Source organism: Dermacentor silvarum, chromosome 10, assembly GCF_013339745.2.
Source record: "Dermacentor silvarum isolate Dsil-2018 chromosome 10, BIME_Dsil_1.4, whole genome shotgun sequence".
Lineage (NCBI taxonomy): Eukaryota > Metazoa > Arthropoda > Arachnida > Ixodida > Ixodidae > Dermacentor > Dermacentor silvarum.
Window position 1 is genome coordinate 102,742,023 of NC_051163.1, and position 122,920 is coordinate 102,864,942.

General features: G+C 46.9%; 3 protein-coding genes across 3 annotated transcripts; all 3 read left to right on the plus strand.

The window, feature by feature from the left end:
* The first annotated feature begins 2,772 nt into the window (after nucleotides 1-2,772).
* LOC125941080 (endothelin-converting enzyme 1-like) lies at nucleotides 2,773-14,895 on the plus strand. The gene is made up of 2 exons (XM_049658010.1): nucleotides 2,773-3,170; nucleotides 13,176-14,895. Exons 1-2 carry the CDS (start codon nucleotides 2,773-2,775, stop codon nucleotides 14,893-14,895), a joined length of 2,118 nt encoding a protein of 705 aa, XP_049513967.1.
* A 28,188-nt stretch (nucleotides 14,896-43,083) lies between these two features.
* LOC119466393 (uncharacterized) lies at nucleotides 43,084-75,946 on the plus strand. Its single transcript, XM_037726904.2, has 8 exons — nucleotides 43,084-43,190; nucleotides 55,717-55,761; nucleotides 55,847-56,887; nucleotides 60,218-60,398; nucleotides 61,787-61,849; nucleotides 64,737-65,024; nucleotides 70,812-71,011; nucleotides 73,044-75,946. The coding sequence occupies exons 2-8, from the start codon at nucleotides 55,754-55,756 to the stop codon at nucleotides 73,693-73,695; spliced, it is 2,433 nt and encodes an 810-aa protein (XP_037582832.2). The 5' UTR covers nucleotides 43,084-43,190; nucleotides 55,717-55,753; the 3' UTR covers nucleotides 73,696-75,946.
* Nucleotides 75,947-88,171: 12,225 nt separating this feature from the next.
* LOC119466394 (twinfilin-1) lies at nucleotides 88,172-119,540 on the plus strand. The gene is made up of 8 exons (XM_037726906.2): nucleotides 88,172-88,491; nucleotides 88,902-88,979; nucleotides 89,075-89,125; nucleotides 93,744-93,871; nucleotides 100,961-101,293; nucleotides 110,939-111,089; nucleotides 113,994-114,115; nucleotides 117,897-119,540. Exons 1-8 carry the CDS (start codon nucleotides 88,467-88,469, stop codon nucleotides 118,050-118,052), a joined length of 1,044 nt encoding a protein of 347 aa, XP_037582834.1. The 5' UTR covers nucleotides 88,172-88,466; the 3' UTR covers nucleotides 118,053-119,540.
* Nucleotides 119,541-122,920: the final 3,380 nt, after the last annotated feature.

Here is a 122,920-nt window from a genome sequence, read left to right on the forward strand (position 1 = left end):
ATTTGAGGCCCGAACTGGCTGCCTGGAAGGATATGTAGAGTACATGGGTAGAGTGTACTAGAAGCTTTTGAGTGGCGCGAGCGCCTGCCTGAGCGCGGCCGTTTCAGCGTGGAATGATGCGGTGGCGCTGGCGTCGACCAATCTACCAGCGCGGATGGCTGGCAGGCGTTCCGCGTACGTGTTCGTACCTCTCCGTCAAGCCTAGGATGATCTTTTTCATTCTTTGTTATACCCCCTTTTCCAAAAATGTTAATGCAAATAAATATTATTTGACATTATTGTTACTGAAGTTGCCGCCGACTGTGTTGCAGCTTGAAGTAGCGTAGCACATCGTACCGCATAACGAGCGCTTCCCCCCCCCCTTTTTTTTTACAGTGTACAGTTACACGAGATACCAGCTAGCCGGCACACATCGGAAGCCTCCCTCATCCCCCCCCCCCTCCCCTCGAAAAAAAGAAAAAAAGCAATGTGTTGCATATAAGACGAAGAACTCCGCCAGTTCCACGTAAAACACCAATGTTGGAATCAAATAAAGGGCGCGTTGCTTGTGGTTGCGTTCACTCACAACAAAAGCAAGCTTTATTGACAATGTCACTGTCTGAAGAACAGCAGAGTTTTTCGAGAGCACCCTATCATTTTAAAATATGGGAATGCGTTTATTGTTGTAGGACCCACAAAAATGCACATACGTAATGCTGCAGAAAAACGCCTTCAGTGAAACATAGCAGTGCAAGATTTCGAGAGTTTAAAGGCAACACCACTGCAAATCCTATTAACAATCGCATACTTATGCAAACAATACATTTGCAATTAAAAATGATAAAAAGAATAAAATTATAGAGCCAGGATACACAATATAACATAAAACAAAACAGAATAGCAGAGCTTAGGTTGTCTTTGTAAAATGCATTTAAATAAATAAAAATGTTATTATGGTTGCAAAATTGTTTAAACCGACTCTAAAGTGGAACAATTAATCAGCTTAGTTCGAGTAATTGTGCTCCGAGAACCCTAAAGCTGCTAAATTAACCATCACAGGTTTAATTCATTTGCGCATGTAGACCGTGGGTAAGGTCCGATGGTGGCAAAACTGAAGTTTCTGCTGCTCCACAACAGAGTGGGACGCTTGCAACAAGCTGCAGGGCATCTGAGGCCTCTTGAACCATTACTAAACTAGACTTGCTGATTAGTTTGTCTTGCACGAACGCTTCACATTCCACGCTTCCGTTGTTTGCACTGCTGAAGAATACGGCTCGTTCAATGGAAAGTTCACGCGTGCTAGAATTCAGTGAGCACGCTACGTATGACACGCCGTCAAACCCGGGAAACTCGTGCAACGCCCATGATTTTGACGGTAGGTCAAGCCCACGAAGGTCGTCGAGAGTGACAACCGCTTCAGACGAGGGACTTGAGCTTGCCTTGTCAGCTTCGTCGCTACCTGCAGAAGTTGCACAGTTAGTGTCCACAAGCACCTGCGCAGGAGTGCTAATGCGGCGCCGCTTCCTGTTGTCGTTCTCAGCCGGCACACCCTGATGCCGCCGCTTTGTTTGGGTCCGTGGAGCCGGAGTTTTCAGCGTCAGATATGCAGGCAGGTTGGGCAAGATCGTCGGGACTGCATCAGGGGCAAGCATCGGCGTTCCCCTAGGAATACTGACTTCAACACCATCGATCACATGCACGTAGTCTCTCACAATGAAATGCGGTTCGAAGTGTAACTCGCACACGGCACAATCGGCGTCAAGCGGTTTTTCAAGCCGATGGAGGTTCCGCTCCCAAAGAAGTCGTCGTTCTTCGTCTTTCGGGGCCTTAAAAAGGGATAACTTTCGACTTTGTTGCACACGCGGATATCCAGTTCTGCAACCTGGCGCGTAACAATGGTTTAAACGCTGTTTTTTTGCCATTACGCGACCAAAACAGAGATGCCGACTACAGAGGCTACCATGCCGCCGAGCAAACCTGGGTAGATTGGGCGATGGCAGCGCCGCCGCTACTTTCGCCACAAGTTGGGCAAGGGGCCAAGCAAGGGAACAGCGCTCCGGTCGCGCCACTCAAAAGCTTCTAGTACACTCTAACATGGGTTTGCCTCAGCTTAGTCCTGCTGGCTTCAATCGGCTTTGTGACTTTGCAATGTGATAGTAATACTCAACAAAAGAAACTATTGTGTTCTAAATGTAACAATGCGCAATGATTATGGATATGCGCAGAGTATTATAGTGTTCGCGCGTTTGGAAAAGTATGATTGCTTGAAAATGTATGCCAATAGGTGGTGTCCGAATCCCACCACTAGCGACGGCTACCTCGAATTACCGGGGGCCAATCTCGCAGGTTATGCGATCATTCACTGAAAGCTTCGAAAGCGATTGTAGGAGCAAGAAAACAAGTCATGGTGGCCATGTATTGGGCATCACCTAGAAACGAAGACCAACTGTCATAAATTAAAGAAATGCGGCAGAACCCGTATCACGATGACTGTCGACAGTAATGCGTTAGCTTTTAATAAAGAAAATTTAACACGTTTGTAAAATGTGAAGGCGAAAGCCTGCCAGCTGTGGAAGGAGACGACGAACGCGCGAGCAGTGGCACGAGCGCGAGGGGCAGTATGGGAACGCTGGCATGATCAGTGGCACGGCCGCTACGTACATGTCAGTGGCATCGGAGCCAGCTGTGGAAGAATACGACGACGAACGCTGAGCAGTGGCACTAGTGCGTCTCTGTGATCGCGTGACGACATCACGCTCTGGTGCGTTGGAGGCAGCGAAGGCCGGGTACAAGATGCAGGAGGCAATCGTTGAGGTGGAATCGTACTTGCGCCCAACGGGACTCAGATGCTCATCCACCAAGTCGGAGCTTCTACTCTTCAGGAAGGCATGGGGCTCCCGACCCAAGGGACGGAAAACCGTGGAAGAAAGTTACATACATCTTTACACCACAGACGGAAAGGAAATTCTGAGGGTCGACACCATAAGGGTCCTCGCCATGTTCATAGAAACAAAAGGGGGCAACGGCACCGCTCTGCGCGAGATAGTCGCCAAGACAGACAACGCTTTTCGGCTCGTCAAAAGGATCTCCAGGAGACACCGGGGCCCCAGGAAAAAAAAAAAGCTAAGGCTCATCAATGCCTTCGTGCTCTGCCACGTTGTCTACACCGTCGCCATGCACAATTGGCTCTGGTGGGCATTGGACAAGCTCAACGTTATTATCAGGAAGATTGTCAAGAAAGCATTGGGGCTTCCCGTACGCACACACACCAAGAATCTACTCAAGCTTGGTGCGCACAACTCAGCGGCCGAGATAGCGAAAGCGCAGGGACGCTCTGAGCTTGCCAGATTGTCCACCACGACGACCGGTCGACACATACTTGCCGAATTGGGGTTCAACCCGATGCAGTGGGAAACAAACAGCGAGAGTATATCCAAAAATGTACAAGAAGACGTCACCGTTGCTCCCATACCGCGCAACGTTCACCCTGTGCACAACGAGGGATGGCGTCGGGCGATAGCGACGGCACTACTCAAGCAACTTGGAATGGGTTGTACAAGGGCAAGCTTCGTCGACGCTGCGGCATATCGAGACTGCAATAAGTTCACGGCGGTGGTCATCGACCAGACTGGCTCGACTACGAACTGCACCACAGTACGCACAACAAACCCGCAGGTGGCCGAACAAGTGACCATCGCACTCGCTCTGCTAGATGGTCAGTGTGGAGAGGTGTACAGCGACTCAAAAGGCGGCAGCCAGAGCCTTTCAAACGGGCCGCATATCAATACAAGCGGCCAGCATCTTGAACACCATCGATGGGATCGTCCCTTACATCATTTACTGGTTTCCCGCGCACGTCGGCTGAGTAAAGGGCGTCGCCCTGAACCCCAACGAGTCGGCCCACGCAGCAGCGCACGCGCTCACCGACCGCGCTGTTGTAGAGATGGGCGACGGCTACAGCGCCGATGACGACGCAGGACCATAAAGATACTCCAACCACACACAACGAGATTACCAAAAATTACTACATAGCGAGGAGGGTTTTCACACCCTCACGCTCAAAACTAAACAGAGCACAGGCAGTCTCACTGCGCTTACTCCAAATCCATTCGTATCCGTCATTGGCATATTTAAATGAAATCTATCCACACAAATTCCCTGACGCCGCCTGCACCGCTTGCGGGTGCAGACCGCTACGTTAGCACATATGCTCTAGGAGTGCGGGTCGCTCGGCCCGACTTACAGCAAGACCGAGTGGGATGCGCTTCTGCACAGCACAAACCTCCAAGACCAAATCCTGGCTGTCCAGCGCGCCCGCGACAGGGCCGGTAGGCTAGACCTGCATGCCGGTCCCCACGTGGGAGTAGCCGGTTGGCGCGGGGCAACCTCCGCGTATGCACTGGACCCTAATAAAGTTATACTCACTCACGCACCACGTGACGTGTGCAATCGGGCACGCACGAGGCACACCTTTAGTGAGCCACAACCGTGGAGCAGTCGTGGCTTCAGGCAAGCGCGATCATCTCGCACCGCGGAGCCCCGGGTTCGATTCCCACTCAGACCACAATTTATCAAATTTTCATTTCAAAGCCACTAATTTGCTTTGTTTACAGGAACCTCCCAGAGGAATGTGATGCCAATCCGAGCATTTTTAAACGTGTTTTTACTCTTTGCTGCGTCGGCCCTTTTTCGTCACGGCACAGTTTCATCAAGGTCTCTGCAAGGTCACCGCCAAGGGCACCGTCAACATAGACATCTAAGGCTTTTCCGCCTTAATATAGACGAGAAAACGATCGCCAGAAGGCGCTGCTGCGCCTCCAGACAGCGCCCCCAATGTGGAAATTTCAAGCAGCGCGGTCGCGCCGTGGTGCAGTCTCCGCTTTGTTTACATTGTTTCGCCCGCGCTTTCCTTCGCTGCTCGTGCTCACGGCGCTCCGTTTTCGACGGCGGCAGATCGCCTGCTTGCTGAACAGCGATGCAAAGACTGCACTGCGGTTTCAAGACGGTTGCCGACGCCAACAGCTTTTTTTCGTGGCGGCGAACCTCAAGAAAAGGGAGCGTCTGCTTCCACACGTGTGTGGTGTTGAACAAATTGTGGGTGGTGATGTGACAGTGAAAGCCAAGTGCGCGTCGGAGGTGTCCAACAAGATTGTATACGACATCGAGTTACAGGTACACACTGAGTTCAGTAATTTAGTCACTTTTATTTCTCTATGATGCAGTCACAAAGCGGTCATGCATGCTTGCAGAGATGTGCAGAGACGGTGACGATTGCGGTTGGTTTCGTTGGTCGCTGGGCGCGCACGCACGGCTGCTCTCATTTTGGCTCCCAGGCAGTGGCATCAGCACTGTCGGAACAGAAAGAACAGATGCATTAGGCACCAATAAGCCAATAAAATTAATTAACGATGTAAGTACTACCTATGTGCATAATGCCTTATATCATGCTGTATAAATATTTAATGTATATCCTGCCTTATTCAATGCAGATGTTAGAGTCATGGGAACTCATTGCATTATTGAGCAAGGTATCTTTTCACTGGTCACGAGAAATCACTCGTACAAACTGCTCCGCGAAATGAACCCAGATCACGGTAACCAGCGATTACCTTGGGACCAGCAGCACGAGCGCAAGAATTAGCGATACATGCCTCATCAAAGCAAATCTAGTTTCTCGTCGGGCGAATGACCCGCCGCAGCTAAAGTAAGCTCACACCGATGGCCGGCTACTACACGAAACGAAGATTCTTGGCAGGAAGAGTGAAGCATGAAGAATGGGCAAGATGGCAGTTACTTTAAAACATGCTTGGATATTGTGAACCCAGAAAGCATGGCCAAGCAACAAACATAACGCGCGCGTCTCGGGCAGCTGCTTTGCGATCTGCCGCTTACCGACGCATGCGATGACCGCAGCTTGCATTAAATACGGATTGCCACCACACAAAAGACAAGTAACGTGCGGCCCTATTTGTTGCCTGTACAACTAGGAATTTAAGTTGCAGCGTTTGGAAAAAGGATATAATTATCTTGAGCCAGTCTTTGCCGATCGCGAGTGAACGAACAGTACAATCAATTAAATTCGTAGGTTTTACGTGCCAAAAGCACAATATCATTATGAGGCACGCTGTAATGGATGGTCTCAGGAATAAATTTGACCACCGGGGGTTCTTTAACGTGCACAAAAATCAAAGTACATGGTAAGAACTGTATTCTTGCATTTCGCCCCCATCGAAATGCGGCCGCCGTGGCCGGGAATCGAGGTCGCGTCGTCGAGCTTAGCGGCGCTACACGTATGCATTTACCGCTAAGCTAACAAGGTGGATTTCACTGTACGATTCAACTACGCGACACGTCTAAACAAACGGCCATGCGCTAAATACAGGCACATTACTATTGCGTTTTTATCGAGCGGCCGTGATATCGCACGCGAATGCGAAAGTACGTGACTCACTTGACTCGGCGCACTGCAGTTATCCACGCTTGTCGTCTGTCCTCCTCGTACCACCTCCCCAAAATTCTGTAGGACTTCACGGGTGGCTTTCGACCTTTCGAGGCGCTTGTGGCAATCAACAACACAGCAGTATTGCGTACCACATTTCCTGGTTGATGAGGTCGCGCTCACCGTCGCGAAAACAACGCACGCGAGCGCTCGCGTCGTAGAGAACACGGGCGCGCGCTGGTCCGGCGGCGACCTTCGACACTTCCATCCGTCCGCCAGGGGAGTAGTCGGCGCTGGTGCCGCGTGGGCAAACTTTACGTTGCCTCGTCTATAACGACACAACGTATTGTCACCTTTTAAATGAGTTAAGTATGAGGCACGGAGGTTTTGCATGAGGCCTGTACTGCAGCGAGCACTCCTCCATCGCGCTTTCAATCAATCAATCAATCAATCAATCAAAGCAACTTTTATTTCGCAACTTTACAAGGCGAAAATGGTGGCCGAAGAAAAAGCTGCTACACTGCAGCTTGACTGGGCTCCAGCCACCCATCAGCAATGGAGACGAAACACATTTAGCATTTCTAAACATTCATAAAAAGCATTGTACCAGACATACAATGAATCCAAGATTACATTACAATCAAACACGCATCTCTAAGGACATGTAGGAAGTAAAAATGAAATAGAAAGGCTAAGTACTCATAATATGCATACATAATACAATGGCTAGACACACACACAAAAAGATTTTTTTAGTAATATTTTTATTGCGTGAATAAACTTCTTATGTCTTTCATCGTTAACGTTGTGATGTCAATACTCAGTGTGTCATAGTGATTTAATGTCGTTGGCAATGTATGCCGAATGCTCTGCCGGCCATACTGTCTGCGCGAAAAACGAACGTGCCATGGTGGTTGATAGCGAAAAAAATACGCTGTCGGGGTGTGCTCAAGTTGTGCAATATCGAGAAAAGCATCTAATCTGGCCTGAACTGCTTTCTTATATGAACACAGTAGAGTGTAAGTGTACATATCTCCTACATTAAGGATTTTATGTGTTTCAAAAAGAGGCGCGATGTGTTCTAAATAAGAAGCACTTGATACCGCGCGGACTGCACTTTTTTGTACTAAAACGAGTTTGCGTAGATTCTCAGCTGTAGTGTTACTCCAAACTAGCACACAATAACACAAATAAGAACTAAACAGGGCATCATAAAGCAATCTTCTAATTGCCACCGGGAGATCTTGTCGGCACCTATTCATTATGCCCACTGTTTTGCTTAATTTAAGCAATAATGACTGAATGTGCTAGTTCCAGGTTCATTAAATATAATGCCAAGTGTTCTTACACATTTTTCAATTGAAACATTGAACGGGCCAAGCATAAGGGAATCAGGTACCTTAACCAATGTTCCTAACGCACGAAACAACACACACTTTGTTTTCGATTCATTCAGTGTCAAACAATTTGTCTTGCATCATTCATTTGCTCTAGAACAAAACGCATCTGCCTCGACAGTAACGGGCACTATATCTTTTCTCGCAAAAAACACAGAGCAATCATCTGCGTAGATCACAAATTTGCAAGTTTTATTTATTTTATTTGCATTTTTTATTTATTTTTATTTATTGCAAGTTTTATTTATTATATCATTGATATAAAAGAGGAAAAGGATAGGCCCCAAAATACTTCCTTGTGGAACCCCTGATACTATCTTTGTCATGCGCGATTTGTATCTGCCTATTTCAGTATATTGTGATCGACCCGTGAGGTATGAACGAATTAATACCAGCGCTACTTCTCTAAATCCATAGCGTTCCATTTTATCTAATAAAATGGTGTGATTCACACGGTCAAAAGCTTTACTGAAATCCAAGTATAGTCCGAGTGCCACCAATTTATTTTCTATGTTCCCTAAAGTAATTTCTTTTTGCAGTAAAAGAGCACTCTGTGTAGAACGACGTTACCTAAACCCAAATTGATGACTTTTTATAAGGTTATGTTTGCTACAGAAACTGTCAATTCGTGCATTAATCACCTTTTCAAGCCCTTTCGAGAAAACAGGTAAAGTTGAGACTGGACGATAGTTAGAAAAAGTGTTTTTATCCCCACCTTTATGGATTACGGTTACCTTAGCTACCTGCATGTTATTTGGAAAATGCCAGTAGAAATTGCGATATTAAATATAGGCGAAATGACAGGGGCGATCTCATTTAACACATACTTAATGGGCTTAATTTGTAAGTCATCGGCATCTCGACTATGGCTATTCTTAAGGCCTTCGAAAACCCTTATAACTTCTGCGATCGAAGTAGTCTGAAAGAAGAAAGAATGTGGAGTTCTAGGGATACACGCAGCACATACAGAAGTGTTCTCTGTGTTACCTATACGCGCAAAAAAGTCATTAAAGCGGTTCGCAAGTTCTTCTCCTTTAAATACGATATTATCAGCGACAAGGTGATCAATACAGTTTGACATCGACTTTCGGTTTAAGATTGTATTTAATTTCTTCCAAAGAACATACTGTTATGCAGGCAATCATTATCAAAAATACGTCTGTAGTATTCTTCCTTCGACTTCCTAATTGCCTTGGTAAGCTGATTTCTAAATGACTTAAATTCTACAAACTTACTGCGGTCACGAGACTGAAGAAACGCCTGAAACATTTTGTCTTCGATTTTGATCATCTTCCGCAGGTGTCGAGTAACCCAAGATTTCCTTGATTTTTTACTCCTACGAAAAGCTTTTATTGGAAAAGAGGCATAATAGCACTGTTTGAAAAGATCTAGGAATTTATCATAGGACGCATTTGCATCTGTAATCGCCAGTACTTCGCTCCAGTCAACATGCCTGACGTTCTCTAGGAATTTTTCTAACGTGAATGTTGAAATATCGCGATACTCTATTTCTGGAGCTTCTCGTTTCTCGATTGAATGCAGTCTCTCCATCATTATTACAATGGGCAAACGATCGCTCAAATCGGAGCTTAGGACTTTGGAGATAAGTTTTTCGGCACGAGAGTTGGTGATAAATATGTCTAGTAGAGATGTGCACGAAGTCGTAATTCGTGTTGGAGATGCTATTTCATTCCGAAAACCATTGCATTGTAAAATCAGCAGTAGATTTATAGCAGGTCCGGAGTCACTTAAGATATCAATATTGAAATCCCCACCTAGTGTTAGCGTGTATCCATTTTCATTTGCATGTGAAAACAAATTGCTAAGGAAAATAAGAAATGCTGGAATACTGCCATTTGGTGGTCTATACACAACGCCAAACATGTTTTTACCGTTTCTAATGCACAAAATTTCATAGTCTAAAGTGGTCGTAGTAAAATCGTTCAATAATTGGAAACCTGGAAAATTTATCTGCAATGACACACCACCGCCACGTCTGTCCCGTCGATTCAAATAGAACTGGCTATAACCCGGGAGCACAAAATGCTCAGAATCCTCGCTGTACCATGTCTCGGTAAACATCAGCACATCAAAATGAGTACCACAGGAATCCAAGAGAAGCAGTAGGTCGTCCCGTTTTGGCAAGACAGACCTTGCATTTAAGTGGAAAAGTTTCAACCATTTTCTTGCCTTCTTGATTCTTATGATATGCGCAAGTTCTTCTGCGGAAATGCTGTTTTCAGCCATGACTCACTAGAGTGCTGACGTCTGCATACCTAGGCGTAAAAGCCTCTCTCAACTGTCTGTGCTAATAATCTTATCAATGTCGCTCTCACGCTGAATTGACAGTACGGGAGACGCGTCGGTGCGGCGCGCGAAAATGGACCCATTTTTTTTTGTCCACACGTACTTCCATGCGCAAGCTCGCTTTCGCGCCATGCTCGCTCCGAGCAGCTTTTTCATAAATGGACAAAGATGCTCATTTATGAAGATGGGCGAGTCCTCTCGTGCACCTTGCGCTTCTTGGGAAGATGAAGTGAAGCCGAGAGTTGCATTGGATAGTCTTTTCTTTCGTGATTTTTCTAGCACCTGGTCACGCTTATCGCGTCTTTGAAACTGCACGATTAGGTTTGTTTGTCGTATTTTGTGGGTGCTCTGTGGCACAAATCAATGTCAGTATGAGATATGGGCACACCTATAGCATCGCCTATCTTTTTCAGGATGTCAGGAAGGCTTTCACGTGGTTCCTGCAGAACCCCTTTGATTTCCAGGTTTTTGCTTCGCGAGTATTGTTCCGCTTTTACAAGACTCGTTTGATATTCAAGCAGGCCCTGTTCAAGCAAGTTGAGTCTGCCGAAGCGTTTCGTTTTCTTTCTTCAAGGAGCTGTTTTCACCAACTGTAGCTGCTGCCTGACGGTTGGAGTCTTCGAAGCTTTTGCTGATAAATTCCATGCTTTGTTTCATTTCTGCCCACTCAGCGCGCACACTGCCTTCCTCCGTACCCATGCTCCTATCGATTGCTTCCTTAAATGACTTCAATTCGGATTTAAGCTCGTCCTTGAGATCCTGAAAAAGCTTCACGAACTCTTTCGTCATACTGAATCAGAGGGGAAAATCCAGAGGCAAAAACAACGATCATGCAGTCTTATTTTTGACAGCAGTGACAGCTAGCAGAAAGCACGATAGAGAATTTATCGCCACCGCGCTAAGCCTGCGCGTGACATCCGGAATGCATGGCACACCAGTACGTGCGAACGCTGCGAAGCGCGCCATGCGTCAACCGGGCTCCTCTCTCGCGCTTCTTTCTGGACACGCTGCGCCATCTAGTGGCACTGCCGAGAAGTGCGTGCGTGGCCTCCGAGACAAGGAGCGCGGCACGTCGGTGCTGGCGAACGCTCAGAATTGTTCCCTCGCTTGCCGCACACTCAGTGGTACATACTCAGCGACCCAAGTTGGCGGGAGGATCATTGAAGAGCGGCACACACCCAATGGCATTCATGGTGCAGCTCGCTGAAGCGTTGTCATGCAAGGAGTTCATTGAAAGCAACCCATATCAGAAGCGTTTGTGGCGCAGCCTGCAAGTGCGTCGAGTTACTGTGCTTAAGGAGCTGGTGTGGATTATATTGCACTCAGCATCAGATAAATTTAAGGGAAAGCGGGGAAGTTACAACTAAGCGTCGCAAATGCGCATGCTGATAAATGAAAGTTGTTGAAGTTAGGCTGACCTGACGAATATATTTTTTTAACAGCGGAACTGTTTAGGCTCTTGGTTAGGCCGCGTAGTGCGAACAAAAAACTACGCCTGGCGATAATGTCATCGCGCGTTGCCTAGCAACCACCTCACGGAGTGGCGTGTGCTTCGCCTTCTCTCCGTGCCGTGCACATGTTGCCTTGACATGGGACGTTAAGGAGAGGGAAGGAGAGCATGCGCGCGGCGCGCGCTATGTTTGGGAGAGAGAGAGAGTGAGGAATTGTAGCAGCACCAACGAGACAACACGTGGAGCTGCTGCCAACCCGTCCGCGTTTCCCCGCGTTCGCGCCGAACCCGCGCGGTGTCCGTGACTGCAGCCAGCGCCTCTGGCGGCGGCTCGGCAGGTTTCGACCAGCCACGCCCCGGCAAGTGTGGAGGCGCGGCTTGGCCGTGACGCCGCCGGGGAGATAAAGCTCGGAGCCGCCTCGACGGCGGCAGAACTCTCGTTGACTCTGTGGCGAGTGCATGTAGCCTTGACATGGGACAACCAATTAAGATCTGGACACCTGAAGAAGAAGCCGCTCATCTGGAAGCGCTTCGCGTGGCCAAGCAAGAATCTGCGCGTCGCCGGCAAGCCGATTCGGAATACCATCCCGGCCACGGCAGCCGCATTTCGATGGGGGCGAAATGCGAAACACCCGTGTACTTAGATTTAGGTCCATGTTAAAGAACCCCAGGTGGTCCAAATTTCTGTAGTCACCCACTGCGGCGTGCCTCATAATCAGATCGTGGTTTTGGCACGTACAACCACATAATTTAATTTTTAAAATTCGGAATACCGTGCCTAGCTAGCAGCACTTAGAATTTCCTAGCAAAACTTAGCCAAGCCTAGTAAAACCTGGAAGAAGCGAGGTCAATCACCAGCTCCACTGTTTACTTCAGCATTGCACCACTTATGCAAGCTGCCCACATATTTTTGTATGCTGCCCACTGTTGCACAAAGGCGGTGGTTGTGCTGCTCACTCGCGCTTCTAACTCCGGTGACAGCAATTTCTCGCATTCTCTCCCCCTCCCCCCCCCCCGAATTTTCTGTGCACCGGAATGCTTGGCACCTGTCCCCTCCTGATCCTCCTCCCTGAGAAAAATGCGCACCCCTCCCCCCCCCCCCCCCCCCACACACACACACATCGAAAAAAACTTGTGGCACATTGCAGCTAGCTTCGACAGAGGGCCGTAGAGGCAAAATTTAGAACTCCTGGCAGGTTAATGCGATTGATCGATGTAAACAGTGAGACGAGAAAAAAAACAGCTTGTAATATGTTATCGGCCAACTGTGGTCTTTATTATCACAGAATTTATGCACTCGAATTGATGACCTTGAATGCGAACTGGACCTGTACATTTGTTACTTAAGCAGCAGTAGCTATCAAAGCTTCTTGTTTGGTTAGAACAAAATAATCGCGTACGCAAAAGATGAAGTAATATAAGAACACCTGATAAAAGGCATTCGCATTTGATTCATGTGCAAAGTGGCAGTTGTTATTTGATATTACCGTCATCAAGCGCGCGTCGAATGAAGGCGGTAAAACTTCATATATGTCAAGCCACTTTCCAACATAAGTACAAAAAACAGTGTTTGTTCGCACAACGCCTATGTACTTGTTCGCAGGAGCCTGCCCACGGGCCACAAGGCTGCCGCCTTGTATTATAAGTGCATGGAGAATACTACGCACGAGGTCGTCGCGACTGCTGTGAGAGAGCTGCACCAGTTCATGGCTGACCGAGGCATTCCGTGGCCCGATGAACCTGCCTCGCCGAGCACCGCTCCGTTGGCCGTCCTGTTCGATTTGGCGATCAATTGGCAGCTACCGCTCTGGTTCAGCGCTCACTTGTCCCCCGTACCAGATAGCCATAGTCGGGCCGTTGTGCTGACGCCCAGTGGCTTGACTCTCTCCTGGGCGAAACATCACCAGGAGATCGTGGGAAAAGGAGCCTTCGTGGCTTACTATACGGCCTTCGTCGACGCTCTGTCACCAGCTGAGAACGTCGTTTACCAGGACATGGATAGCATCAGGAAAGTCGCCCACGTCGAAAGCACCATCCTGCAGGAACTCGCGAACGCCGAGAAAGCCCGGATTCCGCCACCCGGGTCGTGGCAGTTCCCGCTTCGCGAAGCGACTCACCACACGCCCAGCATCCCCGCCGAACAGTGGCTGAGCGAAATAAGCAAGAACTTCGACGTGGCGCCAGCCGTTGCGGGCACCGATCTCTTGGTGACTGCCAACGGAATGTTTCTCAAGTCGGTGGACTCGGTGTTCGCGCACTTCGGCCAGAGGGAGCTGCTGTCACACCTGGCCTGGTTCTTCGTACAGCTGCTTGCTCCGGTGGCCGACCCACGCCTGCTGGTCGCCAGGTACGGGAGCGAAGAGCGCGCCAGCGCTCACAGGCCGCTCTTCTGCGCCGCCCACGTAGAAGTCGTATTCAGGGTCCTCATCATCTCCCTGTACGCAGTCCCTCGCTTCTCGGCGAGCTTGAGGAACAACGTCGACGCGCTCCTGCGTGGCATACGCCACACGGCGGCCGAAAGACTGAGCGCCCTGCCTTGGCTCGACGAGGCCTCAAAGATGCGCGGCCGCGTCAAGCTGGAGCGGATGAAGACAACGCTGTGGCCCGCGCCGGAACTTCTGAAAGAGTCGGGACTGGTGCACTTGTGCCGAAACTTTGCTTGGTCGAACGCGTCCACCTTTTTCGAAGCTTGGTTGAACAGCCGCCGCGCCCTGCGGCAGCTGGCCCAGGCCGAAAATTTCGACGTCGGCTTGCCTGCGAACCTCGCATTGCCGCTGCTGGAGTACGACTACCTCCGGAACAGCGTGCGGGTGTCCGTGCAGTCTCTATCGAGGCCCGTCTACTACGGCCACGGAACCATCGCCATGTTCTACGGTGGTCTCGGTTTTCTGTATGCCAGGGAAATGATCAAGGCGTTGGACAGCGAGGGTTCGCGAAGGGATTACCGAGGTGCCCTGACCGAGGACCCGTGGATGTCGTCCGTGTGGCGCGACGCCCTGAGGGATCCCGAAGCCTGCCTGGAAGGAGCCTCGGCGGGCGGCTACTTTCCGGAAATTCCGGCCCTGGAAATATCCTACGCGTCGCTGGAAAGTGCGTTCGACGTTTCGGCGACTCCGATGAGCGAGCGACTCGGGGAGAGGCGCCTGTTCTTTCTGACACTCTGCTACTTCCTGTGCAGTCGCTCGGGCTTCGAACAACACCCGGTTTCGGGTGGCGACTGCAACAAAGCTGTCTCCAACTTCGCGCCCTTCGCGGAGACGTTCAGTTGCCCGTCCGGTTCCGGCATGCGGCCTCGAAAGCGCTGTTTCTTTTTTGGTCCTTAAGCAGTAGTGCTCTGCTTGATTACAGCGATAATCATATTTTTTCGCAATTCGTAAACCTACGCGTCAAGTCCTAGTACACGCGTTTCGAGTGCCCGGTGCACATCTTTAAATAGATGCTTACAAAGTTTAATTCCTCACCCTAATGAAATGTGCCTCGAACACTCTCTGGATAGCTGGAAAATGACTCCAAAACAGTTTTGCTCCCTTTGGATTCTAATAGGTACTGAACTCCCTCATTCAATTCGTCGCTACTGTCGCATAAATTTAACCACGAGTTTGCGCGCTTACTTTCTCATAGCTGCGTGTCATGTCTACTTGAGCATTTCTGACGTGATGATTTACGAGTATGTGGTGTTGAAGTATGGGGAACACGCCGACTGCAACGCCAGTACGTATGAAAAACCACGCGCTACCTTTGTATAGGGAAAATCCTAAATAGAGTATAAGCAGCGACAGGGAATGATATAGCAGCTGATTTACTTCAGCCCTGCTGTACAAAACAAATTTCTGCATTTCAGCGACACCCTTCTTGTGACATCAATGGTCCAAAATGTCTAATCTCACCAGAACGCGAAATTTCACCTTGGGATGTTCAATGCTTACACAGCTCAAATTTTTTTATGTGCTGAGATCCCACCCGCCGTGGGCATCGGTTTGCAAACTCCATCAAAATGGCTGTCTACGGACAATTAAAGTAGTACTGTTGAGGGAAAGACCTAAAACAGGTGCAGGTAATGTCGATTCATGGGTACCTGCACCTCTTAAAGCCACCACATCTCCTAACGAAGTAGCGTGTGATATTCAAGGGCTCTGAGTTGACTAAGTTTTCTATACTTGGCCTACCCATTTTATGACCAATGGGTAGCATTGTTGTGAAAATTTAGTATAGCTCTAAAGGGTACGGGACCGGGTAGAGATAGATGGCCTGGATATACTTCCCCCGCCGGCGACCAGACTGCTCAGTCCAGAAATCCAGCAGCAGTGAGCGCCCGTCGTTCCTGATCCTCCGGCCGTAGCAGGTCGTGCTAGCTCGAGCTGGACTGTGCTACTTCCCACTGTTCCAGAGTAGGATTAAGAAATGAACGTAAGTTGAGAGCATTGCGTCACGTTCAGACTGCATGGTGTTAGGAGACGCACTCATTCCGGTGCGGGATTTTGTATGGGCAGAGAGTGGAAGGTATTGCGAAAGGTTTGTTTGAAGGCGACGCCAAACTTCCGACTCGTCGTGAGTGTGTTTTGCTTGGCAGCGTGCTTTGACGTTTGTGTGCCCATTCTTGGACACCCACGCTGAATTCCGCATCTGCTACTGTGGTGTATAGTGCTTAAATGTACTTGAAGTAAAAATAACTGCGCAAAAGAGACGAGAGCAAAAACAAGACAGGTACAACAGGCAGGCGCTGTCCTGTCTGTTGTATCTTTTGCGCAGTTTTTTTTTCTTCAAGTATGTTACACCAACTCGCCCACATTTAAATGTACTTATAGGCGTATGTCGTACCTACTTCCCTGTGGCTTCGCACTACCTCCGGGATCGGCCCACGCAAGAGGCCTCACTTCTACCAGAAAGCTCGCCTTCGAGCATAGCGTTCGCCGCCAGTGTTTCCTGGTAAACATTACGGTTGCATAAGCTGCAGTTGCCGGGAAGCGTGAGAAGCAGTCAGGGATATCTGAATACTAACGCGTTCCACTCTTAAAAGCGAAGCTTAAGCGTCCTCCAATTTTTCTTTGCACTAATAATTATTTATTTTTTATTATTGAATACATAATATGTGTACCGCCGGATAGCTCGTAATATAAAAAATCCCGTTAATACGCTGCATTTGGCATCCTTCAAATTTCTTTTTATATTCTTGGACGATCCCACTGTATCCCATTATTGACCAATGCCGAAGAGTAGGCTGAGAAGAAACCAGTCGACATATTGGCAAAAAATTGGCAAGGAATGCTTGGTGGAAAAACTTCAGCAATCAACTGGTAGATATGACAACGCGACGGCAAAGACGAGGGCGGCGCGACGCCGATACAATAGATTTTTTCTTTTATTGCGATAGCAATTATATGGACACTTCAACCGGATTTCTGCCGTTGGCGTCGCCGTGAGGTTCCGTATAGATTCCAAGGGCGATAAAATCGTCGCCGCGCGCCGTATGCGCGAGCGAAAGCGCGCGGGGGACGCGCGCTATCACGGAGGGCGAACGCACGGCGGAAAGCAAACGCGACCGTCCCGCGAAAGGCCGTTGGGGTATGGGAGGGAGGGAGGCGGGGCGGCGCTGTGCTCCGGCGCCAAAGGCGTATCTTACCACTCAATCTCCCACGCGAAAGCAAGAAACGGGAAGAGGGGGGGAGGGGGGGGGGCAGCTTCTCCTCTGCCAACAGCTTCTCTGCCCGGCGGTCGCCCGCACCTTCTCTTATCTCCACACGGCTCTGACCTTTGCATGGGCTGTGCATTTGCCACTCAGTTTCCGTTGAAGCGATAGACCGCGCGAACTTGCGCTTGCTGCCACCTTTTGACAGTCGTTGGCTGCGGTCATTCAGTGTGATCTATTCATGTTTGCTTGTGCGCGCTGACACCACGATTGTTAATTCAGTTAGTAAGCCAATGTGTCCAAGTTTATGCAGCCGATAAAGCTACTATCCCTACTCCGAATAGCGCTCTACAAATTTGCTATCGCAATCGATGCTTCGCCTTTCGGGCGAAACTGCGACATTTTTTGCTAACTGTGCAGGTACATTTTTTTTAAAGCGAAGCTTTATATGTCTAGGCGAAATCGTATATGGCTAGGCGAAATCGCCAGTGTACAGACAACTATCATCATAAGCATTGGCTCGAGCGTCGTCGTCTTCTTCCGCAGCTAGCTCGTTGGCTCGTGCTCGTGCTCGGCACGCGCTCGTGCCACTGCTCCAGCGTTCGTCGCCATCGTCTTACACAGCTGGCTTCGTTGCCGCTCATCATTCCAGCGTAGAATTTCACTTCTCTTCTGTCGTCGTAATGAGGAGGCCGCGTTTACGGGGATATGAGCCATTGCTTAAGGGGGTATTAGCCATTCATTATCTTACCGTAACGGACGGATTTAATATCGAAGCGATTTCATTTCAAAGAATCACAAGCGGCAATGGCGGGCGAATGCTGCTAACCACGCTGCCGAGCAAACTCGAGACATCGAACGCAAGCGACAACGGCGAACGGCGGGCATACCATCAGTGACGTCGTTCTCTCCGTCGTGGCCGAACGTGTGTGTAACCACATAATTGATAAATACTTTAATGAACCCTCGGGTTTAACCCAGTGATAAACACCGGAACCGCACGTTTCAGCTTCGCTGTTTAATGATCTTCATGGAGTGTAAGGGCCGACGAATAGGGTTTTTTTTTTTTTTTTTTTTTTTTTTTACTCAGCATCGTCCCAACGTGCTGAATCGTCTCAATATTGCGCATCGTTCCAATATTGCGTGTATTCGCGGGCTTCTTTCACGCTCGGAAAAACGCTTTTATGTAGCATGTATTGAGCAACAGCAAGCTGTATCGGCAGTGTTTTATGTTGCTCTACAATTTTCTCATTGACCTTTTTCATCTAATTATAATACTTGAGAAGTGGGTTAATTAATTCAGACTAAATGTGCAATTAGGCGGAATGCAAAAAATAATCTCAGTATATCCGCGCGTCGGCAAACAACATTACCTTTGTTTGGTCCAGCCAGATGGCATTTGAAAATAATTAAAGTTTGGCTAAAGTTACAACCCTGTATATGAGTCACGCAATACAAGCATAAGAGTTTAACGGCCAACAGCTTCTGTCTATATCAGAGAAGTCATCGACTGCACTAAGCAAAGTAGAATGGAGTAGGTGCTTACCGCCTATGAAGGCCGCTTAAAAGAGCTTCAGGTAAAGAGGGAAACGTATTATAAGAGAGAAGCTCAGAAGTGGGACTTCCAAGAAGGGCGTGCAAACCTGCAAGCCTGCAATGTTCAGGTGGTCGAGGCTTAGCTGGAGGAGCCAGTTTGTGGAGAAAGGGGTAGCCCATGTACATGTTTTTATACCTTTGGGCACTGCAGTTGGCGAAATGCAAAAACGCCCATGTGCTTGCGTTGTAGTGCACGTTAAAAAAAACACAGGTGGTCAAAATTAATCCGGAGCCCTCCACTACGGCGTCCCTCATAATCAGAACCGGTTTTGGCACGTAAAGCTCCAGAAAGAAGAAAGGCAGTTGGCGCCAAATTTGAGTGCTCGAAGCTGCGCAACCGAGTAAGAACAGTGAAATGGAAAAACGTAACGAAAAGGAAAAAAAAAGAAAGAAACATCATCTTGTGGCTCTTCAACGAACGTTGCAGATGGCGAGAGCAAGTGCTAACATGCGGCAAGAATAATCTTTGTGTGGCTGTCGTTTCGGCAAGCCCACGTTGTTTCAAGTTCAGTTTTAATACTTATATGCAATGGTGAATCATTGTTAGAAATCGCGAGCAGGACGCCGCCCCCTCGACCTGTAGTGCGATAATAACAGTAGATCGCGGCGTTTCGGGCACCTTGGAAAGTTTCATAAACGCCGCGCGTTCGTACAAGGCCAGGCTTCTCTCAGGGCGATAATTTTCGCTTCAGACAAGTCTCCTTCTGACAATGTTATAGTGTGATAAAAATCGAGCAGCGAGCGACTGACCCCAGGCACTCGCTTTCGACCAAGCGACCATGTGCGACCGGTCCCTTTGATCGAGAGTCGCCGGTGTGAATGAGAGTCTACAGTCGCCGACTCTCGACAAATCGCTTTCTGAGAACCGCCGGTGTGGATGAGCCCTTAGACCTACCATGGAAATTTGATCCCCGCACGTAATAGTGTCATGTACGGAGATATATATTACTGTTCTTATTTGAGCACTTATGACAGTGAAATTGAGGGGTTTTTTTTCAAAGGAAGTACCGATCACGCGAATGGTGCTTCCTCACATTTACTAGATATCGCTAACGTTTGCAGGCGTGTTTCACTCTGCATTTCACCCAGTTTAACCCCTATCAACTCTGCACTTTCCTGCTTACTAATATTTTGTCTCAACGCTTTGATACAACCTTCAAGGAAGTGGCGTCACCAGCAGTGGCAAATATACCAACCTTCCTAGTCTTCTACAGTACGCCCTCAGTGGGCCCACGGTGATGCCGGAAGAGCCGTTAGAGTTAGCTTTCCCGAAAATTGGCTTCGATCCCAGATGGAAGTAACAATGTTTTTCCCATCTTATTCAACAAGAACTACTTTCTATGCAAGCTTGGCCACAAATTTTGATCCGTGCATCGATACAGACGCCCGCAACTAGACGAATTTCACACTTGATCAGCGCAATGGTTGCTGCCACTCAGGTCTGAATTAGCGTAATGGCCAAGCGAGCTCCATATTGCGCTTCCTGAACGGAGCGAACCGGGCTGATTAGACTGTCATCGACCGGCACCGCCAAGATGCCTTGCCCTATATATAGTACGAGCGTTGCCCGTTCGATTGCACGGCATCCTGGAACGGCGTCCTGCATTGCAGTACGCCGAGGAGTCGGAGAAAAAATGTGCCCAACAAAATATTTCGCCTCTCCTGGGAACGCTTCCAGCTGCACGTGTTGGTTCCACAGAGTGTCCCGGCAAATACGAATCACGTTTTAAAACGCAAAGCCTTCTGTGCGGATAAAGCGAACTGTGTGTTGCTAGCAGCCTCCAGAAGCAGTCTCTAGTACGTTTGCGCTTTCATTATTAAAGCAAATAGTAGGAAATAACCAACAAAGTTTTTAATTGTTAAGGCAAGTCATAAACGCTTCTTGAGCACATTTGAAAATGTAAATTGCAGTTGCTTTCTACGTGGTAACCTTTGCATAGCTCGTTGCGTAGCCCAAGGATACTTTACAGGACAGCACAAGGCCAGACTAATATATATCGCCTTCATCATCTGGTAACATTTTGTCTCTTACAGCTTCTCACACACGACAGTATTTCTTTATAGGAGTTAGGCAGTTAAGAAATTCAATACAAATCCGTGCCTGTGAGACACGAGAGAGCGATCTTAGTACGCCTAAATTCGCTTGCACCCAGGTAATTTTCTGACCCGGTGCTGACTCTTTCACTGCTACAGACCTCTTCGCTTCTCTATAGGGCACTCGAGTATGGAGCGGCAGAGAAATTAAAAAAATGCGGTTGATCCCTCTTATATAGGAATCGGTATAGAACACGAAAGTGAAACGTGTCTTCACAGAAGTAGTGTAATGTTTATTGCACATTGATATATAATGTCTATTGGTGTTTTGTGGCTAAAGCGCCCTTAGGCGTTGATGCACCCACGCTGACGCCTGGTGGCACGTCTCCTCCATCACGACTACCAACGTCGATGACCATGAGCAACCGTCGTGCATATGGAAGCTGCACTACGCTGCACACGCTAGCACAACGCGAAAGACGAAGCACGTAACTGACACACTAATACAACGCGCAAGACAAAGCACGTAACTGAATCGTCACCGAGTCAAATCAGCGCGTACAGCGCGTCGTAATTGCAGCCTCCGCGATCAACTTCAGAAACATTTTCAGAGCTAATTGCGGAGGCCACGCTCCGCTGTGCTGAGTACGGTGAACGCCACCTAGTAGTGCTTCTGCGAGAACGCGTTGGTAGTGCTTCTTGATGCCAGCGTCCCTTCGAATGCTGGCATCGAGGCGTCGTAGTGCTGAGAACACCGAAGCGTTCACTGTCGGTGCGCGTTAGTGTCATAATGCAGTACTTCTCTTTTCTGCTCGTAGGCGGCGGCACCGCCCCGAGCAAGAGCGCGGGTACACGGAGGAGTGTTAGATATATAAGGCGCGTCTGTGTAGCTCTCTGCAAATGCGTTTGTGGCGCAATGGGTTAAACGCTCGGCGATCTATCGTCGCGGACCGAGAGGTCGTGGGTTCGATTTCTAAATTTTGCATGTTTGTGGAACTTTTTCTTCTGGTTTCTTTCTTTGTATTATGTTCGTGTATGTTCGTGTGACGTATTTCCGTGACGGAAATACGTCAGTGAAGTCTTGGTGGACCCCGGCATAAAACACTTTCGTGTTAAAAATGTGGTTGATCCCTCTTATATAGGAATCGGTATAGAACACGAAAGTGAAACGTGTCTTCACAGAAGTAGTGCAATGTTTATTGCACATTGATATATAATGTCTATTGGTGTTATGTGGCTAAAGCGCCCTTAGGCGTTGATGCACCCACGCTGACGCCTGGTGGCACGTCTCCTCCATCACGACTACCAACGTCGATGACCATGAGCAACCGTCGTGCATATGGAAGCTGCACTACGCTGCACACGCTAGCACAACGCGAAAGACGAAGCACGTAACTGACACACTAATACAACGCGCCAGACAAAGCACGTAACTGAATCGTCACCGAGTCAAATCAGCGCGTACAGCGCGTCGTAATTGCAGCCTCCGCGATCAACTTCAGAAACATTTTCAGAGCTAATTGCGGAGGCCACGCTCCGCTGTGCTGAGTACGGTGAACGCCACCTAGGTGGCGTTGGTAGTGCTTCTTGATGCCAGCGTCCCTTCGAATGCTGGCATCGAGGCGTCGTAGTGCTGAGACCACCGAAGCGTTCACTGTCGGTGCGCGTTAGTGTCATAATGCAGTACTTCTCTTTTCTGCTCGTAGGTGGCGGCACCGCCCCGAGCAAGAGCGCGGGTACACGGAGGAGTGTTAGATATATAAGGCGCGTCTGTGTAGCTCTCTGCAAATGCGTTTGTGGCGCAATGGGTTAAACGCTCGGCGATCTATCGTCGCGGACCGAGAGGTCGTGGGTTCGATTTCCAAGTTTTGCATGTTTGTGGAACTTTTTCTTCTGGTTTCTTTCTTTGTATTATGTTCTATGACGTATTTCCGTGACGGAAATACGTCAGTGAAGTCTTGGTGGACCCCGGCATAAAACACTTTCGTGTTAAAAAAAAACATGACAATAGCTGCAACTTTAACTGGTGTTGCAAACTTCGGACGGCTCCTATTGAGTGCCGTTGCTATTAATAAAATCAGTAAGATTGCACTCCCCCTCGGTTTCACTGTCATAGGTGCTCAATTAAGAACCATGGTATTCATCTACATACGTCACATTACACACTATGATAATGCATGAATGCAAAGTTTTCCCTTAAGTACACAGTTTGGGATAGCGTAAAAGTACATTACAAGGAGGGTTCGTAATCCGGCACCCGGGTAATTTGCTGACCCTCTATTGACTTTCACTGGTACAGACCTCTTCGCTTGCTTCTCTATATAGAGTAACCTCCGCCTCAAGGATTGGCCCCCCTTTCGGCCATTGCTAGCTGTGTTGTCGGTGTGAATCTCTTCTCTCTGTTCGCAGTATATGGCAAACAGCAAGGTGATGCTGGCACACGCTAAAAAAAATATGTAGATCCAACGCACATGCTCGAATGTATGTGAAGCGAAGCTAAAGTAAATCGCCTAATTAAATGTGCTACAACTAAAGGTGGTGCCGACAATTTGGTTTACTTTCACCCTATGCAACGTGCCATTTCGTGGAATCCGCCACAAAGGTCACAACTTTATTCTCATGCAGCCTATTATGTTTATGCACTCATACATCGTTCACAAACTATGCCGAAATGCAAGCTCCAATTCATGCGAATGCACAGTGTACAGGCAACGATCTCAAAAGGTCGAAGACGCGTATATGATGCTTGTCAAGGGAAGAATTGTGATGACAGGTGGTATGGACAGAAGAGTACGACACGTGTCAAGCAATATTTAAGGATACTGTACATCTTCCATCAGAGTGGCACATATAAATTCTGGATAATTGGTCAGGAACGAGCACAAACTCAGTGGAACATATCGAATGGGTAAATAAAGGGAAATAATGTAAACCGACGAATCCGTTAAAATTACTATTTGATTAACAGGTGGGTGTGCTTTAAGGAGACCTGTAAGCCTGCATCATATGTTCAGGTTTTAGGTCGCATCTTTTTCTTCTTTGTTGAGCAGAACAGAGGTGCGCTTGCTTGCACTATACTTTGTACGTCAGCAGACGAGGTTTATTTAAGCTCGTTCGTTTCATTCGGCGCACATATATACTTCGTATATAATCACAAATATATCCTCGCACATACTGACCGACCCCAGATAGCAGCCAGCAGCCATTTCAAACCCGAGAGCGTAGGCAAAAGAAGATTCGCTTTCAAACCCGTGCTGGTCGCAAGAACGCAGTTTTTCACCGTTCAAGGCAACCGTTCAAGGCAACCGTTCAAGGCAACCGTTCAAAGCAACCGACCAGGCAAATATTTGTGACAGAATCTCTTTCTCTGCTAAATGAGCCAGATGATGAAGATTTCTATTGACATCACCTTCGAAACGGCGTGGCGGCAAACAGTCAGCTAGCCTACTTGAGCTAATCACGTATCATATACATGCATACATAGGCCGGCCAACTCATTCATGAGCATACTCGCTCATACTCAGACCAACCCGTGAGCTCAGACCATACTCCAGACCAACCCGTACCCGGTTGAGTAGAATATTGGTGAGCTTAAGTTCGTGTGAGCTCGGCTGAGCATTACTGTTGGAACTGTGCATCTGTACCTAAGGAACGTAGTGTCATTGGAAAAAACTGGTGTTGGATCTTGATCTTGCGGCCGAACCAGGAATTACGAAGGCGCCTAGCGCGATCTCCGACAACCCAAAAAGCAAATCACCAAGCCGGACCTTCTGCGGTGCTATCGTGAATCGAAGTTAAAAAGTGCGTTTACGTAAACTCAAGCTTTCTTTTTTGTGGACAATTTTAGCAGCGTGCACTTTTGTTTACCGGGCAGGCCTTCATACCGGATAGTGCCAGAAAATAAAGGACCGAGTTCTATTCTTAGCTGCCAAAAACACATGCGCGCGCTACACTAACTAAAGCGCGTGGGTGCCGCAAGCATGCAAAAACACAAACAAAAGCGTGAGGGTCCCCCATGCATGCAAATACACACAAACAAGAATTTCCATATTTTTTAAAGATACCTTTAGTACACTTTATCCTAGGGCGAAGTATTTACAACACCGACAAAATCACGCGTCATGCTTATTGGTTCCTTATAAGATATTGTGATACACAGGAAATAAGGAACTCCCATATATTAGATGCGAGAGCATCTTATGCTCGGGGCAGTGTCCGTTCTGCAGCGTCCGCACCCATACTGCGCATGCGCAACTCTCCCTCATTCTCCTCTCCTACGCAGGTGTGCGCTCCACTCCTCCCCTCTCCCCCTCAGGTCATCATCATCATCATCATCATCATCATCATCATCATCATCATCAGCCTATATTTATGTCCACTGCAGGACGAAGGCCTCTCCCTGCGATCTCCAATTAACCCTGTCTTGTGCTAGCGTATTTCAACTTGCGCCTGCAAATTTCCTAACTTCATCATCCCATCTGGTTTTCTGTCGTCCTCGACTGCGCTTCCCTTCTCTTGGTATCCATTCTGTAACCCTAATGGTCCACCGATTATCCATCCTACGCATTACATGGCCTGCCCAGCTCCATTTCTTCCGCTTAATGTCAACTAGAATATCGGCTATACCCGTTGGTTCTCTGATCCACACCGTTTTATCCCTTAACGTTACTCCTAAGATTTTTCGTTACATCGCTCTTTGTGCGGTCCTTAACTTCTTCTCGAGCTTCTTTGTTAACCTCCAAGTTTCTGCCCCATATGTTAGCACCGGTAGAATGCAATGATTATACACCTTTTTTTTTTCAACGACAGTGGTTAGCTCCCAGTGAGGATTTGGCAATGCCTGCCGTATGCACTCCAACCCAATTTTATTCTTCTGTAAATTTCTTTCTCGTGATCAGGGTCCCCTGTGAGTAATTGACCTAGATAAACGTACTCCTTTAGAGACTCTAGCGGCTGACTGGCAATCCTGAATTCTTGTTCCCTTGCCAGGCTATTGAACATTATCTTTGTCTTCTGCATATTCATCTTCAACCCAATTCTTACACTTTCTCGATTAAGGTCCTCAATCATTTCTTGTAATTCGTCTCCATTGTTGCTGAATAGGACAATGTCATCTGCAAACCGAAGGTTGCTGAGATATTCGCCGTTGATCCTCACTCCTAAGCCTTCCCAGTCTAAGAGCTTGAATACTTCTTCTAAGCATGCAGTGAATAGCATTCTAGAGATTGTGTCTCCTCGCCACAGGTGCGGGGCAGCAAATCATTGCATATAACTCACTCTCTCACTCTCTCCCTCTCTCTCTAAGGCTACGCCTGTAGGCGGCGCAAGTGTCGCGGTGCAGTATATAAAGCGCGCGTTAGCTGTGCTTCCGTCATTCTCTCTCTGTGCAACGATGTGTGAAACGCCATGAACAACGTCAACGTCGGCGCTAGTTGCAGCGGCAGCGCCACCGCCGCGGAGCAGAGGAAGGCTCGGGAAGCCGAACGTAAACGTCAGCGTCGGCAAGTGGACCCCGAACTTCGGGATCGTCTTTAAGATACCGCGTGCACCGACGCTAGGAATCACGTACGATCTCTAAATTAAGACGCAACAACCCCGTCCAAACGTCTCCTCTCTTCTCAATACATTCTCTCACTCTAACTTTCATTGGGTTGTGTTACCAAGTGAAACGAAACGGAAACTCGATGCGAACCCCCCGCGATGCTTTCGCATCCCACCATGGTTGCCCGTAGGGTGACAGGCAGACAGACAAAGAACTTTATTAAATAGGTCCTGAGAAGCCCTGCCCTAGGGCAGAGCTGCGGGCCGCTCCCACATGGGGACGGGTAGGCCGAGCCTAACCGCCGCATCGTGGGCTCTCTGGACAGCCCAAGTTTGTCGTGACAGTTCTGAGCTCTGGATGGCAGAGCTCCATTCTTTTTCCGTGATGCGGTTGGGCCCCTGTAACGAGGGGCATCGCCAGAGCATGTGTTTTAGATTGCTAACAGCCTCACAGTCGGGGCAAGTAGAGCTAAAAGCCTCTGGATTGATCGAATGAAAAAGGGCCACGTTGGGATAGGACTTAGTCTGAAGCATGCGTAAAGTGGACGACAGAGGTCTAGCCAGTTTTCTATGAGGTGGAGGATAAGTCCTCCTACCCAGGTGATAGTGCTTAGTTATTTCGTTGAAAGTAATGAGAGTGTCCCGAAACTCGAGAACCCCGGCCTCTGAGCTCGCCCCTATTCCCGCGCGGTGGGTTAGTGCGCGCGCTTGGGAGTGGGCGATGTCATTGAGATTGGGCAAGGAGTCAAGCTTGGGGCCGAGGTGCACCGAAACCACGTGATTGTGTGCGTAGAGATGATCTTGTTCTTGAGAATCTTGTGAGCCTCCTCAGCAATGGACCCTGAAGCGAAAGCCCTGACTGCCGATCTCGAATCAGTGAAGATTTGTGTTTTTTTGCTGTCTAGTAGTGCCATAGCAATTGCGACCTGCTCCGCTCTGGATGGAGTTGAGCACTTCAGGGAAGCTGCATTCACTATCTGTCCGTTGTGATCAACGATGGCAGTGGCGAAGTTAGACGACTGTCCATATTGGGCTGCGTCGACAAAACATGCCGAGTGGGGATCGTCTTTGATACTCTTGAGGAGAGCAAGGGCTCTTGCCCTGCGTCTGCCTACGTTGTGTTGAGGATGAACATTTCGGGGAAACGGTGCGACTCGTATATTATTCCTTTGGTCTTCTGAGATTTGATATTTCCGTTCTTCCATGAGTATAGGGTTGATCCCAAGAACCGCCAGGATCTTCTTTCCAGTCGGGGTGCAGGATAGACGGGCCAGTTGGGCCGATTCCTGGGCCTCAATTATCTCGTCTAAAGTGTTATGCATACCTAATTGCATAAGGAGGTCCGTAAAGAGTACGGATTACCTAGTACTCTTTTGATACTCTTTCTGATGAGCGTGTTAAGTTTTTTTTCTTTTCGGAGTTATACCAATTGTGCATGGCTGCCACATAAACTATGTGACTCATGAGGAAGGCGTGGAGATGATGTGATTTTTTTATGACACTTGTGCGTACATTTTCCTAATTGTCTAGCGCTCGTAATACTTCTGAATGTGGTGTAGGTATATTAGTCTTGTATGAAGGTGTTCTAATCATTGAGGTTTGTCAAGTCCCGAGAAAGACTGCGTTTGTGAGAGTCTGTAGGCCAAGTAGACATGCCTGAGTTTGATTCTAGTGAGTGAGTCTAAGTGAGCTACGCTAAGTAGAATTTTGGTTAGTCTGTCTCCGAGTGAGCCTGACTGAGTACAAAAGCAATGCGTTACTGTCCGAGTAAATTTCGATGAGTAGAATTCTTGTGTGTCGGAGTCTGAGTGAGCGGCTGAGTAGAATTTTCATAAGTCTGAGTCCGAGTGAGGAGGCCCGGCTGAGAAACAATTTGTTTGAGTTTGAGCCAGGGTGACCCCAGCTGAGTATAATTCGTGGGAGTCTAAATCCGAGTGAGCCCAGCTGAGTAGAATTTTGGTGAGTCTGACTGAGCCCTAAGTAAAAAATTTAATTTGTGAGTGAGTCTGAGTACCATTTATGTTGCCGGCCTCTGCATGCATATCGGTCCCGCATTTTTTACTGTCTGATCGGTCTTTCCTCTTTTCGTTTAAACATCTTTCTATATATTCCATGTTTACCTATATCTGTAACGACTCCGGATCTTTAAATCTAATTCATTGTTTCTTCCTTCAATCCTCTCAACACCTCTTGCTTAATTCGACTTCTGACCCATTAATGCTTCAATGCGCATTGTATTCCAGCGCGCGATTAAATTCTAGTGTTTTCCGTGCCACCCGCTGTGGTTGGTACTGGCTATGGTGCTGGCTGCTGAGCACGAGGTCGCTGGATCAAATCCCGGCCACGGCATTTCGATGGGGGCGAAATGCGAAAACACCCGTGTACTTAGATTTAGGTGCACATTAGGAAGCCCCATGGGGACCAAGTTATTCCGAAGTGCCCGAAATAATTTCCCGGAAGGCTGAAGTCACGGTTCCGGTCACACGCGGCGTGAAACTTACTACGCCGGCAGTGGCGCCGCTACGCCCTTGGTCACTGTGTAACGAGCGGCACTCACTCTTGCCAGCGTTCCGGTGTCGAAATATTTTCGTTGGAGATTAGCGATCCAACGCCGGAGGACGACTGATTTTTTTAATCCTAGTGGTAAGTCGTGCATCGCGAAGGGTTGGCAACACGGGCAGTCCTTGTGTATATAGCAGCGGTCCGTGAACTTCGCACACAGATTTATTAAATTTTTTTAATGTGCAAGTCGCTGTTCTTGCAGCCAACTACTGCACACGTCCTCCCTCTACCATTGCCCGTTTTGCACCATAAACGGAGCACACTGCGTTATCGATCCGACAGATCGAATGATAGCCACATAGCAGCGGTAATGGTTTCCTATTCGTGCGCACTTTCGCCTGAGGCAACATATGGTGCGCCTCCGGAAGCGCCATCTCGTTCCTCTGGAACAAACTGCTTCGCGAGAAGGGTCAATAACTAGGCCATGTTCGATGCTCAAATACGGCCGGATACGGATCTTAGCTGGATGGTATTTGAGGTTGTGTTCGAGCCACCACGAAAGTTGAGTAGCCAGCATTCGCTACCTGCTCAATATATTGCAGATCGTTGGTGTCCAAGACATTGGCCGAAGAGCTTCAAAGATTGTTGGTGGCTTTCCTGATTTAGGTATGGGTGTTTCCAGAGTGTTTCCATTTAGGTGGGAAAGATTCCTCGATCCATACGCCATTCAAGACCTTGTGGAAGCGTCAATGGCCTCACCTTCCAAGTTCTTATAAAGCTCACGCGGGAGACGGTCATGTCTATGCGTTGTATGCTGCTTTGTGCCTTCATTTTGCAGCGAGTAACTTGACTTCTGAGAAGGGCGCCTTGATGCTTAGAGTATCATCCCCATCAATTGAAGGAGGAGTTCCTGTAGGTCGCTCATGATTATCGAAAAAATTTGACAGTCACTTTAGCATACGCCAAAGAGGGCAAAGGAGAAAGCCTGCGTGCTCATGAGACATTCATTAAATTACTTGGCATTCTCATTCGAATGCGTCGTTATTTCTTATTACTTGTTTTCTCACACGAAAGGTCGTGAAATCGAGTGCTTAAATTGACGCTACCGTAATTAACTTCGCCTTAATTAACACCGTAGTCGTGGCTTCGACTCCCACTAAAGTTCCGGGGTTCGAGTGCCTTAATTAACATTATATTAATTAAGTGTGCCTTAATTAACTTCGCCTTAACACAAAGGGTCATGGGTCCGACTCCCACATTAAGCTCGAGGGATGGACTCCCACCGAAGGTCGGGGGTTCGAGTGCCCTAATTAACATTATATTGATTGAGTGTGCCTTAATTAACTTCGCCTTAACACCAAAAGTCATGGGTCCAACTCCCACATAAGCTCGACTCCCACAGAAGTTCGTGGGTACGAGTGCCTGAATTAACTCGATCTTAATCAACTTTGCCTTTTTTTGTGGCATGATGAGCGGCATCGGAGGCAGTTGTAGAAGAAGACGACGACGAACGTGCGAGCAGTACCACGAGAGCGTCTCTGCGCCCAAGGCTAGCTCAAGTGGCTTTCTGTACCGCTCGCCGCGTTTTCAAGGCCACCGTCTGATGAGGCATTTAAGGCTATCGCCTTAATAGCTGACAGCGGCTTGCTGAGCGAAATCTTCCGACGTAACGTTGAGAGCCAGTCGAATTCCCGACGATGGGTCTTCATGATGACCTCCACGCTCCATTACTCGAAAAGTGCGCCATAAGGTCCTGTTTCCTGCTCAGGAGCCTAGGGTCTCGCTCCAATCACGCCAGCGGTTTCTTGACTGTTGCTTTTCGTAGCGCCGAGCACGCGCAGTAATGCAGTTAGCCAAAACGCGATGTTCTTATTGGAACGGGTGACAATTAGCCCGATGTTCCGTCTGGCGGCGGCGTGCCCATAGGTTGAGAAGGTGAAGGTCAGGGGTCCCTTGGTCCATATTTACTGTCGTGGAAATCCTTCATTCGAGTAAAATTGTTTTTAAAGTTTCTTTTGGGATACAGCGGATTCCACGGAACACTCTTTCTGCTCACATACAAGCTGACACCGCCGCCGACAGTGAGCTGCCACTAGCTGTGGAAGCACCTTCCACAAGTGTGATTTCCTCCACCGTAAGGAGATTCTCCATCGCACCACATGATATTTATTTCCACCGTGTTGTTCTAACCTCACAGGTGGCCTTACCCGCCAGGAGGAGGTGGTGTTGTGGAAAATCCGTGTGAGGATAGTTTTTCACCGATGGATGACCGATGGGGGGCACTTACCCCATCGGTCACCTATGACTGGCCACAACACCTCCGTGGACCATTTGGGGATACCTGCCCATATTGCCCAGATCGAGTGCCCGCGGCTACACTCAAACACCTGTTTTGGACATGCCCTGCTCTAAACCAGATACGACGGCGCTACCTGCAAACAGTGGGCCTTCATCCCACGCGATCACCGGGCTATGGTTCTTGGCTCTATGGGACCTGCCATCAAGCACTATTGATGTTCATCGCCGAAACCGGCCTCTTGAAAAGTCTTTCTTCAAAACTTATTTCGATCTGCGCTTTTCTGATTTCAAGATAGGCCCAACCCATCTCACCCTGCATTGCCTCATTTCTGGTTTCACCGCGGGCCTCTTATGCCAATCGGCACACCGATCTCTCATTAACTTCCAACCCCGACAGAGTCTCTGATTTTAAGCAGAGAATGACATTTGCGAACATTCGCGGAGGTTAGCGCCGGCACTATTACCCTTTCCCAAATTCCTCTCACTACTTGAAATTTATTGTAGTCCCAAATAGCTCTCTGCTTCATTATTATTGCATTCTGCTTCCATTCATCCTCAGATTAGCTTATTTGGGTGGATGTTTGAGTAGGTTATCTAATTGTTTGCCTATACACCCAGGTATTTATATGCTTGACTGTGGGTATGACTAGCTGTTAAGTTGATACCACGTCATTACTCGCATCTTCAATAAAGACCATCATATGCCAAAATCTAGGCCTAAATATGTCGCTTCATTGTCACATGCACAAGAAAGTCTCTGTAAATTCCTTGCATTATCTGCCAGTACAACTACGTCGTCCACATGCATCAGTCAAGGCACTTTCTGCTGAACTCTTTGCCCATTACGGATCTAACACAATTCAAAACCTCATTGATCGTTTTCCAGACGTCTTTATATATTCTTAACATAAAGTCGGAACAACACTGGTGAGAAATGGAATCCTTGCCTCAGCCGTCGATGAATTTCGACTAGTTATTTCTATTTCCGGCCTTACCATACAAATTGTACTCGGCGTTCCGTCGCCGTTACAACGTAGATTGTGATGTAACGTCTAAGCAGCGAATGTTCGGGGCTACACAACGAGCTGGAGAGTCGTGTACAGAGTTCGCATACCCCAAGTTGGACCTCATGGAACAATGTAATCATCCAGTATTGCAAAGGAAGTGTTAGGTCATCATGGCTACGCTTTCAGACAAGGCCAAGAAACACTTCTTTGACAAGAATATTGAGAAACTGGATGACATGATAGACTCCTTTCCGCGCTTCGAACAGATCAAAAATTCCGAGGAAAACGTTAAAGTTCTGGTTGCGGTTGAACCTCCCACACCGCAGACTGCCGAACGCCCCGTTTTGGTAAAGCGTTCGTCTCGGAAGTCTATGCGGAATCGTCAGCGCAAGGAGAGCATAGAGTCGAGCGGTTCCTCAGAAAATCAGCTACCACAGCAAAACCTGCCTCAGAGGGAACATGCAAACGTGAAGCCACCCCCGAGGCGTCCGACTTATTATTCACCGCGGGTTTTTAACATATCCCAAGAGAATACATCCAGGATTCATAAACTGTGCTTGAACTGCTCTAGAAGGGGAAATTTTGTCACACAGTGTCGCCCGCCACTAACTGCAGAATTTTTGAAGTGGAAGGAGGAATTTCAGTCCACCAGCTCAAAAGAGCGGGGAAACGATCAACTGGTGACGCCAATAACCGCGAGCAGTCATCAGTGATTGAGTCTAAAGTCCCTATATAAGAAAATTACCGCCATCTACTCTTTCCTCCGCCGCCTCCTCTCCTAATGCTCTTGCTTTTTTTTTTTTTTTACTTTTTGCTTGCGAAAGCCAAGTCGACGGTGGCGCACCTAGAAAGTCCACGTTGAAGCTTTCAGGCCGGGCGCACACCGCCGCCTCCGCCGGCGACTGCGGCTGCGCAGAGGACTTTCAACATGGCTCTGAGGCAGAAAAAAAGAAAGTATAAAGAAGGGAAAAGCGCGCGCTATCATCGTCCAATCGGAGATACAGGAGAGAGAGAAGCGGCGTTTATCAAAGGATGGCAGTACTTTTCTTATATAGGGATTTTAATTGAGCCTTGTCTTATTCTACAGAAGCGGGTATTTTAATTGCGAAGCATTTCTTGGCGAACATTTGCAACTTTGACAGTGTCTATCTATCTATCTATCTATCTATCTATCTATCTATCTATCTATCTATCTATCTATCTATCTATCTATCTATCTATCTATCTATCTATCTATCTATCTATCTATCTATCTATCTATCTAGCCGCCTACGACTTCGTGCTCTCATGGTCGTTTCGTTAACTCATTTGGTATGCACCAAAATTGGCATACTATAGCAAGAGTGTATGACGAACATAAATCATGTCATGACATGAATCTCATAACATGCGTGTCATGTAGGTCATGAAACAGCCGCCTACGTATTGGTGGTCTCATTGTCGTTTCGTTAACTTGGTAGGTACCAAAATTGGCATAGTATGACAGGAGTGTATGACGAACACAAGTGATAGGTCATGACATAAATGTCATGACATGCGTGTGATGTAGGTCATGACAATGACCCAGCGAAAAAGACTATCACTAAAGAATACTGAAATGGGTTCCCACGTGGGTACTAAGTGAAGGACACACTAAAGGATGCTGGTAGAATTCATAGTCATGAGCATGACTCAGAAAAAATGACAGTGACTCAGCGAAAAAAGATTAACACTCAAAAACCACTGGAATGGGTTCGGACGTGGGCACAAAGTGAAGGAAACACTAAAGAATAATGATAGATGTCAAAATCAGGACCATGACTGAGCAAAAATGACAGTGGCTCAGCGAAAAAAGGTTAACACTGAAAAACCGCTGAAATGGGTTTTGAAGTGGGTACTAAGGGAATGAAACACTAAAGGATGATGGTAAAAGTCATAGTCATGACAATGACTGAGCAAAAATGACATTGACTCTGCGAAAAAAATTATTACTCAAAAAACACTGAAATGGGTTTGGACATCGGTACTAAAGGAAGGAAACACTAAAGGATGGATAAAAGTCAGTCATGACAATGACTGAGCAAAAATGACAATGACTCAGCGAAAAACATTGACTCTGCGCAAAAAAAGCTATTTTATTACTCAAATTCGCTTAACTGAAAACATCGTGGTGTCAGCGCGCACAAGCAAAACTGAATAGATCACAAATGGACGTTGGCAGCAAGCGCAGGTTCGCGCGGTCTATCGCTTCAACAGAAACTGAGCCGCGAATTCACGGTACTCAGAGCCGTGTGGAGATGAGAGGACGGTGCGGGGACGAGCACCGCCGGGCAAAGTGTTGTGGTAGCTGCCCCCCCCACCCCTCCCCTCCCGCGAGCTGCCCCCCCCCCCCTCCCTCCCGCGCTGCTTGCCCGCTTTCAGTCATAGTCATGACAAGTCGTGACTGAGCAAAAATGACAATGACTCAGCGAAAAATATTAACACTCAAAAAGCAATGGAATGGGTTCGGATCGGGTACTAGGTGAAGAAGAAGGCTAAGTTGTTGGTCGAAGTCATAGTCATGAGCGTGACTAAGGCTTTCACCTTAAGGTCTCTTAGGTGTAGCTACAGGGACTCCTGAGGACTCATGACATGAATGTCATGACTCATGACATGCGTTTCATGTAGGTCATGAAAGAGCCGCCTACACCTTGGTGCTCTTATAGTCGTTTCGTGGACTTGGTAGACTCCCCACACACTGCTTCGCATAATATCGATTCCCAAAGGACGTGGGATCTGGTCGTTTTTTTTTTTTTGCTACAACACCGGGAACCAGGACACGGTTCGCCAAACGCCATTCTTCTTAGTTTACGGTGGGGATCCAGTGTTTCCACTAGACGTTGTTTGCAGCCGCCGATAACTCGAAGAACTGAAAGAGGATTCCAGTTATGGCGCGGCAGTGAGCGAAAGACTGCAAAAAGCTAGAGAACTTGCGGCCGCGTACATCAGACTGGCACAAGAAAAACAGAAGGACTACTTCAACCAGCACCGCAAGGAGGTTGTGTTCGAAAGAGGACAACTAGTGCTTCTTAAGGCTCCACCGTCCGGTGTTAAATCGACCACATGATACAACGACCCTCACAAGGTAGTGAACAGACTGTCTCCCGTGAACTACGAGATTGAACTCGCCAATAACATGGAAACGGACATTGTGTATGTCGAGAAATTGAAGCCCTACCTGAGCCCAATTGCCGAGATGGAACAAGCTCGTGCTTTGGACTAAGCTGTACATGTGTCTGACGCCGTGTGGATGCAGTGAAGTGTGTGGTGCACTATAGTGCCAGTGATTGCATTTATTTCCGTGTGTGAAAACGGGACGACAAAGCTTGCCCTTGTAAATAGTTGCTGTTGTATGATTGCTGCTTAAGTTTGCTTATGTTTTATCTCATTCCTGTTTCACAAGTGCGAATGTTATGTGTTGTGTTTTAGCGTTGTGTGCAGTCGGGACGACTTGTCTCGAAACCCGGCCATGTCACGAGCGAAAACAGACGACGCCGGGTGCGTACGTGTCTCGTGCCTTGGCGCCGAGAAAACCACAAAGATCGGCGCCGAGCTTGCACTCGCGATGGGGGCTCGAGCAATAAAGAAGAAGGGTCGGGCAGTCCCTTCCTGGTCTCCACTGTGTCTGGATGCGTCTTACGCCGCCCCGGAACCCATAGAAACCGACGGCCACAACAGAACGTCACATCGTCCCTATAAACCTTTCTCAGCCCCTCCACGAAGTCGTCTATGACCTCTTGGTTGAAAATATCCTATAGCAATACCCTGTCTGCATTATCGTAAGCTGCCTTAATATTGTCACCAAACGCTGCTCGAGACGAAGCTCAGGACAGTACTGAAGACGACAACGCTCTCTGATGACCCGCGGATTGGTTTTGCGATCTTGCATGCTTTGTATGTCAGGAGTCGCATTGTAAGTATCCTGTAAATATATTTTAAATCTCTTTCCCCGTAACGCTTTGGTGGAGGTGCGGGTTCTCCAAGAAGCACAACAGCTTTACACAGTGAGCGCTCCTTGGCTGCATGGACAATGTCTGCTCAAGGTGAGAAATACTTTCCGTAAAGGTATATTCCGAGCTATTTAAACCTCTATGCACTGAGTTAGTACGAATATATTACGTTCCAACCGTCTGCCTCGCCTGAACCCATTTTGTAGCACCCCGAGTGCGTCGATTTTCTCTACCCACGTTGCCGTAAATTTATGGGTTGCATTTCCATTCGATATATCATCGACATTACTGTAACTAGTCTCTACGAGCTCGTTTTACCTTTATCACCTTTGGCTGAATAGGTAAGGTCCATCCTGCTTTCACGCTACCCAATAGGTATTTTCTTTGAAGATGAAGAATACAATGACTGTCCCCTGAAAGTGAACGCCTTCACGACGCAACGTCGGTGGCCGCATGAAACGGTATGGAAGGCACAACGTCGATCCACTAGGCGCTCGCGGCAGTGCCCTTGAGTGGTTAAGGCATTCTGCGGAGACGTACTTGAACTGAGGCTGAATGTGATGCCACTTTCGGCCACTGGGACTTCGCGGCCACGTTGAGCAATGTGTGCTTAAGCTGATGGTCGTAAATAGTACGAGCACGGATAAAAAGCTTTCCACGTAGTTCGAGTTTCACCGTCATTTGGAGTAGGTCTGAGCACGAGCGGTAATCGCCGCAATCGAGCTGAACGGGCCATCCAGGAACGCATCCACGTGCACCGAATATCACATCGAGTTTTTGGCGCGCCTCTGGTCGAGCGGACCCGAACATGACGGGAATAAAAACTGCGTCATTTCATGCGTGCAGGTAAAGAGCGGCTAATTGCCGGCCAACTCATGGCCTTCATAGATTACGAAAAGGTATCTCTTTCAGTAGAGATACCAGCAGTCATGAGAAATTGCGTAATAAAGGTGTACCGGAAGCATACGTGAATATCTTAGCAAATACTTACATAAAGACTCCACTCCACAGCTACTTCAATTCTCCACAAGTAGAGCAAAACAAAATTAAGAATGTAGTCAGGCAACGAAACTCAGCATCTCCAATGATATCCACTGCGTGCTTAAAATAAATATTCAAGCTAATAGTTTTGTAAGGAATGGGAGTGACGAACAACAGCGAATATCTCAGCAACCTGAGGTTTGCAGATAACAGTGTCCTTTAAAGCAATGCTAAGGACGAATTCTAACAAATTATTGAGGACCTTAGACGAGAAAGTGTAAGAGGAGACCTCAAGATTATTGTGGAGAAGACAAAGGTAATGTGCAACAATAGGTTGGCAAGAGAAGAATTCATGAGTGGCAGTCAGCCTCTCGAATCTGCGCAAGAGTACGTTTACCTAGCTGATTTACTCACAGGGTATCTTGACAAAGAGAAGGAAATTCACAGATGAACAAAAATGGGTTTGAGCCATGCGGCACTCATCACCTAATCATCATCGGGAGCTTGCAGCTATCGTAGAAAAAAAGGTACGATCATTGCATTCTACTGGTGCTAACATAAAGGCTCGAAACTTCGAAACGGAGAAGTTAAGGACTGCGCAACGAGCAGTCGACCGAAAATTGTTATGCGCAACGTTAAGACGCGTTAAGATGGCGGTGTGGATTAGAGAGCAAACTGGGGTAGCCGATATTCTAGTTGACATCACAAGAAAACAAAAATGGAGCTTGGCAGGCTACATAATGCGTAAGGCACCAGTGGTCAATTAGTGTTACAGTATGTGCTTCAAAAGCAGAGCAGCGCAGTCGAGCGCGGCATAGAATTAGGTGGCCGGAATGAAATCAGAAAATTTGCAGGCATCACTTCGAATCGGCTAGTGCACTACTGGGGTAATTGGAGATCGCTGGTAGAAACCTATGTCCTGCAGTGGACATGAAAATAGGCTCATGGTGAATTGCCGGTCTTGTTCTCAGTCCTCCGAAGACCATGGCCGAGTTCTTGTGAGCAACGACAAAGGATAAGGTGCTGCAGCAACGGCCAACGAGGTACGGCCGCTAAGTGGACGCCGCTTCATTGACAGAGCTGCATGGTCGCAGCTGTCGAACACAACATCTAATTGCTTCGGAACCTCAATCCACGAGAGGTACGCGATGAGCTGCACAGATTTTCCTGCCCTCTTCTGCGAAAGATTGTTAGTCCAGGAAGCTGGAAGCGTGAATGGAATGGATGGAACGCGTTATGAACACAACATGAACAGAGAGACCGCCACGTTAGAGTCCCTATGTTCTGAGATGCCCTCGACGTCAGTAAGGCGCAATGCCACCAAATTTGGCTTGAGGACTTGGGTGGAAATGACAAGCTGAATGCGTGACTATTATACCGCATTCCCTCAAACGGAGCCAGATTATCACGGGGGCGCCTGTTTGTGTTGTTTCGCCTCGGAGGTACACAAGAACGACGTGTTCGTCCAAAGCACGGTTGCTGAAAACGGAACATGGTTCTTTCTGTACGACTCTCATGGATGAATAGATGTACGCTATTAACGTCCCCTTTGAAACATGGCGGGTGCGAACGCCACTAAGCTATTTTTCTCATCATTTTGCTGCGTGTCTTGCTTTACTTCAAAGACCCGACCTGCGCTTTTTTTGCAGATCCACACTCATTCTTATGATGATGACGTGATGATGATGACGATGATGATGATAATGATTTATCGGCATCTCCTTTGCAACGGGGCATTGGCAAATAGTCACCTGAGCTCTCCATTGAGTCACCTGAGTCGCTATTGGCAAATAGGCTTCAGGTAATAATGTTTTACATACATGCTTTTTATTGTAGCATTCTTGTATACATCTCTTTATTATGTTTAATGAAATATAATTATTTGTTTACTGCAGCTGTTTTCAGCATATCTATCTATCTATCTATCTATCTATCTATCTATATATATATCTATCCTCTTACGCTGACGCAGTGGCCCAAATTGTATACTTGCTTGGGGCACTATATAGGTGCTCCTGGTCGTGATACTGTCATGGTCGTTCCATTTTCGTCATTTCAGCTTCGTGATCTTACTCTCGTCATCACGTGATCGTACCGCCTTCTACCGACCCAAGTTGTCTAATAACTCGGGCCACTAAGTATGGGCTCGTGGTCGTGATACCGCCGTAGTCACTGCATCGTCTCGATTCAAGCTTTGTCATGGGACTCTCGTCATGCCATCGTCGTCACGTGGTCGTTTTATAGCTGTCATCATATCAGTGACGTCATCCCATTGTCGTCAAGCCGTCGTGGTCATACCGCTTTCCTCAATCCATTGACGTTTATCTTTCTTCGTCATTCTATCGTCATTGCGTCGGCGTCATAGTCTTCGTCATGCTGCCCTGCTCATGGGCGACTTTGGCAAGCGATTGCCACACCAAAGTGGGATGATATGTGGCATATAGCCGACGCAACACTCTCACAAATACCACTAGATGCATTAAATAAACGTGACTGCAGGAATACGGTCTGTCGCTACATTGTTCTATTGCTATTCGCATTACCGTCGACGGTAATCGTTCGATGAGTTCTGTCGTAATTTTTTTTTCAATTACGAGCTTTCTCTTCCATCACACCAGGCCTTACATTGACCGGATCAAGTACGGGCTTGAACTTAAGGCGCATTTCTGAATACGGCGGTGAGTCTCGGAACATCACGGCCAGAATTACTGATCTATGAGAAATGCCGCTGTAGAGGGCTCCAGAGCTGATTCGAGCGTCCTTCCACAATTGTTTAATATGTGTGGAAATTTCAATGCACTCGAAGTTATTCATCGTGGCCCCATTGAAATGGGACAGGCGCCTCCAGGAATCAAAGCCGCTACGCGGTGATCAGTATTAGCCAGCCACCGCCATCATCATGGCAGGTGGTGCTTGCATTTCACAATCTAACAACAGTGTTGATATTGTAGCAAGAAGAACGTTGGTAGGGTGGGGATTCAAATGAACGTTAGATTGCTAAAGCCTTTCATTCGTAGACGCTCTTTCCGGTTGTCTGTGCTTATTCTAATAAACGCGGTTGAATGGCTTCTGCTTTTGCGAGGAATTCTGCCCGCAGTGGTTGCTTAGTGGTTATGGTGTTGGGATGCTACGCGCGAAGTCGCGGGATCGAATCCCGGCCACGGCGGCCGCATTTCGATGGGGGCGAAATGCTAAAACACCCGTGTACTTAGATTTAGGTGCACGTTAAAGAACCCCAGGTTGTCCAAATTTTCCGGAGTCCCCACTACGGAGTGCCTCATAATGAGGTCGTGGTTTTGGCACGTAAAATCCCATACTTTTTTACAAGGCATTCTAGCCTAAAAACAATTTTTGTGTGAATATGTGCCCTGTATTACAAAGCCGCTCTAGTATTTTGTTCTCTCGTTTTTGCGTCTCCTTTCGGTTTCTTTCCTTTCTTACATTAATTGTTCTTTTATTTTATTTATACAATACTGCAGACCTTGCACAGGTCCATGTCCACAGAAACATTTTTGCCTCGTTCCAGGCAGGTAGGCAGGCTGGCATGCAGGCAGGGCAGGGCAGGGCATGGCAGGGGAGGCAGGCAGGGAGGCAGGCAGGCGGTAGGTATTTCCTGTCTCGCCCCAGTTCGGACATCTGTAATTAAGAAATAAGCGACCTAACCTAACTACGAGTTGCCACCGTCAAAATGAGCTGTGTATGAGGCATACACTGCTGCGGGATTTCTTTTCTGCGCTTCTCTAAGAACACTGGGCGCCATCTAGCACTGCCGCCGCAAAGGCTACACGTGGCCTCCGAAAAGCGTGGCGCGTCGATGCGTAGCGAACGCTGAGAAACGCGCCATGCGACATCCGGGTTCCTCTCGCGCTTCTTTCTGGACACGTTGCGCCATCCATTGGCATTACCGAGAAGACCGCGTGCAGCCTCCGAGACGAGAGGCGTGGCGCGCGTGTTCCTGCGAGTGCTGAGAATGATTTCCTCGCCTTGTCCGCCCACTCAGTGGCACATACTCGGGGACCCAAGTCGGTGAGAGGTTCATTGAAGAGCGGCACGTACACCCAGTGCACTCACGACGCAGCTCGCTGAAGTGTCGGCACGAAAGGAGGTCATTGAAAGTGGCACATACCAAGTGCGTTTGTGGTGCAGCCTGGTAATGCGCCGGGTTGCTGTCCTTGACGAACCCTCGCGACGTTGGTTCGGTTCCACTCAGCATCGAAGAAGTATACGGGATCTATTTTTTTTTTTGCCATTGTAGACTGGCACATATCTATAGTTACCCAAGTTGGCGTGGAAGACGAACATTGAAAAGCGGCACACACTTACTGGCACATACCCAGGGACCCAAGTTGTAATCAAATAGGTTCACTGGAGACCGGCACAGGTCGAGTGGCACATACCCAATACTCCAAGTCGGGGTCGAAGAGTTTCCACTCCAGTCCCATGCAAGTCTACAGTGAACCATGATGTCGGCGTGAACGAGGTTCGTTGAAGAGCGGCACGTATGTACACATTGTCACATACTCAGTTGACACAAGTTGGTTCGATGGTTGGTTTCGAACACTGCAACCTCAGCACAGCAGCCCGATGCGTTAACCATTCGACCACGGGCTACCCAGTGACCCAGGTAGGCGGGAAAGTAGTTAGAGGCAAGCATACATAGAACCAAATTTACATCGATAGATAGATAGATAGATAGATAGATAGATAGATAGATAGATAGATAGATAGATAGATAGATAGATAGATAGATAGATAGATAACCCTCGGAACGTGCGTGAAATATATCCTATGAATGCTAACGCATTAGTATTCATGACCGAGAGTGGAATCGAACATCTGCCTTGGCGCACAGTAGTCCAGTCCTCTATCCACTGTACCACGATCTTTTTTTCTTTATTGACTAGGCCACGATCACGGGATCACGCGCATACTCCTCCCGTGCCAAAACCGACTCATCCTTTGAGATGTTTTCTCGTGTTCTCTGCTCAGGACAGCAAGCGCACGTGCGATGATGCGTTGGTAAAGTGCAGCCCCGTCACCGAGATCGGCCTACATTCACCAATACTCTCCGCATATCAGATAACGCCACGCCACGTACAAACTCTGCGACGTTCTACCGACTTCATGTCGGCCCCGGTCGAACGGGTTTTAACGTTTCATCGACGGAGTACAAATGCCATTGTCGCTTTAACATGCACCACATAACAACGCCATAAGTAAGTACGACTGTATAACACTTAGTCACTCATAGCGCCCCAATCTGTGCATCTCTCGCTTGCACACACCTGTCCGGTACCTATGTAGAACCCAACTATCGACATGACGTGACCACGCGTCGAACGGTCAGAATAGCGATCATGTTGTTGGCGTCACACCGTCATCCTTACCCTTGTCTTGCTGCTGTCGTGACTCACACACGCTCGTGTCACACATTGCTGTCCGTCTTGCACAAACGCGTAGGGCCACCTGGGAACGCTTTGCGTAATCCCAAGCAATATGCTGGGCAGCGAGCTACCAGCAAAATGCTTTGTATAACATCGATTCCCACAATGCTAGGGATCTCCTTTCTTCCTTTCTTTCTTTCTTTCTTTCTTTCTTTCTTTCTTTCTTTCTTGCTTGCTTTCTTGCTTGCTTGCTTGCTTGCTTGCTTACTTGCTTGCTTTCTTGCTTTCTTGCTTTATTTCTTTCTTTACTTCTTTCATTCGTTCTTTGTTAAGTCCCTTGGCCCTGTCGCACGAGCGAGGCGGGACCACTCTGCAAGGATTCTCTGCAAGTGGATGGGCAGGCCCACGTTTCCCTCCGTTTTCGCAATCGCACTGCCCGCCAGCGACCCCGGGCCCGCCGCTCGGCGCTCGGGCTCCCGTTTCGGTGCTACAGCGCTCGAGACGCGGCGCTCGCGACGTCGGCGCCGCCGTCCCGCTCCTTCTCGGCGCGTGGTGCCCAATCGAAGAGCGGATGCCGCACCGCGCGAAGCACGCAGCAGCAGTGAGGGATCTGGGCTGGCTGTAGCCCTGCCTACGACGCCACCGACGCCGCCACCGTCCTCGCTGCCGAAGACGGCGCAGGTGAGCGATTCGACGACGGCCGGTCGATGCTGCGCACAAGCGCGTGCTCGTGTTCCGGATCGCTCGCGATAACTAATGCGCTGCAATCACGGATGTCCTCCCCCCCCCCGTTTGGTCGTGTGTAGCTACAGCACGAGCCCGACGCGAGAGTCGGCTGAGAACTGAACGCGAAAGCTGTCGCGACTCCGGAGCTGAATCGGCTCTTGCTTCTCGTAACGTGTTTTTCTACTCGTTGCTTTCTGTTCTGACCCTTCGCTGAGCAGCAGTGTTGCTCGTCGTTAAGGTATGCGCAGGTAGCGCGAAAAGAAAGGTTCAGTCGATGGGAAGAGTGTCTGAGGCGACTCTCGGTGGGTCACACTCCTGTTCATTCGCCGATGCGGTAGAGGGTTAGAGGCGTGAACGGTAAGTAATGCTGTTTAACCGGCTGGTTTGTTAGTAGATTCTTGATTCACGTTACCGGCGCAATATAAGCGGGAGAGGAAAATTGAAGGTGCAGACACTGCAAACTTATTACTGCGTTTTCTAGTTGTGTCCCATTTAAATAGAGGCGGTAGCATGAATAGGGAATGAAGGGAACAGGCACGAGCCAAAGTTTTCCCGACTACTTCGCTGCGCACTAACATCAGTTACGCATTAAAAGATATAGTTTCGTGCAAACGCTGCCTTCATTGCTTCCCACCGGGCAGCGATCACCCGTGTTCGCGTCAATACGGGGCTTCGTTGGTAGTCGAGAAAATAAACGAAAGAAAGAGGCGTGACCTAGTGTCAGAATCTCTGCCGGCGTCGCGTTCATCAGACGGCGAGCCTGTTGCGAAGGTTGCCATGAAGGCCAAGTCGATATAGCGAAAAAGCAAAGCACTATAAAAGAAAATAGTATGGCCGGCTTCGTTTTTTTTTTATTCGCTCTACACTTTTCGGCAATGCGGGCGGAGGCAAGATTGCGAAATTTGCGACTTGGATGACGCGGTTGCCAGCCGACGTGATCGGTAGGAATTGATTACTTCGGAATCTGCGAGAAAGCGGCTAACGTCAGCGACGTCTGCGCCTGGCCGCTCCGTTCCGTTGATGGTTAACTACTGGCTCGAGGCCTTTGCGGTAAATGCGCCGGTCGTCGGTGGCTCACGTTCGCCTGCTTTCAAGCACCACTGGTCTAGCGGGACGCTTTGCTGAACGCGTGGTTTCGCTTTGTTTCCAGCAAGACCACCGAGGATTCGCGTCGATGCACAGGCGCAGGAAATGATGGCATGACGTTTGCGGCGCGAAGGGAGAACCTGTTGTTGGCCAAAAGCGGACGAGACACACAAGCGCTTGCGTTAGCCTTTTGCGTGTTTGTGTGTGTGAGTCGGGGGGCGGGAGGAGGGGGGAGGGCGATTTCCTTAACTTGCATGCTTATGATGCTATCCAGGCATGCGGCAAAAGGGAGACGTGAAGTTAGGATTCTGTTGCCCTCAGGTTCAGATGCGGCGGTGTTTATTGAACGGTCGCCGCCCAATGTCTCGCCGCCCGAGACGATACGTTGTGACTATCCCAAGGCCCGTTGATTACCTGACACAAGATGCACGGGATGAAGCTCGCGATTGTGTTCATGGCCGACGTTATGGAGCGTAATCTCCAGCTGTCTGTACAATGATGTTGACTGACTTATGTAAGTCATACGTAAGTATACTCTGTGGGGGAAGTTCAATGTACCGAAGAATTGCCATTGACTAGGTAGTTTGGCGGAATGTCACAGTCGGATTGGATCCTCGGGCCAGAACAAAAATTTCTTCAACTGACAAGTTTGCTTCCCGAAGGCGCCAAAGTGGGATAACTTGTGTAACATTCTTCTACAATCAAGTAGGCGGCAGTTTGTTCCAGACGTAGTAAGGCTGCCAGCGATGATCGCCACGTTACTGGCAAGTTCATTTGCGTGGGAATCTACAAGGGCGCCTAACCTCTGCTTGCAATTCACTATCGTTACGTGCTCCATTTCGTAGTCACGTGTGCCGGGCATCGGTTCTTTCGACGTGCCTCTTCCGAAATCTCTCATCTTCTCACATTCATCCATTCATAGTGCATACTGCAGTTCATTTTTATTTTCACTATTTCGCTCTCAAACCTACGTTTGTAGGTAAACTCATAGAGCGCGACGTAACGCAGGCAAGGGAAGAGACGAAAACGAAGGCGGTTGTTTGTTGCAATGGAAATACTTAGGTACCGTTTGTTGTTTCTTGCGCAATTCTCCTTAGAGAATGCAGCCGGCTAACTGGCACATCTATCGGGTCACTATTCAGATGAATATGTAAGCTGATTCGTTGGCCTCGTGACCGTTTCTTCGCCTACTAGGTAATAAATAAAACTCCCTCACGCGAAATCCCGCACCCTCGCCCCGTCTCTCGTCCAATTAGCTGGGTTTTAGGTTAGAGACGCCATTCCCAAGCAACGACCGCGGACAGTGGCCGAAAGGCTTCTATTGGTTAAATACAGGCAGGAAATGCACTGTCCATTCTGCTCTGTCACTGTATGCACTTACAGCTTGAAAAAAAAAAAAAAAAGCCTGGCACGATATAGTGCATCTGCGATTCCGCTGAGAGCATGTCTCTGAGAGCTGTCAACGTCAACAAGTTACGGTCACTCAGGTGCCTGTGTCCACACTCGGAGGGTTACGCGCAGTACTTTTGCAGTTTTCTATATCGCATTTCCTTCGTACGGTTGTTTCAATGGTGAATAGGGAGATCGTCGCAAGAAAAAAAAAAGGAGATAGCCGCGGTTTGCCTTACTTCTATTGAATCGGCATTAACTTGGACGCATTTACATGTAGTAGCGTGTCTCTGGCTTGATTATTTACTGCTGCCTCTTTCCGAGCTGTAATGGTGATGTACACGGCGCGGTAGCTTAGGGGTATCGCGTTACGCAGCTGAGCTCGAGGTCACCGGTTCAACCGCGATCGAACGAAAACCGCGCGTATGCTTAGATTTAGGTGCACGTTAAAGAACTACAGGTGGTCAAAACTTAATCCGGAGCACCCACTGCGGCGTGCTTAGTAATGATACTGCGGTTTCGTCGCGTCCACCATAATAAATTATTGTCTGTGGTGTGAAAGGGATTGGGATTGTACGGAGGCTGATCCTCGTCGTGCGTGTATGCCTTTTATTCAACCTCCGGGGCAACATTTTGTAACCTTCTTTGTGCAAAATGTTCAACAAAATAATTTCTTTAAATAACACCCACATTTTTGGTTATCCTTTCTTTTTGAAAAAGTAAAAATCGTGCCGTCATGCATTTCCAACTCGCGCAGGTTTGTGCATCAAGTTAGCCGCTCATTAGACGTTGTTCACTTGCTTAAATTAGCCGCCGATTGTTGTACGCCGACCAATGTTACTGCCCGGGCGTACGCGGTGGGCGGGACTGGAAATCAAGCGCACTGGTTTATGACAACGCGATTCGGGCCAAAACGCAAACAGCGAGGCATCATTCGTAGAAGAACGAGCCCAGACCTGGCTGTGCCAATGAGGACGCTGCTCGAGTGACCAGTGGCAAAAGCAACGGGAGACAAGTACTCTTTCCGATAGTTTAAATTTAACTGCAAGAGAAGGCTAGAGCGAGCTTCCGGACAGTAGAATACATCCGGACGGTAGAATAACTCGCGCCGCCCCGTGTCGACGCCGTCGTTGACCCCGTATCAGGGGCTATTGTGACGATTGTCGTCGAAATACCGAGATAAAATTGCGATGCCCGCCTCTGGGGAGAATCGCTTTCACGGAGATGTTGGATGTAAAATGCATTGGAACTATAGGTTTCGAAAAGGGAGTACTTATTTATTTTTTATTTCCTACGGTCGTCGGACCGTTGCTTGCGTAGGATAACGCCTGGCGCAGGCGTGCTCACAATGCGAGTCACGTAGTAGGTATACCATACGGCGGCCGAGCCAGGTCGCTAGTGCGTGAGCTGAAACGCTTCGTGCTGGTTTGCATTCGGCACAGCACAGCGCCTGTCGGAAGAGAATTCACCGGTTCTATAACTGACATCATTGCAAATATTGCGGAGCTGTGGAGTGTGATGCGCCGGTTAACGATACGAATTGAGTCAATGCATTTTATATGTTGATGGAAAGGGGGCGAAGGGGCACTGGGCTTGGGCGGAGAGACAGGAGACTTGCTGATGTAGGGTCGCGATTAAAATTTGTGGCCAGCCCTGTCGCATATAGTCGTAAAGCGTTAACATCCAGCGTACTCACGAAATAAGATTACTGTCTAGTTTTCCTAACCTGACGTTATGTTCATTTCATTTGTACCTTAGCTAACATTGTATAATATCAGCAAAGATTATTCCTTCTTTTTATTGTAACATACTGCGTTCTTGTAACCTTTTGAAACTGCTCATACCACTCCCCTCTGCAATGCCCCCTGGCCTTGAGGGTAATACAAATAAATAAATAAATAAATAAATAAATAAATAAATAAAGAAATAAATAAATAAGAAATAAATAAATAAATAAAGAAATAAAGAAATAAAGAAATAAATAAATAAATAAATAAATAAATAAATTTATTTATTTAATAATTAATAAGGACCGGCCTTGTGAAGCATGTGATTATGTTATGCCCGGATGATTATGACAGAGTAGTAAGCAATTGTGATGATGTCCTCTTACACCCAGCTCCTTTGACATTCTAGTTTTGCACACGCACAAAGGTCTTTAGTATGCGAATACAATTTCAGTTGTTTAGCTATACATTGACGCACAACTCCAACTAACGTAAGCCAATGCGTTGTGTGTAGGTGTCGCTACGGGTTCATAAAGTGTTAAGTAATCCGCGTTTTTTTTTTTTTTTAGCCCCGAAAATGGCGTTCAACTCGGTTGCTTGAAACAAGACGAGCCTGAAAAAAAAAAACATGAAAGAAAAAAAAAGAAAACCATCTTCGAGTGCCGGACGCATGATTCAGAACCATTGTCATAAGACCACTCGTAGTACGATGGAGAAGCGAGACAAGGGTATGTACTTTAAAGCAGTGCACGAAAAGTTGCGTTCTATATATAGCAGGCTCGAAGAATAGAAACATGGGCTAAGCCTCGCAAGTGTTGTTCTTTCATTTTTTTTTTCAGCCTCGTCTCACAAAATCATACATTTAACATCTCGGCCTCTGTCCGGGTCTGCGGATAATGCAGTCTTATATTCGTAAACGCGCTCTCCGACGTTTGAAAGGAGAATCACCAAAGAAAGAAAAGATACGGAATCGAGTTGCTCCCCGTGAGGCGTTCCCGGCTTCCTATAGCACGCGAGCGAGAACGCCAGCGTTGATCTCCAGCAGAGCCAGTGCCCGAATGTCCATTCGCAAAGACCTTAAACTTTAAGGAGGTAAGGAAGAGGACGTGTCTCTCAATAATTCAAGACCGGAAGGAGAAAGGAGCCTCGCCCCCGCAAAAATTGGCCCCGACCATAATCTCAGGGATTTCTCCTCCCCGGCTCGCTCGCTCGCTTTCTCGGATCTGTTACGCTCGGCAGACCGCGCGAAGAGGTGCGCGATGCAGGCGTTTGCGGATGAAATATTCACGCACCTTATGTATGCCGTCGAGCTGATGGTACGGGGGCATTCGCGCGCGTGCGAGCCCTGCCGGGGGCGACCGGGAGACTCGGCAGTGTAAAGCCTCCGAGGTACCGCTCTCTTCGCCGTCACGCCTACGCAAGCCGACCGCACCGCGTAGTATTTGCCGACTGTGTGCGAGGATATGTGAAAACCACTTCGTGGATTCCTTTTGATTAAGGATTACTCGATCGGGGCCCTTCGTTGGGCGTGTACGATCTATCTATCTATCTATCTATCTATCTATCTATCTATCTATCTATCTATCTATCTATCTATCTATCTATCTATCTATCTATCTATCTATCTATCTATCTATCTATCTTGCTATCTATCTAGCTATATATATATATATATATATATATATATATATATATATATATATATAGCAATCTAGCTGTCTGTCTGTCGGTCCGTCCGTCTTTTATCCATACGCTCGCCATTATGGTTCAATACAGACACCTCTAATGTGACTCGGTACGCTTATATTTTCTCCCTGTGCATCATTTTCTACTGGTCTAGCGACTTACCTATTAGTCTGCTAAGTCATCTCTGACTAGTTTCTTCTTGTCCCTGTGTGTAACTGCCCTTTCAGGGGCTTTCATGGTGGTGTTTAACTTTATTGTGTCTTCGTAGCTAGAAGCATTGCGTCTTAGTGTAAAAGAATACAGATTGGTAACCAGCTCAGACCATTCTGAATCTATGATGCCTTCCCAATCGTAGCCTCCGTCGCATTATTGCTAGCGTTCTTAGGGTTTCAGAACCAGCAGACACGCTTTGCATTCTGCCGGCACTCAGACTGGCTTTATTGTGGAGCTGCCGAGCCTTTTATGGATTATCTTCAAAATTAATGAGTTTGAGGCATCCCTGTCAAAGCTGCGGGTCCATGAAGCGCTAAAATCGTAAAGAACCCCTAGCATTGTATTTCGTTGTAGACCCAGAACTCCACAATGATTACAGAGAAAGAAAGCATGTACAGAAAGAAAGAGAGATTTGTTTATTTATTACAGTTCATTACAATAACCCGCATTTGCTCCAATAGCGTTACAGCGGGGGTGGGGGGAGGATGGTGTGCTTGCATTTCTTTTTAAGCAACTACGTGGTACACGGTGGCCCGCGAAGCAAACACGGCTACAAAAAAGTACAATTAAATGCAATCTATGATGAAATGCGGCATATTGAGTTTAACCAGAGGTTGACCTTGTTGGCTGCTCGGCACGCTGCAAAAGGCGCTGCGGAGATACGAAGAGAAAGAGAGCGTAGGGCGAGAGAATGAGACACTATAACCCAAACAAAATAAACCACGCACACTGCATACAGCCGCAACCTGTGAAGTTCTTAGTCTCTCAAATAGGCCCGTAAGCGCCAGGAATTTAAGCTGCACAATCATAACAGTGAAGCGAGTAACTTCCACAGTTAAGAATACGGTTACGGCGCAAATTTTGAATACATGGTTAAGTTTCTGGGCTGGACTTCCTTGCACCTCGAAAATCAACGTTTCATTTTTTTTTTAGCATGGTTGTTCCTTTAGTTTGATTTTGCTCGGTTTGTTGTTGTTGTTTGTTTGTTGTTTGTTTGTTTGTTTGTTTGTTTGTTCGTTCGTTCGTTCGTTGTTCTTTTGTTTTTGAAGTCTCCAAGACAAGCGTGCTAGAGCGTATAGCAATCGCGTGCATGAGTTCTGCATCGACCACGTCGAAATGTGCGCCCAGTCACGACAACCTGGACGCCACTGCGCTTCTAGCTGTTCGCGCGTGGTTCCTGCTTGCTCTTATTACAACTAGTGTATGCAAATGACATCATTTATCCACGCGAACTCCCTGTATTGCTGTTCCGAGGCGGCGTTGGTCTTTCGGAATGCGCGTGAGTCACGGAGGCATTGCAGAATCGGACTGCCTGGGTGCTGGAGCAGAAAGCGCGAGTCACCGTCCTACATACGCGCACACACAAAATAACACGGTACAGTCCTCGGCCGCCCACCAATGCCGTCTCAGGGGCGCTGTTTTCGCGGCGTTGCGGTCGCCCAGCGGCAACAGGAGTCTTCATTAGCGAAGCTAATCGATACGGCTGACGCGGGCTTCTCCTTCGCGCCTACACGCTTGGCGGGAAAGCCGCAGGACCGGTTGGTGGTCTGTGTACAGCAGCGCGCACTACGTTCAGAAAGGATGCAACGGGGGAATATTCGCTTAACGTGAGGATGATTCGGTTTACCGTGAATAGCGAATCGTGGAAGGCGAACTGCGCAAATCGGCCTCATGACCATGTGGAACTATAATTGTCGTTCACCGGCAGGGTATTATTCCTTGCGCGAGACTACATCTCTAGTATATGCGCGTCACACACGGGGCTTCGTGTACGTCTTTTGCAGCGTTTTTATTCTAGAGGCTTTATTTATTTATTTATTTATTTATTTATTTATTTATTTATTTATTTATTTATTTATTTATTCATTCATTTATTCATTCATTTATTTATTTATTTATTTATTTATTTATTTATTTATTTATTTATTTATTTATTTATTTATTTATTTATTTATTTATTTATTTACCTTGCGAAATGAAATTGATGACCACTTTCGTAGTCAAACGCGCACGCGCACAGGCAAACACACACACGCACGCACACACACGCACACACTTATCTACGTTTGTCAAGATCGAAATTAGAAGGGAAACTTAAAGATGCTGTAGTTATGACGGGCACTCTTGTTGAATTCGAAATATACAATTTTAAATATAGAAAGTGAATGAACCAAGGAAATGGGCGAAGACAGGGAAAAAAATTCACGCACTCGCAACGCGCACAAGTTGAGTGACAAGGGAGTTTTTCTCGTTATTTTTTGTGTAATTGATGCTAATTACTCTAGTGATTAGCATTTTCGTGTCGCTAATTGTAGAGATGTCTGATATGAGGTCCGCTCTGTCTGTCATGCAGGCTACGCCGTGCTTTGTGAAGCTGTCATTGCGACAGATTTTACTCTGGGCCCCGACCTTCGTGTATGACGTAGTGGAAATGAACATTATATTGCGCAGTTTGAGGAGGCCAAGAATAGAAAAAAAAACCTCTGATGTGACCAGAAACTAGCCCATGTATATATATATGTACTCGCTTGCAATATGATGCATTACCCACGCCTGGCGCGTAGCTTTGAGACGAGTTTTTTGAAAACAGAGGTGGTTAAATGCACTACGCAACTTGCTTGAGTAGCTACCGCATGAAAACGCGACATGCTTACCCTAACGTATAACGATTCGAAGGTACGTTTCTTGAACGTGGTATTTCACCATATTATCAAAAAATGTTTCTACAACGTCTCGTTCACTTCGCCAAAACCAATGCTTGTGTAGATGGTATACTGGGAGTGAAGATCACATCTAAGCTTCAGTGCAAAGTTTTCCCTTTATCAAATTGATCAATGCAGTGTTATTAGAGCTTAGATGTACCTTTAACATTGTCTGGAGTAGAAATTTCGTTGGGTAACGCATTTTCATATTTCTCAGTTGCTCATTTGATTATCCTGCGTATCAATGGTCACATTTCCTCTATTTACTAAATGCATGTCCCAATGGTGATACGCACAGCATTGTCCATCGAAAAATGCAGCTGTTAACCTGCTGCATGCAATTCGGAAACGACATGTGCTAGAACAAACGCAAAAAAAAAAACGCAAATGTAGACATGCTTCATTCGGCACACTGAATTTCTTTTCTTGCAAACTAATTTTGGTGAACCTTTGCTTTTGTGAGCATCAATAGCCCTTAAATAATTACACTTGCGTTGCCTTGGATGTCTTGGAGCTGCGCGTACTATTTGTGGCACCTGCCAGCTCTTAATTCGCTCAATTCTGCGCGGGAAACTTGATCAGAATGTAGTTCACACGCCTGAACAGGAGGTTGGTTCGTTTCAAGCTGTTGTACGTGTAATGTTGCGCACCTTCGTAGAACATGGACGTTACTGCTCGTCATTGGACGTTATCGACCAGCCGTGGTTGCTTAGTGGCTATGATGATGGGCGGCTAAGCACAAAGGTCGCGGGATCGAATCGCGGCCACGGCGGCCGCATTTCGATGGGGCGAAATGCGAAAACACCCGTGTACTTAGATTTAGGTGCACGTTAAAGAACCCCGGGTGGTCCAAATTATTCCGGAGTCCCCACTACGGCGTGCCTCATAATCAGATTGTGGTTTTGGCACGTAAAAGCTCATAATTAATTAATTAATTGGACGCTATTTGTGTTCTTGCCAAACATCAGCAGTGAGGGAACTGCGCCCTTGTTTCATAGGCCTTGATTGCTAATGCTATGGCGTAGCACGTGTAACTCTTTCCTTGTGCGGCTTCCTGATGCTGAGCTAAATCTGCTACACTTCTCGAAGTGAGCCGGCAAATAAGAAAAACAGGCAACTATACATTCTTGGATGCGAACTTGAATGTTCGCAAGCGTGGGCAGGCAGGCGAACAGAAACACGCACCTACATAAAAGCACACGCTCAGTTAGGTGCACGTTAAAGAACCCCAGGTGGTCCAAATTTCCGGAGTCCCTCACTACGGCGTGCCTCATAATCAGAACTGGTTTTGGCACGTAAAACCTCATAATTTAATTTTTTTCAGTTGGTTACACATGTATCTAAGCGTACTCGTGCACGCACAAAAATACACACATGCATTCACGCGCATTCACACAAACGCAAACACAACAAACACGCAAACGCGTGTACAGTGCGCAGCGATTGAAACGCGATACTCTGACTTCACGGCGGCCAGCACTTTTGCGATGCCGGTGACGGTGGGTGATCGCTGAGGGGCCAATGCATTCACAATGCATCACAAAACAGCATCGCCGTCATGCAATACAAAAATGATGGTGATGATGTATTGGCTCCCCTTCGAAATGGGGCGGTGAGAAATAGTCACCTAACCTGCTTGAATTAATCAGGTATATATGCTACACATGCTTTTTATTCTAGCATTTTTGTATGCATCTCTTTAATATTTTTTTATTCCTCAAAACGTTTCTATCTACCTTGCACCGCTACCTATGTCTGTATCGGATCCGGTCGTGTCAATCTCTTCCCCGCTGTTTCTCCCCCAATACTCTAAACGTCTCTTGCTTATATCGACAGCTGACCGGTTGATGCTTCCGTCCCCTTTAAATCCAAGCGCTTTTGGAAGCTGTACGTTAGTTACTGGTCTCACTGGGTGAATCCCTTTGCGTTCTCATCAGGTCGGTGTCCGCAGCGCCCACCAGCGAGTGGCGCAAGAAGTGACAGGCAGCCACACGCTCCGATAATCGCGTTTCAATCGCTCAGCTCTGTACAAACACCCGCACGCGTACAAACAGAAACATATGCACGCACTAGCACGCACTAGCGTGTGCGTACGAATGAAAACACATGGAATGTTTGCATGCTTCGAACATTGTTTGGAGCAGCACGCCGGGCTAAAATAAACGTCAAATAAACTAAAGTTACGTAGCTCGCATTGCATACACACCATCACTTCGCAGGGTGCCACTTGCCTCATTTTATCTGGGCCGATATTAAAATTAAAAGCTTTTCTCTATCTCTCTCTAAAAAAATGTGAACATCCGCTAGGCCTCTCCCGAACTAATATGTGCAGTGCGGATCACCGTGCCTGAGAATACAGCACAAAACAGTCAGCCGACGCATGCAGCAAGCGCACACAAGCATGCAAGCTGCTGGCCCGAACTGTGCCCGAACATGGTGAAGCGCGCCGGGATAATCGGTCTAGAGTGGATATTGTCGGCGTAGACACCTTTAAATAGTGTCTCAACCCTGCACGGAGCGGAGGAGGAGTGGCGCATTGAGACACCCTACGTAACACTGCGGCTCTGTTAATACATATCGAGAGTGTCGCTTTCCTGTAAGACAAGGGCTCAGGTTTCCGTTTTGCATTCGAGCTTTAATCCCTGAAGCCCACTTTAATGTTATTACCCATTTCTATCAATTTATCAGTCGGTTATCCCTTTAGAGTTTTATATATCAACCTCTACGATGACCAATGTTACTCTTAACACGGTCGATCGTCGCTCACGGTGACCAATATCAGCAAGTTGGTTTCTCCTCAATAGCAGCGTTATTGCCGCGGAGACAGCTCTACAGGAGAGCGCTTCAGATTTGTCGGCAGCGAAGCGAGGGATAAGAAGGAAAGCTTCACTGCTTCGAAGTGAAGTGCTCGCTCTGAAGCACTAGAGCGTTGCGCCCTCTTGTATTTGTTTTCAGAGTCGTGTTGTCCGTCATTCGTTTCATCCGTGCCAATGTATGATGCCGCGATCGCATCATCGTGTCAAGGGTATAAGCATTTTCGAGACGTATTTACAGAGAGAACGCGGACCGCTGTTCGACTGCAACAAGGGCTGATATCAGTTCGAGCGTAAGGCTTATGCCGGCGTCAGGTCATCGTCTTCAGCGCTTAATAACGTTGTTGCATCTCGGCACAAGCGACTACGCAACAATATCATTTGCCGGGTTCCCTTAACAGATAGCGCGACTGTACAACTACCGGTTCAGCCACAGAAATGGCGTGTGAATGATATGCGTGGCCTTTGCGGCTCATTCTAGAGAGAGATAATTTTTAATAGCAGGAAGGGTGTAGACATTCTAAGCCTTTTCGAAAAACATACGCGTAGCGCTGAGAGTCTGAAATGTAAAACCCAAGCGACCGTGCTGCGAATAAAGGCGATGGAAAGTCACAGCGTTAAGAAAATAATCTACATCTGACAGTAATCAAAACTGCTTTGTGTTTAAAGTGCAGTATTCAGCTATCCTTGGTAGTGTGTCGTTGGTTGTTGCACAGGGTGTCGTTTGTTGTTGCAATGCAGCCTCTCTTTTCGTTTCATTAGAAAACTTTTTGCCTTCAATGGAAGTTAGATTTTTCTACACACAACTTGCAAAACTTGTGGTGTCAAAAAACCCTGACGTTCATGTTCGTTTGCTTTCCAACAGGCTTCGATTCCCGGGCAATGAGGACCTGTTCTGCGTGATGAACTCGTAAGTACTAGCCCTCGTAGCCACCAGCACTGTCTAAACTGAAAAGTTCTTAATCATACTTGCTTTCTCTTCTCTCCTTACACAGCTGTATCACCTCCGAGGGCCCGTCTGCGCCTCCGGCGTGGGCTTTCAAAGATGCGACGACGAGAAAAGCAAGACGCCCTGTGTGTTCAAGTTTCGCTCGCTTAATGCTCCTGCTACTCCTGCAGGCCAAGTTCAGCGTCAGCGGCGAGCCTCCACCCGCGTCTCTCGCGAGCAGTACTCGGACTCCTCCCACAAGGGAGCCGCCGTTAACGGCCGCGAACGCCAGCTGCGCTTTCGCCGGTTGTGCTTCGACCGTCGAGGACGGTACGTCGGGGTCCCTGGAAACGACAACGTACGTCGCGACCACGACGAGCCTGATTCAACAGGCGAAGGATTTCTTTTCGACGAGCGTCACCCCCACCGCTCACGAAGTAGTCAGCGCAGCTCCACCGTCCAGTTCGAACCGTCCCGCAGTGAGGAATGATTCCAGCTTGGGTCTCTCCGGTGGGAACGCGAGTGAAATCCGGAGATCTTCGGCTCAGCTCGGTGAGGTTCCGGTAACGGAATCGCCTAGGAGCTCGGAGGGCCCCAAACAGCTAACGACGGAGACGACAGGGTCGGTGACGGGAGGTGCGACTGCCCCAGAGAGGAGGACGACGACGCTGCAGCCACCCACCGACGTCACGAGGGCTGGAAAGCCGCCGCGCCGCAAGTTCCGCAAGGGGCAGCGTCGTAACGGTGGCGGCGACCGCAGGAACGCGTCGCTGGCGACGTCGTCTTCACCGTGGAGGGAGGAAACTCGCTTCCTCTGGGAACCCCGTGATCCGGTTCCGGTGCCGGGCTATGCGTTCGGCCTGGCGTTCGGCGCCGTCGCCCTGGCCGGTCTCGTGGGCGCCGGCACCATGTGCGGCGGTGGCGGCGCGAAGCCCATGCTGGGCACCGCGTGGGCCACTGCCGTCACGGCGCTCGTTGTCACCTCGGCGGCGTCGCGCGCTGCGGCGCTGCTGCTGCTTCCGGTGCCACCCTGGAGGCGCCTGCTCCAGGCGTCATCTCCGGCGGGACTGTTCCTGGCGCTGGCCCTCTTCTGGCTCGCACTGTGCAGGTATACCGTTTATAACCATTCGAAGACGAGATTGGGGTGGCTAGAGGTGACACGGTCTTCTTTGGCGACTTCAGATTGATTCGGCTGTCTAGCTGCCACTTCATTTCTGACCGCTTTCGTCATAATGATGCAATTTGAGGCCGTCTAGTGCAAGTAGGATAATGAAAAAAGGCATCAAAATGAAGCTTGGTGCAAGACAGACGAACCAAGTTAGCGCGAGAGCTATGTACGAAGCAGTAATATTGCCGAATTAGCGCAAAATGGCTGTAATTTAGCCCAGATGCGCTCGTTGCAACTGCGCGCGCCCAGAACCGGAACCGGAAGGGTAGCCTTGTTCATCAAGAAAGAAAAAAAGAAAAGCATGAGCCGATCCCGGAGATAGTGCAGTCTAACGATCTGAACCGATCTCTAAGGTAGTGCAGTCTAAACAACAAACCACATGAAACACTATTGCGCCCAAGAAGACCACGCCTTTCTTTGATGCCTAGCGCGGTGGACTCACCTTTTCTCTCTCTCTCTCTTTCTCTTCGACAATTCGTTCCTTCGTCACAGAACGTCGTTTAAACATGTATTTCTTTTACATCTGTAATAGCAAGAGTATCCGCATCCTGCAGCGCCTGTGTCTATTGTATTTTTGGTCATCTGCGCATTGTCACGCTGAATGGCCCCTCATTGGAAGTTTTAGCTACACAGTGAAAGTTGTAAAGCGCCGTCTAGGGTGCGTCTTACAGAAATTTCTTTTTCAAGTTGGTTCTTTAGTTGAAGAGAAAGAAGATAAATTGAAACTCCGCGTTTATGTCCTGCAAGGGGGCGATCTTCACTGCCCAACGGAGACACTCTCTCCCCCTGCCTTCACTAGCGTCCACGAGCGACATTCCCCTCCCCCGTTTTCTCTCTTACCGTAACTGTGGGTCCACGAGATGTCACGTCATGAGCACCCCCTCTTCTACCTTTCGTTCTGTATTGCACATTTTACCGAAGCCGCATGCCAATAAAGTTTATTCCGTCTGATTTAAATTATTCGAAAGAAAGCTGCGATTGGTCGAGATGAAGGGTACGCGGGGTTTCATTGGAAATTTCAGCTGTTTTCGCGCCGTGCATCGATTTGATATATTGCAAGCGGGATCAGCCAGCGCGGGATCTACGCACCGCGCTTGTTTGCTATCAGTGTGCAAACCCGGTGAAAGGCACGCTTTAAATCCAGGTGGCCATAAAGAAGGTTTTAAACAACATTTAAAATGAGAAATCGGAATCAAAACCGAAAGATTTGCCACCATCATTTCTCTTTTATTGTTACAACCACAATAATGCGCTGCAAAGTGCACGGTTAATATATGTAATGTTCACAGATAAACGTCTCGGCATTGGGCTTTTCATTCTCCGTGGTGAGAAAGTAAAAAAATTAAAATTCACCGCAGATTACGATGCTTCCTAATGCGACCTTTAAGCGCCGCTCTATGCGGGTTTTCATTTCACGATGTATTGGCTGGCGCGGACAATCTGCCTCATGCGGCACGTTGCAAACGGAGCGAAGTGTGGCGCGACTGCCTCGCAAATTGGGAGATCGCGTGGGCGCCATTCACGGCAGCCGCCGCAGGCAGACCTTCCAGACGACGCGCGCTACTCTGGCGCCATCTCGTAGCCATCGTCGCTGCACTACTGCGTTTCTTCTCACGCTTTCACCATACCCTCCTCCTCCGCTCCTCCTCGCGTTTTTCAACCACCGCTGCGCTCCACGTTCGCTCTTTCATCCTTCGCTGTCCTCGTTCGCTCGGTCACCGCCGACGCTCACCCCAGGAACAGGCATCTAAGAGCTGCGCTTTAAAAACAATTTTGTGCCGCTATAGCTGACTATATTAAGCTTTGTTCGAAGTTCTGCAATACGCTTCCAAGTCGGCCAACGTGCTTTTGTGAATCCAGTAGTTGTGTGTGTGTTTGTGTGACGCGAGCATGCGTGTGAGGACCGCTGCACGACGACGGTTATGAAGATCGTATGACGGCGGATACTCCGGCCGTTCGACACTAGTTTTATGGCATATCGATTGCACGGTTCTACATAGGTCTTGGATGGGTGGGAGCGAGGGAAGCATGAATTGTGACGTCATCTGCGACGCAGTGTTATACAAATGTGCGTATACCTATTTCTGTATCTCGTGGTGTAAATTAAGAGGACCATGACATTCGTACTGCGGGTAACAAACGCTAAAAATGGCTTGACCTGGGCCGATCCTGAAGGCCGGGCGATATGTCGCACAGCTTCTACGTAGTGTTCGCTTTTAAGATTAAACCACGGTGAATGTAGGCCGATCCCGAAGGCAGTGCAGTCTAATACATCGTCTCAAAGCCATGGCTTCCACGAGAGAAAGATGCGAGAAATTGATGCATGACGCCCGCGCCAAGTTTCTGAAAGAGCTACACCCTAGTTGGTTATGGCACGAAAGAAGTATGCTAATGGCGTCGCGTTGCTGGGTTTATAGCTTCCATCTAACCCTGTTGAAAATGTTTGCTCCTGTACGTTTATTTATTTATTTATTTATTTATTTATTTATTTATTTATTTATTTATTTATTTATTTATTTATTTATTTATTTATTTATTTATTTATTTATTTATTTATTTTTGGCATGGGGAGAACGCTTCGAAAATCGAGGCATGCCCATTTGAGTTACCGTACACATTTTTATCAGCGCCCAGGTGTTGCCGTCTTCTGGCAGTTTTGTTGTCTGTGCTGTTCTTCAATAGGTCGACGTTCAACCAACCAGCCCCTAGTTATCACTCTCGTTCAGTGCAAATTAAATTTCTTGATTTCTTGCCTGGTGTTTTTTAAAGGCCTTATATGCCTCGTCGTTCAGTCGACCTTCAAAGTCCTTGCGCGAAAACGAGTCGACGACACGAAAGGTACAAAAACTATCATCATCAATGGCTCATACCCCCGTAAGCAAGCAAGATGGATGATAAAGATGGATGATAAAGAGAATTAAGATGGATGATACAGCGAATTAAGTGTATGACTAAACGAATTCAGATTTATGACTAAGCGATTTAAGAGGATGCCTAAGCGAATTAAGAGGATGTATAAGCGACTTAGGAGGGATGTATAAGCGAATTAGGAGGGATGACTGAGCGAAGTAGATTTAGCGAATTAAGGGGATGTGTACGTCATGCGTCTGTCTTCAATGCATCGGCACTTAATTTTTGTTCAAAAATTCGTCAATTTCTGTCTTCCTTCCTTCCTTCCTTTCTTTCTTTTCTTTCTTTTTGCGTTAATTCTTTGCATTTGATCTGCCAACCCCGACCCTAAGCGCTCTCTGGCGGACTTCTTGTTCACAGGCCCGCTCTGTCTCGCCTCGTGGCAGCTGGCGTCTGCTTCGTGGCGCTGTGGGTGCTGCCCATCGTGGCCGAGTCACAGGCCGGGGCGCTGGTTGACGCCCGGCTGCTGCTGGTCACGCGACTGGCATCGCTGGCCGCCGCCTGCCTGGTCATCCTCGCTGCGCTAGTCGCCTTCCCCTGGGTGAGCATCCGGGCTAGCATCGAGCTCTCTCGTCTGGACGCCATATCGTTCGCCACGTTCACAGGGCGTTTCAGACACCCGCGCTGATGGGGAGGTGTTCTGTAAGAGTCCACCTAGTGGACGTGTCTGTTTCGTCTGCTGTTGAAGTTCTGATTGGCTGGGCTGCGCTGCACGTCCGCAGCAACCAGGCGCCACAGCCAATCAGCACTTCAGCAGAACTTCAACAGCAGCCGAAATGGAGATGTCCACTAGGTGGAGTGTTACAGAATACCCCTCCCCCCTCCCATGGTGTCGTCTGATGTTAAAGTTCTGATTGGCTGGGCTGCGCTGCACGTCCGGAGCAACCAGGCGCCACGACCAATCATCACTTCAGTAGCAGACGAAATGGACATGTCCACTAGGTGGACTGTTACAGAATACACCCCCAGGTGTTACCCCCCCCCCCCCCCCACCTTTAACAACGCCCCGACCTTTCTACACGTTTTCAAAATACAAAAATAATGTATTTATGACGTAAGTAAACACATGGACAGCACTTTATCCAAACGGGGGTCCCGTAGCGCTCGGCTGAGAGCTGTGAGCCCTTTTGTCAGAGACTGAGTAGAGATGAATAGGGCGAGCTTTGTGAGGTGTTTGCTAAATAAATAGCTGCAATGTTTTCCTTCACCAATCATCACCCTTCATTCATGTAACACTTTAACACTGCGGAGAAGTCACGGCAATGTTGCACTTGCTGCCAACATAAATAAATAAATAAATAAATAAATAAATAAATAAATAAATAAATAAATAAATAAATAAATAAATAAATAAATAAATAAATAAATAAATAAATAAATAAATAAATAAATAAATAAACACACAAACAGACAAATAAATAAAATAAAAATAAACAGGCGCGAGTTCGTTTAGGAGTTCGTCGCACGAAAGTTGAAACTCTACATATGATGGTGGTGCGCTACGAAATGCGATGCGCTAGCGTCGCATTCCTGGGGAGGTATTCTGTGAGGTATTCTGTGAGTAGATATGTCCATTTCGTGTGTGCTGAAGTGCTGATTGGCTGTGATGCGTGGCGCGTGCTAAAACTAACCCCAGCCCCGCCAATCGGAACTTTCAGCAGCAGACGAGATGGATATGTCCACTATAGGTGGACTCTTACAGAATACCTCCCCTGTAAACGGGACTTGGAGTAGCGTGTCGCCCTTATAGCATCTCCACCGTTTGCGTTGCGCGTCCCGATCCTAAACGGCTGTCTCGATCCCCACTTGTCGTGTTTCTGTACCTGTGGTTTTCGTAATGAGTGAATTTAAACTTTTGAAGCACTATAGTTAACCTATGCGAGTGGCATAAATGTTACAAAGTGTTGATTTTTCTTTTGTTCTTCGCAGCTTCGAAGGATGGCGCTGAGGTCGCAAGATGCCCTGCTGTGCTCGGCCTTGGCCAAAATGCAGGTGAGGCGGGTCTCGCAATGCCTTCGACGTGGGGCGCACACCAACTCTGCAGCCAAAGCGTATATACAGGTTATCCCAACTTTCATGCACCAAGATTTTGAAATATGCAAATAACACGTAGCTGGACACATCCAAGGCAATGCTGCTTGCCGTCGCTTGGAGATACTCAGATTATTTTTTGCATTCCACCTAATGACACAATTCTTCTTAATTAATTAATCAGCTTCTCAAACATTATAATTATATGAAAAGTGTCAATGAGAAAATTGTAGGGCAACATGAAAAACTCGGGATACCGCTATCTCTTGCTCAATACGTGCTATACATAGAACTGTTTTTCCGAGCATGAAAGCAGCCCGCGAATGCACGCAACGGTGCCTCGAGCGGCCAGTAGCGCGGCAGTTTTGCGTGTATTCGCGGGCTTCTTTCACGCTTGGAAAAACTCTTTTTTTTTTTACGCGTCCTAGTCGAGCGCTAGCGGCAAGTGACCGGGTATATACATTGAAGTATAGACGGAGCATAGTGAAGCTGTGCAGTATAACACAAAAAGGAAATTAAAGCGAAGCGTTATCTACCTATTACCACGACACTGCCGTAAGTCGGTAAGAAGGTAGCTTGCCGTCTCGCCTCCTTTGGGGCGTCTTCAATAATAAAAAAAAATCACTTGGACTGTCGATATAATTGCTATCGCAATAAAAAAAGGCTATTTCACCCGAAGGGTGAGTATTCATAGCGATAGCAAGGTGTAGTTTTGGGCTTGGACTCCTCCCACGGTGCTTCTTTGCTTGCTTGTTTGTTTGTTTGACGCGCTGCCGAAACCAAGGTGCCGACACATATTCTCACAATACACATGTTGCCAGTTGACAATCGTTGGCAATACGGGCTTGTTGCTAAGACATACATTGGATGGTTTTACGTGCATTGATGACGAGGACGAACGAGTGGACACAGACAAGTGCTACCTTTAACAAGTGCACATATTTAATGACATGCAAATCACGCTCATGCGAAGGCAAAAGTACCGTGCGCGCACTGAAGCACGTCCAGAAAGGACAGTTCTTTTCTTGACATAGCCATTGAAGGCATGCTCACGCACTTTTCATTTAGGCTTGCCATTTTTACTGCTCCAATAATCAGCCTAGGGTTTTCATCTCTGGGTCTCGACACGACGAAGCATTTTACAGTGAAGCTGTTAGCCTCTAGTTCGGGATTTTAACAGCGGAGCTGTTTAAGCCGGCCGTAAAGTGTGCCGCTTGCCAGTGCGTTGCCTAGCAACCACCTCGCGAAGCGTCGCGCGCTACGCTCGGGAGAGAGAAAGAGAAAATGAGAGAGCAAGAAACAAATTGTAGCAGCCCCAACGAGGCAACGCGCAGAGGTGCTGCCGACGCCATCCGCGCTTCTCCGTTTCTCCGCATTAGGGCCGAGCGCTCGCGGTGTCCGTGACTGCTTTTTTTTGTGTCCCCAAACATTAAAAAAAAATTAAATAAAATGAGGAAGCCCGCACCACCAGATACGGCCTTGTTGCTAAGACATACATTGGATCGTTTTACGTGCACTGATGACGAGGACAAGCGAGAGGACACAGACAAGCGCTACCTTTAACAGATGATTCGTTCGAAACAAGTGCACATATTTAATTACATACAAATCGCGCTCATGCGAAGACAAAAGTACCGTGCGCGCACTGAAATAATGATGATGATGATGATGATGATTTATTGGCCTCCCCTTTGAAACGGGGCGGCGACAAATAGTCACCTAGCCTGCTTGATTTAATCAGGTATACTATACATGTTCTTTATCTTGCATTTTTGTATACCTATCATTATTTTTCTTTTTCAAAAATTTACCTTGTACCGCTGCCTATGATTTTAAGAGATCAGGTCGCATCCATCTTTTCCCTACTTTTTTTCCACCAGTACTCTAATCGTCTCTAATACGTGACTGTAGCAGGCGCCTCTGGCGGCGGCTCGGCCGAGCTCATACCGGCTGCGCGCTACTGCGCATGCGCCGTGCCATCATCCCGGCATGTCGTCTGCTGCGCGCCGCCCGTACGCTGTGCAAAGCTCTCGCCCCACTTTCCCTACGTATGCTCGGACTGCAAGTGCTTCGCGAGGCGTTTCCCGATGCCACGGACCACGAGGAAATGCTTATACACTTCGTATAACTTAGCATCACTTGGCATTACTTCGTATAACTTAGCATCACTTCGTATAGCCAGGACCAGCTAGGAACCGATCAGCTCCGCTGCGTCTTTAGCCTTGCGCCAATAGTGCAAGCTGCCCCGAATTTTCTCGTGGCGTGCTCTCCTAAAAAACAAACGGCAGCTGAAAGGCTTTGTGTTTGAGTTTCCACATAACAGAATTATGTTGTCTCTTACATTCGAATTACAATCCGATGCTATCATGTCTGCAGGTTGTATGTAAGTCGTACTTTACGAAATTTCTGACGCATATTGCTTTGAGAAATTCAATTAGTTTAACAATGCACTTGCGCTAGGAGGAGGGCCTACAAGAACGAGGATGTATGCTGTGCTACCGGTACCACCACCGAGCATCAGGTACATCATACACGCAACATCTACAAAACATTGTATAAGTCAATCAGTTCACGTGCCTAGATAGATATCTCGAAAGAAATTTCACTTCTTTTTCCTGCAACGCCAAAGACAGACTTCTCACCTGCCTTCCTTATAAAATACGCTTCCACTATTTCGCGTTCTGTTATTCTTTTAGTTGTTTTCTTTCCTCGAGTAAGTTGTGTTGGCAAGCATGGGTGTGCGTATGCACTTTTTGCAGTGTTCAGGGACAGGTTTGTAAGCGTAGTGCTTATGTTTCGGTGCTCCGACCGTGCTCGCGAACCGAGCTCTATATCGCCGGCGACGCAGGACGATGCGGCGGAGGTGCCGAGGCGGCTGCCGCGACCCATGGCCCGGACCACCCTGCGGGCCGCTCTGTCGGCCACGCTGCTAGGCCTTGCGCTCGCCCTGCTGCTGGGTCACGCGGCGTTGCACGCGGGTCAAGAGGCCCACCCGCGCTGGCTGTGGTGGACCTGCCGGGGCCTGACGCTGCTCGCCGAACTGAGCGCCGACGCCTGCCTGGCGTTCGCGGCGTCCAGGCCCGCGGCGCGGTGCCACGCGGCGGCGCCGACCACGGCCACGCTGCTCACGCCGCCCGTGAGTTGAACACCTGCCATCGAAACCCTCTTGCGAGCCACGGCTGGTGAATTGCCGCAACCGCGGCACAAAAGAACATTGCCGAGGAAAGCGAAACACTTTAGCCCATGTGTGCGACGTTATGCATGCGCTTTTGTTTTGGGGTCGTGATGGATGGGAAACAGCAAGATGTATCCAGTGAGAGATAAGCAGTGAGAGATAAGCAGGGTAATGTCATCAGAAATTTCGATGGTATAGTAAAAACTGGACAGGAGTTCTGACCCGACCTATTAAATACACAGAGCATCCATGCGATGTTAATTGGAAGTAGTGATGAACAGGATACAGAGACTCCTTATATACCTAGCGATGAAATTAGAGGGCCCTTGCGAGACATTGCCCGGGGAAAAGCGGCTGGGGAAAATCGAACAACAGTCGATTTAATCAAAGATTAAAAGAATATTGTACTTGAGTAGCATGCGACCATTTATACTCATTGCCTCACGACTTCAAGTGTACCAGATAGTTAGAAGAGAATATCAACATTATACTAATCCAAAAGAAGAAAGACGTTCCTACCAACATTTGGCATCAATTAAACAAGAGCACAGGCTGGATTCGGGAAAGGGTATTTTACAATGGATAACATTAATTGTGAAATCTGCGGAGCACAATGACCTCTCTATATATGGCTTTCATAGTAGTATATGAAAAGGCGTTTGATTCAGTAGAGATAACAGTAGTCATAGATGATTTGCGTAATCAAGGATTTCAGGAAGCATACGTGAATATCTTAGCGAATACATGCAAGGGCTTTACTGCCACCTTAATTCTTCACAAGAAAAGCGTAAAAGTACCTATCAAGAAAGCGGTCCGGCAATGAGGCACAATCGCTCCAATGATATACACAGCATGCTTAGAATAAGTTTTCAAGCTATTAGACTTGGAAGGATTACGAGTGAGAGTAAGTGGTGAATACCTCAGCACTCTACTGTTTGCACATGCCAATGTCCTGTTCAGCAACGCTTGGGATGGATTGAAACAAATGATTCACTGCTTGAGCCGAGAAAGTGCGAAATTAGGGATTCAAATTATTATGCAAGAGACAAAGGTAATGTTCATAACCTGGCAATAGAACAAGAATTCATGATTGGCAGTTAGCCTCTAGAATACGTGCAAGATTACGTTTATCAAGGTAAATTATTCACAGTCGACGCTGATCAGGAAAGGAAATTTACAGAAGAATAAAAATAAAAATGAATTGGTGGGCACACTACAGGCACACCCAAATCATGGGTGGAAGCTTACCGCCATCCGTCAAAAGTAAAGTGCGCAATCATTGCATTTTACCGGTAGCATCTGGGGCAGAAACTTGGAGGTTAACAAAGAACCTTGAACTTAAGGACCTCGCAGCAAACAATGGAACGAAATATGTTAGATGTGACGCTAAGAGACAAAAAAGGTGGCGGTGTGGAACAGAAAGCAAACGGGGATAGCCGATATTCTAGTTGACATTAAGAGAAAAAAATGGAGCTGGGCAGGCCATGTAATGCTTAGGGCAGCTAACCGATGGACCATTGGAGTTACAGAATGCGTGCCCAGGGAAGGAAAGCACAGTCGAGGACGGCAGTAAATTAGGTGCTCTGATGAAATTAGGAAATTTGCAGGCACATGCTGGAATCAGCTAGCGCAAAACAGGGGTAATCGGAGGTCGCAGGGAGAGGCCTTCGTCGTGCAGTGGGCATAAATATAGGCTGATAATGATGATGATGATGATGATTATTAGGGCCGGGCAGTAAACGAGGACAAACGAGTATCGACACCACAGGTACCACAAGTACTTGAAGAATTGAAGTCCTTTTCACTAAATCTTGTTGTCGAGCAGTTGCCTTAAAATTTTATCTTCGTAAAGCTGATCTGACGCCCTCCTTCCTGTGCCCATTATGTGGTGATAATGAGACTATAGATAAGTACCGTTTCACCGTACTGGAATAAATGTTTCCATTCCTTACAATCTGTCTTTGGGAGCCTCCTCTATGGGACATTGCCATAGAGATGTGAACGCCGCCGTTCAGAAATTTTCATTTGACGCAAGACAGTTTCGTGGCTAAATTTTTAAAACGTTATGCCATTTTACTTTCTCTTTGATCTAATCACAGTTTTTCACTAGTGATTCTTTTTTGTCGCAGCCCAATTATTGGCAGGAGCCATATATAGATCCAAACCGACAAACCGCCTGTGGTGTGGACACCACTCTTCGTCCATGTTTGAGGCGCTGCCCCATATCATTATTCATCCATACCGACATGCCCAGGGGTCATCAAATCCAGCCTGCTCTGTGTCGTTTCTTCTGATACAGCCGTGTCGTAGTACATTGACCGTCCTACATATCGACATGTACGCTCAACCCAGTTTAGCCTCAGCTGCATGCAACCGCTAATATAACACTACTGCATTTTACCCTTGGTTTACGCCTCGGTCCTTGTCGTTACACGTGACCGGGCCCACATATTGTCAACACTTTCTCGGATATTCATTAAGCTTGGCAGTGTGGGCGTCCGCAGAATATCTTCCAGAGGGGGAGGTGGCATCGTACCAAAGTACGTAACCAAGCACTTACTGCTTATTAAAAAAAAGTATTTTTGCTTCTGGGTGTTCGCGCGTTTTGTCAAGGAATCGTCAATGGTCAGCGGTGTCGCCACCCTCTCGCCTGTTTCGAATGCTATTAGAACCAATGAAACTTAATTTCAGTAGTAAAACATAAGTGACAATGCCCGTGGGTATTTCGCAGATGAGGTGATGAAAAGTGGTCTGAAGGCACGCATGCAAAGCATTTGACCATTTTGGCATTGTGCGGCCTAAACGCAAAATTACGTCCCTCCATCGCGTAATAGGGAGATATAGCGGACCGGCGTTTTCGTTCTAGGTATACATGTGACCCGTTGGAAGATGACGGCATTTTGCGCCGACATGGCGTGAACGGCAGTACCCATGTGCCATAGGGAGTTTTAGAAGGAGTGTCATTAAGCAGGTTTGTTACCCAAACACATTTGTATACGTCTTGCCCGTTTTTTTTTTTTTTTTTTTTTTTTTTGTATACACCAGGCTGTTTGCGTCCCCTAAGTTTTTGTCTAACATGTCTAGCGCGTACCGTATACCGGGACGGAAAATGAGGTAGGCTGCAATTCTACGAGTATAATGACAAATTACAAAAGAGGGCACGCTCTCCATAGCACAACAAAGTGTGCTTAGGGCACTGAGATCCCACAATCAGCAAAGCGATGTTCTTATCAGTTAATAGCACTGAAAGTCGAACTCGACCAATCTGCTCATCTCCAACGTTGAAAAAAATAGCTTCATGGAGACTACAGTATAGCGAAATGACAATATTTTCTTCACGGAGAAAAATTAAGATCAATGTTTCCCTTTCCCATGGCCCTATAGAGTCTTCCCTATCTTCGATAAAGAATCAATTAATAAGAGGTTTCTGCTTGGGATTCCTGCGGCCCGAATTTTGGTGGTGTTCTTGATGCGAATAAATGACACGCCCAGGGTGCATTAAATGTAACGATTTCTCTTACTGTTATTCCGATAACGCAGTGTCTTAGCTGAGAGTGGGAGCGTCTGGTGTAACACAATGCAGTCGTCGTTTGTATGCGGTTTTGACAGACTGCAGCGACAGGCAATCCTCGATTCACGTCGCTTAGTCGGGTCACTCGACTTTTCACTAAAATGGCTCGCATCGGGGCGATTTCTGTATGAGAAACTGCGAATGACCGCGGTCGCTGCTTTTCTGGCCACTCACAGACCGCTAATGAGTCACATGACACAAGAAATTGCAGAAGCAGCTCTTGTCGCGCTTGTAGCTCGGTAGCGAAATACATTTAAAATATATCAATTATAACGAGACACTTGGCTAGGCTTGTATATCTCGTTACATTAAGCCCAAACCACAAGTACGTCCCTCGCATCGGCGTCAGGCGGCGTCGGATTGTGGAAAACGGCTACTATTATTCGTCCTTGCTGGAAGATAAGAAGGAAGTAATTCTGATGACCGCACCCGCCACGTCTAACACCTGTTGAACGGCCCGCGAGGGTGTGCAGGAATTTGCATGGTCTCCACGTTTCTGCACGGGTCATTATCGAGGTGTTTTTGAAGTCGACCGACAACTTGCCCGCGCCTCCCCCAAACTGTCAGGCGCGCACGCCGATATCTGCCATGTATAGATCTCGGCGCCACTGCGCGTCTCCCCTCGCGAGATGCACTTTACAAACGCGTACCGATTACGGGAGAGGAGAGAGTGAAAAAACTTGATTTATGAAGGGGGTGGTGCGCATAGGCTTTTTCTGCAGAATTATCTGATACATTCTTAAATAGTAAAAGCTCGAACCTAATTCCTACACTAGGTATACGATACCTGCACATTCCGTGTGCAGACAGTGTTGTTCGGCCCTGTGGCTCGGTAATTCTGAACGGGAGGGGGGGGGGGGGGGGGGAGGGCAGTTGCTTTCCCTTGCGGACGTGCAAGCTTAGCGGAATGGCATTGGTCACAGCCAGACTGAATTCCGGCTTTAATTGACTAAATTACTGCGTCACAGCGGCAAAGCCAATATACGCTCTATGTCTCCAAGTGTGGTCGGCGCACAAGTTCGGGGGGCTGCCTCGGAAGTCGCTCTATAGACCGCCTACACCTGACTATCGGTGAGCGATGAGCATCGTTGGTGGAAACAAGAATTGGATGGCTTGGGGAAGGCGATGTTCCCGTATTAATTTCACGTTCTTCGCATATTTTCGAATAAACCAATTTCCAAAACAGTGCTGGCGTTGAAGCGGACTTTCTATACCGAAAATATTCTACATAACCTAAGATTTCTGCCTTCTCTTCCGCGGCTCACAGGGTCGCCCTTCTCACATACAGCGCTAGCAATAGTTGAAACGCCTGAAAACTTTCTGACGGAAAGATTACGTGCTCCAATAGACTATTTGCCTCCAGTTTTCATTGGCAGAATATTAAGTCTGCTTCTCTGTGCATGTTGTTCCTCGAAAATTAATAAAAATAAAGAAAGATGACTGGGATTTTAAGTAGAAAAAGTGTCTGGTTTGCTACCCTGGCTGGGGGAAGAGAAAATGGAAATAGAAAGAAGAGAGAGGGATGCCGTGAACGTGTACACGCACGCTGACGGCACCAAGCAGTCAAAGACAGTCTCGTACACAAGCCAGTCGTTTTCAAGAAGCACAAAACTGCCTTCACTTCCTTCTGAGCCGATGATCGGGGAGGCGGTGTTCCAGTTTTTGCCGTACGCTTAGCGATCGATCAAGATCCTTGAGTGACCTGGGAGCAAGTTAAAGAGTTCAGTGGCGGCTATAAATGGTTAAGAACCATCACACAGCTAGGATGGCAGTCCGACGGACAGTGGGTCAAAAAAAGTCGCAGTTTCGCCCCAAAGGCGAAGTATCAAACTAGTGGGCAGCTAGTTTGCTAGCTGTTTGCTAGCCGCCCCCCCCCCCCCCTCCCTACCCGCCCTCCGGAACGTTGCGCGCGACTGGAAGACGGTGCGCTTCCTACCCGCTTCCCGCCCTCTCGTGCGCGAGATTGAGCCACGATTGCCGGCTCACCCTCGCACGCTTTCACTCGAACATAGAGCATACGGCGCATGGCGACGATTTTATCGCCCATGGACTTTATACGGAACCTCACGGCGACGACAGAAATGCGTCTGGAGTGTCCATATAATTGTTATCGCAATAATATATGCCTTTGCGCACTGCTGCCTCGTTTCCCAACAGCGTTGCATTTGTTGACGCAGGGCTTCTCCGCCGACGCGTTCGGCAGGCCCGGCGGCCACCGCTGCAGCGCCATCGGAGCCCGGGGGGACCCGAGCGAGGCTGCCGCGCTGTGCGACTCCCAGTCGCCGGCCAAGACAGGCCTGCTCGGACACACGACGTTGCAGCGTACGGCCCTCCTGTTCCACGACCAGTGCGTCTCCAGCAGCGTGTCCACGTCCAGGTAACCGGCGCCTGTATCCGCGGCACCCTATAAGTGCAACTCGTATCGCGCAAATGAGGGCCCCAGTAGGGGAGAGGAAAAGTCTGGCAAAACCCACCTCACGATGAAGGTTGACGTTAATGCGCTTAGGATAGAACCAACGTAACGACACACCGCCGCAGCCACCCGAAGTGCCAATCTCGCTTCCAACCACAATGCCGAATGGTAATCACTGCACCCTAGTCGAAACTCCGTGGTATCCCTAGTAACCTCGCTGCAACTTCGTTGCAGCTAGCTTTCCGTCAACCGGTCGCGCTCGACGCGGAGGTGTTTGCTGCGGATGGGGCGCTATTGGTTTTGCGTTTTTAAGGCCACGTACTCTTTATTGTGTCACCTTGTTGGCACGTCTGTTAAGGGGGATTGGCATATTAAGAATGGACACACTCACCCCGTGACACAAGTTGTCCACTAGGCGTGACGGCAGCCAGCACAAGTTCTCTACTCGGCCGCACAACCGCTGGCCTATATATGTTGTCTGCTCGGCGAAACAGCAGCCGCCAACACATGCCTAATGGTTCAAGCCAGTTGACAATTTGCGTCACTGCGTATGTGAAAGTGGTTACATACAGGCACACACGTCGCAAAGTGGGTTAACTTCCCAAAGAATGCTAGTCGGATTAAAATTGCCATAAGGAACCCCTGGCCACGAGATACGAATTGGTGCACGTACTTGACGGGGAACGGAGCCAGATAGTCTATGCATGTGTAATATAGATCGCGTCACCTGTAGTCGTTCCATGTTCTGATCTTCAGCATTTCCCGTTGCGAAATCTCGTGCGATGCGAGACTAACGTCATGGGAGTTCACAGCCCTTGCTGATAATTCTCTGATATACCTTATCGTGCCTGCGTGTTCTCTTGCAAGGCTGTGGCGCTGATTGCTCCAATGGCAGAGCCTTCATGGGGCTTAAGTTTGAGGAAACACGGCCTTTTCACCTCGTAAACTTTAGAGTGGCCGTGTTGCCAAAATTCTTCGGCGCTCTTTGTGAACACCCCGGCCTCTTTGAAAACCTCGAACTGTTGTGCTGAAGGGCAAGGTCAGACCGGATCTAGTATAGATATGAAAATGTTCCCGCCTCGCAAGCCTCAGACGACGCCTGCCATGGCATCAAACCGTGGGTTGCCAGATTTTCGGCGTCTGTTTTATGCGTTTAACATCACGACGTTAGCCATTGATATTGACAAATGGCCCAGAGTGGATATTTGCCACTACACTATATTAACAGCCACAAGGCGAGTATAGGAGGTGAAGCGGAAGCCTTGTCAGGAGGTATGTTCTGTCGACCTCGTTTTCCTTAATTTCGTTGGCATGTACAGAACGTGTCCTAATAGAGCTTGAAGACGTCCGAAAGAGTTCCTTAGCCCAACATTAAGCCGCAACATTTAACATATAAACGCATACGTTTAAGGCGTGTGTGTTGTCTTCACTTCTTCCTCGCTCACCTGGACTTTCAAACCATTTCCCGTTTTATTGAAAAGCTTGTTCGGTTCGAGGGAGAAAATTGAGGAGGTGGCGATCGGGTGTGTTTTCGGTCCGACAAAAGAAATGATAAAAATGGAGGCAGTCCGGCGTTTTCAGCAAATAATCGTTAATCTTTGCTAAGAAAAATTTGAGCTCATATTTAAGCTATAGTATATGCACATTTATTCTTCCTCTCTAAAGCTATATCGACACACAATATGAGTCTGTACGAAAAGCGAGGTTTGCACGCTTATCGTGAAAGGCACTGTAATTATAGGGTGCCATTATGGAATTCCGGCCAGTTGATCGTGGAGCTACCGTTAGCAGGATGTGCAGATACTGCAGCCACCGTCTTATACTTGGCGCTTGCTATGTTGCTTGCTGACTTTCTAAATTGCTTCAAAAGGGGGTGATGGGCCCTCGTTGTGACATGGGCGCATGCTAGGCATTTTACAGTATAGCTGCATGCAGCGCCGTTTTCATCACCTTCGTGTATTATTACAGCCGTAAATAAAAGCGTGGTGCTACGCAGGTTCTGCTCGGCGGCCGGCGGAAGCCGCGACGGCACCAGCAGCGACGACGACGGCGACGACGCCTCGCACCGGGCGCTGGCCGGTTCCACGGCGCCGGGCACCGTGGACGGCTCGCCCTGGTCGCAGGCGCACAGCAGCGCCTCCTTCAGGCGGCTGGGCAGCAGCACGTGCAGCTCGGAGAGCGCCGCGCACAGCTTCGACCTCGCCTGGGGAGGAGGCGGGGGTGCGCTGAGGCCCCCGCAGACCCTCAGGCTTGACCTCAGCACCGGACACCACCACCACCGGCGAGGCAACGGCGTCGGCGGCGCTGGGGACGCCAGCGAGGACGTCACGCCGGACTCGGCCGTCTACGTCGACCTGTCGCCGGAGCTGCGCCGCAGCGAGGGCCACTCGCTGGACAAGCTGCAGAGCAAGGGCTGTCCCTGCTGCGCCGCGCGCCGTCCCTGGCGGAGGGCGGCCCTTCAGCGGTACGCCCTGAGCGCCTCCCGGTTCTCCCTGAGCGGGTACGAGCCGCTCCGGCGCGAGGACGATTGTCGCTGCTGCGCGGTCGACCAGGACCCCTTGCGGCAGATCAAGGCGTGCGCGGTGACCAAAGAAGAGTGGCACAGGAACCTCCAGTCGCTCCCGCCGCCGGCATCTTCGGCTTTTTGAGAAGGCGGCGGAATCGTTGCCGCAGCCACGGCTTTCCTGCCACGCCACGCGAAGCGCGTAGTAAGCTGTCACCACTCATTCGCTCCGCGGAACAGTTTCAGTGCGTTCTGGAGATTCCAAAAGGTCGGCCTCGTTTCCCGAGAGCAACGTTTCCTAGCCCTCCATCGTCTGGTGCCGCAGATGCATGAACAAATGAACCACGAGGAGTTTCACTGCTCCTGAACTCTAACGACTGTCTCGAGACAAGACGAGCCCGTGTGAAGGCCTGAACTTTAATTTTCAGACGCTTTGGCCTGAAGAGCACGTCTTCAGCTCCACGAGGAAATGGAACCGATGTGCTCTACGCTTCTTCTTGTGCTGCGATGATAGCGAACGGCTGTCTCCCGATACTCCGTTTATGGCACGCCAAAGAAGACATGTGACCACGACGACGTCCAGTAGCCGCGTGCTCCAAGGTCAAATCCGTGATGCGGACTGTTAGAAGTGAGCTCAGCTGAACACGGTTTTTGCAGAGTGCGCGCCCACTTGCACCAACACGCCGAGGCGAACGCGTGCGAGGCCGAAGCGAGGCATTGTTCCATGACGAGGCTAGTGTAAGAACTGGCAGTGACCACGACGACGTCCCAGAACCGACGTGACATCCCCGATGTGGTTGCAGTGTGCGTACTGTCGTTCTCAACGTGATAAGCATTGCATGGACGCGAAACGAAACTATCCCCCGTTCTCGCGTACACTGCCGCTTCTGTCGCTCCTTCTTTTCGTTTGCCTACAATGACATATCACCTGGAACGTTGCGCTTGTAGCGCGTAGTTATACACAACTATTCGGAGCAAAAAAATACTCAACCCATACAGTCGTCCTCATCCTACGAGCGCTATCCTACCCGTCTTCCCGGTACTCATCACTGTGGGGTAGGATTATGAGGTACGGAAGACTTCGAAACTCGAGAGTAGTTTTAAATTCGATAGTTAAGAAGTTGTAAGGGTTAACTCCATTTACGCCAAACACCTTTGCGTACCTCTACCAATCCACTTTGCTCATTCTATTCCGTCAACACTGCTGGCGCTCTCCAAATATTACGACAAAATGGTTTTAAGCACTTTATGTTGCCAGAACATGTAATTATGTTCGTCTCGGCTATTCGGTTTTCCGAAAATCAATTGAGGAAGGTGGGAGAAAAGAGGTTAAGCCCAGATTTGGCTTGGTTTGGCTTGGTGCCTAATGGTATGTTTCAACCTACTACGCGGGATAGGAGCCGCAGCCCTTGTCCCGTCCAGCCTCTTTTCGCTCAAAAACTGGTTTATTTATATCCTCAACTCAGGCGTGATAAAGCACCAGGGTCGCGTTGTCTTGCACGCAGAATACTAGGGAAAACCAGGGATGACCAATTAAATAAAAGTGGGTGGTGTATCGACGAAACTCGGCACTTCGCAAGGGTGAAAAATACACGGGAAACGATAAAGAAAACAAGCGCCGCCTCGTAGTTTGATTTATTTTCGGAAAAAGGGGGTCACGCATGTATATACATGCCAAATCACAACAGTGGACACGTGCAGAACGTCTCCGTCTACATTGGTACACGTGCGTCATTTCTCCCAGAAATAAACGGCAGTTGCGAGTCAGCGTTCCTCTGTTCCTCCATGCCTGTCTGTCGTCCTTGTGCGCGCTGCATTTAAAAGTCATGAACCAGTTGTATAAATCTCCCAGCTCGCTGCGTGAAGTGACGGAGTCGCGTGGTCTTTCAACTCATGACCGAGCAACACTTCCACCCTTCTGCTTGTTTTTTTTTTTTTAATTATTATCACCTCTCTCTCTCTCTCTCTCTCTCTCTCTCGTTATTTTTGTTCTGACTGAAGTGCAATATAGGGACGATCCCAAGGAGCCAATTCCGGACCTGTTACAATGTAAATCAAGCTAGGCTACAGTAAATGATGCTTAAAATTGCATAGTTCCGGAATTTACGTGCAACAACTACTATCCGATTATGCGGGACGCCATAGTGTACTTAAATCAACGTACACGAGCGTACTTTGCAGTTCATCCCCCCCGCCTCGAAATGCGATCGCCGCGGCCGGGATTGAACGAACGACCTCGATCTCAGCAGTGTAACACCATAGCTGCCGGGCTACCGCGGCGGGTACAGGAAGTCTGAAGCTTTGCATCACGCGCTGGAGGGTAACAAAGGCTTGCAGAACCTTGAGAGAGAGAGAAATGAAACGAAGAAAAGGAAAAAATAAAGAAAAGTGCAACCACAACCTTGAAAGGTGTCTTGCCGTTCGACACGGCTGACGCTTCACTGAAGCGTGAGGACAGTGTGCCGGGGGAGGGGGGGGGGGGGGGGAGTTTATACATGCCGGCTCGGGCCACCTTATACGAGGCGTACTTGAAGGAGCCCTTACACAGTGCTGTTATGGCTGGTGGAATAGTAAAGCGTCCGTAGAGGCGTTTACTCAAGGTGTTCCGTACGCAGCCACCATGACCGCAGCCTTTGCTTTGTATACAAATGGTGCCAGGGGGTCCGCTCAAACACCAAAGGAATCGTGGGCATCACGTTGGCTTTCTTTTGACTTATAAATGAGATCTGCCGCCAAATGTAATTGTTGTTTGAGTCGTTATATCGTTCTCTTGTTAAACCAGAACCTCTACAGCTGTGTTCAAAATGAGCTGCCCCATCTGTGCCCTTGGTTGAAGGGGCTCCAAGAATGCAAGGGGGTGCCGAAATAGGAAAACTTGCAGAATCAAACACATTTACAATTACTGGTATCTTTAAAACTGATTTTTCGTATGCCAGAGCCGGCATGCAGTCTTAGAATTCCTTCGACCCACACGTGAACCGACCGGTGTTGCAGCTCATATTCACCGTGACTGTATCTTAGCAGCGTACAACCCTCGTGAAAAGTCGGATCTACTGACGGAAGTTTCACTTATAGAAACTCCGCTTATAGAACGCCAAGCTCTTATTCGGCAAAATCAGGGAGTTGCCAGCGGCTAGTCTTGATTCGAGTGTATATATTTTCTATTATCTCTCGGTATCGACTGACGTCGTGGCGCCTCAAGTTGCACATCCGTTCGCAGCGCACAATGCGCCACCGTCGCGTTGCCGAGCTCCTGCGCATCCATCCTCACCGATCGACATAAATATCGCAGTGTGCCCACATTTCGCACCTCTCCGACATATCACAGCGCAAGCGCTTCGGTCGACGGTATCACGCAGTGACAGATGCCATCGACTATGTTCTGTGAGATATATGAATGACTTCCTCTACAGTACGCAATAATGATGTAATAAAGAACAGTTAACCTGGGTCAAGCTCACCGTCGTGCCGCCACCGTTTTCCTTTCTCCTTACACTTTCACATCCCTATTGAAGAGATAAGAAAATTTTATCAGAAGGGTCCACTGAGCTTCATCTAGTACCGGCTTTACCGACACCCTTTACTGCAGCTACAGCGAATAAGCAGGTTTATTTTCGAAAAGAGGCTTAAAGCGATGGGACAAGGCAAACAAGGGGGAAATGACGCATGCGCCGATTACAACTGATCGTTTAATGAAAAAAAGCAACAAAAGGAACGGAAAAAACTTACAAAGACAGTTGTGCAAGCGCCACCAGGACATCTTCCTCACTCGGCCACGGCGGCCGCATTTCGATGGGGGCGAAATGCAGAAAACAGCCGTCTACCTAGATTTATGTGCAGGTTAAAGAACCCTAGGTGGTCCAAATTATTAATCCGGAGTCCAGCACTACGGCGTGCCACATAATCAGATGATGGTTTTAATTGGCACGTAAAAACTCCATAATTCTTAATTTTTTTTAATCTTCCTCGCTTCCTCTACCTTACACGCTCTACAAAATACGACTGAAGCAACAAAAAACTGACTCGCCGTGATCGCTTAGTAACATTGGCGCTGCGCTGCTAAACACGAGGTCGCGGCATCAAATCCCGGCCGCGAGGGCCGCATGTCGATGGGGACAAAAATGCAAAAAAAAAAAAAAAAAAAATACGCCTGTGTACCGTGCATTGGGATCACGTTAAAGAACCCCAGGCGGTCGAAATGAATCCGGATTCCCTCATTATACCGCGTGCCTCACAATCAGATCGTGGTTCTGACGTGTAGAACTTCAGAATCTAGATTAATTTCACCGAAAAGTGTTGAACGATCGTGTGTTTTGCCATATTTGATACCTATCGCGTTAGGTATAGAGAAATGGCCTGGTCGTTCATGCGCATTATTTCTGAGTAACTACCTGAGAGGTTTAAGCGAAATCAGGAAAGAAATAATTTATGATAGCTCAGAGGGAAGCTTTTTGCTTTTGGAAGCGAGTTCGACATGCCTTAAAACGCGTAGTTATAAAGCGAGGTACACCAAGGAAGAAGAAGCACGCGCTTGCTGCGGTATGGTATGGTACAGCTTTATTAAAGGAGGGATGGCTCATCGGCCTACTGAAGGTTAAGGGAGTTGGGGAATTGGGAGATGAGGACAAGGCCAGCCACCGAGGAATGTTTCCCCTCACGATTACACCATGCTGAGAATGCCTGATGCCGCAGCAAAGGCGAACAGCGCTCGCCGGACACTGTCGGACTCCGCTTATAGGGACGGATCCACTCCTCGAAGTTGGCCACTTGCCCCCGGTGCTTTCGTAGGAGGGCGGCATACTTTGGGCACCCCCACAGCACTGACGGTAGACACCGCTGCCGTTTTGCACGCTGGGCAACCTGTTTGTATGGGTGGTAGCTCTTCCGCCATGTTGCCTGAAAGACGTCTTCTTTCCTTGCGTGCACTCCAGCGCACGAGTACTTGACATGCGCGCGACAAGCATTAAAATTAAATTAAATTATGGGGTTTTACGTGCCAAAACCAGTTCTGATTATGAGGCACGCCGTAGTGGGGGACTCCGGAAATTTGGACCACCTGGGGTTCTTTAACGTGCACCTAAATCTAAGTACACGGGTGTTTAAGCATGCAGGCAGTGTACTGTTCTTTTTAGGCTCAACTAATCGTTTAACTCACCCGATTCTTGGCCAATCCCCCATAGTGGGTATGGTCCACTCTAGGAGGCAAACAAACAAACAAACAAACAAACAAACGATAGAAGATGTTTTATTAGAATGTGAATATATTTACCCAGCTGTCCGTTTGGGCTCTACTAGCCTCCTTAAAGCCCTTGAGTTCAGGGATAGGAGTAAAGGAAACATGTCCGCAACAGAGTTTAGTAAAAGGCGATTGGTGGTTCGGAGGGAGAAACGCAGGGAGACCACAAACAACAGAGGCGTACAAAAACAAAGTTTCCAATAATGGTTCTGAAAGTTTGATGCTGGGAAATATTTTTTTCTGTTAAAAGATAGAGAAGACATTAGGCAAAATAAGAAAAAGAGCTTAGTGGCGCAACCCACCGCCCCGTTTCTGAGGGGACGCTCATAGCATACATCCATGCATCCATTCAAGTACGCTTATTTTGTACATTATTATTATTATTATTATTATTATTATTATTATTATTATTATTATTATTATTATTATTAGTAGTAGTAGTAGTAGTAGTAGTAGTAGTAGTAGTAGTAGTAGTAGTAGTAGTAGTAGTAGAAGTAGTAGTATAGTAGTAGTAGTAGAAGTAGTATTTTGTAAGCGCTTAGTTCCAGTCGACACATGTATCCTGTATCTCCGGTCTTCACCTTTTGTCCTTCTTTAAAAGCGCCTACTTGAAGCTGAACCAGTACAAGCTCGCTCAGTTTGCTACTATTGAGCAGGTTTGTTCACTGTTATGAAAAAGCTTTCCGACATACACGCTCTATTGCCACGCGTATTCTTTGCGTAAAGGAAAAAAAAAAAACGAAAGTAAAATGTAATTCGGCAGATACACTTGTAAGTGTGGGAATGCAAAAGTATTATAGCGCTTTTGGCCCCCAGAACGTCATGAACGGGCTCATTTTATACACTCATGACGTGGCGCCACCTCCTCCCCATTGACTGCTCCATCACGTGCTCAATGACGTACGCACTAGGCCACACTTTAAGTCAGCCAGATGGCTGCGACGTGACGTAGGCAATGACGCACGTACTAGGCCCACGTTTAGTCAGCTGGAACCATGAAGCCGTCGTAGCATCGGGGAAGTGCGTCTTGCACCCCGGAGGCCCGGGTTCGATTCCCACCAGGAGCCAAATGTACCAAATTGTCTTTTCAAAGCCATTAATTTACTTGGTTTACGGGAACCACCCTAAGAAATTTGACTTCAATGCAAGCTTTTTTGACGTGTTCTTAATCCTTGCGCCGTCGGTCATTTTTGGTGCCATCGCTCGGTCACGCCGCCGACGGAATTCCGCCTGACGGGGCATATAATCCTTTTGTATTAAAGAAAAAGAGACTGCGCTGTGAGCGTTAAGTAGCTGCCGAAGCCTTTACGCCGGCAAATAAGCTCGACAAATCCGTAAATCGCAATAACAGAGCCACTATAATAACAGAAGTGCTAACTTGGTTCAAAGAAAGCTTCGGGAAATGCCGACAAGAGCAAAACGCTGCCGCCTTACATACGCACTGACGTCACAAACGGTAAGCACAGGGGGATGATACGACCTCTGCGGGACGAGGTTGTATACCTTCACCACAGGAGGAAGAAGGCGGCGATGGAGAAGGCGGGTACAGATGCCACAAGGATGTATTCATGTACGTCTAGATGACTAAAAACGGCAAAGAAATGTGTTTACTGTATATTTACATTGGGGTAATTTTTGGGTTCTCTTTACAGAGTTTCTCTGAGGGTCTCTCTAGCAGTGAATCTCAACGGTCTTAAATGGGGTTCCGTGGGTGAGCAGCGACCAATGTGCCGGCGAGTTCTCGTGGAAGTGGGTTCAAGAAGTGGGCGCAGTGCCGGCTTGTTCCGGGGCGCGCATTCTCAGTGCAAGTCCTCCCCTCCGGTTGATCGGGCCCTTCCGTATGCCGGGAGGAAAGACCTCGCCGCAGCTGGTGTTCTGACCCTGGAAAGACAAGTGCCGGAACTTTTGGGGGGCTGTTCCTCACAAAGGATATGCAGGACAATGAGCGTCGTGTCCCTGGTTGCGTAATCACCGCAACACTCTTCGTATATGTTGCAGTGGCATAGCCAGTTTTTTTTTTTTTTTTTTTTTGGGGGGGGGGGGGGCGAGGGAGGAGGGGGCGTATGGTGCCCTTCCTTTCCTGGCTACGCCCCTGGTACGTTGACTTGGCCCTCCTGATAACGGTTGCGCTGGGTCCGTTTCGCGATTGGGTCAATGATCGCGCACAAGAAGGGAGCGCATGGTCTTGCCGCTGGTTGCAGGACCGGTTGCACTGGTTTCGAGCCTTTCGGCACGATGTCCCGTACCTTTTAAGGGTAAGTGCTGGGGCCGTCTCATGTTTGGGTCAATTATGCGCAAAATAGGTTCGCAGGACAAAGATGGTCTTGCGACTGATGGTAGTCCCGGCCCGATACTCGGATTCGCCGCCATGCACTGATTGAAACGGAAGCGCCACGGTTGTCTCACGCTTCAACACAACTCGTTTGCGCAATGGAAACTCATTAGGTGCAGGCAGGTTTCAGGAAGCAATTTGGTAGCGTTGCCAAGCCGAGGCTGTTGTCTTGTGGACCTTCAGTGGGTAACGGAACTCATCCTCCTAAGGCTTGTGTGCACGTTTTTAGGAGTACACACGCCCAACTTCGATGTTAATTTGTGCACAAGCTACGCCGCTGTCAGTCGGGCTTTTTGATGAGCCTGACCAGTAACAGTACCCAGCAGAAAGCTCGTCAAATTTATTTTGCACCCTTAAAACAACTTGCGTTATCTCAATGATCTATGGATAAAAATTATTATAGTTGGTGAATGTACTGCCACGCCACCGTTGCTCTCAGGAAGACAAACTTGGCACGACAGCTCCCTAAAGATATAGGGTGTTTTTATTGCACTGTGATCCCATCTCCTGTTTTATAACGTTGCGACAATATACTTCAATATCTACAGAAATCGCAGAGTACAAAGAATATGGTATATTCTTGAAATATTAAGGAATGCTGTAGCATAGACGTTGGCCAACATATCACAAGACATTTCGTCCCGCTAGCTGTCTGATGTTGTTGTCTACACGTCTAGCCCTGGAAAGCGGATACCATTTAATAGTGTTTTAGAGTTGTGTCTCGACTGTATAGATTCGGCTCTCAAGCTTTTATTCAACATAACTGTACTTTCTCAGTACTTTTCACTTCGCGCGCAGCCCGTTTCTTTTGTCTGTGCACAAGTGGCCCTAATGCAGTATGCTCAAGACATTGTTTTCATGATTATGCAAAATTTATGCGTGCACCGAGTTCTGCCGAGGCACCATGAATTTCCACAGTGCTTATAAAAGCAGAAGGCTGGCATATGACTTCCTTATCTGTTTTGATAGCGTGAGCAACCCATATGTATGGAACGCCGCAAGGCCATTCCTAGCTTCATGACTCACAGAGAGCCGTCCAGTTGACATTGATATGTGGACACCAGGGGCCGTATTCTGAAATGTTCGCCTAGGCGAAATCAGCGTGCGCGCTGATTGGCTGGTTGAGCAAAATTGAATGACGTCGGGCTCAACCATCCAATCAGCTCATCAAATTTTGCTAAAACAGCCAATCGGCGCACGCCTGAAAACGAAAAAAGAAATTTCGCCTAGGCGAACTTTTCAGAATACGGCCCCAGAAAACACGTATGACCAAGTGTACAGCCAATTGATCATGTGATGGCCAACATACGCAGGACATTTTCTTTCTTTAGCTTTCCATTTGTAGCCCGGAAATCTCATTCCAGTCAAAGGTACTCCAATGGTCTGAAGGTGCACTTTTCAATAGTGGTTGCGTGCGATATGCATCGAATTTCTCGACAGAGATTAACTCTTTTCCACAGCCTGCACAAAAAAAGCCAATCGCGATCGAAAAATCTGATTCAGATCGGGCTCGATCACAATCGAAACTGCTCGTGTGACAGCGGTATAATATACTGGTGTCATAGCGTGCACTTTCGACTATGATCCAGCGCGATGAATATCAATTTTGATCAAAAGCTCCTGTGTCACACCACAATTAGATTTGTGTCTTGAATGGGACCTGATTCATCGGACACCTAAACAGGACGGGAAAAAGCGGGAAGTGGGGGCGTGTCGGTGACAGAGGCGAGATTCAACATTTATTCCAAGTTTCGTTTATGAGACGGGTAACTCCTTTTCAAGCTCTTTTAGGAAATTTCTGCATGCCTAGCGAGATTCAACATTTATTCCAAGTTTCGTTTATGAGACGGGTAACTCCTTTTCAAGCTCTTTAGGAAATTTCTACATGCCTCTCGTCATTATTCCCCGTGCTTCCAACAACACACGCGTTACCAGCAAGATATCGTGGCATGAAGACGCCGTGGTCATGCAGAGCGATTTAATTAGCTTGACAACGGCTGGTTAGGGCAACACATTAAAAAGTCCATTGCAGCTGGATTCAGAAAGCTTCGAGCTGTAAGTGTGTGGTCGCGCGTGCGATTTTATACCGATTCGTAAAGCGAGCCGTTCGCTTGCCCTCATGCGATTGTTCAGAATTGCGCTTTTGCTGACGAAAGCACGATTCTGACCAATCACGCAAGGACAAGCGAATGGTTCTCTTTCCGAGCAGTTCGGAGATCACACCGCGGATCGCACCATAAGTGCTGCTGCCTCTCTTCCGGCCGTGTTTCGCTTTGCCACTTGCCTCTCGAATGCTTCTAACGGGGACGGCACCCATATCCGAGAAAAATAGCCGGTTCGGCACCCATAGGCGGAAAGTTTCCATTTTTCCGGGGGGGGGGGGGGGGGCAGGGCCCCACCAGCTTTCCGAAACCTACCCATATATATATATATATATATATATATATATATATATATATATATATATATATATATATATATATATACCCTCTGCTAACCATTTTCTATTTCTAGCTTTATGGCGACAGCACTTATATCGACACTTCAGGCAAATTGTCGCGGTTGTCGTCGCCGTGATGTTCCGCATTAAATCCAAAAGCCATGTATACATGCGTGACCCATACCCTGTGGGGGCGGGAAAAAGCACGTAACAGTGAGCCGAAAAAGATGGCGGCATGATGACATTATTTCCCACGTGCTCAATATTTGGGTTAGTTGTAGGTCACGTAGCTGTGAATGACTGTGCGCGGCTGTCGCTTATGGGGCCCGCGTGCCATATCCAATTGTTGGTAATCATTGGTGGGTACAATGATAAAGGGCGACCAAGGATGGCTGCTAACTTCATGCGCGCTGTCTTCCTTGACCCTAGACCCTAGTGTTGCAGAGTTAAGAGACAGAGGTCATCGCAGATCACTCACGTAGGCCGTCAGTACTGGACATAAAAATAAGCAGATAATGATGACGAATCTAATTTTCAGAGTTGCGGTGAATCACGCGGCTGTAGGAACCGTTCGCCTCCGGTGAGAGCGTTCTTCACAATGCTTGCGTTGTGAAAGCGAGTGCTCGAGCTCATCCAGTGAGGTATTTACAGGTTTACATGGTCCGTGCTTACTATGTCCACTATGTCCACTATGCTTACTATTTTAATTTTAGGCGAATGCTATACTACAATTTATATGGCCACTATAACTAACGTATAGACGCGTGTAACTGCCACACTTTTCTGTCGCGATTTTGACAAGTCTTTCATGGGAACGGGCCATTTGACCTCATTTTTCCAACTACGAATGTGAAATCCGCCGTAAACCTCCGCGATCGCCTCCTCTCGACATCCAGTAGCGACGCGCGAAAGTACGCCACGCGCGAGAATTCGCTGTTGAGCCCGATCAGAATCAGCGCACGGAACGCGATTGCTTCTCGGTTGGATGCCTTTTTTTTAATATTGGCTGCCAAGTTATGGGTGCGGCCCTTACACGGGTGCGATCCTTACACGGATTTACACGTTAAGAATCTTGCTTCGTGTACTTCGCTATCACCAATATTGCTTCGCCTTCCCGGCCAAACTGCACTCTCTTTATTTTTTTAGTACTTTGAGTCCGAGTGTAAGCGCTGCTGCGCATGACTTCTAGACTTCTATTTATTCTGATATTGAGTGAATGCGGCTTGGCATCATTTCGGTTACTGAGTGAATTCTATATACAAGGTGTTTCAGCGAACAATTTCCAAAAATTTTAAAGGTGGCCTGTGGCTGATAGTACAATTCTAGTTCATCAGCTCGTCTACTTGAAGAGGCGGGCATTACTTGCACAAAAAATTGAAATGCATAATCGATATAATTAACAAAATTAAACTATTAAGTTTTTACCTAATTACCTTATGACCCATGTTGCAATTTACAAATTCTAGCCGTGGAGTGTGGATCCACTTTGAACTAAATCTCAGGCTGACATCAGTGTCGAGATACTAATTCTCTAACTTTGCGGGAAAATACATCGCCGTGCCAGTCACTTTTTCAACAAAACGTCTTTTTATGCATCAAAGCACAAAAGTATGAAAAGAATAAATTATGGGATTTTACGTGCCAAAACCACGATCTGGTTATGAGGCACGCCGTAGTGGAGGACTCTGGAATAATTTAGACCACCTGGGGTTCTTTAACGTGCACCTAAATTTAAGTATACGGGTGTTCTAGCATTTCGCCCTATCAAAATGCAGACGCCGTGGCCGTGATTTGATCCTGCGACCTCATGCTTAGCAGTCCAACACCATAGCCACTAAACAACCACGGCGGATAAGCGCAAAAGTAACTGGGACACCAATGCATTTCTCCGCAATGTTCGGGAATTAATATCTCGAAACTGTTGCCATCCTGAGAATTAGTTCCTGGTGCATCTACCTTGCAAATTCCACGGCCAGAATTTGTAAATTGCAACATGGGCCATAAGTTAATATGTTAAAAACCTAATCGGTGATTTCTTTAATTCGTCGATTATGCATATCAATTTTTTGTGCAAGTAATGTCCACCTCTTCGAGCACACCAGCTCATGAACTAGAATTGTGTTATCTGCCACAGGCAACCTTGAAAACATTCTTGAAAGTGTTTGCTGAAACACCCCGTATTTATGACCTCTACATGAAAGATGCGATGTTTCCATCCCTAATGCGTAAATGTTGTAAATAATTAGAAGATTTTTTTTTGTCGTCAGTCAATAGCATTGCCTACTGGAAAGAGAATCAATATTGAGACACATACCACTCACGTGCTTTTAACGCGCCGTTGATACAAGATTCTGCCGAAGGGGTCACTGAAGTCTGCAGGTTTTTTTCAGTGTCAAAAAAGCACGCGAAGTAATTTGAAGTGAGGTGAACATACATCAACATATTCATTCTCTAGGTGTAGGCTATCCAGTTAGTTAGCTACCTCCTTCTCTTTAAAAAATATAATAAACATTGTCATTTGTATATATTTAAATATATGGTGTCTGTGCGTGGTGTTCTCAGCAGAAATAAAAAAAAAATGTTAAAGTGAGGAAACACGGATGAGGTAGCCAACGCTTGTCCTCCTATTGTCAGGATTTGCCGAAATAAAGCGAAAGCATAAATGAAAAGCCGGGCACGTCCGCACCAACAATGGTGCCGTAAGCTTTTAGCCCCAACAAAAGTGCAAATGTGGAGGCAAACGCAAGAGAATCCTCAAATTATGTGGGCAACAGAACCCCGGTAATGACATTTTAGGGGCGGGGGGGGGGGGGGATTGGATAGGCTACGGATCTCCGGGAGGGGGCTCAGCCCCCCATGAAAAATTTCGGAGGGGGCTCGAGCCCCGGAGCCCCCCCTTGTAGTCGACGCCTATGTCGGCACCGCAAGGCAGGCATTTCGGGACGACTTGTGGTCTGGAGTGGCCAAAGCGGACCATAGCACCGCCTCATACATAAGCTGTGGGACAGCAGCTCCACGGCGGTAAAAGCGGGACGTTTCCCGCCTTCTGGTCACCATAGTCTTGACTATATCGTTGTTTGTCGGAATTCAATTCAATAGGACTTTACTTAATATACAGGGTGTTTCAGCTAAGTCAGGCCAAAGCTTAAAATTTCCAGTGGTGGGTTATGAGAATGCAACCAAATTAGTATTGCTCGCTGTCCACTTGAGCAACTCGAAGCATCTTTTTTTTTTCTGTGAGCTTAGCTAATTAATTAATAATAATTAATTCATGAACATTAGCAATGATTTAAACGCAAAATCTTTAACGTAGATGTTCTGGAGCCTATGGAGACATGTGCAAATGATTTGTTTTGGTGAGGATAGCTACCCCGATTTTAATTTTTCCGGGCTGTTTTGAAAAAGCACCCCGAATGATCAGTGCTCCACGCAGACGGGAGGCACGAACAGGCTTTCAGCAACGGAGATAGATAGAATACAATGGTATTGGCTTCCACTTTGGCCGAGATAGCTTGTCGGTTGAAGTGATGGGGTATATGCGATAAAAACGCATGACACTTCTAGAAGCTTTGTCAGTCTTTTACTGTTGACAGCCAGCTTTAAGGGCGAGGAGGTGTATCGGATAGGACTGTTGCAGCCATCGGCTATCATTTTTTCTTGCGGCCTGTTGATGCTTTTGGTCTGCGTTCAGCGTCGTTCCTTCTTTGGTAGCATGTTTAAGGCCAGTAATATCGTTGCGCGTAAGTGCGTAGTCACGTGGTGCAATTTAAAATCTCGCGCGCTTTCTTTGCAGCCCTGAAAAAATTAAAGCCACAGCAGCTATCATCAGGATATTATTTCGATATTCCTGAATGGGTTCTACAATTTCTACATTGAAGATATTGCGTTAGTATCAATAATACAAAAGTTGTTTGAATAATTATTGAGAAATAATTACCTAAACCCAAAGTAAAGAATCCTTTGAGCTGCTCAAGAGGACAGTGGACAATATTAAATTAGTGGCATTCTCGAAACTCGCGCGGGGATTTTTTAAAGTTTGGTCTGACGTAGCTAAAAACAGCCTGTACGCATTTAACAAATAAATAAATAAATAAATAAATAAATAAATAAATAAATAAATAAATAAATAAATAAATAAATAAATAAATAAATAAATAAATAAATAAATAAACTTATGAAGTTTGACGTGCCAAAACCACGATATGATTATGAGGCACTCAGTAGTGGGGGACTCAGTATTAACCTTAGTACAAGAGCGTTGTTGCATTTCGCCCCCATTAAAATGCAGCCGGCGCGGCCGGAATCGAAACCGAAATCTCGAGATCAACAGCGCAACGCCACCGGGCTACTGCGGCGGGTGAGCAGCACGGTCTGTTTGTTTAATGGTTGCTAACAAGCTAACAAAATCAAAACAGGCTACCGCTGTTGCCAGGGGAAACCTATTTTGTACGACAACTCGGTGTAGAGCTGTGTGTGGCGCCGAGGCCGATCGCAGCATTCAACACTTTTGCGATTTCGTTTTCAGCGCGCTTTTTCTAGATGATGATAGTGACCAAGTGCGGTAGGATTTAGTGGTGACTGGGTTTGGAATTAGGTAGGTTTTACCGCAGCGGCGAAAGCGTTGCGAAGCTGGGCAGTCGGGGCAGTGATCGGGGTCGGGCTACGCACGGTCGGTCGTGATCGGGGCAGTGGGACTTGAACGTCGCGTTGCTATCGCTGCTGCGTAAGAAATCAGCGTCTGCGTTACCGCCTCCGCATGAAGCGTCAGCGATACTGCGCGCACCGGTGTGTGTAAACTGAAACGTGCTGCCAAGCTGCAAGGGGCCGCTTTGAATATCCGGCTGGGTGTGTTGGCGAGACGGCGATAACAACAAAATCCCGCTCTGCTAGTAGACAACCGCAAGCAGGATGTCCCACCAAACCGGAATACAAGGTAAAGCGACCGCTTTCGTAGCCGTTGAAACGAGCTGCCGGCGCGTAGCGGCCGCAAAAATGACACTAGTTACGCCGTTTTGTGTCGTTTATTACTTCGCGATTCAACGCTTATGTGTCCTTGACTTCCCCGGAGCAGTGAATACGGTGGCAAAGCTGCATACATAAACTTGCGGGTGTTGTGTGTTGACGTGCACTGTGTAATCGACTACACTGTCGTCATATCAGCAGCGTATTTGGGCTTGCTTCGATAGCTGTTATGATTCTGTGGTTTCGCAGATGTATCGCCAGCACGTCACAATCTTTGCTTGTGATTCACATGTACGACTATGGGGGCTCCCCTAATCACTTTAGCTGTCGTTACTGTCATCGCTAGAAATGTAATTGACAGCTTATTTTATCCCGTTTCAGCAAACGCCGAATTGAGGCAGTTTTTTGGCAAGTGCCGCGGTGGCAGCGTCCGCGTCTTCAAAGTCTCAATCGTTGACGGCAAGTATTGGAATTTGCTCACACAAATTGTAAACTTCCTCGCTGCCTCTTGCTTCTTTTCGCGACTTGCAGATTTAATGTCGCTTCTTTTACAGAGGAATTAACGCTGCTTGATCAGAAGCCGCCGAAGGACAACTGGGAGAAAGGTAAGGCCACACACTATACTTAAATAAAAAACAAGCAAACTCAAGGGTGTCAAGGAATAAATGCTGCTGTTTTACCTTCTTAAAAGTTTTCTTGCCCTCCTCGGGCCTCTTTCTTTTATTTGCTATATTACAGCACTGCACAGGCACTTACTGCCATCACACTTCTGCATAGGTAGTGATCAAAATGGTATTCGGGTATGTCACAGCTTGGTTCAACGGACATAGTCTATGCACAAATGCAGCATAATTGACCACCAAAGTGGCTCTGTATTGCCACTCGTACCCATTTCTTAGCTTGACAATGACCGACATCATCACACCAAGTATACAGATGGGCAAAACGAGCGTACCAAACTTGCCTCAACATTGGCCACTGTGGTGCTCGCCTGCCGCAAAATTGGGAACGCTCGAGTTCCCATCCCTGGTTTGCATCTCCTGCAGCATCTCAATGTAATCGACAACTTCTGTTAAGATCAGCCCCGAGGGCACGGAATCGAATCCCGGTCGCAGCAGCCGCATTTTGATGGAGGCGAAGTGCAAAAACGCCCTTGTACCGTGCCTTGGGTGCTTGTTAAAGAACCCCAGGTGGTCGAAATTAACCCAGAGTCACAAAATTGCCCCGTAATCATATCGTGCCAAAATCCTAGAGTTAAATTTCTTAATTTCAGTAGAGCGCCGCATGCATAAAAAGATCTTCGTGCAGCATGCTATTTTGTGCCCTTTCACGTCACTTCACCGTATCATTGCTTCATTTCACTTAAAACTACAGGTAATTTCAACTGTGTATTTCTTAGCCTTGTCGTCTATTGACTTCATCTGGTTCTGTCAGCATACATGATTTGGTGAAAGAAGGGTTGGGGGAGGGTAATGCTCCAATGTATGAAAGAAGGCCTTAAAGAAACTAAAGAGCTACCTTTAGTTAATTTAGGGCTGTATTCAAGACGATATGCATTTACATAGGAAAAAAGGTTGATTAGTGAAGATAATAAAAAGCCTTTTTATTTGAATTTGATGCCCAAACCACAATTCTTGTACATTATTATGGCATTAGAGATATTGAAGCACTACCGCACGTTTCAGCAATTTCTATTTAAAAAATATTGCTGAGTCTCTTATTCTTATAGAATGCAACGTGACCCTTGTTCATCACCAAATATAAGTATAGCCAGTGAGAGGCCAGAAATGTAGTGGCAAGTGTTTTTAAAGACCTTCATCTCCTATCTTCATATTTGTATGGCGGGGTCTACGAATATTGAAATGTCTTAATGTAAACTGAACAGTCTTCACTATTCGATTCACATAGATCCGACTTGCCTAGTGCAAGTCATACTCATTGTGGAGAGAGAAGCCAAGCCATTCGGCATTTTGTAGTTGGTCTTGTCTGCAGGATTGCACACTCTCCTAATACCCCTTTCAGACAACCTGTTTTACACACACACACTGAGCTTTTTTCATCTTCACCTAAGTGATTTTAACTGTTTGCGTTTGTGTCTCCTCGCTGATGCTGAACTGCTGGAGCTCGTAATCGTATTGCGATTTGCTCATGCCTATTTGGGCAGGTTGCATGTATGGGGAGTTCTTTTTTTTTTGACCATAATTTTTTTTTAATTGCCTGTGGCAGAGAGCATTATTGTAGTCCTTGAAATGGATTGCTCAAAGTGGCTAATATTTTTCGCGTGAGAAACGTAACAACAAAGAATCAGTGATGATTGTTTTAATTCATGACTTTTAGGGCACATATTGTAGTTAATGGATTGTAACCAGTGAGTTTGCAAGGCATACTCGCTTTGAACAACTTGTAAGAATTACACAAAATTTCGAGCTAAGCGCCGTAAGACATGCAGCAAATATGCACTGTTGTTCCACTTACTTGTTTAACAAATGATAATTTTATGCATTTAAGCACAAAAGTAACTAAAATGTCCATGTATTTCATCACACACTTCGGGAGTGAATATCTTGAAACTGGTGTCTTCATGAAAATTCGTTCCATTTGATACGCCTTGAAAACTCATCGGCTACAATTCTTACATTGCATTATAGGCTGTAAAATGCTTAATTAAAAAGTAGTCAGTTGTTAGTTAGCTGATTAAGCATTTATATTTCTCGTGCAAGCAATGTGTGCCTCTGAGTAATCATCCTCAATGACTTGAGTTACGCAATCTGCGTGGGGAATATTTCTAAAAGGGCACTGTATTCTGAACTATGGCAGGGGGTGGTGAATAGCCTCGAACATGGTATTTTGCTGGGCTAGTCGGTGTGTACAGTTTCGGACAGCATAACGTTTCACGGGATAACGCGAAACGAAAACATCACTGTCATTTTCTTTTTCTTTCTGTTGTTATGTAAGATTATGCTGGCCGAACCTGTTGAGTACCGTCTCCTTCGTTCATGACTTATCACTGACAGCATACTCCATTTCCCACAAAGCAGTGAATGCTGTGGAGTGTTACGTGACATTAGGAATAGTAATTTGCATTGCAATTTGACGTGCTGTTGACTTCACGCATATTAGTCATAATATGTGAAGCAATTGTTGCAGCAGACATCGCAGATCTGAATCTACTAATTGCACAACAATGAGCAGAGTGACACGTTTGTATGACAGCACTCATTGCTTGGATTTCACGGTGCACCGCCTGGAATTGATGACCTAGACATAGTGCATCACATACTGGAAGCTCAAGGCGTAAAAAACTATGGGATTGGATGTAACATTAACGCCGTACATCTAATATATAGAGAGCATATTCCATAGAAAATGTTGCAGATCAAAGGCAGTATGAAACGCAGGAAGTGATACATTTCTGCGACCATACTACTTTCAAAATTTACGTAGTGTTACCTCCTATGTATCAGTGGTGGAACAGCTGTTCCAAATTATGCCATGCACGGTGCCATCCTGCCATAAAATGGCATTTTAGCAGAAAGTTCCGCTGAGCCTGTGCCAAGGAAGCTAATCAATGAATGCCTTGCACCATTCATGCCGGCTCACTAGTAAAACTGAAACCTAAGGTGCACTATCATCATCATCATCATCCTGAAAGTCGAAAAGCTCTGGCCAGAGCCACAGACATAGCTGATTCCAATGGTTCTCCATTGGCTGCTTTCGCTCTTTTGTTGCATCTCTTTCCAACGGAGGTTCCAGCATACAGCTGCTGTGAGGTCTTGTTGTTTGCTCCGTTTGTCCTGTGGCTCAGTTTTACTTATATTAGCATGGCACAGAGCTTGCTCAAGCAGGTTGTCGGATCAAAAATAAGCCTTTGATAATGTCCAATTGCGCATTGTTTGGCAAAGATGTTGATGGTGCCATTTTGGAAATAATATGTAAATACACTTACTCAGCCACTCACACATGACTTGCTTATTAGTGTGTAATACTGGCAAGAGACATGGTGCCCTAAATAATTTTCTATAACACCTTTATCTAAAAACCAGTCTTGTTTTTGGTACCCTGGAGGTGGACGCGTCATGATCTCAGTAAGCATAGGCTTCCTCCGTTCCTGCGATCACTACTGTGGTTTCCACATGCCAGCTCAGCCAGAAAAAATGCATGCAATCAGCAATTTTTATAATTTTTTAATGAGCAATGTCATTACACCTAGCTATAAGGGCTAGGTGTAATAAAATTGCTCATTGCTACATGTCAAGAAATTTTGCTGTGTGTCACGTTGCCATAATATCGATGAAGCCATGTTTTGGTACCTACTGTAGAAGTAAATTATACTAAAATCTTGTTTCCCAACCTTCATACTCGCTAAACCACAGCTTAGACTTGCAGAGAGAATGTTGTAAAGGCAGCCTTGTGAAATGAATATTTAGAAATACACTACTTATCTCCGAGGCTGGTAGGGACTGATGTCTCGTATATTTTGTGAATGCCTGCTTGTGCAATCTCAGCTGATTTTAGCTCGTGTGGACACTGGCAGGCAAGGCAGCACACGAGCAGACTGCAGAATGTGCATGTTGTCTCTGCTAGCTTCCTGTAATGTGCTGGGTAAACTGTGTATGGAACTGGCATACTGCAAAGCCAGAAGAGCTTTTCCCAGAGGTGAACGATCTCTCATATTTTGCTAAATCTTTATGTTGTGAAGAAAGCTGTGGTCAGGCATTCGCTTAGAGATGGTAGAAGGTTTGGGATATGGTAGACTGGAGCAGTGGAAGGAAATTAGACAGGTGCGTTCTTGGGATTTTGCGGTAGTTTCCATTATCTTGACGTACATCTTTTCTGTAGTTTTTGGTCATAGTGGTCACATTCCGTTGGTAGCAGTATGCGTAAATGATCATATACTGAGCTTGGGGTGTACGTTACAGAAACTCTAGTGGACAAAATTAAAGCTGTCTTCAAGGTTAAGGATAGTGAAAAAAAAAAAAGACATTCACGCGAAGGCCAGGACATGTGCTAACTTTCAGTAGAACTTATTACGGGAAACCTACGCCAAAGTACACTTGCATGTGCACATGCAAAGACAAGCAAATGTACAAGCTCTGGTTATCACATCAGTGTTTAAACAGCCATATCTATAGAAATTTCTCATCACTGCAATAAAGAGATGCTGAGGGAATGCCATTGTCGTGCCATTGTCTTTGTTGATTCATTTTGTTTCCATTGCTGCAGACTATGACACCCTCGTGCTGCCCCTGCTTGAACGGGGTCAGCCGTGCTACCTGTTCTACCGCCTGGACTCCACCTGTCCGAATGGATACGACTGGCTCTTCATTAGCTGGTCACCCGAGGACTCGCCCGTATGTCGCACCGAATGTGCTCTTGGCTTCATCTTTTCAATTGCGAGCATTGCTGGCCAAATTTGGGAACCAATAATAGCCATTAACTCCACATTCAGAGTGCACACGCACCTGCCGTGACAGCGCCATGATATTAGCCGCTAGACCTAGCCGTTTTGGGTCGAAGACAGGTTAGAAGAATGCTGAAGAGAATGTCATTTGGCATTACAAACTTTTCCAGTGAATTACAGTCGGAACGTCGCTATCACACCTGACATTTCAAGTCACATCTACCATTGAAATAGCTTTGTTATATCCAATATTTATTACAAGCATACATTGTGATAGTGGCGCAGGAAAAAAAGATTTCGCGACCGAGTCTACCTGTGCAAAAACGCTAGCATCCATTATCACTCCAGTGGCCCAGCAGAGGGTCTCATGTTGATGGATCATAAACTTCTGGCCATGCCAATGTGTGCCAGTCAGGAACAGTAAATTACTAACACACTTTGCACCGTTGTTAATATGAAACTGTGCGATCAGTGTGATCCCAAATTGGAGCTCATTGGTTTGCCGTCTGTTGGCCTGCCAAGGTCAAAATGGGCATGCATGTCCGGATTGTGCCGTGTAAAGTGCTCTTGCTGTTCATTTGACTTTTTTGCTACCAGAATACCCATTTTATCTGCCGGGTGAACAGCTGTTTGCTTCACTCTATCCAATATTATCTTGGACATTACATCTTTGGTTTCATGATACCAGTAGAGTAGTTCCCGAAATGAATCATGGCCAAGCAAATATTATATTGGCTTCGTTACATGCGAGAATTTGTTATCTCCTTGTTTGTTATATGAAGGTGTGACCATGTTAGAGGGACATGAGAGGTGTGCATCTCCTCAAACATTGTCCTGTTATAGAAGCTTACCTGCACTACCCTGCCTCATCACTTGAAAGGTTAAGCCAGTTTGACATGGTTAAAGTAATAATGAAGTATGTGCTTCTCACCATAGCTGTCCTCCAGCTTGTTGCCAGTATGCCTTCTGAGGGAGGGAGCAAAGATAAACTCTTTCTGAAATTGTTAGCCCTTTTTATCGGGTGAGGAGGAAAGGGCACGCTCCGAGACTTTCCTCCTCTCTAGCTTGTGCGAGCCGGGGCGTTTCTGCTTGAATGTGTTGCCATGGCGTGCTGCGAAACATTTTGGAGGTGTTGTAGTATCTTGTTCTCCGAAAAATGTGCATGATGTCAGTTCTAACGAGGTTGTCGCGCAACCACTGTGTGCCTTTGGTGCAGCAGTAAGCACTACATATGGAAACACTGTGTAAAGAAACATGCAAGCACCAGGCGATAGAATATTTTGGTCAGCCACTGGCATCGTTCTCATGCAATTATGCTATGCCTACGTTAGCCTCCTGTACGATGCCGACAGCGTGGCTCAACAGTGATCACTGTGGTTGGTAAACCAGCATGATTGATGCGTAAGCTTAGAGCTTTTGCATTGCCTCTTGGGTAAAACTTGAAGCGGCGCAAAGAAGGCGAGGTCAAGAATCGAAAGCAAACACTACAGGACGAGCACTGTACTGCCAACTGAAAATTTTATTGAAGGAACAACCAGCTTTATAACCTGTAAAAAAATGCAAGAAAAAAGGTTGAAAGGCATGCGTACTGCCTACAAGTGGAGATGCTTATCTATAAAATTTATCTTGGTTTTTGTTAGACTGAGTGACGCTGCACTTACACAGAGAATGTTGCAGTATGAGCAACGTCATGAAAAGTTAGTTAAATCACTTTAGTATGTCCCACAGAACCGTTTCGAACGTAGACCACCCCGTTATACTAATGGCGTCTTCGGCTGATCATCTTGAAGCGCTTTAGAGCACTCTCATAAGCAGCGTTTTCTTCGACTGGTCAAAAGAGAGCGTGTGCCTTGCGTTTGATTGGCTCCTTTTCATAAAATTTACAATCACAACAATCATCTTCGCGATCAGTTCATTAAATCCTCTCCTTTCATATCATCTAGAATTGACCACCTCCAAAAAGTTGATGTTCCTCGTTGTAGAACTGTGACCTATGGGGCTCCTGCTTTGCCCAGGGGGCGCTGCGAAAATGCTGCTAAAGAGCGCCCTCTGCCCTAAACTGGGTAGTACCAAACTCGGTCGTCTGCTTCGGAAAGCACGTTTACAATATGGACCCGCCACTTTCGGTTGTGCTGTACCACGGCCAGCAACGAATATCGGGCGCCGAACATTTTTTCAGAGGTGGCACACTGCGTAAAGGCAAGAAATTGTGCAACGCCGAATACGTGTACGCCGTTCAAGAAATAAGTGGCAAAGTTTTAGCGCAGTATCAATCGCAAGTGAAGCAAGTCGCGTATGAAGTTGAACTTCAGGTAAGGTTTGCACGCTGCAAGATTCAGGCGCACAAACGTGAGGAAATGCTTGCTATAAATGAATCCACAGCAGCAATAAGCATACGTCATGTGCACGGAACTATTCGAGCGCACGACGGGACACACCGCAACGGCAGTGGTCTTTCAGCATGTGCAATGTACGAACTGCTTGAGCGCCTGATCGTACGCGCCGCGACGGCAGCGGTCTTTCAGCCTGCCACGAAACGGCGGGCCTCCTGCAATCTGTTTTGACTGCATGCCGCTAGACAAGTAGTTATGCCTGCGCTGTAGTAGTGGCCATCTGTCCCTTCAGCAACTGATAAATAACTGATGCGATGCATATGAGCTCGCAATAACGTACTATGTGTGAATCTCGCTGCAACATGAGCTCGTGCGCTGCTCGCTTGATGTAGCTATTAATGACAGCGCTCGAACATCGATGTGCTGTAATCAATACTGCCTTGCTGCGCTGCCTCAACGTGCTGGCTTGAGGTCAAGTATGAGCACATTTAACTCTCAAACCTGTGCTGCTCGTAGTGGAATAGTGAAGTTATCCAGCGCGCCCGACGCTCCGCTTCGTGAGGCCTTGAAGGAAAACGGTAGAATCTGATGTTGAGATTCAGGCCTTCTTGCTTGTGGCAGCTCACGACGCAGCAGTAACGACGGTGATGCTTTTTCGAGGCTGAGCTAGGTCTCTCCGGATTGGTGTCGCCAATTCCTTCTGCTTCCAGCATTACGTCCCATAGCACACGAGAGTCCGTTTTCGTTAAACTAGGCTGCGGCCAGCTCGCAGCGTGGTCGGCGTAGTCTGTGAGAAGGGACGAGCCTTTTCGAGCTCGCAACAGGGCAGAAAAAAGTGCGAATCGATGCAAAACTCGGGCTAGAAACGTGCTTCGCCAAAGCCAGGGCTCAATACTGACACGTATACATGTTTATCTTTCGCCGATGGCCACTTTCCACCGGCTAACAAATGTTAAACGTTATCGCTCGGCGCAGGACGCGCCTGTATCGGAAGTTTCTAGAACGTTATCAATGCTTCTTTCCGTTGCCTGTTTTCACCGACGCTTATGTTATCTGACTGTATGAGCGACGCGAATTGTCTAGAACTTTCTGGAAGACACGTGCGTACCAGGGATTATTCTGGAACCTTCGATGACTCAGGTATAAAAGCCGACGCATTTCGCCGCTGATCAGATTTTCGACGATCGCCGACTGTGTTCGCTGCTATCGTTGTGCTTTGAGTGTAGCTTGCTTTTGTGGGCACAGGTTTGCCCAATAAAGAATAAGTTTTGTCATACACAGTTTTACGACTGTTTACTTCAGCGTCACTACTACGTGACAATACTACCCAAGCTGGTACTACCCAGATAACTTTTCTCGCTGCCACTAGGCGCCACTATATACCTCAAACTCCAGCGCAAGACGCCCATTCACATGCATTTTTACCTCGAACCACCTCTGAATGGAATCAGCTGCCAGAAGCAGCTACTGCTATCACGGATGCATTGCGCTTTAAGAATATTTTGAATAACATGCTTAGCATTGCCTAATTATTTGTATTCAATTTGTTGTTTTTACTTTTAGATGTTCAGATTACTCTGCTTTATCTTTGTTGCAGCTGTTCATTTTTGTTGATTTTGGTCGATTGTTCATGCTCCTTATTATTATTTTATCAAGTGTTACATCCATCCATCCATTCATCCATCCATCCATCAAGTGTTTTTCCAATCTTGGTCTGTAATATGCCCCAACCCTCTGTAATGTGCAAACCACGAGGGTAAAATAAATAAATAAATGAATAAATAAAATAATTAGAAATACACAACTGATCTTTGAGGCTGATTGTAGGCGTTAACACGTGTCGCTGGGTGCTCCATCCAGCTCACCGGCAGTAGCAACTCCGGACATGCCTAGTTACAGCATGCATTGGGTTCATGTTGAAGAACCCTAGGGTTGTCTAATTAATACGGAGCCCCCGCTACGGCGTGGCCAACATAATTATATTGTGGTTTTGGCACGTAAAACTACATAATTTACATCAGAGGGGTGCATAGCGCTAGAAGACATGGGCAACAAGAGAACAAGATGAGCGCTAACTTTCAACTTCATGTGCGGTGATTGGGCCTTTTCTGTGTGCGGGCCTACAAATATGGTGTTTCTGGAAATAAACACTCAGTTGAAAGTTAGTGCTCGTCCTGTTCTCTTGTTCTTGTCCGTGTCTTACTAGTGCTATGACCCCCTCTGATGTGTCTAACCAACTAGCCAAAAAAGCCATACTTTTAAAATACATAATTTAATTTTAAGTTACAACATTCCATATTACGGCTGCTGTTCATGGCAAAAATTGAGAGAACGGCGAAAGCAAAACTGACACTGTTTATTCCGGAAAAGGTTTTGCTGTATATATTGTACATTCGCATGACAAATGAAATGAACTGGGCACTATATAACAGAACACACATCAGTAAACATGAGGAAAATAAACACGTACATAATAAAAAAAAATTTAAAAAGGTCAAACGAAACCACTGCATTACACAGCTATCGCTCACTCACATAATCTATGGATGATAACTTTATTTCTGTGAGAGAGCTATTCAGGGATCATTGAGACAATTTTAGCTTGCCTTTTTCTTATATGATACACTTATTATGCTCGTCAGTTGATCGGGGTGGTGCAAAACAGTATTTGTTGCTAAGCATTGCCAAATGCGAGATCGAAATTATGAAATTTTTTAGTTGTGGATGTTGAGATTGCAGTATAGGTTTCAACTAAAACAGGAAATAACAGAATTTTGTCTACTACTTGCTTTACTCTATTCAACGAGTGCAGTGACGAGAAAAAAAGGCACACCGTGTGTCAGATATTCCTGACGTTACTCATTGACATAGGACAAATACTGCAATGCGCTCCGGTTTGTCATTACACTGCTTCTCACTCTTTTTGCATGCACATGCATGGCTTGGCAAATGCATAAATGCGCATATGTGCACAATGTATTAGAAAATTGTAAACTCGCGAAAAAAAAAACGCGTAAAGGTAGCCCACATTTGGCTGTAGCTGCGCCTATACGTATGGATCGCTGCATCAGCTGAATGTGCTCCTGGCACACACAGTGCCTCCTAAGAGGCGCACCATGTTTCATTGCCATTTTGTGCAGCTTCTCGCTTCCGCCCATCATACTCCTCCTTCTAGATACCATAGTAACAGCATTCATGCTACATAGTTGCCAACTTACTTTGGATACTTGGCTAGATATAGCAATAGAGACACTACAATTACACACCATTGTTGTGTCTTGAAAAGTAATGATTGACTGGATAATGACCTACATGGTTGAAACAAACACTGCTTTAATCCACCATTGTTCTGCTTAGAGGATTGCCAACTATGCATATAGATTCTGTTCGAGTGGGTATGTAACAGCATTCACGCTACATATTTCCCAACCGGATTTGGATACTTGGCTAGCTATAGCAATAGAGACTACAGTTACACCCCATTGTTGTCTTGAAATGTAATGATTAACTGGATAATGACAGACACGATTGAAACAAACACTGCTTTAATCCGCTGTTGTTGTGACCACAGGGTTCCCAACTGGGTATTTAGATTTAGTTAGAGTGGGCATGTAACAGCATTCACCCTACCTTGTTGCCAACTGGCTTCGGATACTTGGCTAGACACAGCAATAGATACACTACTGCGGATACGAAACCAAAACTGCCTTCATGGTTTTTGTATGCTTTGCCACATATTGTAAATGTACTTCCGCGAGCTGACTTCAGCAAACCGGCCGCCATTGTGCAATGCATATTAGACCTTTGTCCATGTTTCTTGCTAAGCAAGCGGGTGCACGTAGGATTTCTATTTTCTTTAGGAGCTTTAATGTTACTTCTAAATTTCAATGTTAGTTTTGTGCTTTGTACTCATTGAAAGTGGTTGTGTGCTTAATTTATGGGTGTGTTAGACTTCGGCAAATACTGCCAAATGAATCATAGGTGTGATTTCACATTTTTTTTCTGGATCTTGTTTAATCCGACCTGCTGCTTAATTCGATCAATTTTGTTGGTCCCATCAGAATCAAATTTATGGAAGTCAGCTGTACTGGGATGTGAATCAATTTATAATAATTATGGAAATAGTTGTTCATTATTGAAAGACTATTCGATTCATATTTGATGTCGCCTTACAATTTACTTTTGCTCACCCTTAGTCTTGCTGCTTGTTTTTATAGATGGTGGAAAATAGAGTGCTGCTGAATATTAACTGAAACACCAGTGCCATTTACCACATATTTTGTAGACTTCTCTCTCCAAACTTCTGCTAAGCATAGGATTTTTTGATAAAAGGATACTTATTCATTACTGCTTGGCTTCAAATCTGCATGTGGGACATGTGCCCTAAAGTAAATAATTACAAAGTTAACCAGTAAAAAGTGAATAATTACAAAGCTCATCAGTAAGTTTCGTTTAATTTGCTAATATCATTTCGTAATTTGTTTTGCGAGTAGTGTCCACCTCTTCAAATAATCCTGCTTATGTGGTAGAAGTGCAACATCTACGGCAGCATATTTTTACGAAGTTTGTATACATTAAAATAGAGAACCCAGTATAAATGCGTCTAAGTACCAAATCGGAACAGCCTGCCTTTGAACCATGCCACTAGCGGCACATATTACTGAGGCCACTAATCTGATTTCTCCACTGCGATTACAACCTTGCAGGTGCGTCAAAAGATGTTGTACGCATCAACCAAAGCGACCTTGAAGAAGGAGTTTGGCGGGGGCAACATCACGCACGAACTGTTTGGCACGTCACGCGACGAGATGCGCCTGCAGGGTGTGCGACGAGTGCTGGCGTCGGAGCACGAGATGTCGCCTGCTCCGTTGACACAGGCTGAGCAAGAGTTGCGTCACATTCGCCTCGGCGAGGCTACAGAAACTGCTGGTGTGGACTCTCGGCACCAGACTCTTCGCGGCCTGCAGTTCCCCATTTCGGACGACGCAGTGGCAGCACTCTTCGACCTCAAGGGTGGCGCTGTCTCCTACGTTCAGTTGGTGAGAGCTTGTGCCCTCTTCGTTTGCCATTCACTGTAATAATAATAATAATAATAGCAATAATAACAACAATAACAACCTACCAGGGTACCTTGGTGGCTACTCAATCTAAGTACACAAGCATTCGTTCGTGTACTTAGATTGAGGTGCGCATTAAAGAACACCAGGTGGTCAAAATTAATCCAGAGTTTCCCCCCTACACTATGGTGGGCCTCTTAGTCAAATAGTAGCGTTGGCATTGCGTAACACCTTAGAACTGAATAAATTTTCAGTGTAATAATAATAATGTTCTACTTTGACAGATCCTTTCTAAGGGTACGATTGAACTGATGGTACATGGCTAGTTGCAAATGCTCCTGTCGTGGTAATGAAGTTAAAGATGACTTCGTGCCACATATCCAGACTTCATCCCCTCATGCTGCACATACAAGCCAACAGCAGACCATAAGTTGGCTGATAAAACACATGCTATATCTATACAAATGCATAACAAATCAAATACATAACATGTCTAACATAGCACACATAGGATTTCTCAATTCCAAGTTGCTTTCGATGTATAAATAATTAATTGATCGTGTAATAATGTACATTATCCAAGACATACCAAGTAATCTTGCCACCGCATAAGAAACAAAACCAAAAAGAACAGAGTAAGCTAAGGTTTAAAAATAAATTTCTTGCCGCCTTGTTTGTGTGAATGGTTTAACTGTAAGCTGTTTCAGCTACCTCAGGGTGTAGATTCTGCAAATGACTGCATGCCTAGTTTATTTGAGGGCATACCTGCCATTTCTCCCTAACTTTTTGTAACATTTACAAATTTGGGCTCCCTGTACGATTTTATAAATACTGCATCAAGTTCTAAAAAAAAAGTGACTTCTGTTCTTGAAAGAGCGTTAAGGTGTTGAAAAGTGGGGTAGCAAAAAATTGCAAAAGATGTGTGTAAAATAGAAATCATGGTGGTGCCTGTGCTGCCCTTTTCGGGTAGCGCAAGACACTATATACTGCAAGTCTCATAATATTTTGAATGCAGTAAAACCCCAGTGATGTGATCACGGCTGGTACGCATTTCAGTGTGATACGAATTCGTAACATTCCTTGGCCTAAATACATTGTTTACAATGCGAATGACATCGGCTGTACCGAACGCATTGCCGCGCCGCTGCACATGATACAAATGTGTGAGCAACAGTGGCAGGGGCGGCTGAGCCAGCGGAGTGACCAGCACAGACAAGTCGGCACAGCGGGATCTGGTTGGGATCCATAGTTGCCAAGCAACCAGCTACGTCACGTGGCTGCGCAATCTCTCATTGGTCCCCCCGTCGAGCGGACCGAACCACATCAGAGCCTGATGCTTTGAGCATCGAGGAAGAAGACGACCGCTGCGGCAACGACAATCGTGGCAGCAGCCACGATGGCCAAAACGGTCCTTGCACTCAACATGCTGATGTGTTCAGTGGCGTGCGAAAACATTCGTGAGGTCACGTGCGTGCACTTTTATGCCTTCCAGAAGGCGATCGTTGATGATTCCAGCAAGAAGAAAACGTACACAGATAGCAAAACCCCGCTGCTACGTTTCTCAAGGGACCGTGAAAAAAAAAATGTAACAGCTTGTAAAACGTAACTGTGAGGAAGGCCACCAATCGCCACAGCTATGTCAAAAACAGCTCTGCCAGTACAGTTATTAGACGTCTCAGCACTCGTACTGTGATCGATAATGGTGCGTGCGCACGTGTATAATTAAGAGACTTGTGCAATGTTCCACGACAGTGGCCCCTTTCAACTCTTGATAGGCGTGACTGCAATATTTTGCTTATGCTTCACTGCAAAACATGGCTCTATTGCGGCGAAGCTGTCTTAAGAGAACTAGCGATTATGCTGTGCATATAAGACCTTTGCTGGCTCCAAAAAACGCTACTCTGTGGATCATTCCCAGTGTGCATGGTTCCTGGTAGGCTTTAACTGATGCACACTTTGCTTCGGGTGCTTCGCCAACTGCTCTGTGCATAAGTGCAACGCCTGGCTTGTGCAACTTTGGTTGCTTATTACAAGCTGTGGTCTCTTACTGCAAGCTTTGGTCGCTTACTGCAAACTTCGGACGCTTACTGCAAACTTCAGTTGCTTGTTGCAATGAAATTCTCACCACAACAAAATATTTCCGTACCCCCACTGAATGCCTATAGGATTAAATGCATTTTGTATCTCTCGACAACAATACATCAGGAAACTGTAATCCCGCATCAATGAAATGTAATGTATGTAACCCATGTAATGCTAACAGAGTACAAGAAATGCTCAAATGCAATTTCTGCCCACTTAAGCTGCAGTGGCTTGTGGTACGGCTACCGGTTGTGCATACAATTAGTTTTTGTCGTGTAAAACCTAACTGTGCCGCCTCATTTTACAGTGTGGCTTATGCTGCAATGCTAATGATTTTCTGCCTTTTTCGAAGAGTGCAAGAAGTGGTGTACCAATTATTCCGGCTACAGCCTTGACACAGCGATCCCTAAGTGGATAAGCATCAGAAATGTGCAGAGGCGCAGCTGCCGATGGCTACAGCTGGAAACACAGACACAGCTACTGAGTCTTTGCAGGCGTGCCTCTGTGACCTCTCGCCACCAACTCTAGCATCCACTTGGCGGCACTTGTGGTGGGATGCATAATAATTTGGAATGTGTAGTGCACAGTTTTGTTGTGTGATAGTCCACACACATTTCTAGCTGGGTCGGCCCAAGTGTGTGTCGCTTATTGAGACATAAGCAGCAGCCAGTCACCGCCGTTGTTCAGCAAGCTACATGCTGTGCTTCCACAGCACATGCACAGCTATGGAAGGGCACGGGTACCATGACTACTCCCTGTACAAGTGCTCGCGCAGAGTGTCTGCCACCACAGGGTGATCAGAACGCCCGCAGGTTGATCGTCACCACATGGTGGCAGGCACTGTGGTTTGAAGAAGCATCGCTGGTTATTTTGCACTAAATTGTTTACCAGATTGTTGTACGAGCACATGTATAAAACAAGGGAACCTCCGTAAGTCAGTGCACTTTGTTCTCTGCTGCAGTTTTCATTGGTTGCGCAAAACAGGCAGAACGCTATGCCAGCGAGTAAAAAAAAAGGAACTTCCTGTACGTGCTTTAGATAATGTTTACTGTGGCACGGCCATTGATTTTTAGTCTTTATTGGTATTGGCACACACAAACGACTCCAAATATGTAGTTTCCGGTTAACACATACTATCTTTTATTATTGCGATAGCAATTACATGGACACTTCAAGCGGATTTCTGCCATCGCTGTGAGGTTCCATATAAAGTCCAAGGGTGATAAAATCGTCGCCACGCGCCATATGTGCGCGTGAAAGTGCGCGGGGGACACGCTATCATGGAGAGCGAACGCACGGCGATGAGCAAATGCGACTTCCGTCGCTAGAAAGGCCGTGGGGGTATAGGAGGGAGGGAGGTGGGGCGACGCTGTGCTGCGGCACCAAATCTCTATCTTGCAACCGGGCACAAGGGGAACTGGCCACTCAATCTCCCACGCGAAAGGAGGAGAGCGGGAAGGCAGCGGGGAAGGGGGGGGGGGGCAGCTTCTACTCTGCCAACTGTGCTTTGCGCCAGTGCGGCCCATTGCGCGCACCATATCTTGAAAGCGATCTCCACATGGCTCGGACCTTTGTATGTGCTGTGCATTCGCCGCTCAGTTTTCGTTGAAGTGATAGACTGCACGAACCTTTGCTCGCTGCGGCGGCTGCGCTTGCTGCCAGCATTTTGACAGTGGTTGTCTGCAGTCATCGAGTGTGAACTATTCGTGTTTGCTTGGGTGCGCTGACACCACGCTTGTTAATTCAGTTAGTAAGCGAATGGGTCCAAGTTTATGCGGCTGATAAAACTACTATCCTTACTCTGAATAGCTCTCTACTAATTTGCTATTGCAATTGATGCTTCGCCTTTCGGGCGAAACTGTGACATTTTTTTCTGTAGTTATGTCATTTTCCTGCCTGGTATTTGCTATTGAGGTTCCACTATATATGGTAATTATTAGGGGTGTGTGAATACTTGAATATCACCAAATAAAATTGAATAACAAATGTTCGAATAATTCGATTTCCAAATTGAATATCTACTACAGTCGAATCTCATTAATTTGAACATGCTTAATTCGAACTGCCGGTTCATTCGAACTGACGCTGTGGTCCCGTCAAAGTTATGTGTATTTCAGTGGGCAATTCGAACGCAAAAGCATTTGCGATGCTAATTCGAACATACCGCGGATCAATAATGCTCTCAGCAGCACGCCAAATAACGCGGCGGCACCTCCGACCGGCGTTGCTCCGACACAGCCATAGAGCAAAAGCTTAGGAGAGACCCCTTAATGCAGCGGTGTTACTAGACTAGCCCAGTCCGGCCAACGGAACTGCCCACGCCAGCAAATGCTTGCTTCCTGATAACGCCAGAAAATGAAACTTCAGGGAGCAGGATAAGGGCGCTGGGCCGGCTGGACCGGCAGCGCTGGCAAACGCTCGCTTCCCGATAATGGCAGAAAACGAAACTTAAGGGAGCGGGCTAATCTGCGCCGGCCTGGCTGTGACGGCACGGTGGCGGGCACGCACGGAGACAGTGGAAGGTGACGGAGCCACCAGGGAGTTGAGAGAGAGGGCTAGGGGAGCCACCGAAGCCACTGCCACCGAAGCGACAGAGTTGCCGCCAAATCCGCTTCCCTGCCGCCCTCCTCCCTCACCTTTGATGGTCTCTGCGCGCGACTGCCCGTCGCCATGCCGGCGCTGTCCGCTGCCTGAAGTTTCGTTTTCTACCGTTATCGGGAACCGAGCATTGACCGGCGTGGGCGGTTGCGCTCGCTCCTGTGCGCCGCGATATTTCATGACTCACACCGGTCGTGCATCGTGCTATGGTGCTCAAATACTTCAAAAACACGTCCTTCCTTTAATTCGAACTTCTTTTAAATCAAACAAATTTTCGGGCCCCTTCGAGTTCGAATTTTCGAGATTCGACTGTATTAGATTTTTTTATACATTCTATGTAGAGACCCGCGCAGTGCGCCGCAGAGACCCTTCTGCTCAATACCGCCCAAGCGAGCATTTCACTTTGTTTTTGGCATGAAAGGAGTGCCGAGTGCGCTGCGGACTGGCCACTATATATGGCCACTCCCTGGCTGACGCGGTAGCAGACTTTGTAACTGCCGGTGCTACCTGACGTCGAGCCCAACGTTACTAGACTAGCTTCAGTTGTAAAACTCGGCGGCATTGCGCAGAACCGCACCCGCCCGCGCCTTTATGGCGCTCCTGTCGCACCCAGCTTCACTTCCCCACTAGCCCGCTACGCGAACTGGCCGGACGAAACACGCGGTGCAGCGTTGGTGTATTCTGCGGTTGGTTGTTGACGGCGGATTTCAGGAAGCATGTCATCCGCGAAACTGTAGCCTTCGCCACGTTTGTTAAGGATATTAGCAGACGATGCCGACATGCTGCGTTCCTGACTGCAACAAGCGGCTATCGAACGATGTCAACAGTTCTGCGCGCCACTTCTTGTGTGCTCCCAGCAATATGACACTTTGCTTGGTGTTGAACAAAGCGATTCCTCGTGCCGACCGGGAACTCTCTGCGAAATCATGGTGTGGGATTTACACTTTCATGAGCAGGACATCTTAAAGCGTTTGTGCATATTATCAATGGACAGACGGTTGAGGTGCCACGAGACAAGTGGACACTTGCCGAGGGTGCGGAGCCGAAAGTGTCCCGAACCTTCCCTCGTATCTGTCGAACCAACCGGGAAAAAAAAAATGCAAATGAAGAGAGATGCTTGGTGACCTGTTCTGGGCCATCTTAGAAGATCTGTCAGAGAATACGCTGAGTTCTGTTGGGTGCCCCTTGCGCTTTCAGGAACTGAGTGCATGCATCATTAAATTTTCAACAACGGAGCTGTTTAAGCTTTTTGCTTTCCTGCGTAATGTTCGCAAAACCTGGCCTAGCGATGATGTCACTGTGCACAGCTGCGCCTCGCATCACCTTGCGATAGCCAATCAATCGCTAATCGATAATTGATCAATAAACTAAATTCCGGAAAATTCTAGGGATGACTTGGTAGTGCTTAGTTTGGCCCAAATACGTGGCCAATACCTTGCGATAGCCAATCAATAGACAATCGATCAATAATCAATAAATTCCGGAAAATGCTGGGGATGACTTGGTAGTGATTAGCCTAGCCTAAATACGTGGCCAATACCTTGCGATAGCCAATCAATAGGTAATCGCTCAATAATCAATAAATTCCGGAAAGGCATAACCCGTATAAGGCCAGGACCAGCTAGGTGCCAATCAGCTCCGCTGTTTCTTTAGCTTTGCGCCACTTGTGCAAGCTACGCTAATTTCTATTTAGTCACGCGCATGCATACACGCATATCTTGCATAAAAATGCATTCTTAGGCAAGGTTCCAGGAGCAGTGGTGGGGATCCAGCCTTGAAGTAAAGGCAGCGAGGAAACGTGCCAAGCTGCTGTAGGTGGAGTTGGTTTCCACGTTGGTCCAAATCATTTGCCTAGATTATGTCCCTTCTGACAGTTTAAGTCTTAGCTATATATAGGAGCATACAGTTGTTTTTTACTTTGTTTTCTTTAATAAACCATTCATTGGTATTCAAGAAAGTTGTGCTCTTATTTTTGGGGGTAACAAATTGGTCTCGCTAGCTGGCGTATAACTGCCCCAGACCAAAGGTTAAGCTAGTAAAAGCAGCGAGAAAACGTGCCAAGCTGCCGTATGGGAAAAGTAAACTGCGTGAAAGGTTTAGGCGGCAGGAAGAAACACACGGCACCTAAAAACACAGCTTCTGCGCTTCGTCGTATGCATTTCTTCCTTTCGTGCAGTTTACCCTTCTTTCAGTATGAACCAACTAGCCCGCTTTTGCATGGTATCACTAATTCGAACTATAGGGAGAACGCCAGTGAGCGTGAAACACACGCAAGCTGTCCGTCTGCACGAGCTCAAAGCTGCAGCTAGGCCTCTGCAGTGGAGCGCGATGGAACGGCACTGCCATCTGGCGGCTGCCCAAGGAGTGGCGACAGTGGCGGTAAGTGCTCGGGCGGAGAGTTTTATAACTGAAGCTGGTCTAGTAACATTGGTCAGGCCGATGCGGGATCACACACACAGCTCCCGCCTGGAGCTGCCTCTGTTGGCACAAGGTTCGTTCCGGTCGACAGGACTGATTGAAATGATAAGGCGACACAGACAGAGGGAACGGCAGCAATGGTAGTGCATATTTCACGTGAATTTGCAGATTTCAGCAACTTTTACACACTGCAAATCAGGTGCCGAACCTGACAATGAAACTGTGCGGACGGTACCAGCTACGCGTGGAGTGGTGATTGAGTCACGTGATGCTCGGTAATTTCGTCTTTCACACAGGTTGGCCTTACGATAACCTACCTGCTGTAAACTTGGGACAGCCCTTCTGTATTTTGGAGAAAAACTGCAAGGCAAAGCTTTCTATGCAATAAATAAAGGATTGCTGCAAAACACGGGTCCACTATTAAACTGAGAGCCCCATTGGTATTCAGTACAACAGAATGCGCTAATTCATTAGTTTCAGACGGAAAAAAAAATGAACTTGATTCTATTCAATGGAAATTCTATCGATAAAAAATGTATTCCAGACCTTTGTATACCAGAAGTGAGCTGTAATCAGTGCTGGCATACTAATTTAGTGTTCCCTTTAATAAGAGTAGACCGTACATATCTCGATTTCTATGTATCTATGTTACTGATCTTTCTAAATTCTTGTTATGGAGCACTAGGAGACTCTAGAGCAGGGGTTCTCAAGCATGTTCGTTCCAGGGAACCCTGCTAAGCTCCATGAAGCGTCAAGGAACCCCTCCCCCCCCTTCCCCCGAATTAACCGAATTAAAATGTCCTAATTAACCGAATGTCGAATTTTCGAGGGTATCAAGAAAACAATAAACAAATGCTTAACTACGTCAACACGCTTTCATTTGCTCAGTGAATCAACAAATCCTGTTTATATTTAGCACAAGCCCAGTGCGGAAGCTGAAATTCTCGTCATCTCATGACTGATTAGCGCTAGCAGCGGCGAAGGCCTCGCGTGCGTACATCCCGATTATTTTTTCTCCAGTCAGTCAGCTGCTCGCCAACAAATTGTCCATCCATTGCGATGAAGCCAGTGCTCTTAATCTTCGACAGCTTTGCACTGAGTCAAAGCATAACTATTGCTTGCCGCAACCGCTGCGGACGAAACTGCGGCCGCTATCGACGCGATCATGGACGGCGACCTTGCGGTGCAGAAAGCAGGCGGCCAACGCACGCACCAAGTCAAAACAAAACAAAACTACCATTCGTTGTAAGAAGTGCGGACGAAACCGCAGTCGCTATCGATGCTACCATGGTTGGCTACTACGCAGTTGTGAAGGCACGCAGCTGACGTGCACACCGAGTGAAAACGAAACTACTGTTTGCCGCAACCGCTGCGTATGAAACTGCGGTGGTTATCGACGTGATCATGGATGGCAACTACGTACTTATGAAGGCACGCGGCATGCCGCCAACGCGGTGTTATGCGCGGCGATAAGCGCAAGAATAAAGTTTTTAAGGGCACAATTAGCCACGAAGCGCTCCAGCGTTGCCGCTGAGGACCATGGCGATGCGGACTGCGCCGCTTCGTTTCGGTTGGACGGTAGCGCCGTTCTTGCTCTTCTGCGGCGCGTATTTGCGATGCTCCGCACATTTTTTCCTTTTTGTTATTCCTCTAACGTATACGTCAGTGCGCACGCAATCGGCACCTACGCTCTCTACAAACAGGAGAAATGCACATGTTGGTACGTTACGGCCTCCGAGATATAAGTGCTTAGGCACGCTGCCCGTTTTCGGAGGTTGGGTGGCTACAAGCTGCTTGCGAATTTATTGCGCAGTTCGCGCGTTGCCGTTACGCGTTGTGATGTGCCTTTTGACACTCGGGCATGAGTGAATCTGTGGATCGAGCGCACCTCGTTTTCGCCGTTTTAGCCACTTGGTGAGTGCGGGACCACGGAAAATTTATCAGTGGCTCGCGGAACCCCGAGCAGGGGCCTGCTGAACCCACTTTGAGAACCCATGCTCTAGAGTATGTACAGCACCGTATTTTCTTGCCCAAAATTTGTAAGCATTAAATTTTTGATAAGTTTTCCGATATTCGATTTGATATTTGGCATTTTTTTTTCTTAATTTTCAATCGATGTTTGGTTTGAAATACACTATTCGGTATTCGCACACCCCTAGTAATTATACTTGCGCACTCAGTGTACACAAGCACATGCTGTGGCAGTCATCTATTGCATTTGGACGAGACTGGTTTCCAAAAAGAAAACTAAGCGCCTTCATACTGCAGCTCTACGTACCTACTGCATATCTGGAACACACTGTCCCAGTGAGTTATTGCTTATGCATCCAAGGCGCAGTTACTTGTTGGATCGTTTAACATGTGCGTTTTGCATTTATCACAGTGATTTGTATTTGTTACCTCCTTTTATTCATGCAGTTCTTTCTTGCTAGTGTAGTTTCTGTCAACCCTTCTGCTGTTATGTCTGAGTGGTGATGCAGATATGGTAGATGAATAAGTGCTATGTACTGCTGCTTGTGTTCTTTGCAGAACATAGACCCAGCCAAGGAAGAAATCAACCTGGAGGTGCGCGACAATGTCACGGTCGACAGGTTGGCACAGCGTGTTCCTCGTGACCATCCCCGCTACCACCTGTTCCTCTTCCCCCACAAGCATCAGGGCGAGAAATTCAAGAGCATTGGTAAAGTCTAATGCCGTTTGCACAGTGCCACATTGACCTATTTGACCTTTTTAGGTGCAAAAAGTTCTGTTCATTGGAAACAGTTTTTCCGCATTTCTTGTATGTTCAGAACCACGAAAAGTGTACAGCTGCCGAATGGACTAAGAATTTCAGGTCCTTCAGTGAGTTTTGTCAAGTTTACAAAATGTTGTGCGTAAACTCTCTGTAGAAATGTCAGATATAGTATCAGTGGCAGCGATAGACAACAGCACGAAGGTCACTTTGCTCGCTTCTGCAGCGGCGCTTAAATTCCTCACGCCAGCGTTTGACAGCACGTGTCCGCGCTCATTGAGTGTGATGTGTTCATGTTTGCCTGCAGGCGCTGACACCATGCTTGTTAATATAGTTAATAAGCGAATGTTTACAAGTTTATATGGACGATAAAACTAATATTCTTATTTTGTATAGCTGTCTACTAATTTGCTATCGCAATCGATACTTCGGCTGTCGGGCGAAAGTACAGCTGTTTTTCACACGTAAGAATTAAAATAATATTGTGTGCAGTTCAACACCACTCCCATTTTTCAATTTTTTCTTTTTCCCGGCTCTTGTGTTTCCCGGCTCTTACGTTTTTTTTTTTTTTTTTTTACGGTCCCGTGAAAAACGTATCAGCGGGGTTCTACTGTATTAACATTTCCAAAACTTCAGAATTATGAAAATTATGTTACGTTCCCACCTCCTCCAAAGCGCCTGCATCAGCCAAAATATTCACCTCACTGTGGTCGCTACGAGACCGCTAGGGGCGATGACGGGGATATTTGCTTCCTTGGGGTGTAAAGGGAAAGACCGATGGGGGTGAAGGTAATGCAGGGTGACAATGAAGAGTCCTTGATCGGAAACCCAGTGGTCGCAGGGCTTTTGTGAGACACATTTTGATAAAGCATGCACGCAGCCGTTTTTCCCCCACTTCTCGTCAATCCACTCCTACACCGTTGTCAGGAAGAGATGGCTACATGATCCTTCAAGGGTTGTGGGATGAGTGTCGCGTTGGGTGGCAGCGAGGACGGGCACTTGCATCCAACCGGCTTGCATCCACCGGGAGAGCCCGTGGTCTGTTCAAAAAGTTCTGTGATAAAGTTTCTGATATTCGATTCAATACTCTGCTTCTTTTTTTCATGATTTGATTTGATATTTGATTCGATATTTGATTCGAAATCTACTATTCGGTATTCGCACACCCTAGTAGAAACAAATGCTCTCTGTACAATAGGAACTTACTCGTTTTCACATTTGTGAGCCACTGCTTTCCTGCATAGCATGGGTATCACTTTGACTAGCAGTGACGGCATCTTCATAATACCTTTTTGTGCGATCTGACTTACAAAAGCTGGGAACTATTAAGCAGGTTCATATTTTGTATATTTCAGATTTTTTTTTCACTCCTATCCTATAGGCGCCGCCATGTTTGGTCATGTCTGTTGGTTGCCTGTGTCCGTTGCCTCTGTGTTTACAATGAATGGGCATAACACCCGGTGCAGCTCAGCAAACCTCTGCTTTTGGCAGATATCGTAGATGGTGACTGGGTGGACGACACAAAGCTTTGGCCATAGCTTTAGAGGTCATGTAAGCGCTTTCTGAGGTCATAATGCCTTGTCCAGACAGTGCAAGCAGCGTATATGGTGCTTCTACTAGGAGCAGGGCTAGAAATGTATTCTAAGCTGTCCAAACGTTCCGCTTCTGATCAGGATTATAATGTCTTTTTCTCTTCGTTTTTTGTTTGGCAGCAGCTTGTCATATGTTTCTGACTCACTATAATGGTCCTTGGTGAGGTCACTATCTGATTGTTTATTTTCTGCCTAATCGTTCGCCGGTGTGATCAGTTGTGATAGATTTGTTCTTGCCGTGCACAATTAAGGCTTGAAGCCTTATGGTGTGACTTTACGGCAGCATGGCAGAGACGGTCGTAAAGCAACTCTATAGGGCGAAATTTGCGCTGCTGTTAAGTTGCACTTCAAGACAAAATTTGCATATAATAGCCCACACTGTTTATTCTGGCTCTTTTGATTATTTCGTATTTCGGGTAATCCCTGTAGAGTCTGAATAATTCATCTCTAACTTGATATCCCCTTGCACGTGCTTAAGTTTTTTTCTTGCCTCCCCTAACTGCACCCTCACCTTATAATTGTGACCGCCTAATAATCGAATAAATACGGCAAACTATGCCCATTCATGATTCATTAGTGTCATTTTGCAGATTTTGCCCACTAATTAGCTTTTTTTGAGAATGTTATGAAACTTAGTGCATTCACTGCAGATATTGTCATTGTCACATTTCGTGTCATAAAAATGTCTGTGTAGCAGCAAGTGCTTAAATATAGTGACACTAGCAGACATAAAGGGGCACTAAAGGAAAATAGTAATTCAAGCTAGATCGATAGTGTTTGTCTGAAAGTCTGTCATCGTTTTCTGTGTGCTAATACCATGTTGCATAGCAAATTGTCGCCAAAAGGCCCGCTGCTGCTCCACAATTTAAATCACCTTCACCAAAATGACCGAATTGACATTGTCTGCACCTCACCTCTCTCAATAGTGCACTCTGTAAACCAGCCAGTGCTGACTTCACACGAGAGTTACCATAGTGCACGACTGGTGACACCACTTCCGATTATCTGTTGTCATTTCATCGCTTACTGTCTGCACTCACTACGAATGACCAATTCGTTATTACAGAAGCATAATCTTACAACCTAGCTCAACTTAATATTCTCCTTCATGATCCTTTTTAAGGTCCTACACGTTTAATGGCATTAACTTCGCCTGTGTGGTACGGGTATAAGTTGTTTCTCTTGCCTAACTGGTGGCCGTCATAGAACCAAAGCGGCACTTGTGTCACTGTGTCTTCCTGTGCACTGCCTCCACGTGCAGTGTTCATCTACTCCATCGCCGGCAGCGAGTGCCCCGTCAAGGAACGCATGCTCTACTCCAGCTGCAAGCTCCCCCTGGTGGACACCATCGAGACGCAGGTTGGCGTGCCCATCACCAAGAAGGTAGGGGGCCTCCAGCTATGACATGCTTTCCTAAACACTCCTGAAAATTGATAGGCTGCTTTAGTAGAGGGGCCCCCAAAGATAGGGGGACCCTAACGTCTCGGCACGGCGCATGTGCCGAACCCAGCCTGTATCTTTGAGTTTAGGTTATCGCTAGCCCCTAACACTGTTTCAAAAATAGCGTGGGTGCCCCAAACGCCTCTAAACCTGCTTTGCGTCGTCTCGACGTTGTCGCAAACATCTCAGAAACGCGTCAACACCTTCTCATTGAAAATAATATACTCATAGGTAGGCCTTTCATCCCGTAAAATAATACCGATTGCATTATTTCACGTTTTCGTTGCTTTGGCATTATGTTTTCATTTTCCTTCTGCGTGTGTGAAGGGTGCTGAGATTTTGTTAACGCTAATACAAGCCAGGAACCCTATTCTAAAGCACCTTCCAGGCAGGGCAGACAGTGAACGCAAAGCAGTCGTTTGTTGGGGCACCCTAAGCTCTAGACCCCTATTCTAAACCTCCCTAATCTCTAACCTATCTGTTGATATTTGTGATTTTACTGTTACAAATTGAAAAGATGTGCTGCTGTCAGTTTGCTCCCGACCCCTTCTTTATTTTTTTTTCCTTTAACCTTTTAAGGACGAGAGATAAAAATGCCTGAAAATCTTTCTTTTTGTCACACACTGTGCCAAACACAGTGAGAATTACGATATTCAGTGAAGAAAAAAAAATTGTTGCCTAACTGTTTTCAGCAGTACATTTATTGCCTGTGGGCAGTACCCGGCAGAATTCCAAAGACAAGGTTTGCCCCAAGCCACATATGGCTTCATGTGGCACTTTTAAAGATAGAGGTGTGAAAGATAGGTGCACATTGCCTTTCCTCTGTATTAACCGTGTGGCACCACTGCAGCCGGTAATCTTGCATTGGCCTTTCTCCTGTGTGTGATTTCAAAAGAAATCAAGCTGTGTACCAAATGTCTTCTTTGTCCTCTGTTCCTGCCATAACTCAACAAATGACGCTTGCTGCCTATCATTCACTGTTGGCTGAAGACATTTACACAGAATCTCCACACTCAAAATTGAGAGTCATTGAGTCAGATTTTATTTTGTGGCTTTGTTGCATGTAGGCAGCACTTGTCCATAAAGGTGCAGTCCATGCCAGTTACAGCAGATCCGCAAACAACATACTTTTAAATATAACAAACTATTCTTCTCACTTGGTTTGCTCTGCCTATGTTATCAAAGCAACGAATTTTGCTTTTAATGGGCCCAGCTATAATGGACCATCGGCTACAATGAACAAATTGTGGGGCAAGTTTTGTCTAGATGCTCTACATACAGTTAAACCTTGGTACAGTGGACTTCTGTTAATGCAACTCTGGTTAATTCAAGCCCCAGTCAGCTGAAGGTCCTGGTCAGTGCCCATGCATTTCTATGGGCACAAATGTTTTTTATTTCGAGCCTAAAATTGGCCTTCGCCGGATAATTCAAACTGGACCAGTCAGCACGCACGTGTCTGACCCCTATAGTGACTCTCCCGATAGCGATCCGCTTAGTGATAACGTCTGTCTTGGCAGAGCTTAGGGGACAGTGAATGCATTCAGCACGCGTCATCTCTAATCGAAAACGCCTATTTGCAGCCCGCCTTAGAAAAATTTTCAAGTATTAACTGTAGCTCACAATGTTTGATTGCGGTATTTACCCCATTCTAACATGTGTCTCTTTTTTAAAAGAAAATTAGGCCGAAAATTGCATGCGCAGTGCAATCCAACACAGAGCCAAAAACCGTCTTTGCAATGTTTGCATGCTTTGCCGCATAACACAAATGTACTGCGGAGAAGCCGACTTTAAGACAATTGTGTGGCAAAGTTGACTTTAGGAAACCACTGCTATTGTGCAACAATGTTTCTTGCTAAAAAAATGGGCTGCACTTTGGATTTATGTTTTGTTTAGGAGTTTTAATGTCATTTCTACATTAGTGCAAGGGTGCATTAGAATCGGAAAAATAGTGCCAAATGAATCAGTGGTGTGCATAACGAACTTCAGTATAACGAAATTCTCGGTATAATGCAGTATTTAACCTTTTAGAGCTTCTCGTCCACAGAGTATAGACGAGGCATGTACGTTTACGCGTAAGAACAGTACGGCCACCTAGCAGCCGTGGCCCCTCAGACAGACTTCAAACTGTAGCTGGAAAAGGGGGCGTGTACGGGCTGACGCCACTAGACGGAGCCCACCTGCAGATGGCGCAGGCCTTTTCAAGGAGAAGTAGCCTAGCAACGGATTACAGTGTCGTTGCGGCTGCACTATGGCTAGGCCACGTATATGTCGGTTGTGCTTGTCTAACGTCGACAACAGCTTCGCTGTACATCTGCTTTCACAGGGTGGAATGGAGGCGGATTTTTTTTATGTAGATTTACTCTGTATTCCTTGTTCTACCACTGATATTATTTTGATTCTATCAGTGTTAACAAACTCGCTACATTTTTGCATGACCTCGTAGTACGTCTGGAGATTTGTTGGTCTCACTAGAAGGCTTATCTGACGCTGTAGGACACGTGGAATGTGTTTTCGTTTACCCGAGCAGAAAAGGCTAATAATGTTGAAAATTTCAACCCACTGTAATGGTTCAGTGGCTATGAAGTTCTACTTCTGTGCCAGAGGTCACTAGTTTAATTCCTGTTCGTGGCGGCCGCACGCTGATTTAGGCAAAAAATGCAGACACTTGTGTGCTTAGATTTATCTGTGAACTAACTCCTTCCATGCCATGCTTTTATTCCGAATTCTGGCCAAAAATGGACAAAATCTTTACTGTAGAATTATTTGAGAAAAGCGATGTATGCAATAATTTAAGCGTTCATTCATACAAAATTTCACCTAATAATTGCGAAAGTGAAGCGTAACCAAATTTTTTTTAATATGAAGAGAACAGTGAAAATTGGAAGAAAATGAAAAAATTTTGTCATCGAGCTGAATTCATCCTTGGCTATTTTGCTTGGGTACGGACCTGATCTATCATTGTTATCATTATTGATCGTTTAATGCAAACACAGGTGCAGTACGTGTTGCCTTTAATCATCATGCCCCGGGGGTCAACTGCATCGTCTCTTGGTCACAAAAGAATTCAACAAAATAAGCTGCCTGCTCTTTCCTTGCAGTTATATCTGGTCATGCAGTCACAGATATTTGCATCAAATGTTATTTCTTCAAGCATAGCAAAGGATCCGCAGTCTTGTAAAAAGGCCCTTGATCTTGTATGGTGTTTTTTTCGTACCTGACCGTCATTTGCTCTTCCTAGGGCATAGCAGGAAGAGAACAGGTGCTGTCGGTTACATCAATCCTTTTTAATGTCATAATGACAGGAGCTGTTCCAAGTTGTGCACCAGAAACCATCCATGTGTACTCAGCAACGAAAGCAAGAGCTGCCTGACCTGTCACTGAGCAGGGCATCATGTTGCGCTGATAGAATAGGACACCCTTCACTCTCGATTTGTAAGAGTGGTAAGGAGATTTACCTCTCAGTCTCTCGAAAGGTCATTCATTAAGAATAATAGTAAACTGGGCATTTTGGTACTGGTTCATGCTTTAAGTTTATGTTTAAGTTCTGTGTCAGTTAAAGCGCTACCCTCAAAATGTTTCATTCTTGATCTCTCTGTTTATATAAGCTGGCGTTTGGAAAATTTTTGTGTTATATCAGCAAGAACCGTTAGTGCATTTTGGAGCTTGGCTTAAAGCTATGTCAAAAGTCCCATTGCATCGCTTAGTCAATTTATCGCTTCCCCAGGTGGAAATCGATGACCCGAGTGAGCTGAATGAGGCCTTCCTGATCGACCAGCTGCACCCAAAGCAGAACATCTGCAAGCAAAAATTTGCCAAGCCCAAGGGACCGGCCAACCGTGGTGCTCGACGCCTCATCCGGACTACTGATCCCGAAAATTGACGCCCATGGAGCAGCCCGTTTTTAGGCCCCTGTTTTCCGTCTGCCTGGCATTGTGACCAGGTGGTGTGGCCTCGGTGCGGCGGTGTTGTGAGAAGGACAGGCAGTGCAGCTGCTGAACGTCATCCCTGGTGCAAGAGCATAGGCACGCGCATTCTGCTCTGGCTGGCGCACGAGCGTGCAGTTTGTGTCTTCCTTGGTGAATGCGAATGCAGCACTGCTGCTGTCACACTATGCAATGTTTGCCCCTTGATGAAGGTGGTTAGCTTAACCAGCCATCTCACGACAGTGCCTGGCTTAGTACAGTGAAATCTGGTGTTTAGCTGATCAAGCATATTCGGTAAAGAGGAATGAGTGGACACAGCCTTACAGCCTTTTTGAGTTTATCTTGGTTATCTGCCTCAATTGAGTGAGGCTGCTGAAGAAGCGAGCCAGTCACTGAAGTCATTTCCCTCATATTTCTTGGTGGATTGTGTGGTCAGGCAGTATTCAGGCAGTTTGAAAGGGTTTGGTGTCTGTTGTCCTCTCTCAAGGCAATCTTCCTCATAGCACTTAATACTTAAAAGATGTGCTGCTACATCTACCGTTGCAGTTGAGACAGCCGTAAGCTGGTGCTAAAAAGGTGAAGTTCCCAATACACCTCTGTACAATGGCAAAGATACCTGAGAAATTGAATTGGGAGAATGGCTTTTGTCGCTGGTAAGTTCATGGAGTGTTGCACGTGACATGCATGCTTGCACTTGCAAGGCATACCAGAAGTGTTTTATTTATTTTGGAAAAGAAACAGTAATGATTCTGTAATTACAACATCGTAATTCCTCTATGATTTCTATGGTTTCAGTGATCGTTGGCCACATTTTTATATGTGTGTCATGTGGTCCTTGTTTGCTCTGGTTTTTAATCAGACCTGTGAAAATAGGCATACTTGAATTTTTTAGAGATCTTTATTTTCATTTTCTTATCGCACTAGAGCTTGACATGCATACAGGTTAATTACATTTCTTGCTGATTAAGATGCAGAAAACGTGTGATTGCTGATGCTTGTGTTTGCACGAGAGTGTTGGCCCCCTGGCAGGGTAGTTTTTGATGCGGTCTGGCAAACACTAGAGTGTGAAGGTGTGGTGTCTGATTTCTCTGCAAGATTTCTAACTCTTACACTGAGATATTGTGGCACACTTTGTGTCTTGCATATGTGCGTGCATCATCAGTGCACGCAATAGTATCTGCTGAGCACTTTTGCATGCCTTGGCCTGTCTTGCGAGAGCAAGAGTTGAGGTAGGGACAGTCGCCTGGCAAAAGATGCTGCACTTGATTAAACCAAAATGTGTTTTCTTGCATCATAGGTTTGCTGCTCTTAAGATGCCTTTGTCATCAGCTATTGTAGCATATTCTATAAAGAAAATGGAAATGAAAAAAAAAAACACTACTACAGCGTTGTTCACTTGTACCTTTGGTGTCTGCCTCAATTGAATGAAGCTACTGAAAAAGCGAGCCTCTCACTGAAGTCACTTCCTGCACTTTGCCGGGTGGATCATTCAGTCGGGCAGTTTTCATGCCAAAGGCAGCATAAGTTTGCTGATGTGTTGCCAACAGGTGGAAAGCAAGTCACATAGTCTGTCAGCTGTGGATGGCATGCTAGGTTAAAATTACTGTTGTGTAGAGTCCAAAGGCATGGACTGTGCACAACTTTTTTATTTTAGAAAGAGTCTAAAGAAAAGTAAGATCAAGCTGTATTAGTATATTAATCTTCTACAGTGCCAAAAAAAAAAGCCACACTCGCCACGAGAGGGAGACTGGTAATCCAGGAGTTGCCGCACCAGCTTGCTGTGGCGACGTGCATTAAAATGGCATCTGCTCTGGCCTAGTTAACTTTAAGTGAGAAGCACTTTAGGGGCCCGGGCTTTCGGCATGTAATGTGATCTCATGTTGTCGCAGTGATGCACAAAAACAGGGTCAAAACAAGTGCAGAATTGATCAAAACCGGTTCAAAATAAACTAACATGATTCACAATAATTTAAAAGATGGTAATAATCAAGCATTAAGTGCATTAATTAGCAGAAACTCGTAAAAATTGTTTCCCAAAAGCCAGTCTGGTACCAGAGCAGCACAAGCCACCACCCCACAAGCACTCAATTCCTCCTAACTCCTGTGCTTCTCCACCCGATCAGCGCGCGCCGTGTGGCAAGAGAGAAGGAACAGGAACTGTTATAAGCAGTTGGCGCGCTCCGGAACTTCCTTTGTGCCATGGACGCATAGCTGCAGGCGTGCACCAAGCGACAACGCTGGCGCATCACTGCTTCGCACTTCCCCAGGTTTCACGTTAGTGGAGCTGCATTAGCGCTGTATTTGAGCTACACAAGTGCAGGAATTCTTGTTTTATTAGGAAAGATAGGCTAAATTGAATTCTAAGGAAGCCAAATACCGAACTTAGCAAGCTTTGAGAACTGAGCTACAACTGCCCGTATAGAAAAATAAAAACTTTGCAATCTCTCACTTTACAAACCTTGCACTGGCGTATCAGCACTGAGGTATCAGTGCGAAACTTCAATAAAAAATTTAGGTTTGGCCTTTTTATCTCAATTAATCTACATCTTACTATGAAATAATGCAAGTAGTGTTTCGAAACTGTTTCATCAGTCTAAGGCTACTCGCCCTTGTATTTAGAAATGCACCATAACTTGAAGCAACTACTTGGCCTGCTCATGCCTGGCTCAAGATGACACCTGATATGAGCATGCCCAAAGCATTCATTGCATTTGCTTGGGCAAGGTTATGTCAGGCATTGTCTTGAGACGGACTTTTCCAAGTCAAGTAGTGGGTTCAAGTCAACCCATTGGCTACCAAAGCTTACGAACTGCCGGGCGTAACAACAGGAGCCATATTGCCAAAGCCGGTGACTCACTGGTGGGAGATGTGGTTGGTTTAAAAATTTATTCATAGATGTTGCGACCCGCAGCATGCAATATACTTTTTTTAAATGTTCCCAGTAGATGCCACGGCTTGTCGAGGTTAGATTTTAAAATTTTTTAGTATTCAGCAGAAACTGCTGCAGTGTACCTGTACGCAGGGAAAAGTAGTCAATATGGAGGGCCCCGCGGCACTGCATAATATTTGGTAGCCCATGGTTAAGGTGCATTTCTGATTACGGGGCTTAGTGTTTCTGTTTACTGTCCCTATAAGAGTGTGTCTTATGGCACAGCAGAAGTTCTTATGGTTATTACTTGTGTGCATAAAAAAAAATAAACAGTGCCTGACTGTACTTGCAATGTCCTGCCATGATGGAAATGAGAGTGAAAGCAACTCTGCCACTGTATTCTGTGTGTAAGCAGTATTTTGGAGTGACATTGACAACTGTAGAACAAGAAATGCTGCTGGAGCCATATTGACAAGTGGACTTATCTTCGTCAGTGCAAAAACATTGACTTCAATGCGTCAAAATGTTGGCTTCAGCGACATTCCTTGTTCAGCCACTGTTCATCACTTCAGGCCTCCATCTTCCTGTGAACTTGCGTCTTGTTTGGACTGACAAATGTCATTAGTGCAAGGACCACTTGCACTAGCAGGCACAAATTGTCAATGTCAGTGGGTTAAGGAAATTCTCCTGCCTGTTTCTAAAACTGCAGCTTTTCTGGAGCAGTAAGTAACAAGTCTGAAAGGGAAAAGAGCATTTTGGCTGAATATGTCACAGCCTGGATTGAAGCGATTTAAATTGTATTTTACAAATCACTTTCGTGTGCCTGATTATGATAAACTTTTTCAAAAAAAATGTCTTTTTTTGTTTAAAGGGGGGGACTTAAATTATACTTTTTGCTCTGTAAACAAGTGGCGACTGAAGTGATTTAAGTTGTATCTTACAAATCACTTTCATGTGTGTGGATTATGATAAATTTTGTCTGGAAAAAAAAGTATCTGTTTTTTGTTTTGGCAGCTTAAATTATACCCTTTGCTCTTTAAGCAGGTGGTGACTATAGTCCCGAAGATATGCTAATTCGAAATTGATCTCTTTGGAGAAGGTGTCATTGCCTGCAAGTAGTTCAATCACCCAACGTTTTCCTTAGACAAGCAATTGCTGGAACAAAATATTAAGTGCCAACATGAGGTAAACTGTATTGGCCACAACAGTTAAGAAAAGATGGAGTGACCTCATAGGCAAGACACACAGTTTGAAGTAATGAACAATTCTGCTCTTACATCTGCAAGGACAGCACCCTTTGATTCAGGCTGCTCATTCAGGTTACAGGAAAACTTTGTGTTGCTGGAAACAGCCTTGTATGTGAGAAGTTCAATGTAAGATGGAGGTTCCATATGCAGTTTCCCTTGCAGCTGGGTGAAGAGGGGGCACAATAGAAGGATAGCACTGTATTACTATTCCTACAACACTTATTCTTGCTTGCTAGCTGCAAAGCTAGTGGCTCTTGGTTCTATTTAAGTTCTGCACCTTTCTTTTGCAGTTCTGCAGTTAAAGTGTTTACTCTTGAAAAATGTTTAGATTAGTGCGAAGGTCACTTAAGCCTAACCATGGCTAGCGACTTGCTGTCACCACAGCACCACGACTGGGGATAGGAAAGTTACCAGCTTCTAATGGCTAGAGAGAAGGGCTAAGCCCATTGGCTTGATGTGAAAAACGTCTTCGCTGCTCGTGGAATGTGCACAAAATTGTAGAAACTTGCTGTATTGCAATGAATCATTGATGGAGAAGTGTGTTAGAGAGGAGATTTCAGTAGTTTTCTTGTGTGTCATTAGCATTGCAGCCCCCAAGGAACAGCAGGGGACCACCCTGCTTTCATGGCTGCATATTTCATCTAGACTTGTCCCTAGGTCCTGCCCCCAATGGAAGAATAACGCGTGAGTTTTCGCCAGTAGATTGAAA

Bases quoted from the DNA above. Each gene is read 5' to 3' on its own strand.
- LOC125941080 (XM_049658010.1), top strand. From the start codon at position 2,773: ATGCAGGAGGCAATCGTTGAGGTGGAATCGTACTTGCGCCCAACGGGA. The intron at 3,171-13,175 runs GTGGGCATTGGA...ACTTGTTCGCAG, and splicing joins GCCATGCACAATTGGCTCTG to GAGCCTGCCCACGGGCCACA.
- LOC119466393 (XM_037726904.2), top strand. The intron at 56,888-60,217 runs GTATACCGTTTA...TCTTGTTCACAG, and splicing joins TTCTGGCTCGCACTGTGCAG to GCCCGCTCTGTCTCGCCTCG. The intron at 60,399-61,786 runs GTGAGCATCCGG...TGTTCTTCGCAG, and splicing joins CGCTAGTCGCCTTCCCCTGG to CTTCGAAGGATGGCGCTGAG.
- LOC119466394 (XM_037726906.2), top strand. From the start codon at position 88,467: ATGTCCCACCAAACCGGAATACAAG. The intron at 111,090-113,993 runs GTAAAGTCTAAT...CTCCACGTGCAG, and splicing joins CGAGAAATTCAAGAGCATTG to TGTTCATCTACTCCATCGCC. The intron at 114,116-117,896 runs GTAGGGGGCCTC...TCGCTTCCCCAG, and splicing joins GCGTGCCCATCACCAAGAAG to GTGGAAATCGATGACCCGAG.